The 126,087-nt window shown below is 48.9% G+C and overlaps 44 protein-coding genes and 1 non-coding gene across 45 annotated transcripts in view; 24 read left to right on the forward strand and 21 right to left on the reverse strand.

Moving 5' to 3' along the window:
* Positions 1-675: 675 nt before the first annotated feature.
* On the reverse strand, positions 676-2,685 carry F4807DRAFT_446377 (uncharacterized protein). The gene is made up of 2 exons (XM_047999815.1): positions 2,470-2,685; positions 676-2,403 (listed from the first exon to the last, which is right to left on the reverse strand). Exons 1-2 carry the CDS (start codon positions 2,557-2,559, stop codon positions 760-762), a joined length of 1,734 nt encoding a protein of 577 aa, XP_047849080.1. The 5' UTR covers positions 2,560-2,685; the 3' UTR covers positions 676-759.
* A 207-nt stretch (positions 2,686-2,892) lies between these two features.
* F4807DRAFT_446380 (putative serine dehydratase domain-containing protein) lies at positions 2,893-5,239 on the forward strand. The gene is made up of 3 exons (XM_047999816.1): positions 2,893-3,043; positions 3,131-3,358; positions 3,423-5,239. Exons 2-3 carry the CDS (start codon positions 3,167-3,169, stop codon positions 4,623-4,625), a joined length of 1,395 nt encoding a protein of 464 aa, XP_047849081.1. The 5' UTR covers positions 2,893-3,043; positions 3,131-3,166; the 3' UTR covers positions 4,626-5,239.
* A 17-nt stretch (positions 5,240-5,256) lies between these two features.
* Positions 5,257-6,636, forward strand: F4807DRAFT_446385 (uncharacterized protein). The gene is made up of 3 exons (XM_047999817.1): positions 5,257-5,413; positions 5,475-6,231; positions 6,292-6,636. Exons 1-3 carry the CDS (start codon positions 5,324-5,326, stop codon positions 6,423-6,425), a joined length of 981 nt encoding a protein of 326 aa, XP_047849082.1. The 5' UTR covers positions 5,257-5,323; the 3' UTR covers positions 6,426-6,636.
* A 1,784-nt stretch (positions 6,637-8,420) lies between these two features.
* On the forward strand, positions 8,421-11,001 carry F4807DRAFT_454523 (subtilisin-like protein; the record flags this gene model as incomplete). The annotated part of the gene is made up of 2 exons (XM_048000591.1): positions 8,421-9,547; positions 9,621-11,001. The coding sequence occupies 2 exons, from the start codon at positions 8,421-8,423 to the stop codon at positions 10,999-11,001; spliced, it is 2,508 nt and encodes an 835-aa protein (XP_047849083.1).
* A 337-nt stretch (positions 11,002-11,338) lies between these two features.
* F4807DRAFT_325638 (glycoside hydrolase family 79 protein) lies at positions 11,339-13,757 on the forward strand. The gene is made up of 4 exons (XM_047995202.1): positions 11,339-11,815; positions 11,879-12,246; positions 12,329-12,685; positions 12,741-13,757. The coding sequence occupies exons 1-4, from the start codon at positions 11,676-11,678 to the stop codon at positions 13,319-13,321; spliced, it is 1,446 nt and encodes a 481-aa protein (XP_047849084.1). The 5' UTR covers positions 11,339-11,675; the 3' UTR covers positions 13,322-13,757.
* A 1,162-nt stretch (positions 13,758-14,919) lies between these two features.
* On the forward strand, positions 14,920-18,649 carry F4807DRAFT_326083 (uncharacterized protein). Its single transcript, XM_047995206.1, has 3 exons — positions 14,920-15,053; positions 15,150-17,930; positions 18,049-18,649. Exons 2-3 carry the CDS (start codon positions 15,365-15,367, stop codon positions 18,480-18,482), a joined length of 3,000 nt encoding a protein of 999 aa, XP_047849085.1. The 5' UTR covers positions 14,920-15,053; positions 15,150-15,364; the 3' UTR covers positions 18,483-18,649.
* A 296-nt stretch (positions 18,650-18,945) lies between these two features.
* F4807DRAFT_325888 (ATP-NAD kinase) lies at positions 18,946-21,300 on the reverse strand. The gene is made up of 2 exons (XM_047995205.1): positions 19,284-21,300; positions 18,946-19,208 (listed from the first exon to the last, which is right to left on the reverse strand). Exon 1 carries the CDS (start codon positions 20,823-20,825, stop codon positions 19,419-19,421), a length of 1,407 nt encoding a protein of 468 aa, XP_047849086.1. The 5' UTR covers positions 20,826-21,300; the 3' UTR covers positions 18,946-19,208; positions 19,284-19,418.
* On the reverse strand, positions 21,001-22,620 carry F4807DRAFT_471890 (Metallo-dependent phosphatase-like protein; the record flags this gene model as incomplete). The annotated part of the gene is made up of 2 exons (XM_048002969.1): positions 21,001-21,515; positions 21,633-22,620. 2 exons carry the CDS (start codon positions 22,618-22,620, stop codon positions 21,481-21,483), a joined length of 1,023 nt encoding a protein of 340 aa, XP_047849087.1. The 3' UTR covers positions 21,001-21,480.
* Positions 22,621-23,032: 412 nt separating this feature from the next.
* F4807DRAFT_325871 (NAD(P)-binding protein) lies at positions 23,033-24,871 on the forward strand. The gene is made up of 3 exons (XM_047995204.1): positions 23,033-23,204; positions 23,318-23,401; positions 23,474-24,871. The coding sequence occupies exons 2-3, from the start codon at positions 23,349-23,351 to the stop codon at positions 24,552-24,554; spliced, it is 1,134 nt and encodes a 377-aa protein (XP_047849088.1). The 5' UTR covers positions 23,033-23,204; positions 23,318-23,348; the 3' UTR covers positions 24,555-24,871.
* Positions 24,872-25,165: 294 nt separating this feature from the next.
* Positions 25,166-26,623, reverse strand: F4807DRAFT_465480 (acyltransferase-domain-containing protein; the record flags this gene model as incomplete). Its single annotated transcript, XM_048002280.1, has 4 exons — positions 25,166-25,523; positions 25,595-26,043; positions 26,109-26,352; positions 26,430-26,623. The coding sequence occupies 4 exons, from the start codon at positions 26,621-26,623 to the stop codon at positions 25,166-25,168; spliced, it is 1,245 nt and encodes a 414-aa protein (XP_047849089.1).
* A 1,569-nt stretch (positions 26,624-28,192) lies between these two features.
* On the forward strand, positions 28,193-29,268 carry F4807DRAFT_465481 (uncharacterized protein; the record flags this gene model as incomplete). Its single annotated transcript, XM_048002281.1, has 2 exons — positions 28,193-29,138; positions 29,201-29,268. The coding sequence occupies 2 exons, from the start codon at positions 28,193-28,195 to the stop codon at positions 29,266-29,268; spliced, it is 1,014 nt and encodes a 337-aa protein (XP_047849090.1).
* A 188-nt stretch (positions 29,269-29,456) lies between these two features.
* F4807DRAFT_325771 (carbohydrate-binding module family 43 protein) lies at positions 29,457-31,874 on the reverse strand. Its single transcript, XM_047995203.1, has 4 exons — positions 31,575-31,874; positions 31,083-31,506; positions 30,535-30,957; positions 29,457-30,473 (listed from the first exon to the last, which is right to left on the reverse strand). Exons 1-4 carry the CDS (start codon positions 31,653-31,655, stop codon positions 29,767-29,769), a joined length of 1,635 nt encoding a protein of 544 aa, XP_047849091.1. The 5' UTR covers positions 31,656-31,874; the 3' UTR covers positions 29,457-29,766.
* A 3,149-nt stretch (positions 31,875-35,023) lies between these two features.
* On the reverse strand, positions 35,024-36,946 carry F4807DRAFT_326485 (Clavaminate synthase-like protein). Its single transcript, XM_047995207.1, has 5 exons — positions 36,388-36,946; positions 36,096-36,326; positions 35,969-36,042; positions 35,709-35,878; positions 35,024-35,624 (listed from the first exon to the last, which is right to left on the reverse strand). Exons 1-5 carry the CDS (start codon positions 36,725-36,727, stop codon positions 35,075-35,077), a joined length of 1,365 nt encoding a protein of 454 aa, XP_047849092.1. The 5' UTR covers positions 36,728-36,946; the 3' UTR covers positions 35,024-35,074.
* Positions 36,947-38,956: 2,010 nt separating this feature from the next.
* Positions 38,957-41,948, forward strand: F4807DRAFT_465484 (uncharacterized protein; the record flags this gene model as incomplete). Its single annotated transcript, XM_048002282.1, has 6 exons — positions 38,957-40,129; positions 40,309-40,779; positions 41,015-41,096; positions 41,155-41,468; positions 41,523-41,748; positions 41,839-41,948. The coding sequence occupies 6 exons, from the start codon at positions 38,957-38,959 to the stop codon at positions 41,946-41,948; spliced, it is 2,376 nt and encodes a 791-aa protein (XP_047849093.1).
* Positions 41,949-42,562: 614 nt separating this feature from the next.
* Positions 42,563-43,515, forward strand: F4807DRAFT_446467 (uncharacterized protein). The gene has a single exon (XM_047999818.1). It carries the CDS (start codon positions 42,837-42,839, stop codon positions 43,449-43,451), a length of 615 nt encoding a protein of 204 aa, XP_047849094.1. The 5' UTR covers positions 42,563-42,836; the 3' UTR covers positions 43,452-43,515.
* A 557-nt stretch (positions 43,516-44,072) lies between these two features.
* F4807DRAFT_326519 (uncharacterized protein) lies at positions 44,073-44,962 on the reverse strand. The gene is made up of 2 exons (XM_047995208.1): positions 44,774-44,962; positions 44,073-44,568 (listed from the first exon to the last, which is right to left on the reverse strand). Exons 1-2 carry the CDS (start codon positions 44,819-44,821, stop codon positions 44,254-44,256), a joined length of 363 nt encoding a protein of 120 aa, XP_047849095.1. The 5' UTR covers positions 44,822-44,962; the 3' UTR covers positions 44,073-44,253.
* A 3,400-nt stretch (positions 44,963-48,362) lies between these two features.
* Positions 48,363-49,074, reverse strand: F4807DRAFT_465487 (uncharacterized protein; the record flags this gene model as incomplete). The annotated part of the gene is made up of 2 exons (XM_048002283.1): positions 48,363-48,673; positions 48,768-49,074. 2 exons carry the CDS (start codon positions 49,072-49,074, stop codon positions 48,363-48,365), a joined length of 618 nt encoding a protein of 205 aa, XP_047849096.1.
* A 1,386-nt stretch (positions 49,075-50,460) lies between these two features.
* Positions 50,461-52,030, reverse strand: F4807DRAFT_465488 (uncharacterized protein; the record flags this gene model as incomplete). Its single annotated transcript, XM_048002284.1, has 3 exons — positions 50,461-50,478; positions 50,542-50,778; positions 51,734-52,030. 3 exons carry the CDS (start codon positions 52,028-52,030, stop codon positions 50,461-50,463), a joined length of 552 nt encoding a protein of 183 aa, XP_047849097.1.
* Positions 52,031-54,020: 1,990 nt separating this feature from the next.
* Positions 54,021-56,277, reverse strand: F4807DRAFT_471896 (siderophore iron transporter mirB). The gene is made up of 5 exons (XM_048002970.1): positions 56,046-56,277; positions 55,383-55,993; positions 55,068-55,320; positions 54,889-55,011; positions 54,021-54,813 (listed from the first exon to the last, which is right to left on the reverse strand). The coding sequence occupies exons 1-5, from the start codon at positions 56,252-56,254 to the stop codon at positions 54,246-54,248; spliced, it is 1,764 nt and encodes a 587-aa protein (XP_047849098.1). The 5' UTR covers positions 56,255-56,277; the 3' UTR covers positions 54,021-54,245.
* A 3,094-nt stretch (positions 56,278-59,371) lies between these two features.
* On the forward strand, positions 59,372-61,458 carry F4807DRAFT_326930 (DUF89-domain-containing protein). The gene is made up of 6 exons (XM_047995209.1): positions 59,372-59,506; positions 59,595-59,665; positions 59,736-59,866; positions 59,920-60,036; positions 60,089-60,941; positions 61,003-61,458. Exons 1-6 carry the CDS (start codon positions 59,485-59,487, stop codon positions 61,231-61,233), a joined length of 1,425 nt encoding a protein of 474 aa, XP_047849099.1. The 5' UTR covers positions 59,372-59,484; the 3' UTR covers positions 61,234-61,458.
* Positions 61,459-61,656: 198 nt separating this feature from the next.
* On the reverse strand, positions 61,657-62,430 carry F4807DRAFT_326949 (uncharacterized protein). The gene is made up of 2 exons (XM_047995210.1): positions 62,155-62,430; positions 61,657-62,049 (listed from the first exon to the last, which is right to left on the reverse strand). The coding sequence occupies exons 1-2, from the start codon at positions 62,314-62,316 to the stop codon at positions 61,684-61,686; spliced, it is 528 nt and encodes a 175-aa protein (XP_047849100.1). The 5' UTR covers positions 62,317-62,430; the 3' UTR covers positions 61,657-61,683.
* A 339-nt stretch (positions 62,431-62,769) lies between these two features.
* On the reverse strand, positions 62,770-64,628 carry F4807DRAFT_326972 (glycosyltransferase family 32 protein). The gene has a single exon (XM_047995212.1). It carries the CDS (start codon positions 64,142-64,144, stop codon positions 62,882-62,884), a length of 1,263 nt encoding a protein of 420 aa, XP_047849101.1. The 5' UTR covers positions 64,145-64,628; the 3' UTR covers positions 62,770-62,881.
* Positions 64,629-65,175: 547 nt separating this feature from the next.
* On the forward strand, positions 65,176-66,681 carry F4807DRAFT_454536 (acyltransferase family-domain-containing protein; the record flags this gene model as incomplete). Its single annotated transcript, XM_048000592.1, has 1 exon — positions 65,176-66,681. One exon carries the CDS (start codon positions 65,176-65,178, stop codon positions 66,679-66,681), a length of 1,506 nt encoding a protein of 501 aa, XP_047849102.1.
* Positions 66,682-67,426: 745 nt separating this feature from the next.
* Positions 67,427-69,335, forward strand: F4807DRAFT_326970 (uncharacterized protein). The gene is made up of 2 exons (XM_047995211.1): positions 67,427-67,468; positions 67,536-69,335. The coding sequence occupies exon 2, from the start codon at positions 67,690-67,692 to the stop codon at positions 69,130-69,132; it is 1,443 nt and encodes a 480-aa protein (XP_047849103.1). The 5' UTR covers positions 67,427-67,468; positions 67,536-67,689; the 3' UTR covers positions 69,133-69,335.
* Positions 69,336-69,969: 634 nt separating this feature from the next.
* Positions 69,970-71,440, reverse strand: F4807DRAFT_327031 (ubiquitin-conjugating enzyme/RWD-like protein). Its single transcript, XM_047995213.1, has 4 exons — positions 70,940-71,440; positions 70,604-70,875; positions 70,319-70,539; positions 69,970-70,261 (listed from the first exon to the last, which is right to left on the reverse strand). The coding sequence occupies exons 1-3, from the start codon at positions 71,201-71,203 to the stop codon at positions 70,365-70,367; spliced, it is 711 nt and encodes a 236-aa protein (XP_047849104.1). The 5' UTR covers positions 71,204-71,440; the 3' UTR covers positions 69,970-70,261; positions 70,319-70,364.
* Positions 71,441-72,029: 589 nt separating this feature from the next.
* On the forward strand, positions 72,030-74,487 carry F4807DRAFT_327094 (uncharacterized protein). The gene is made up of 2 exons (XM_047995214.1): positions 72,030-72,479; positions 72,534-74,487. The coding sequence occupies exons 1-2, from the start codon at positions 72,188-72,190 to the stop codon at positions 73,958-73,960; spliced, it is 1,719 nt and encodes a 572-aa protein (XP_047849105.1). The 5' UTR covers positions 72,030-72,187; the 3' UTR covers positions 73,961-74,487.
* Positions 74,320-76,856, reverse strand: F4807DRAFT_471906 (MFS general substrate transporter; the record flags this gene model as incomplete). Its single annotated transcript, XM_048002971.1, has 7 exons — positions 74,320-75,250; positions 75,340-75,640; positions 75,715-76,043; positions 76,115-76,398; positions 76,457-76,556; positions 76,619-76,644; positions 76,710-76,856. The coding sequence occupies 7 exons, from the start codon at positions 76,854-76,856 to the stop codon at positions 74,701-74,703; spliced, it is 1,737 nt and encodes a 578-aa protein (XP_047849106.1). The 3' UTR covers positions 74,320-74,700.
* Positions 76,857-79,842: 2,986 nt separating this feature from the next.
* On the forward strand, positions 79,843-82,667 carry F4807DRAFT_446546 (putative hydroxymethyltransferase). The gene has a single exon (XM_047999819.1). It carries the CDS (start codon positions 80,025-80,027, stop codon positions 82,530-82,532), a length of 2,508 nt encoding a protein of 835 aa, XP_047849107.1. The 5' UTR covers positions 79,843-80,024; the 3' UTR covers positions 82,533-82,667.
* Positions 82,668-82,918: 251 nt separating this feature from the next.
* On the reverse strand, positions 82,919-84,933 carry F4807DRAFT_446548 (succinyl-CoA synthetase-like protein). The gene is made up of 5 exons (XM_047999820.1): positions 84,570-84,933; positions 84,411-84,439; positions 84,186-84,312; positions 84,023-84,111; positions 82,919-83,964 (listed from the first exon to the last, which is right to left on the reverse strand). Exons 1-5 carry the CDS (start codon positions 84,734-84,736, stop codon positions 83,375-83,377), a joined length of 1,002 nt encoding a protein of 333 aa, XP_047849108.1. The 5' UTR covers positions 84,737-84,933; the 3' UTR covers positions 82,919-83,374.
* Positions 84,934-85,171: 238 nt separating this feature from the next.
* Positions 85,172-87,675, forward strand: F4807DRAFT_446553 (26S proteasome subunit P45). The gene is made up of 5 exons (XM_047999821.1): positions 85,172-85,448; positions 85,519-85,578; positions 85,680-86,489; positions 86,547-87,524; positions 87,616-87,675. Exons 1-4 carry the CDS (start codon positions 85,446-85,448, stop codon positions 87,051-87,053), a joined length of 1,380 nt encoding a protein of 459 aa, XP_047849109.1. The 5' UTR covers positions 85,172-85,445; the 3' UTR covers positions 87,054-87,524; positions 87,616-87,675.
* On the forward strand, positions 87,504-89,757 carry F4807DRAFT_446556 (DUF500-domain-containing protein). The gene is made up of 3 exons (XM_047999822.1): positions 87,504-87,914; positions 87,996-88,618; positions 88,729-89,757. Exons 2-3 carry the CDS (start codon positions 88,045-88,047, stop codon positions 89,553-89,555), a joined length of 1,401 nt encoding a protein of 466 aa, XP_047849110.1. The 5' UTR covers positions 87,504-87,914; positions 87,996-88,044; the 3' UTR covers positions 89,556-89,757.
* A 43-nt stretch (positions 89,758-89,800) lies between these two features.
* Positions 89,801-89,906, reverse strand: F4807DRAFT_t154. The gene has a single exon. It is a non-coding gene; the product is annotated as a tRNA-Met (tRNA).
* A 91-nt stretch (positions 89,907-89,997) lies between these two features.
* On the forward strand, positions 89,998-92,424 carry F4807DRAFT_446562 (PLP-dependent transferase). The gene is made up of 2 exons (XM_047999823.1): positions 89,998-91,637; positions 91,698-92,424. The coding sequence occupies exons 1-2, from the start codon at positions 90,589-90,591 to the stop codon at positions 92,209-92,211; spliced, it is 1,563 nt and encodes a 520-aa protein (XP_047849111.1). The 5' UTR covers positions 89,998-90,588; the 3' UTR covers positions 92,212-92,424.
* Positions 92,425-92,700: 276 nt separating this feature from the next.
* On the forward strand, positions 92,701-94,069 carry F4807DRAFT_446563 (uncharacterized protein). The gene is made up of 2 exons (XM_047999824.1): positions 92,701-93,640; positions 93,722-94,069. Exons 1-2 carry the CDS (start codon positions 93,034-93,036, stop codon positions 94,027-94,029), a joined length of 915 nt encoding a protein of 304 aa, XP_047849112.1. The 5' UTR covers positions 92,701-93,033; the 3' UTR covers positions 94,030-94,069.
* Positions 94,070-94,292: 223 nt separating this feature from the next.
* On the forward strand, positions 94,293-95,485 carry F4807DRAFT_327291 (alpha/beta-hydrolase). The gene is made up of 3 exons (XM_047995215.1): positions 94,293-94,343; positions 94,404-94,935; positions 95,008-95,485. Exons 2-3 carry the CDS (start codon positions 94,555-94,557, stop codon positions 95,362-95,364), a joined length of 738 nt encoding a protein of 245 aa, XP_047849113.1. The 5' UTR covers positions 94,293-94,343; positions 94,404-94,554; the 3' UTR covers positions 95,365-95,485.
* Positions 95,486-97,486: 2,001 nt separating this feature from the next.
* Positions 97,487-99,380, reverse strand: F4807DRAFT_327317 (fungal-specific transcription factor domain-containing protein). The gene is made up of 3 exons (XM_047995216.1): positions 97,800-99,380; positions 97,596-97,698; positions 97,487-97,543 (listed from the first exon to the last, which is right to left on the reverse strand). Exon 1 carries the CDS (start codon positions 99,332-99,334, stop codon positions 97,943-97,945), a length of 1,392 nt encoding a protein of 463 aa, XP_047849114.1. The 5' UTR covers positions 99,335-99,380; the 3' UTR covers positions 97,487-97,543; positions 97,596-97,698; positions 97,800-97,942.
* Positions 99,381-103,873: 4,493 nt separating this feature from the next.
* Positions 103,874-105,659, forward strand: F4807DRAFT_327382 (Clavaminate synthase-like protein). Its single transcript, XM_047995217.1, has 4 exons — positions 103,874-104,607; positions 104,714-104,791; positions 104,891-105,415; positions 105,527-105,659. The coding sequence occupies exons 1-4, from the start codon at positions 104,060-104,062 to the stop codon at positions 105,555-105,557; spliced, it is 1,182 nt and encodes a 393-aa protein (XP_047849115.1). The 5' UTR covers positions 103,874-104,059; the 3' UTR covers positions 105,558-105,659.
* A 536-nt stretch (positions 105,660-106,195) lies between these two features.
* Positions 106,196-108,228, reverse strand: F4807DRAFT_327388 (BAR-domain-containing protein). Its single transcript, XM_047995218.1, has 4 exons — positions 107,690-108,228; positions 107,455-107,625; positions 107,283-107,398; positions 106,196-107,226 (listed from the first exon to the last, which is right to left on the reverse strand). Exons 1-4 carry the CDS (start codon positions 107,814-107,816, stop codon positions 106,285-106,287), a joined length of 1,356 nt encoding a protein of 451 aa, XP_047849116.1. The 5' UTR covers positions 107,817-108,228; the 3' UTR covers positions 106,196-106,284.
* A 3,590-nt stretch (positions 108,229-111,818) lies between these two features.
* Positions 111,819-113,898, forward strand: F4807DRAFT_327425 (Metallo-dependent phosphatase). The gene is made up of 2 exons (XM_047995219.1): positions 111,819-113,087; positions 113,153-113,898. The coding sequence occupies exons 1-2, from the start codon at positions 111,982-111,984 to the stop codon at positions 113,811-113,813; spliced, it is 1,767 nt and encodes a 588-aa protein (XP_047849117.1). The 5' UTR covers positions 111,819-111,981; the 3' UTR covers positions 113,814-113,898.
* Positions 113,899-114,484: 586 nt separating this feature from the next.
* F4807DRAFT_446603 (cyclin mcs2) lies at positions 114,485-116,064 on the forward strand. Its single transcript, XM_047999825.1, has 2 exons — positions 114,485-115,560; positions 115,617-116,064. The coding sequence occupies exons 1-2, from the start codon at positions 114,739-114,741 to the stop codon at positions 115,857-115,859; spliced, it is 1,065 nt and encodes a 354-aa protein (XP_047849118.1). The 5' UTR covers positions 114,485-114,738; the 3' UTR covers positions 115,860-116,064.
* Positions 115,909-118,008, reverse strand: F4807DRAFT_471916 (MFS general substrate transporter; the record flags this gene model as incomplete). Its single annotated transcript, XM_048002972.1, has 6 exons — positions 115,909-116,365; positions 116,422-116,808; positions 116,868-117,212; positions 117,280-117,443; positions 117,505-117,661; positions 117,725-118,008. 6 exons carry the CDS (start codon positions 118,006-118,008, stop codon positions 116,215-116,217), a joined length of 1,488 nt encoding a protein of 495 aa, XP_047849119.1. The 3' UTR covers positions 115,909-116,214.
* Positions 118,009-119,276: 1,268 nt separating this feature from the next.
* F4807DRAFT_454553 (fructosyl amino acid oxidase) lies at positions 119,277-120,932 on the forward strand (the record flags this gene model as incomplete). Its single annotated transcript, XM_048000593.1, has 7 exons — positions 119,277-119,558; positions 119,614-119,772; positions 119,833-119,942; positions 119,998-120,157; positions 120,210-120,316; positions 120,373-120,681; positions 120,734-120,932. 7 exons carry the CDS (start codon positions 119,277-119,279, stop codon positions 120,930-120,932), a joined length of 1,326 nt encoding a protein of 441 aa, XP_047849120.1.
* A 295-nt stretch (positions 120,933-121,227) lies between these two features.
* F4807DRAFT_327479 (proline-specific permease) lies at positions 121,228-123,718 on the forward strand. The gene has a single exon (XM_047995220.1). It carries the CDS (start codon positions 121,536-121,538, stop codon positions 123,198-123,200), a length of 1,665 nt encoding a protein of 554 aa, XP_047849121.1. The 5' UTR covers positions 121,228-121,535; the 3' UTR covers positions 123,201-123,718.
* On the reverse strand, positions 123,316-125,034 carry F4807DRAFT_327485 (FAS1 domain-containing protein). Its single transcript, XM_047995221.1, has 4 exons — positions 124,630-125,034; positions 124,235-124,578; positions 123,754-124,181; positions 123,316-123,695 (listed from the first exon to the last, which is right to left on the reverse strand). The coding sequence occupies exons 1-4, from the start codon at positions 124,739-124,741 to the stop codon at positions 123,431-123,433; spliced, it is 1,149 nt and encodes a 382-aa protein (XP_047849122.1). The 5' UTR covers positions 124,742-125,034; the 3' UTR covers positions 123,316-123,430.
* A 797-nt stretch (positions 125,035-125,831) lies between these two features.
* F4807DRAFT_328078 (uncharacterized protein) overlaps positions 125,832-126,087 on the reverse strand; it is a 1,682-nt gene continuing 1,426 nt past the window's right edge. The window contains exon 3 of the mRNA XM_047995224.1: positions 125,832-126,087. This exon is cut by the window's right edge and continues 538 nt beyond it. The gene's annotated coding sequence lies outside the window, so the exon portion shown is untranslated.

Genomic DNA, 126,087 nt, shown 5'->3' on the forward strand with positions numbered 1-126,087 from the left:
TAACCCTAACCCTAACCCTAACCCTAACCCTAACCCTAACCCTAACCCTAACCCTAACCCTAACCCTAACCCTAACCCTAACCCTAACCCTAAGGGGCTTTCGCCCTTCGGGAGCTTGCATTGTAGCGTGACTCATGGCACACTCGTCAGCATATTCACTTATCTTCGCCCATATGCTGTCTCAAGCCTGCATAATCACCTAGTTGAGCCCTTTTCAATATGTGTTATACCCTCAACATCTCATGGTCAAACCTAAGGCTAGGAGATACTACATAGTAATTCATAGCTGGTCAAATTACCTCAGTATTACTAGTCAAGAGCTATTATCGGTTTAACGGTTAGGCGTTCCCGTGCACTTCATCAGGTATAGCTCTCGATGATTTGAGTGGGTTTCGGATACATCAAGAGCTCGGGGCTGCGTAGGTTGTCTAGGTACAGATACCTAGTCTAGTAGCTATGCAAGGCGTTCCCGTACACCATATTTGGCCTAGGCTGTGCATAGCTATTAGTGTAGGCACTTATGCATTAGAAACCGCCAGTCTAGCATCTAGAGAGATACCATACTAGGCGTTAGTAGGTACACCCCAAATTCATTTACGCTTGGCCGTTGGTAACTACCTAGGGAGGCCTTTCGAAAATCTACCCAATCAGTATATTTTATCTTCATGGATACGTCGGACGTTTTCTTTGGAGCTTGATACTTTGGTCAGAATCGTACGGTATTAATGTATTCTTCTGTCATTCCGATGTCTACTTCCATTATCTTGGAAGCATAGGTCCCAGGACCATATGACGTGAATAAAAGCGATTCGAACCCATGCACCATCCGTATACGACTATGGATTCTATTCTTTGACTGTTATAGGAGTCGAATTTGCCTAACCCACCTCCGTCGTCGATAGCTTGGCAGACTGCGTAAACATGTCGATCCAACGTCTTCTCTACGTTGATGATATGAAGAACTTGAATAATTTGAAAGAGTGGAAAACTTCCCTCTTCGAGACAGCCTTCCCGGAATCGTTTACTCAGCCAGTCTTGCACCCAAGAACTTAGAGCTGGATTGTTCGATCGCAGAATGCAAGCTAGGAGCAAACCAGAGAGTCCTATTGTATAGGAGTTAAGTCTTACACAGGCGTCCCAGTTTATTCCGGCTGCGATTCGTAGAAGATTCATTATCCACGGCTCTGGCCTATTATAGGTGTCATTCATCTCCAGCTGGCCGTTGCTTGATTCAAGATTATCGAGAAACTCGGTGCATTGCAAAACTCGAGCGGTGACGTAATAGGCGAAATTCATCGCGGCGTCGTGAGATCGAAACCGTAGCGGCTGGATTTGCAAAGGGGCGGGTTGCCAGGTTACACTACTATGAACCGGATCGAATAGATCCGTTGGTAGTTCCGAGGGCGGTAGCTGAGCATACCAGTCGCTTAGGGCGTCCCGTTGGTGATTTAGCTGCTCTTCTTGTCTGCCGCGAAACCCGCACGAGCGAGACGAGTGTCCCTGTCGTATATTAGGCGGAATTCCGACACCGTGCAAGTCGACGTCCAAAGCATTATCGCAATAGAACATCAGGATTGCGGCGCTTAGCCGATAAGATTCGCAGAGTATCGTGAGAACTGATACTCGATTGTCAGGTACGGCTGAGAGACGTAGTAACGTTGGTTGGGTTACCAAGGGCGGATGATCCCGCTGGAAAGTGGCCGTTGCGAAATGGAACCTCCGCCACCAGTTGTGCATCTTAGATTGAACCCAGGCAGCGACAATGCTGTGTTCGTAGCTGCTCGGTTGGGATGAGAGACCCAGTTGGATATCTAGGAGCGTCCCCACGGCGGCTGAGTGTAAATAAAAGCCCTGAAAGTTGCTCGTCAACGATTCGAGGCAGCAGAATAAGGTGAGGACGACTAATGCGGTTATCGAATCTCGGTAGATATCAGACGGAGTCCATTGTGCCACGCTCCGCATAGCTGAACTAGAAAACTCCCCGCTGATACACTGCTGATCCAGATCTGGCCTGAAAGGCGATTTGAGATCGTCGAGTGGGTGGAGTTCTCTTGTCTGGGGATGCGACCGGCTCAGTTGACGAGCTGCGAGGGCCAACATCGTATCTGCGATCACTGGCGAAAGGACCTGAAGGTGTGTGAGTTTGTGGAAGACGGGGTGGAGAGCAGGAGCACACTGGTTTTCCCAGATGCTCATATAGAACAACTCTTTACTAGGTTTTATCGTCCTATTTAGCTTTAACGAGTAGCCAGGTGGGATTCGGCTCTTGCTTTCTTGCGTCCGGTGATCTCGAGACTCAGTCGGAGGGAAAGATACGCTGCGAAATTCCAATTTTGTAGCATAGCCGTCGCAGCGTCTTCCAAGTCGAACACAAGCGGTGCATGCGGGCTTTTGCTCATCGCACTACCGAGAAAGTGTCAGTTGGATTAATGACATTATTTCATCAATAATAACCGGCGGTGGATTGACCTTTTTGCGCCGTGCTCGGCAAGTGCGACATCCGGTGGTGCCCCGAACGATGGAGGTTTGCTTCGGACGTGGTGGTGCTGGCTTATACATCCTAGGCAATGTTTTATCTGAGCACCGATTTTACCTAGGTCTCCAAATCCAGTCGTATAGCATCTCTGCTAGGATCGAGAGAATCGAGAGAATCTCAGCAGATATTGGAATAGTATTAGCTGTTTGTTGTCGGGATACAAGAGACGGAGGACTGGCTATAAGCCCGCATGTTGACCTGCGTCATTAGCGCCGCCCCCACCAAAGTCAGCAAAGTATAGAAATGACGCTATTCCGATTATGGTGAACGGGAGCGCCAGGCATTAGTCGGGACCCACATGTGTTCCCACTCTCCTTGTCGTCCATACAATCTTGCAGGAATACCACTAGGCATCATCTACCTCCTACTAGATGCTTATTTGATGATGATATCCTCCTTTCGATTTCTCGGGTCTAGGAAAAATGATCTCCACTGATCAAATGATACCTATGAGAAGTAGATAGGTACTCTAGGCTAAGCACGTACTTCGAAATTGTCAAACGATAGGTATTAAAGTCCCTATCCGTCGACCAGCACCATCGATAGTTTTGATGAGATTTCTAGATTGCTATTATACTAAATTCTATTCGGCAGCGTCCAAAACGGAATTGCGCATATCAAAGGCCGACCATGGACACATCCGATCAGCTTATAGCTAGAAAGGCGAAGCTTGAGCAGTTGTACGTTGGGAAGGATATCGAGAATATCCCCAAGCCAGCAGTGGTCCTTGATGTCTCAAAAGCGCGCCGTCATTGCTCCTCGATGTTAGCCGCGACCAAAGCGCTAGGAGTTGGATTTAGACCCCATATCAAAACACATAAGGTCAGTCCCTGTCATAGAAATCAAACCCGCGGCCTTTGCAGAACTGATTTCAAACTGGCGATAGACTGTTGAACTCACGAAAATGCAAATTGGCGACGATGCAAGCGATGTTAAGCTTGTGGTCTCGACAGTTGCCGAGATCGAGCATATTCTTCCCTTACTTAAGCACCTTAAGAAAGAAGGGCGTCGTATCAATGTGCTTTATGGGCTGCCGCTTCCGGCTTCGCAAGTAGACCGCGTGGCTGAGATCGCATGTCAACTAGGCCCTGGTAGCATTTCTTTCATGCTGGACCATCCATCACAGATTATTTCGTTACGCCGCTTCTTCGATGCGGCAGGATTTCCTGCTGAGGTCTTCATGAAAGTGGACACCGGATATCATCGAGCAGGTCTCCCACCCGAAGCTTTAAACGCCGGCGGTCTTGTTGAAGCCGTAACTCGGCTGCATCTTGGAGGCGAGGCGATATTGGTGGGATTGTACTCCCACAGTAGTCTGAGTTATCAAGGCAAATCCACCCGAGAAGCCATGGATAACTTGTCTACGGAGATTAGAGGCTGCGTAGATGCGGTGAGGTATAACCACCAACATCTTCCAACCCCAGCCTTCCATCTCACGATCAGCGTCGGCGCGTCGCCTCAAGTCACTTCTATCCAAAACTTCGTCCAGTGCGACAAGCAAAAGAACGAGTCTGCGGATGATCTCATGGGTGTAATTCAGGATCTATCCACCGAAGAAGTTTCGGGAATCAAAATCTCTGTTGAGCTTCACGCCGGAGTCTATTCAGTTCTCGATATGCAGCAGCTGTCTACGAACTCCAGGAGTTCGATGGGCAGATTTGACGAAGAGATCGCAATCTCGGTTGTTGCTGAGGTAGTGAGCGTCTACAATGATGGTGAGCGACAAAACCCCGAGGCCTTAGTTGCGGTCGGGACGTTAGGACTAGGCAAGGAGCCTTGTCCTTCGTATGATGGTTGGGGTATCGTCGGTTCGTTACCCGCATTAGAAAAGGTTGGCTTCGAACGGAGACTTGTTGTGAAAAGAATCAGCCAGGAACATTCTATCCTTTCTTGGGATACCGACGACGATAATTTGATACCGCATTATCCGCAGGGGATCCCCCTCGAAGTTGGCCAGGCCGTTCGGATATATCCCAATCACGCTTGCATCACGGGCGCAATGTACGATTGGTACTTTGTGATAGATTCAAGTCAGTCCAATAGCCCAACCAAAGTCATTGATATATGGATGCGGGCTCGAGGGTGGTAATCATCGGCAAGCAACATTAAGTAAGGACTGAAATGAGGACTGCAATGCGGAATTGATGGCACTGTCTATAATTTTGAATTAGTAAGAGTCTGAAAGGAATTGTTGAAGAGAAAACCACAGCAAAGGTATTCCCCACCCACCTAGAAATCGTAATCAACCAATCAAACGCTTTCAATTTCCTTAGCGTTGCCTCATTTGGAAGTAATCGTTGACAGCGGATATAGCAAGAGAACTTAAAGTCCGCGGCATTGGCAAGACTGCATGATACTGGTTTATTGAACATGGTTAATTGAAATACTGGTATAGATTCCAGAGAGGTACGTTCGTAAGAGGAACCAATATTTCGTACTTCGTACACGACGCTTGCATAACATATTATTCCGGGATTTCCAGGAAACTCATGGGTAGAGTTGAAACCCGCGGCTTACGGGAGAGATTTACACGCTTACGATCCACCTGGAGGAAATTCACATTAGTGAATCCCGCGGATATATTCGTACAATTGAGCTGCTATCGCATTTCCCATAACGCTTTTACTGTATCATTTACATCAGATATCATTATAAATCTGTTAAAGACCTCTTCATTTTGAATTCAATATTTAATTCGCAACATTTTCGTATCCTACTTACTACGCTATCATAAGATACACTGCTACCGACTGTTTCAATACCTCCCTAACGTTAAAGTGGGTCAAAATGCCAGGCAATATTAGTGGACTGCAGCAATTCCTCTGCCCGGGAAAGCCCAGGTTTACGGACGAAGACCTCCCAGACCTAAGGGACAAGGTACGATTCTCTCTAGTCTACTTGATATTTACATCTCCGCATTTGCTTACAGTATTTTTAGGTCATTATTATCACCGGCTCTAATACAGGTTTGGGCAAAGAGATAGCCCAACTTGTTTACTCTAAGAATGCGAAGGTTTATATGATGACACGGTCCGAAGAGAAAGCTAAGAAGGCGATCGAGAGCATCAAGGCCGCCGTACCTAATTCGAGTGGAGAATTGATATTCATCCGCCTAGATTTAGCCGATATCACCACCATCAAAAGCTCTGCAGATCAATTCCTTCAAAAGGAGCAGGCCCTTCACGTCTTATTTAACAATGCCGGAGTCGGGTACCCTGATAAGGATGCCAAGACCAAACAAGGCTACGAACTTCAGCTGGGTGTCAACTGCATTGGATCGTTCGCTTTGACTAAGCTTCTAACGCCGGCGCTCGTGTCTACTGCCGAAGCGTCGCCGCCTGGTACGGTCCGCGTAGTCTGGGTTTCGTCTTCGGCCGCGGAAGCCGTGAGTCCTCGAGGCTTCGTGGAGGGTCTGCCCGGGATCCAGGACAGATCGGCATTGGACAAGTACAGCCTGAGCAAGCTAGGGAACTACCTGCACTCTACCGAGTTTGCTACTCGTCATAAGAATGACGGGGTAATTTCTATATCGCTAAATCCCGGGGCTCTCGATTCGGAATTTTGGCGAGATCAGGGCGCCGTGACAACGTGGGTCTTGAGGAAAACTTTGTTGCATCCACCGGTCTATGGGGCGTACACGAGTCTATTTGCCGGTTTCTCGCCCGAGATTACTCTTGCTCAGTCAGGCAGCCACGGTACGTGCTTCGTTCCAAAGTCCTTATAGTATCAGGAAGAGTGAATTAACTATATGTCAGTTGCTCCGTGGGGCATGATGTGGAAAGTGTCAAAAGAGATGATCGAAGCGTCTAAGACGAAAGCGGAGGGTGGCACCGGGGTTGGGCAGCAGTTCTGGGCGTGGACTGAGGCACAGATTGAGCCATATCTTTGAGGGCTACTTCATATCTCTTTTGGCGAATAGGCGATTAGGCACCTGATTACCTATGTCTTGTGAACGAAGCTTGTTCGGGGTGGGGGAGTCCGTTGGCGTTGAACGTGTGTGGTGGCTCGACTCTTGAAAGCCCAAATATTTCTAGTATATATCATCGAGACGTGTTCTTGTCGTGCGGAATAGTCCCTCTTGTGATGCAAATTCACGGATAGTATTAACAGCCCCCAAATCTGCGCATTGGTGAGTTAATCAAATGATATCGCCACCTCAATAAATACACCATATGAGCTTACTCTTAAAGTGAAGATTATATAGGTAGGTACCTATCTGATCTAGCAGATTACCAACTCCAAAGCGGCAAGATAGATGAAGACCTAGGAAGCTATCACCAGCTTTTGAAAAATTCCCCCTGTCAGTGGCCGGCTAGGCGTCTAGGTATGACCTCTCTGGCTTCCAACTCGACACCTTACCATACTCAATATCAATAGCTTCTATGAAACAAAAGAGAGGTTCCGCGTCTGTCAAGTCTCAATTACAGTTAAGGAATCTTCTACCTACCCTATCATATTTTCAACCAATTTTGGCGTTTCCAGGAAGAACTGACATAACTGTTACCATCTGTCACGAGGCGGAACTAAGAGGCTAGGGAAGAACGACGTTGTTGCGCGAAGAGCTCTAACTAACCCCTTCCAGGGAACGCGGTATACATACATAAACCTTCCTTTGTCTATAGCTAAGGGCTAGCTGCCAACAGGGCGGCCTCGTACAGGCCGACTCCCGACACCTCTGGCTACCAGCTCTCATGGAGGAAGCTTCTGACACCATCCATGGAAGCGCAAGCTCTATAATAAGATATAACCACCGCGACTTTGGTATGGTACTATCGTAAATCCCTTTTTACTTGCCAATAACTATTCTATCAAAAACCGAAGCATTGGAAATCATGAATTGCAACAACGTCACTTCGATACGACTTCCATTATCCGTAGGTCTGAAATAAACTCTTGTCTATTCAGCATTGGCTTTCCTCTGCAACGTGCCATATCTTAGCATTTGCCCACCGAATCCCTGAGTCTGTTTATTCGCGATCTAGTTGGTATCCGATACGAGGAATCCTGTGTTTAGCTAAGCACATGCCTATATAGGTAGGTAGATATGAGCGCGGCGCTGGAACTGGCGTCTTCGCGCCGGGAGAACGTATCGATCGGTCTATGCGACGACCGTTCTGGCCATGATCCGTCTTAGCTACTGTCTATGTCGGAACAATATTTACGAGGCTAGGTTTATAAAAATGGCGTTAGGTTCGTTCTTCTCAATTCCCCGTTGGTAAGATAGAAAGGATTCAGCTTTAGTTCATGATATATGTTACATCGGGCATAAATGACAGATACGGGAAGTTGTCACATTGAGGTTGCATAATTCATAACGAGCCTAGTATTATTTCTGGGCTATCCACAAGTTTCTCGTGACGGAGCCTTGGCGACGGTCACATACGAGAAATACCAACGTGAAAAGAGAATAGCCTCTAATTTGTGGAGAACGATACCCCGGCTATTTGACGGAACGAGCACGTCTGCCGAAAACCCATGTCGATATCGTGAATACTAGGGATGATTAGAATCAATGGCGACCAGCAAGATGCTGAAGGATTGTCGTCTTTCGAGCGAGGGGTACGATTAGCAGTTGCCCGCGTTAAATAGGGCGCGTTGACGGCGCATTTCACGTTGCTGGCTTCTGAGTTTCCATGCCACTTCGTCCTCGAGAAGGGAGCGGTCTTCGTCTTTGCTAGGCACGATGAGAGTACAACCTCGATTGCTCGCGCTCCTTGGAGCTCTAGCGTACACCACAAGCGCTGTCCTGGCGGCTGATGTGGACGACTCGGCAACAGATAAGTCGATAGTCCCGGGAGCATATATTGTCGAATTCCACGATGATGAGAGTCCCGACGCGCTCTACCAGGATCTTAACGCCGACGGCATCGACGTCGAACATCGCATGGACTTCAAGTTCCAGCTCTTTAAGGGCGCATCCTTCCACCTAAAGGGAAACGCTACGGATCCCGAAGTCGCTGCCGGCAAGATCGCGGGGCAGTCGCGGGTGAAGACGGTCTGGCCGGTGCGAAAGATCTCTTTTCCCAAACCCGACGCGCAGTTTGTCGGGAACAACGTCTCGGAACTCCTCAGGCACGTCAAACGTCAGGATGACAGCAACGAGAACGGCTTCACCCCGCATATCATGACCCAGGTCGACAAGTTACATGCGGAAGGCTACACAGGCAAGGGCCTACGGATCGGCCTCGTCGATACGGGCGTCGACTACAAACATCCGGCGCTCGGTGGCTGCTTCGGAAAAGGGTGCTTGGTCGAATACGGCTACGACTTCAACGGTGATAACGATACGTCTCCTGTTCCTATCCCGGACCCCGATCCCTACGATGATTGTGTCGGGCACGGCACGCACGTCGCCGGAATCATCGCCGCTCAGATGAACGAGTACAACTTCACCGGCGCCGCGCCTGGAGTGACGTTAGGCATGTATAAGGCAACCGGCTGCGGCGGGCAGACGACCAACGAAATATTGATAGCGGGATTCAACGCCGCGTTTGAGGACGGGAGCGACATCATCTCCTGCTCTGCGGGCGACGACTCCGGCTGGTCTTCGGATCCTTGGGCTATCATCGCTTCGAGGATTGCCGCGGCCGGCGTCCCGGTCGTGGTAGCGCCTGGAAACTCGGGCAACTTAGGCCTGTGGTACCCGTCTACCCCCGCATCGGGCGTTAATGTGACTGCCGTTGGTTCTGTCGAGAATACAGTCCTCCCGACCCTCCTAAAGGCGGCTACCTTTGGCCCGGGCAATGGAACTGGAGCAGAGCGCTTCGGTATCAGGTATGGCACTCCTACGTATCAGGTGAACGTTACCCTGCCGCTCTGGTCTGTGAGCAACAACGCGACCTCGGAAACGGACGCCTGCGGCGCGCTCCCCGATAGCACGCCGGACCTTGCCAACAAGGTCGTCCTACTTCGCATGCCGACTTCGGGTTCTACCTGTACTCAAGCAATTCAGGCCGGAAACGTTGCTGCTAAAGGAGGCCAGTACCTTCTGTGGTATAGCCAATCTAATGGGTAAGTCAAATTTTGCGTCGCTTGAAGAGGCAACTCCCTTTTCGCCTTTTTGGTTGCTCATGATGAATTATAGAAGTATCCCGGTCGCTTATGTCGCAAACGAGTCTATCAAAGCTGTTGCCACGACGTCTTCCGAGCAGGGCGCTAAGTTTATCTCACTGTTGAACAAGGGAGATACCATCACCGTGAACATTGACGACTCCACTTCCGCGGGCCAGCTCGTTCATAACTTGGATAATTCGGCCATTGGCGGATACATGAGCTTCACAAGCAGCTGGGGTCCCACCCAAGAAATAGACGTCAAGCCCCAGTTTTCTACGCCGGGTGGTGATATCCTGTCGACCTATCCGTTGGCCCTGGGCGGATACGCCATCCTCTCGGGTACCTCGATGTCTACGCCTCTGCTGGCGGCTATCTTCGCCCTCGTCGCGGAGGTCCGCGGAACTCTCGATCCTCAAGTCCTTCGTAGCTTGGTTTCTGCCACGGCGAAGCCATTGGTCTGGTTTGACGGACAAGTTGCGCACGACGATATCCTCGCGCCCGTCCCGCAACAAGGTGCGGGAATCGCCCAGGTTTGGGACGCCGCGCACACGTCCACGATCCTCAGCGAGAGCAGCTTCTCGTTCAATGATAGCGATCACTTCGTTGGCGAGCGAAGCTTCTCGATCCAGAACACCGCTCAAGAGGACGTGACTTACGTTCTCGGCCATACTAAAGCTCTGACGATGTACACGTTCGCCGACTCCGGAGGCCCCGTCCTCGACACGACGTACTTCCCGAACCCAACCGCGGATGGGTGGGCCGAACTGGCCTTCGTCTCGGACCAAGTAACAGTACCGGCTGGCGGAAGCTCTAAGGTGACGTTCACGCTTACGCCTCCGCAAAATCTGAACGCGACCTTGCTGCCCATCTATAACGGTTATGTAACCCTCAACAGCACGAAGGGAGAGTCGCTCGTGTTGCCGTACTTGGGTGTGCTTGGCAGTCTGTACAATACGCCCGTGGTCCAGGCTGGCTACGACGGTGGTGTCTACCTGACCAACACGGACGGACACTTCAATATTCCTGTCGCGGCCAACACCACGTTCACGCTGAATCGTCCTGGTAGTAATTCCAGTGCGAGCGGTGTCGTATATCCCAAGCTCAGTATATCGCCGACGTTAAATGCGCCTCAGCTCCGCGCCGATGTCGTCGCCTTGACGGACACGGGTTTGCCGACGACCGAGTGGAAAGGATACGACATTATTGGCTCCCTGTCAGGATTCCCTATCACGCTAGTTCCGCGAAACGGAGCCAGCAGTTATTTCAACGGCATGCTAGACGATCGCACCGTTATCCCTGAAGGTACCTATAAATTCGTCACGAGTGGTGTCAGGGTGTTTGGCGATGCTTCCAAGGAGGAAGATTGGGATATCGTCGAGTCGGTACCTTTCGTGCTCAAGTACTTGTCATAATTTTAGATGAAAACTACTCATACCTAGTTAATTGATCGCTTCCATGAAACGAACTGAGCGAAGTCTTTTTTGCGTCCCATTCTGCAACCGAATAAATTCAAGCGCCTACCTGGTAGTTAACCAAATCAAGGAAAGATATAAATAACTCAACTTCTTGTTCAAGACACGTTTGAGCTCAATCTATATACAACTGGACCTCAACGGGGAAATAAACGACTCTGTCGATTGTCATGAAGTTCTATGCTCATTAGGATAAAATGAAGAGGGAGGGGGTTCCGTCGAAATTATGCGCCATTACGAATGTCGCTAAGTCTTACCATGCGCTGCATGCGTGTTAATTTTAACAACGACTTGGATGTTGTTGTTTTATTTCCGTGGCTTAATTTATTATTGGTGGAAGTGAGTTACTGCGGAGATCTAGAACTTGTTGGTTAGGTACTTTTCCTGCTACTTATAGCCGATCTTGATCCGTACGTAGCAGTGTAGCCGCTTGGAGGAGCACGAATGTAACATGTGCCGCATGCTTCTAAATTCATCCAGGCGATGTAAAGCTGTGCATATAATGAAGGGATCCCCTTCTCGAAACCTCTTAGGAGGTTAAAATAGGCTGATGGTCGCCTGTTGGTACAAATACGTATGATTAGCACGATCATATTCCTTTGGGTATCCACACTATGGCTTTTTTCGGAATTCTTGCTCTGTCCGTAGCTGCGATCCGGGGCGCGGCCGCGGCTGTCACGTTCACTATTCCTAGCGAGGCGCACACGGGAGGATATAGTTACGCGCCTCTAGATCCGGCACCGGTGGGGATATCGTAAGTCACGGACAACTAATTCCCGTAACCGGTGTTTGCTAAGTACTTACATCGATACGATAGCTTCGAGTTCTTCGCCTTCCCATCCTACTTCACCAACGTCACCGCCACGACTCAGTGTCTTTCTAACTGGAAGGACTTGACGGGAGTGTGGCCGCCGATTCGCATCGGGGGCACTACGCAAGACCGGGCTCTATACGATTCGTCAACTTCGGCATACGTCGTATACAGTGTTTCTAGCCCGGCTGACGCGCCTGCAAGTTTGACGTTCGGCTCAAGTTTTATGACCCTTGCGGGATCATACGACGGCACGGTAGTAGTCGGATTGAACAGGGGCAAGAACCAGATCCAGAACACGATCGATGCTGCCAAGGTCGCCGTATCAGAAGTAAAGAATCTGCTTGCTATCGAACTCGGAAATGAGCCGGAATGTACGTATATCTGATCCCTGCGCACCTGTTTGCGCACCTGTTCGGATCTACGCATCGCGGTAGCTGACTATCCACCTTCAAGATTATTCCGGCGCGGGACAGCCTATCGCCTCGGGAAGCTGGTCGCCTGCAATCGATGCGGCTTCGCAGAATAACTGGGATATCTCGGTCGGGACCGCCGTACAAAAAGCGCCGATTATCCAAGCAGGCAATTCTAACGATGCTCCCCCGACATGGGGCGCGGCGGAGTTGATTGCCACGGAGAACGCGACAGTTAAGCAATACGTGAAGACGTACGCCCATCACAACTACCCAGGCGGCAGCGTGAGCTCCCTAATGAGCCATAAGAGCATTGCTACCAATTTACATGTCTTTGACGCCGACGTGGCCGCTGCTTTGAAGGAGAATAAGCCGTACGTTTTCGGCGAGACGAATTCAGGTACGATCTGTCAAATGAAAAAATGATTTGACTTGATATTGACGTCTTTCGATAGTATCCGGTGGAGGGGCAGCTACGGTGTCGCCCACGTTTGGAGCGGGACTGTGGACGATGGACTACGTCCTGCGCGCGAGCTATAGCAACATATCTCGGACGTATTTCCACCACGGAACGGTCGGTAACTGCCAATATTGCTTCTGGGGAAGGTACAGCATGGGGGCGCCCTACTACGGCGCGTACGCCGCAACCGACTTTCTCGCGAAGGCGTCTTATCTCGCGGCGCTTGACGATGGCAGCAGCAACTACGCCGCGTATGTTTCGTTTGACTCAGACGGTGCGCCGCTGAAGGCATTGCTATATAACTCAGACTACTTCAGCGGGAGCGGCAGTCGGTCCAGCCAATCTTTCGTACTTCAGGGGTTGACGGGAAGCTCGCTAAAGGCCAAGAGGTTAACGGCGGACAGCGCCCAATCTAGGGTTGATCAAGGCGCGACGGTGACTTATGGGGGCCAAAGTTTTACCGACGGCAGTTGTAATGTTTCTGGAACCGAAACTTACGAGACTGTAGCGGTGTCCAACGGACAGGCAACGGTCACGATAAATGCTAGCGAGGCTTTAGTAGTTTTGTTACAGTAACAGAGTGGTTGTTGAGTTGTAGAACGATAAATCTCAATTCCAATGGCTCCGGACCATAATAAATGCATAAAACAATGGGAGCGATAAAAGTATATTTTATGCGTGTAATTCTAGCACCTTATGTAATATGCGCTTTTAGGTACAGTGTCGTACAGTATCATACAGTACGTACATATCTCAATTACTGTTTCAACGTTAATCCACATTTCAACCTTTTTAGACTTTCAGGGGTCCCGCTTTTATATAGGGCTGACAGGCTAGAATCTCTCTATCGTCCTTCCCGTTTACCCCGCCTGCCCGCTGCGGCTGAGGTGGGTTACCAATTCCATTATTCTCACGTTGTCACATGAGACTTATCTATTCACATAAAATGCATTTCATAAGAAATTAAATAAGTGGCTCTGCAATGCACGACCTATATCTATCCGTAATACCTGTTAAATATATGTTGACCTCTCATCATGATGGGATTGTAGACGATTCTACTCAGTGGGGTTAAGGTACCTATTGTTGAGAATGCCGTTGGTCCCGTGAAGGCCTGTGCTGTTACTTGAGAGAAGTTCTGGCACTTTTAGTCGCAATCGAGGTGGATGTGCACCAATACAATCAAGCAAGAGGTACACATTATGCATTCACCGATTGCGTTAAGTCAACAACACCCAGGGCATCGCACACAGTCAGGTGCCCAGTCAGCCAGTCAGGTGGTACCAAAAGCAACCCGGGTACATAAAGTGCATGTAACTTGAACCCTGGAAGCTCCGTCAGTCGTCAAATCCATGTTGTTTATCTTTTCGTTGCAGTGGACCTTCCTTGCTTTTTAACTTCCAGAACCGCAGTATATACTAGGTACTTCTGACTGTTTGCGAGTCCCATGCCCAACACCTTCCCATGTGTTGATACATATGTTCCTAGGTACATATTACCACGTACCTAGTACCTAAGGTAGTATATGGAATAAGGCAATTTAGCCCGTAGCCTCGCCCGTCTCACGACTACAACAACATTCTATCTATCCGTATCCTGAAGATATTGCGGAAGGCTATCGAATTCATCCATTTTCTCTTCGTCCTCGATAATTACCAAGGTGCACCGAGCTCCGCATTTCCTTGTTTCGCGTTCTCCCACAAACACAGTCCGAAACTTACCAACTTACTTAGTGCCGTACTGTAAACTTCCGAGCTTCTCACCACGGCTTTCTTATCGCAGATGCCTTGTAGATGGTCCTAGCCCGCGTTTAGTTTGCAACGGTGCTTGGTATTATATTTTCTGCATCAGCCTCATCCCTCTACGATCCGTCTCGAGTAACCCATATTTTCGTCTTCACTCTTTATTTCTTATTCATTTGAGAAGAAAAGGAACCGATTTTTCGGAGCCGCGACTAGTCACTGGTTTCTTACGCTGAGCCCGCGTGCACGGAAGCCTTTCTGCTAGGCTATCATCCTTTCCTTCCAAGATATATTACTATCTCTATCTTTCCCCCCGCTCCTCCGTCCTTATCCGATAGAATAGAGACGAAGGTATGTATCCTCTCGACGTGGACCTAATATGTTTCAACGTTTGAGATTCGATACTCGATATCCAATAAAGAGCACGTCTCAGCTGATTCACCTTCAGGCTGCGGTCTACCCCGCCTGTAAGAGGGAAAAGTCAACACGCGCGCCCTACGGCCGAGCTCGTAAACTGCGTTAGTAGATGAGGCAGAAGCGGGCAACAATCTGTCATATTGGCTCGAGTGCGTTCCCATACCCGCAGCTGTTTTCCTGTCCTTTTCTACGTCTACGTTCTCTGGAATAGCACAAAAATCTCGTCGCCGACTAACACATCTTAGGTTTAACCGACCGTTGTCCCCAAAACCGTTATATTAAGCTTAGGTAAGGGACGTGGTATCAAGGTTTCCCAAGTTATCCAAACTGTCAATGCGCGGTCGCTTTCCAGAGTCTTGTGGTTGCCATACGTGACCGGCGGGTGTCAGATAAACGGGTTTATATCGCATTTCTGGATGGATTCTACCGCAACTAAGCAGCTTTGTGAACTCCTTTCATCATGGGCCCAGGTTTAGAGACGATCAAGAATTTCTCGAATCGGCTCACTCGTTTTAGACACCACAGAAATCAAGAGACTACCGACGATAACCACAACAGCAAGGAGTCATCTCTGAATCTGAATCAAGCACCGGCCTCGGCTTCGACTTCGCTAGCCGCGAACCAGGCCCACTCTAAGAAAGCTCTGGGAGCGTTCCCCTCAGCATCCCCCCATACGCCATCTACGACGCCTTCAAGTCAAGGGCCCGGCTTATCGCAGCCGTCGAAACTACCGCCTATGGCAGAGAACAAGCCAGGACCCCCTAACATGGCATCCTCTTCATTTTTCCCTGGGTCGTCGAAGACTTTTCCCGCCACTAAAGCAGCTTTTGGCGAAAACTTGCATAAGTCTACGTCAAAGGGACAGAGCTTCAACGGCAATGGCCAGAAAGGCAACCTCGGTAGTCGATTTAACCCTATCGACTTAACCGAAACTTCGACTACTCATCCGACTCATAGTACTTTTCAGGTCCCCGACTATTCCGAGTCTTCCCAAGGACCTTTCGGGACGACTAAGCCTGGACATCCAACGCTTTCGTGGTGTCCAGCCCCCCCGACCAATCCGCACCATCCACCCCACTCTTATCCTGCAGTCCCGTCGATGCCAAACCAATTTCATCCGGGCGCCCCGTGGGAATTCATGGACCAACTCCCAGATGGTGTAATCCCGCACCCCGCGCCCGACTTCCCGTTCACGCAGGAATTATGGGCCTCGTCTATGTTAGATCATTTGTTCGCGCAGCAACAGCCGTTCGGTGGTTATCTCCAACCACCGGGACAAGCCGTCGGCCAGAACGCTTCGGCCGAGAAGATGCCCGCTCAGCATATGGGCGTGCAGTGGGGCTTATCAGGATACAACGCGGCTTTCCCAATTCCCTCGCCTGAGCTGCCGAGGGAAACCGAGGCCGAGAAGATGGCGATCGACGTCGAAAGTCCCGGAAACAGTAGCGAATCATCAGCAGATCTAGAACGGTCTCCGGAGGATATAGCTGCGATCGGTTTGGCTGTGAAAGAGCTGGAGCCCTTGCAAGAATTCGTTCGCGGGTGCCTTAGGCAAACGTGTACTAGGTGTACGAGGAATCTTAAGAGCGTGCCCAAGCCCATGGAGTCTACGGACGTTGTGAAGATGACTACGGGATGGACCAAGGCCGGAGGAAAGGTGCTGCTAGGTGCTGCGTGCCAGAACGTATTTTGCACGGCGTCGACGTGTCTCGGTTGTGGGAAAGCGATCTCCTCTGTCGGGATGAACGGGTCGAGTGCTGAGCTTAATGTCTCCGGAACGAAGATCACCGTGAGCTGGTGCTGCGATGCTGGACGACTTGCCGCAATCTGGGCTCTCGCCTGCGGTTGGGACGCCCCGAGTTGGAAGTCTCGAACTGTGAGCCGCGTAGTTAGCAAGGTCCGAGAACGAGCCAACACCAAATCTGCCGCGGTGCAGTGTGCGCTGGAGCCGTCGCATCCCCAAGCCAACGCTAGAGGAGTTGGCTACGGTGGTGGGCGACTAGAGTACTTCCCGTTTCCCAATCTCCCCTACCTCCACCCGCGATCGCGTACCCGCCCTACACCTAAAAAGCCGGTAGATATTCAAGAGTGTCTCTTACACGAAGCCTATTTCCGGATCGTGACTGTGCTACTTCCGTCTTGCACGCGGACAAACCCCCTCGACGTTTCGCCGCCTACCTTCTTCGCACATATGCTTTCACGCAGCCCCCTGATGGAAAAGGCTGCGGCGATGCTGAGCAACGACTCTATCGACGAGGTTGCTCGTCAGTACCAGGTTCATGACGCCGTGCTGAACTTTTTCGATGCTCTAGGAACCCACCCGGCAACAGCGCAGCTAGTGTATAACGACCGCTGCCTGTATCATCCGAAAGGCGGGAGTCTGTTGGAGGTCTCAGTCGGTCCTATCAAAAACAAGGGCAGGATCCTCGTCAAGGACACCGGCAAATCTCTGCTCGCGTTGATGGACAAGCTGGCGGCTCAGTCCATGACGGTTCTCCGACATGCTAAGACTAACCGTGCCGAGTTCCAGAGCAGAGAGGGAACGGACATGCTAAACATTAGCGAGCGAATTAGCCAGCTCTCCACGCAGCACGAGGCTAATATGCAACGGCTCCGAACTACGATGGAGATAAGCGAAGACAAACCAGAGGTCAACTTTACCGAATGGCACCGCGAGAATTGCGTCAGCAATGTCGAAGACGAGATCGTCATGCGAGACTTCTCGTGCGCACAAAACGCAAGACATGCGATCCCGGCCCGTGGACGTATGAAGAGGTTGATCACGGAGCTATCGACGCTGCAAACATCGCTGCCAGAGGGAATTTTCATCTGCCACGGATCTTCCCGACTCGACATCATGAAGGTGTTGATTATCGGACCCAAACAAACCCCTTACGAGCACGGTCTGTTCGAGTTTGACTTATATTGCCCCCTAGATTATCCCAACTCGCCGCCCTTGATGAAGTTCAAGACTACGAACGGTGGTAAGATTCGTTTCAATCCGAACTTGTACGAAGATGGCAAAAGTAAGTGAAAAACTCTTCCCCCTTCATCCCCGATACGCTCTTACGTGAGCATAAGAGCACTAAACCTTGCTATAAGAATGTGCTATGTCAGAATATTACTAATGCTAGAGGCAAATAGTATGCCTTTCCCTGCTTGGCACGTGGGCCGGTGAGCCGTGGAGAGCCGACCAGTCCACTCTACTCCAGGTCCTTGTCAGCATCCAGTCCATGATACTCTGCGAGCAGCCATGGTACAACGAGCCGGGCCGGGAGGAAACGGAAAACAAGACACAGTCGGTCAGGTATAACAACGAGATACGAGCCTGGACTATGAAGCACGCTATTCTGCCATGGATAAATGCCGTCGGCGCGAAAGACACGGTCCCGAACAGCGACGCTTCCGCAGCAGTGACCTCCGTCTGGCAGGAAACAGCCCGACTGTACTTACAGGCGAACGCGAAAGATATCTTGCATTCGTCCAAGCAAGCATGCTCCAAGTCGAAGAAAAGCGCGTTGCAGACTAATACCACACTTGTCGGCACCGCTCTTCAGACTCAGGGATATTTAGATTAGAATAACCGAGGTACTCCCAACGAAGGGCCAAGACGAGTTGAGGTACATGGTCTAAAAGGCACTGGCATACGGTGCGAGATTTTGGAATCTGGAAGACTCCCTTCTCTTACGAATCCCATCCATCCGATTGGCGAAACTACGGCACAAGCTTCACCCTGAATTCAGCCAATTTGACTAAAGGCATGCGAGAACATAGCTCTGTGACCTCAGCCGCGACATACACGCCTCTAAGGGACGACGGAGTGGACAAGACGGGTTAGCTTATAAACCCCATCAGGTACATAAACCGCGAACAAGTTTCGGCGTCTAGCCTATAACTATGGAAGAAATCAGTCAGTTAAATATTGAGGCGGTGGTTTTCAACAAGCCGATGTGCTTAATACCTCGTGCCCGGCTTTGTGGTAGCCACTGTCCTAGTAGATAGGTAGATAGTGCATGATGCTTAGGTATAACTCCAATTGAACCGAAGATATGCACATCCATGAGCAATCCTACATACCTGTGTAGATACTTCATAGACACTTTCCTTGAAACATGGGTTAATATGTATCACAGAACGAACCCTTTTACTTTAGAACCCTGGGTAGAAGCTGGAGGTTAGCCTCTAACCGACACAAACGTAATAAATCTAGACCGATCATCGTAAGGACGTAGAATTTTGATATGGCGTTATTATTTTAAACTACACCGACTTTGTATCGACCTTATTTATGGGTATCTTCAAACCTATACAAAAAGTGGCGTCGGCCAGTTAGCTTATGAAGCAGGGCTAGAACGCCTGAAAATCAAACGTACTCATACCTCATTTGACCTTTCCTTAATACGTCGGCAGGAGTTCGTCAGTGATGGCCGCATGTAAATCAGATGACCACCTACGGGCCCCCATCAATTTATACAGCAACGGCAAGGCCCCAATTCCTATCGAGTTCGAGAGGTTCATTGCCCCTCGCCAAATGGATAGTTGAATTTGAGCAGGCCGATCAACCCACCAACCCATCCGTCATCGTCTTCGGCGATTCCATCCCGCTCGCTGTCGGCTTTGCTTGGAGACCGGATAACGCAGGGTACGCCACCGGCCCAGCTACCGTCGGGGGTACGGCCGACAGTTTCTCCTTCGACTCGAATCTCCATTCCGATGGTTACCCCAGCCCTCCGCTTGCCGTCGATGCTAACCTCGAGTTCCCGCCCGCGGTTCTTCTCGCTTAGTTTAAGAACAACCTTAGTATTCAGGGGAAGGCCGAGGGGTCTAAAACTAAGGCTGCGAGCACAGATTGGGGTGATCAGCAACGTCTTGACCAACGGGTGCATGATGCTCCCGCCGGCAGACAGCGAATACGCCGTGGATCCTGTCGGCGTACTGATCAGGATCCCGTCGGCTACTGCCTCCGTCAAGAAGTGGTTGTTGACGTAGACATCGATGATGGCAAGGTGGGGGTTCGGGCCACGGTGGATGACGAGCTCGTTCACGGCGTGGAATTGTCGGGAAGCGAGTGGTCGCTCTACCGCTTCTCCTACCCGCTGGAGGTCGGGATTCTGCGGAATGGACTGCTGCGGCTCGGCAGTCGAGGTCGGCATGAGCTGCTCATTCACATTGACGCCGGCGGCGTCGTAGACTCCGACCTTCAGCCGATGACGCAGGAGAATCTTGCTAGAGCGAGTGAGCCCCATACTCTTCCCACGAACACCGTCCCAATTGCTATGAAGGTGACCCTCGTCTTCGTCAGGCCGGCTGTTCGTAGCGACCTGCGTATGAGGGCCCTGCAAGTCGGTGACGGCGACGCGGCTACCGCTCATGTATACCTCACGCCAGGCGCGCTTATATTCTTCGAACTTCCACTCACCAAGAAAACCCAGCGTTCCCATGCTGAAAGACAAAATCGGCGGCACGGACGCGTGGAGGCTAAAAAGGCTAGCTGCGCGCAAGATGGTTCCGTCGCCGCCCAAGGTGGCTACAAGATCGATCTTGTTAGGGAACTGGCCCGGATCGGAGGTGTAGATGGGAAAGGGTAGCGACTCGTGGATGGTGGACGCGACCCGATGTTCGAAGACGAGGTTCAGGTTGGGATATTCGCTGTGGATATGACTCGCGAAGGAGGCGGCAGAAGCGGTGACCTTCGGAGCGAGAAGCTTGGGGATGATAAGGATATTCCGAGGGGGTGCCGGCCACTGGAGAGATAACAGTGAGGACGTCGAACTCTCCTTGTACTTAGGCAAGATGCGATCGGGAAGAGTGGAGACATCGAGGATCTCGCGGCGACAATGAGTGACCGAGAACGATCGCGTACGCGGAAAACATCGTGCGATGAGACATGAACGATCTCGAAGAATCATCGGTCGAGACATATTTCCTTTCGATCCCCCAATTCGAACCAAACACCAAATGCTCAAATACTCGTGCTCCTACAACTTTACGTACCACAGCTGTCGCCCTTCGCAACTCAGACTTCAGGACAATGTAACACAATGTAGTGGCGGACGGACGAGAGATATGGCGTCGCGTTGAATCGCATGGTTCGTATGGGAAGGTAAGTAATATAGGCGAAGGCGAAGGAAGCACATATAGCACTTTAAAGACGAGCCCTTATACATAAATTCCCAATGTCAAATGAAGTAATAAGACGAAGTAGATAGAATTATTGACAATGCTGCTAGTCTGCCAGTTCACCCCATGATAGATTAACCAAACCCTTTCCTAAACCCGGTGGTGGATTGGACTGGGTGGACGGGACTTATAACATCGCCTCTGACACACAAGGTGGTTATTTTGCTTGGTGTTAGGGCAAGGAGGAGTACGACTACGATGCGATGATGTATTTGAAAAAATTAAGAGACCGAAAAAAAAATGGAGTACCGAGTACCGGACCGTATTCTGACCATTCTGATGGTGTAATTCATACTGTATTCTTCCATAGTCCGGTAGTGGGACCGCTAAAATATCCGTCATAAAAGTTCATTTATCTTTGGAGCGAGCCATCATACATAACTCCTTCCCAGCTCTTCAAACTTCACCTCCTTTTCTTACTTGATTGCAAGCTACTTAGTCCAGATATTTCTTTATCATCTTCTAGTTGTGAATCCTGCTTATTTCCGCAGATTCACTCCGTCAGATTACCGATAAATCGTGAAGCGAGTCCCCGTCATAATTGTTACCATTCGCCTTATCGAGCTCAATGTCCACCAGCCACGGAAGCTGAATCGGGTGTTCTTCGTCGCCTTGAATTGCCGCATTGATGAAGAGAGTCTGCCTTTCTTCCAAAAGCTTATTCTCGTCTCCAGTACAATGACTTACATAGCGAAATATTCCCTCGGCGCATAATTTGGTCTCATTTGACTTCTTCGAGGCCGCTTCCGTCTTGTCCTCGTCGGCTTTGGACTGCCGGAATCTCTTCAAGGTTTCGATAACAACAGACTTGGTGTTATCTATATCTGTGAAATAGGAAGGGACGTTACTTATCTTCTCTCTCCAGGTCACTATTCTTGCTCCCCAGCCTTCGTGGATGTGACCAAAGCAGTGCAACCTTGGACAAGTTCTGGCAACGGCTGCGAACAAGTCTGGACAGCCAGCTCTTTCCCGGGAATGCGTGAAATCCATGACTCCTTTCGGAGGACCGTGGGTAATGACTATATCCGTCCCCTTTTGTATAGGAAATTGGTGTCCCTCTTCCGGATGATAATGGAACCCCCAATCGCCAAGTGACGGTGTATATGAGCTGGCGTAAACCGTTAGTGCGGCGCCGTTTTTGAGAATAAATCGATGAGTACCCTCATCCAGAAATACGATCCCTGCATTCTCTGCTTCTTCCTTTTCGAATAGCTCTCTTGCTTCCCCAAATTTACCGTACTCTTTTGCCACTAAGTGTGGCTCCAAAGACGGCTCAGCTTCGGCAACTTTCCTTTTAAATATCGGCACGTCTAAGGTAAAATCATGATTCCCGGCAATAACAAGCTTAAGAGAGGCGTTGATGTTTTTTAGGAGGTTGAGAGAAGTTTGAAATTCGGCGATTTTGGACTCTTCTGTCAGGTCGCCGCAGTGGATGGCAACGTCCACGTGATGACGATGGTAATTTCCAGACGAGAACTTCATGCCGTGTGTATCTGAGAGGATGAGAAAGCGAGTCTTTATATGCGAATCCGACATCAAGGCAGATGGCATGGCCATGATGCTGTAGCCCGTGCCGTAGATGTGTTCTAGGAATGTTGTTAATATCTAGATCTAATTGATCACACTTCGCGATACTAGAAAAATACGCAGCAGATGATAACGATAGTTTATATCGACTAGAAGGGAGGCGATTCGGAGAAACAGTCTTTAGAGTTAAGATGTTCAACAAATACTAGAGTTTAAAGCTTGGCACTTCGGCCACCATACTTGAAAGTATCAATTGGTACGAGGTATAAGGTTTGCGACAACTTAGCACCAGCAGCTAAGATAAGAAAGTATAGGAGTTCGGTACGTTATAGCCGCTAAATGAGGGGTGAGACAAGCCTAACAGTATGAAAAGAAAGAGAAAATATTGGATGACCTCATGTCTCATTATAATATTCACCTAAGTGGTATTTTTGACCAAGTACGTAAAACGAGACTATTCGGCCCGCTATCCGTCAAAACAGGTAATTATACCAGTCGGACTAGTTACACATCGTGACAATTCCCCCCGCAACTCATGACCTTACAAATTTACCTTGAGTGCATAGAAAATGATCCGGTAGGTCGTATGTTAGGTAAGTAGAGCCGTTTCTCCTTGTATATAAATGTCTAACGCACCTATCTCTTTCCAATCAGCTCGATATTCATATACAAGAGGCACGTAATAAGTAATCATTTATGAGAAAAGTATATACACCACCCGCACATACGCTAATACGATGAGCGATTCGGTTACTAAGTCGACATTCAATGTCGGTGTCGTTGGTTACGGGTAAGTCGACTAGCCATGAGCTTTTGGCATTTCTGATAATTTTGGCATCCATTAACTTGCTTGTTTTTCTAGACTGTCGGCCACTGTATTCCACATTCCCTTCATTTCAGTCACGCCGTCCTTCAAACTTCATTCCATCCTACAGCGTGATCCCAGCAAGTCATCATTATCTGCCCCTCGGGATCATCCCACCCTGAAGCACTTCACTGCTTTAGACCAGTTCCTTGCTGACCCCGACCTCGATGTTGTCGTCGTCACCACTCCCCCTCAGACACACTTCTCCTTTGCCCAGAAGGCCTTACTAGCGGGAAAGCATGTGCTCGTCGAAAAGCCATTTGTGCCTAGCGCAGCTGAGGCGGATGCCCTCGTCAACCTAGCTAAGGAGAAAGGCCGCCTGATATGCGTCTACCAGAACCGTCGGTGGGATAGCGACTTCTTGACTGTCCGAAAGCTCCTCGCCGATGAGAGCAAACTGGGTCGTATCGTCGAGTTTGAGACACACTTTGACCGCTTTCGACTGGAGAAGCCCACTAACTGGAAGGGCTCGCTCGGGATAGATCAGGGAGGCTCGGCGCTCTACGACTTAGGCACCCACCTCATCGATCAAGTATATGTATTATTCGGAATGCCGCAGAGCGTTTTTGCCATCCTCTCCAGCCAACGAGACGGCCTTTTCGTGGGACCGCAGCAACCGAACCTAGAGCCCGATAGTTTCACAGTGCAGCTATTTTACGAAAGCGGTCTCGTCGCCTTCGCGCGTGCTGCCGTCGTGAGCGCCGAGGTGCGGCAGCCGAGGTTCTGGATCAGGGGAACCAAAGGCAGTTACCGCAAGGCGGGCTTGGATTCCCAAGAGCCCCAGCTAAGGTCTGGAATGAAGACGGACGACGCCAACTTCGGACGGGAAAATGCTGAGTGGAACGGAAAGCTTACGCTCGTCGGCGACAACGGTGATTTTCAAGAACAAGACTGCCCGAACGTCGAGCCCGAGACCTACAGCAAAATCTACGAGCTTTTCGGTCAGGCCATTGTTCACAATCGCGAGCAGGATGTGCCCGTGCCGGCTTCGCAAGCAAGAGATGTTCTCCGAATCATTGAAGCCGCCAAGGAGAGCGCAAGGAATCGGCGTGAGATCGAATTATCTCAGAGAACCTAGGTTCAGCTCGCCTTTCAACTCTCGGAGTACTGCGATATGTGAATGCAAGCATGGATATCGCAGCCCCAGACTCAAAATCCCAAAGTTTAGCTAATATGGTAATAGATATTCCACGCCAGGGAAGAAATATGTATATAAACTGTCCATAGTGTTTTATTTCTGTCGTCAACTCTTGGGCTTCAGGGCGTGCGAGGCTCAAATACGGACAGTGGCGTACCGATGCCACACTCATAATACATAACATAACTTCATCTGCCTAATAAGTCGTTCCCTTATATATAACATCTTCTTAGGTTCTCTTCTGCGGTTAGGCGCCACATATTTATGTTGTCCCACCGTCCCAACATAGATACCTCATTAGATCGTAAAAAGTCTGAGTGGGGCTGAGCTTTCATGCTACCATGCGCCGCCATGCAAGATCATCAGTCTGACCGAAAACTCCTATACTCCATGGTATCATTGAATAATCTATCGATATTGGTATCTGGCACAAGTCCTCTTTCTAATATTGCTGCCTCTCTAATTATTTCGTGTGCAACGTTCATATCGAAAACGTTTCGCGGCAATCCCTCCCAGTTTAAAAGGGGTGGAAATTCGATAGGAGTCGATGACTAACCACGAACGAGTATTCGAATGATTCGGAGCATGAAGTTGAATATCAACCCGAACGCACCAAGCATAACAAATATTCTGATGAATTCCCACCAGTTTTTGGTACGAACTTCCGTCTCGATATGTCCCTTGATACCTGCACCGTTTGCTGGAAATCGCCCCGTCGAGACGTACTGTTCGAGCACGGCATCTTTTTCATACCATCTTTCGCGGAGCCACTTATCGAACTCTTCCTGGTCGTCTAAAGGCATATCGGCCAACGCGAAACGTCTCCAGTAGAAATTTACCGACTTAGGAGGTCGACCTTGGAAATAAGTGCTTGATAATGTGAAAAAGTCTTCGCCATATCTTCCGCGACTAGTAAATTAGATGTGTTAACTAATCGGTGCCTACGGTAAACATAAGATAACGCAAGGCAGTATACTCACGGGACACCTTCGTAGGCTACGGTGCAATCGTATACGTAATCCACCGTCCCTTTGAGCTCGTTGAGACAGAAGAACATGCCGGTGCTTCGAGGCAGCATCATGTGCTCCGTATCCCGGAGACCCGATTTTTCAGCCCATTTAGCTGACTTGACTCGTCCGTTCGAAGATAAGTTGGTGCCTTCGGGGAAGAGGAGCAGCCACATCGGGTTCAGAAAGCGCTTACCGTCAAGACCCGTATGTCGAGTCTTGAGCTTGCCAAGCCTGTGGGCTAGGCGCGGTCGGTCGACGGCCATCTTGCGAGACAAGAAGATGAAGCCAAAGAACATGCAGCCAGGTCCGATGACGGGAACCCATTTCAGGGATTCTTTCAGGATGATGTAGACATGTCCGTGCATTTGAGGGTTATTCGTATACCCGACCCACCAAAGATACAACCAGTCGGTATAGATCTGTCGTAAAGCACACTTGTCAGTCACTAGCGTTCGTCGGCATGGAGCATCAGTCTAGCCCAGACCTGGTGGTTTGCGATCATAACCATCCGCTCGGGAAAAGCGCATTCGACCCTGCCGTCCGGGGTCAAGCTGAACTGTCCGGCAACAGAGGAGTCGCCGCTTATTCTTATAACTGTCGGTGCCCACCATTGTGTCATGGTGGTGATCAGCAGGCCAAAGGAGGCCTTTGTCAAGGACATGTAGGCATAGTACAGGTCGCGGTTGAGGTAGTAGAGCGGGGCGCCGAGGATCTGAGTAATATGTACACTGTAGAGATCGGATATCAGAACCAAATAGTCTTTTCCCATCAAAATCAGAGAATAACGGGTCGAGGAGAGTCGTACGTCAGACAGCCGCTGGTGAAGTAGATCAAAAATGTGACAGCACGGATGAATGCTCTGAAACGGCCATATTTAGCCTCGCCTGCGGGATGGCCGACATTCGGATCTAGAACCGGACCGGCGATGCCGGCTTTGGAATTCGGTTCTGGGGCGTCGTCGGAGGGCGGCGGGCGGTGCCGTAGTTCGGCGGTGGTCATAGTGGCACGGAACGACGGCGCGGCGGAGAGCGAATGGAAGCGATCGATAAGATATTGGGTTACGTAGGAGGTAGGTAGGAAACAGGAGGTAGCTAGGGAGGTTAAGAGCAGTTGAGTACTTCAATGGTAGTATCAGGGACTTGAGAAGTATCACGAGAGCAGACGGGTTGGAGGCGTGCCTCGGCCTGCTAATGAAGGAGAACAAAGAATTAGTACAGATGAAGTAGGTATTTAGGGGTTAAGCAGAATGGAGAAGAAGAAGAAGGCGGAGAATATGGTTGCCTAGGTAGTTGATATTCTCGGGATCCGTATGAGCCGTATGAGTCCGAAGCTGCTGACCCAAAATCGGCAATGTGAGTCGCATGCTACGACTTAAAGGCTACCCATCGAACGGCGAATCAAAAAGAAAAAAAAGGAGATCTGTGAGAATCTGGGCATAAGGACTCACCGGCTTTTTATTAGGACAGAGACCGAATATAATACTCCATCAGTATCCAAAATCCATATTGATATATAGTAGGTATCGTGACATCTGTGGCATTTGTGGCATTTTCAAAAAAGATGGGGGGCTTCGAGCGGCGTGATTCGATATACACTAAGATCACTAAAGAGGGTTCAATGGTTGGCTAGCTCGAGATTAGTGTACACATAAGGTAGCCACATCTGCCACATGTGAAGCATAGTATGCAGACCAGTAGACAGATAGGCAAACAGGGTAGGCAGACAGGCAGACAGGTAGACAGGTCAGCGGTTGCCGGTACCATATGTTGAGTCAATGATGCGATGCGACGCAATGCAAGACCTTCAACCCCAAGTTTATCCTAGCTTATCCCAGCTTATCCCAGCTTGGCCCAGGATATGGTGGGTATTAACATCTGCCACATCTGCCACTTTTCCCGAGGCTCAACTCAGTCAGTAAATATTCACGTGATAGAGAAAATACTTACATAGATAAAGTATTCTGGACGATATCATTGAAGTGCGCTTTGGTCTTGTATCTTAGATATTTTGGGATCTCTTTGGAATTATCAGGACGCCACATGAATTTAGAAAATATACTTCAACTTCAATCCTTTGTACCAATACCAACGATGGCCAGGATGGTCAACTGACTTGACTGATACCTCTTAACTGACAACTAAACACTTTAACTTCGACTTATTCACTAGAGCGAAAGCGGCTGCCCAACCTGTTGGTGCTTAGCTATCACGCGAACATTTTACCGGGGGGATTCCAGTAGACGAAGTTGCCAACTTGCATTTATGAATCAGGCGCTCCAATAGGTACATTTGTACATATCCCGGCACATCTTCGGAAAGGAGACGAGCCACATCACATACCTACAGTGTGGCTGCGATACTCTTCCAATCTCAACCCTTGAAGATGAACTGTGGCGCTAGCTCATGTTTTCCAACTTCCAAGTTTCAAGTTCCATCTGCTCTTGTAAATAAGGGAAAATTATAGTATTTCATTGTATATAAAGAGGACGAGATAGAGAAGCCCTAAGATACGTCATGCTCTTTGTTGCTAACTCATGATACCCCACCAACCATTAACTTAGTCGTGATGATGACCAGCCCCCATTTTCTAGCCTATCCACCAAAGCCGTTTGTTGACGACAGAGTTCACGAGTCTCAAATCCGTAACATCCTCATCTTCTTCATCCCCGGGAACCCAGGCCTTGTTGACTACTACGAGCCATTCCTATCAGCTCTTCGAGGGCTCCTAGATGAAACAGCATCACTGCAACACGCCCGCTTTCAGATATATGGCCAGGATCTGGCTGGTTTCCGTGATGACGACCATGAGCCTTTCACGCAACAGAGGAAGCCTCACGACCTGGAATATCAGATCCAGCACACGCTCACTGCGCTTAGCCAGCTACGCGTAGAGTCGGGATCGCGCAAGGGCTTCCCCTACGACGAAGTCTTACTCGTAGGACATTCCGTAGGCGCTTATATGACTCTCGAGCTCTTCCACCGGCTACTTCGGAACCAAGACTTGGCCCCGCAATTAAACCTCACCTCTGGCATCCTCCTGTTCCCAACCATTCATCACATTTCAAGTTCTTCGAATGGGCAGAAGCTCGATCTACTCCGTCGGACACCGGTTCTCGGCGACAACGCGTATCGCGTCGCACAGACGTTTCTACATCTGGTGCCGCAAAGCGCCCTCCACTGGATCGTGAGCAAGGTCTTGAGATTCCCGGCCCACGCAGCAGGAGTAACGACACGTTGGCTCAAGAGCCGGGACGGCGTGTGGCAGACATTGCACATGGGCATGGATGAGATGAAGGTCATCGGCGAAGACAGCTGGGACGAGGAGCTGTGGGAGATCGCCCATGATGCAAAGGCTCACGACAAAGTTGTGCCCAAATTCTTCTTTTTCTTCGGAAGAAACGATGACTGGGTAGCGAGTCATTACCGAGATGAGTTCATCCGGAAGAGGGAAAAGCAGACCGACCGCACGAAGCTAATAGTTGATGAAGGGAACATACCGCACGCATTCTGCATAAGTAAGTAAATGAGAGATGCTTCCCCGGTAGCTCAAGTGATGAGTAGAGCTAATATGTAGCAGAGGACAGCGAGGTCGTTGCAGAAAAAGTCAGCACATGGATTAACCAAATATACGGTGTTCATGTTTGACATAGACGTAAGAGCTGTTTGTAAGGGTTTTAGGCATATTTCTAGATAGAGACAGTACGCTGTAATATTCACCACGCGTGAGGAGCGAGCGCTTACCAGGTATACGGGTATCAAAAAGAATCTAACCGGCCTATCCCTTCCCAGGACACAAGCATTAGGGTCAAGGTACTATTGAAACATTGTTCAAAGAAATTCATTTAGATAAGTACAATCATCTAATATCCATATTAAGTTACAGTAATACGCCATATTCCCCATAAAGCAACATCGATGCATCGATCTTTACGACTTTCTGCTATCTTGGTCTATTGATGCGAGCAGTTAGGGGTATCCTGCAAAATCTAGTGCTGATTACAATAGAGATAGATCTTGTCAACAACGCCTCACTATTCGAGGTTTTCATCCACAAATCCAACCACCCCATATAATTACGCCAACCTGACCATCTGCGTATTATAATACCGGATATCCAGGCATATTCATCCACGCTAAAAATCCTTACAACATCACCATACCGGCACCGACACCCATGGCTACCAGCATGTAGAGACCGACGGCCATATCTCCCATAGCCAGGAAGGGGGCCATGCGGACAGACGCCGGCGCGGCAGCATTCTCGCTGGACTTGCTGTCGCCGGTGCTAGTAGACGAGGTAACGGCGGAACCTGCGGTGGCTGTGGCGGCGACAGCGACGGCAGAGTTGGCCTTGGCCAAGGAAGCCTCGCAGCTCGAGTCAGCCTTGGCAGACACGACCTTCGCAGCACCGTTGAAGTCGCAGGCAGTGGAAGCGCTGTTCTGGTTCTGGTAGTAGGCGTTCAGGACATGTGCAAGTTGGTCCTTAGGGTTGCACATGCCGTAAGGGCCGTAGACGCCGGTCTCGGTGTCGGCCTTGATGCCGGCGCAAGCAGCCGCGTCGTTCTTGCAGATGTAGCCGAAGATGTCGCCGTAGTCCTTCTCAGCGAGATCATCCGCGGGGACACACGAGGACGAGCTAACCATGCAGTCGCAGAGGGCGCTGTCGGGGGTAGGCGGGAGACCAACGGCAACCTTCCAGTCGTCAGAAACGGCAGGGCAGGCAGCGGGAGAGTTGGTGGGGTTGTAAGCGGCCATGGAAGTAGACGAAGGCTTGACGTCGGCAAGCTTCGACTGTAGGACCTTGTAGTTCTTCATCGGGTTTGCCGAGTTACCGTTAACCTTGACCAGACCTACGAACGCGAATATTAGATCTCAGGCTTTCCGGTGCGAATGCGACAGATATGGACTCACCGTAGTCGTTCTCCTCTTCGTGGAACATGTATACAATACCACCGCTGAAGACGTCGGTCATCTGGCTGGAGTAGAGCGCGGTGGTGTCGTCCCAGAGACGACCCTCAGCTCCACCGGGGGAGTTGCAGCCATATTCGGCAAAGAAGACGGGTACCGAGAAGTTGGAGAAGAACTTGACCTGGACGTCGTAACCTGACTGGGTGAAGCTGCTCTTGCCGCACCAGGAGTAGATGTTGTAGCCCCAGAAGTCAATGGCATCCTCCTGCTCACCGCAGTTGAAGTACTGAGCCATGTTGGCACGAATTTCAGCATCGTCGTTCGCGGCGTATCCGACGCCCATCCATCGGCCACCGTTCTTCTGCTTGTCAGAGATGTACTTCTTCACATCTCGGGTAGCAGCCTTGACGTAGGCCGAAGCGTCGGCTATAATCGCTCAAGTTAGCATACGCTCTGATAGCGGCATAATCCGGCGCCCAGTCTTCGAATATGTACGTATTTATGCACTCGAAGCTCAAACACAAAATGCTCAATATTGCGGTATTACTTACTGTTGGTGTTGTTGTTGGTAACTTCGTTACCGGCGAAAAAGCCGATGACGTTTTCGTACTTGCCAAGGTTGTCGACGACGCCCTTGTAGCGGTCGAACAACTCGACGTTCCAAGCCGGCGAGTCACGGTTGATGGAGAGAGCAGGTTCACCCAAGTCGGCGACAACGTAGATGCCGGCCTTGTCCAACATGCTCATGCACGCACTGTGATCGGCCTTGGGGTCGATGGCGTAAGTTCGAATGGTGTTGACACCCAGCTTCTCGAGCAGCGGGATATCACGCTTGCAGGTGTCCTCGTTGGATAGAGGGTCCACATACGTGTTCTTGGAAGTCGAGCTGCCGCCTGGACCGCCACCAGCCTCTTGTTGATAAGCCACACCCTTGATGAAGAACTGGTCACCACTCTTGGTGAAGAACTTCGACCCCTATTATATGTGTTAGGATCATGACCGTGAGACCTTCCCGGTCCCTATTTGACCTCAGGTTCACTCACCTTCATGACGATGGGATCCAGTGCGACGGCATGGCTGGTAAGGGCCAGCGACGTGGTGAAAGCTGACCGTAGAAAACCCATCTTGACCTAATTAAATTACTTGCGATCTCCGGGATCTCGTTGGAGTTATTGCTGTTGTATGAATCGATATGTTGAACGACCCTTCTGCCGCGGAATGTGTCTTTCGAGCTCTAAAATGACGTAACGATATCTTCAGTATCGATATCCCTTTCTCTAACTGTTCTCCTTCCTCAAATATCGAGGTTAAACGATATAATACTAGTAAAAGAGTGTAAATCGACGGTTGTATCAATGAGTGTACGTAGTTGGAATGCGTCCTTCCCCAAATGCCAAGCAATTACAAAGGCTAGAAAAGAGAGTTACTAAAGAGAGAAAAAGTCTGGCATGAAGGACGAAGGACCTCGACTTAAAAAAAGGACGGAACGGAGGAAAGACAAAATGGTATAGGCGATTATCAGTAAAGGAGAAGGGCTGAAAGGGACCCTAACAGCTTCCCAGTCAGACAGGAGAGATTAAAACTGGTTCCGATTTATGGAGTTGTTCAATTGGAGCTTCTGATTGGCTACAGACGTTAAAAATACACCGATGTAGATTAGTTAATACTGGGGTTTTTGCGGGTAGATGGTAGATGGACAGGGGTGGCAAGGGGGCTCTCTTGATTCCATCCGAACAAGGTGCTGACCACCACTGTTCTTTTCTGTGCATATCGGTTTTGGCGATGGGATCTTGTCCAAGGCATGCGAGATTGTTTCATCAAATTCCACCATCAGAATATTTGACGTCAGTTTCCGCAACATGTTTCTATCTTCAACCGTAGGGGTAGCATGGAACGTCCGTAGATAGGTACTTTGATGCTACTAGGTACCTAGGTAGGTATGTATTTAGCATTGGAACCTCAAAACTCAATGTCGCCTGTCGCGTTAGTGTTGTTGTACCCCTCACATATATAACCGACTTACCTTCTAAAGGTTGAAGGCAGCGAAGGCTCGTATTTTTCCATTTAGTACCCGTTTAAGTTGACGCTATTTATCTGTACCTGTCGATCCCAGGGGTTGGGGCTAGGGTGGGCAGGGTTGGTAGCGGTCTGCCGAGAACTAAAGATGGTTCTCGAGATTATTTAATGGGGCTGCCCAGTTTGCTAGCTCTATCTCGGATGGGGCGCAGCAGCGGTTTGTCAGACCCTAACTCTCGGCGCCGTCTCGATACAAGTTTGATAAGCTCAGCTCTACCAAGATTGATGGTATACTCCGTTTCCATCATGTTAGCAAGCTGACCCACTGGCGGTAACCTTCAATAACTTATGTAATTAAGGTACCAAAGAACTGGCCAATCATCACTTTCTCAGACTCTCCCATGACTCCCCTAACAATTTTCTTACTGCCCAGCTGCCACCGTGTATTAAAAGTCGGTCCTCTCACTGACCGGAACATCTTGGACTGTCTTGGGTTGTCTTGGGTCTCATCTAGGTAATGAATAGCACGGCATTATAATGATCTTCCGCGATTTACAATCCTCCTTTATCCACTTCGCATGATCGTCAAACCTCCCTTGCGCAAACACGACCAGACCGGTTTGCCTAGATTAAAATTCGAGCAATCGATTACTGACTATGGTAGGGACATCCTTAGATGCGATATTTTCTCTCGTCATTTCTATCATCTCCTGTTGTCGCATGACGTGAATTTTGAATTTTGGGGCGCCCGAAATAAGGCTGGCAAGATGCAAGGAAGGTGAAATAGCCCGTCCTGCACATCATTTGTCGGTATCTAGGTAAGCCAAGCCCAGCCGTGTTTGAGAAAATGTCTATTTCCGTGCATGATGTTTCTGAGAGATGTGATAAGCGCATCCGTGACGCTCTAGTGTAGGTAGTAGGCGAGAATCGTCTCTCATTCACCTATCTAGGTAGGTAATTCTGCTTAGAAGTGGGGCCGGTTCTACAACGCTTCCTCAGCCTCAACTTGCCCTTTGCCCTTGCTGGCCTCTGGTGACTTAGGGGGGGAATGGAGCTAAGGCTCGCTGTCACCGGTCCCGGCCTTCCCCCGTCTCCGCAGAGAAAGATTGCTATGATGTCGATGCATTGTTTCCGAGCTATCCACGTCCTAGGTGGCAAAATCCTTAGCCTACCTACCTAGCCGTGCTCCGAGTCCGTCCTGTAATCACGATGTTTCGTTGCATCTGTTCGGCTATGTTTATACGGGCTGTGAAACTATTGACGATCACTCACGAATTATCGGCGAGATCGTTTCAAAATGACCAGCCAGCGTCTATGAGCAAAGCAGTCATTGCTGCATACCACTACGCCCGATCTCGATATCTATTCTTGCTAGAGCATTTAGAAACTGGTTCTTGCCTCCAATCAGAATTTCCTACTTATTAATTATCTGCTACTCTAGCTTACCTAGGTAGGTACTTGGTAGGTAATTAGCCCGTCCTTTCATAAGAAATAAATTTGCCAGCAACTTAAACTCATCTTCAGGTAATGTTCACATAAGCTCGGGAATTCATGCATATTCAACGATATCCAACAACTAAACAATAATTGAAGTGAAACTCTTTTTACTAGGTATGTACCAAGGCGTAATCCCGTGGGCAGGTACCTATGTATATACATGTGGCAGACGGTGCTTATGATGGACATGGGTGGTGAAGTTGCGGTATCAGTTGTCACTTAGGGTTGGTAGCCATTCATAATGAGGATTACTTCACCCTCCCGTGCTTCCTGATGGCCCTGTATCGTCAGAAGTAGCTTTCAAATCGACCGAGAAATAAAAATATCCGAGGCTGCTGCGTATTCATATTAACTACCGGGTCCCTACTAGGTACTTAGTTAAGTATTCATCTATCACCTCGGCAAGCATTTGTTGGAATAAAGTCGTTTCATAGACAACGCCATGGACAACGATACTTCTTTGCATTCATTAATGATGTTAACTCGACCTCCGTGGAGTTGTTCGCCTCTAGGTTGAGTTAACGATCAAGCTATTAATGATACCACAAATAGGAGACTCCCTCTAATTCCCTGTTTACGAGTAAAATAGGCTTTATAAAATTGGTTGTCTAAAGACAAAGGTATCTTTCGTTATAAGTTACGAGTCAGACAATACCTAGCTTATTATAAGATTGTAAAAGTCGAAGACACGAGCACATCGCGCAAACTAGAGTAGAAATGTGACTTATTGACTTAGAATTTCAATCCCACAAGTAGATAGGTAATTAAGCTACGAAGCTGCCCATGATTTAATCATCAACTTTATTCTATTCGAATACAAAAACACCAAACTCGCTTTGGATGATGGACCCAGGAAACGGCATGGACTACAAACATTATCTGAGTTGTCTGAACATTGTCTTATCGACGCTCTATGCTATAACTCGTGAACCGTCATGACACTTCCTAGTACCAACCCAAATCTCATCTCTCCTCTGATCTAAATAATTTACTGTCCTAAAATGTCAATTTGGTAGAAGAAAGCTCCCAGCTAAGTATCTCCTCGACGCTCCAAACTAGTGCCATCCTCTATGGTCTTCGGGATGACCTCATCGCCTTCGTCGTCATCGGCAACGAACGCTGCCGTGCCGTTTGAATACTTGCATTCCATGTACTCGGGCATTGGCATAATAGGATAGTACCTGTTGACCACCCTTGCAGCTCCATCCCCGAAGGACGCTTCCCAAGGCATTCTCATCGAAGGGGGGATTGCCCATCCCAGCCGTTTGTTTCGAAGCCAAAGCCGTACTAGATGTCTCGAAGAAGACGCGCTGTCCTGATACGACTCACGAGCATGTAGAAGACCTAAGTTGTTGAGGAAAATGATATCCCCGGGCTGAGTCTCAAGCCGTAGCTGATTCTTGCGAGCTACATCCTGGAGCACGGCGAGAGCTTCCCGCTGCTCTGCCGTGAGTTGCGGAACCGATCCGTTTCGAGCTAAGGGGTGGGGTCCGATGCGAGCGGGATCCATCGAAATTAACAGGTTATCGGCATAATATTCTAGAAGGGGGGATAGGACGAAAGAGGCTGCTCTTCGCGAGCTTCTGCCGAAGACGTGAGCTAGGCTGAACCTTGAATCCTGTCTCCTTTCCCTCCACGCGGTCAGGTTGCGGGTGTTCACTTACGTCTGAATCGGCCAGTCATGCCTAGCTAGAGTATGCAGTACCCACGGGTTTGATTGCATTAGGGCGTTATAGATAGCGGTCATAGACGCCACGCAGGTGTGGCCGCCCGCTTCAGCTCGGTCGCGGACTTGAATTGCTAGGACCTCGCATCCCATATCATTATGGAAAGGCTGATGGTCGTTAGCATGAACTATGGTGCCCACCTACCCATTGAATCGTAATTTCATTCCCTTTGTACGTGAGGAGAGCCGCTTACTTACTAAACTGTCGTTGGTGTGTATCCCGTGGCGTTTCTCCTTAGGGGCGGTCCACGATTTAGACTCGGTAACATGTGCTTCCAATAAGTTCAGCAAATGACAGAAGTTGATACGATATATGATAACTTACATAACATATCACCTTTGGAGTTCTGGAGACCCCTTTGGTCACCGATAAAAGAAGATAACCCAAGAAAAAGGACGATGTTATCCTCGACGGAGTATCTCTCCGGCTTCAGCCCCCGAATAATGCAGAGCCCAATGCCGCGGTGAACCTCGAGAGCACACTGTTCAAGTTGACTTTCGAGGTTTGGGAGAGGGAACCGCTCTCGTGTTACCTCATCTCCGTCTAATTCTAATCCTATACGGCTGTCAGCTGGAAAGTGTAGGTAAGAATTGTGTCACCGGAGGGGGGAACTCGCCATTGAACGCCTCTAACGCCCGGTCTATCTCGGAAATGTCGGAGGCAGTTAACTCTAGGCGCTTTACCTTTTTGTCCACTGAGTCGAGTCTAGACCAGTTGAGAGGACCACCGATAGAGCCAGGAAGCTGCTGGGATGGTCCAGGAATGCTGCTTTGCTGCCGGGACAAGGTTCCCGCGGCAAGGCCATGCTCCTGTTGACGCACCCAGGTCTGCAGGCCGACGAGGCTTTCAGAAACGAGCGGAACTATGTGAGCAGTCATATTTTTATTTTCTTTTTTACCCCTTTGAAATGTACGCGAAGCAAAAATGCAGATATGGATCTCGAAGAGAAAGAGCATCACCACCCTCGACTTATAACAACGACAACTCGAACCACTCCTCTCAAATCATTTGCAGCACAACGATAGAATTATGTCACAAGTCTACGCCCTACGTTGCTTGTCATTGGTTTGTGCAGGCACCGCTTCCAGGAAATTCAAAGTCTTGGATTTGAGCCACGAAAGCGAAGAGACAGTAATCGCGTTAACCTTGCATGAATTGCCCGATAGTTCCTAACAAGACATACCGACGAGGCGTTGAGAGATGTGGTAACACTTGAGGGTAAAAGCGGTTTCTGTGGTCTCATCGGCCCAATATCCGGAAGGAAAAGCCGCACCGCTGTAAACATAGACTACCATTCCTTCGAGAAAGGCGGGTTATCGCAGCGGGATATGGAATGGAGGGTACTTAGCAGGTGAAGCCTAATAGCGCTTCAAGCGGATGAGCGAATTGCCATCTCATGAAAAGCTGGCTTCGTTGTTGAGCTCTTGGTCGGGTAGGTAACGTCTCGTCCAACCTACGTCGGATCCGCCCTTCCCTTATCTCGACGATGACGAGGAATCCGGCGGTGTGTGAATCACAGCGGGTGCGGGCAGTCCAAACCAGCTTTTTTTCGGTTGCTAGGAAACGAGATCTACCTCGTCAGGATGATTCATCTTGCCTAAGTCAACAGCCGCTCAGCTGAGAGAGATAAAATAAAAACGAAAATAAAATACAAATAACTGCTGGAACCGCAGGCGCACCGCACTCTCCCACACCACCTCCCCCACGAACCTGAGGAGCCATCCTGTCTGACGTAGCACCGGCAAAGCCGGAAAGGCCACCCATCTGTGAGGCGAGACCAAGATGGGAGACGGATTCTCTTGGAAAATTCGACTAATTAGAAAATTCACGTCTCGGAAAAGATTCCAAGGGGAGCGCCTAGCGGAATCTCTGTTGCGGTTGATCCTGATTCGTCTCTTTGCGTCGATCACGCATGAGGCTATTGTTAAAGGGGATTCGTGGACCCGGTCGATGGTATGATTCACGAAACCGGTGAAGAAGGCGACTCGCATATTGCAGCGGAGCTCAGCTCTAAGGATCGCGTAATTGCGGCATAACACGGCAGCGGGTTCACGCGAATCAGAATTAGTCGATGAAATGACAATGAGGACGAAGACGATTTCGACTTAACGATATTCCTTTTGAGTTTATATACGCTCCTAGCTTGCTTTATGAACGAGAGAATCTGACGATGTCTCGCAAAGCCCCGGCAGCTATTGCCGGCCGCGCTGAGGGCAGACCGGCATAGGGTCAGCTATTACTCTTCATTGCTATGATGCACGTCTCAAGATAAGCTTGCAGCATTCCTGTACATGACAGCTCTTCTCTCTCACTCTACGCTGTGTGCATATGACGAGAAGTATAACCGGGCTCTGCAATTGCACGTCAGCATGTACCCATGTAACTTGCATGAGGGGCCCGCGGTAGACGGCATAGAACTATGGGAATGGACAGGAACCAACAATAGGTAGATTCGATGAGGCGTCCAGTCAGCGGGGAAGTGTATTGTCTCGAAGACGAGTGGCTGACCCCATGCGGTGGCTTGACTTTTGCTTTTATCTCGCCCTCGGTGTGGTGGAAAATGTTGGTATTTCTACATTGGTACAGACTTCCCGATAACTGCTGAGGGGGGCTGAGGAGCTCGGCCTTCTCGTTGGTCAAAAGGCATTATGTATATACGCACCTCTGGATGGTGCATCAGCTTACTTCCCCCAACGTCTTGCCACGGATCATCGCCGCGCAACGTCAAGCCATCACAAGCGGAGTTACTGCGCGACTTTTCCGGCTCGGGATCGTCCAAAAGCAACAGTCTTTTTTTTTTTTGTTTTCTTTTCGTCCGGTGAGGAGGGTTAAGATATCGACTCCTCAGAAACCCATCGTGCTTTACGTCCTTTCTGTGCTGAGAGAATAAGCTGACCGGGCAGAAACTCGTACGCATATTGTGTGTATTACCCGGCCAGCAAATCCTTAGGACTGGTTCTTGCTACACAGTCCTTTCACCGGTTTCCGATTAAGAGAGCAACGATTGACCCCTGCGCCACTACACCGGCCAGGTGAGTGTGACGGTACAAATACAGCGAAATACTGAAAAGAAACCGGCAGTTTTCGATACACGCGCACCCACCCACCTAGGGGTCTAGGACTGCCGTATCGCTGTCTGTCAGCCTGAAGAATGAGATCAGATCATCGTTAGATAGGTAGAGACCATGATAATGATGAATGGAACCGACGTCGCTTCCCACCAGCCCGTTTCCAAAAATGTAAAGTCCCCTCCGACCCATGGCTTGACTCCTGCTACCGGGGTTATGCTAATTGATCGTACGTCATGTAAGGCGAGAAAGCGGCCTCGGATCGCGTCCTCCCCTCCCCCGGCGAAGTATAGCCCCAGTTCTTCCTCCTCCCCTTCACGCATCGCGAAGGCCAATAAATCTAAGAGATACGGGCCAAGTTTGTCCCTGTCGTCATCATCGCCCTCGTCATTGGCTAGATCTTCGTACAGGAAAAGGGGAGGCACCGCTGCCGACCTTGCCGCCCCGGCCTCCATCTCCCCCACAGAAACGAGAGACGAACCTGACGTTTCCAGGCACGGGTTTCCTGGAATTAAATGGGAGTATACCGTACCTCCGATCCATAATGGAGAGTTAACCGTCTCAGAACCGAGGGACCACTTTGCCTTGTCTTCCACTCCCCTTCCACAAACTCTGGCCCACGGTGCGCACAACTTGCCTCCTTATAATTTAGATTTGCCAGTCTTCAGTAACTCTCCGTTTTCAATGTGTCACCAACCGGTCACTTACCTACCCACGCACGAAAACTCGCCTCGCGAGAATTTGTCGAGGGATTATCTGACGGCCTTCCCCGGTGTCACGGCCAGCACGGCCCACTATAACACCTATCCCTTACACCAGCCTTTCGAGCCTATGAACCCGTCAAACTTCATCGCGGAGGATCCATCGTATCTGGGTGACAACACCTCCGGGCAAGCACCACCACCGTTCGGGCCTGATTCCACATGCTTAGCGAGACCCGAGGGAAACAGAATGGACGACCTGAATGATGGGTGGTTTATGGTGAATCCGGAACCGGCTATGGAGCAGCAACCGATAGAGGACAGTGGCCCTGGTAATGGCTCTGGGCAGACTTCAAACCACCAGGAGGTCGATACCCCAAGCATATACAATGACCAGATGCAGACGTCCGACTTTGACTGGAGGGATACCTCGGCGCCGGAGGAGGCCGCGTTGGAACCCATCGGCCCCCAGATTGTCGACGAGATTGCGGCCGACATGAGCGGTCCATCGTCTCGACGTGAGAGACGGCCTCGATCACATCTATTGGAAGAGAAACGGGAGTGGACGAGCAAGACCCGGAAGTTGAAGGTGAGTGTATCCTGCCTCATTTTCTCATCCCCCTCCGCTGCCACGATTGTAGCCGACGCTCGTTCCCGGCTGACTTAATTATGGGCCTGTATTCGATGTCGGATGCAGAAAATAAGAGTAAGTCCACCACCAAACCCACATGATGTCACGACGGCGTCCGTAGACTTACGCCATACCAGTGCGATGCAGACCCGGCGAACGAAAGCGGCGAATGTCTCAAGTGCCAGAGTGTAAATCCGGACTCGAAGAAAGTCATCCATAGGCTTCCGTGTCTGCGGTGGAAGCTCGCCGAAATTGTCCTCTACCGCGATGGCGGCCTCGGACTAACGAAACGATGGTCGGGGGTCAAGATGAAGGATCTCGCGCCGCGGGATTGGGTAGATAATAGGATCCGTACAATAACAGTGATCATTGGATGCCGTAGAGCACCAATGCAACTTTCTGTGAGGAAGTTCACGCCTACTAATGGGGATGTGACCTGGAAGCACTGGGTCGATGCACAGGGAATCAGGAGGAGAATCGAGATCGAACCCTACGCACTCGCAAACGTCTGGGAGACCGCTAGACAATACGCGAAATATGTCACGAACTATGCGCTAATAGCAGTAGCCGAGTACGCCGACGACCCTGACCACCATGTCGATGATGTGGTGCGTAAAACATACAATGCAGCGTCAGTAACCACCCCCATCCTCCACCTTCCACATATTATTGGTGTTGCCCGACCTATATTGTTTCTAGAGCATGGGATTCTCTACCTGGGAATAGTATTCTGGATGCTAATTCGAACGCATTTGTCTTTGTAGGCTGGAATGCCATAGAAAACTCATCGTGAGATTATGAACCCGCCAAATTCGTCGAACCCTTACTAAGAATAGTCTTTAGAGAAACACGCTCCAGCAGAAAGGGGACGAAGTAAACCACTTCCAGTTTCTCATGCAATACTTTTGCCTGTGGTTTGCAACAAGTCAGTAGCCTAGCCTCCGCCTGCCGTATCTGACCTGATAACTTATTCGACGGGATAGGGAATATGCTTGGATCGGCAATCCTTGTGGGTGATGAAACACTCGACATGGAACCAGTGAAGGACGAGGGGTGTCCGTATCATGGGAAAGTGTTCATACCGCGGATGATACCGGCGCAATTTGATTCAATCGGACACGAAGCAATACTTGCGTCGCTAAGAAAACAGGTGCTCGACGGGCTCTGGAAGATGATGGCGAGCAAGAACCCGCGGGACTTCTTCATTATTTACCTTGTCGTGTTCATGTTACTTCACGAAATCTCCATCACTTCTAGGGACAGGTTCCGTCGTGCCAGAGACAACAGCCTTGACCCAGTACGTGTCAAGGGAAATGCTAGTTTACCATTTTCTTGGCTGACAGAATGCTAGAATCGATATGACCTCGAACTTTTTGTCGAGAAGTTGCAAGAAGGGGCGAATATAATTCTTAGCCATTGGCATTACTATAAACGAGACGTTAACGATTTTATGACGAAAACAGATTCCAGGGCGGATTATAAAGAGAAGAAGAAGGGGGAAAAGGCGGTGTGGAGCGAACTAGATTCTGACGAGATGGAGTTTCTCGTCGAGACACGGCAGGCGTACGTGGAAAAAGGTGAGAACTCTGCTATATCGCGTCAAGGCGCGGTTGCGTCTAATTCCGTGTTGGCTGAGTGTTGAGACTGACAAACAACAACAATAACAGAAGAACAACGTTCGGCGCCTATGGAGTTTGAAGACGACCTCTACTTCGTGTCGCAGATGTTCGAAGAGGGCTGGAGGCCGAAGCCAACTTTTGTTTCAAACGGCAGCTAAAAATAAAAAGGGGGTTGAGATACAAGAGGCTCGGATTTATATATACCTAGGCAAATACTCAGGTATCTAAGAGGCACTAGGTGCCTAGTGGTCCAGACTGTTCATGTTAATGTCGACTTATCGGCAGACGAAGAGAAGATCATGTTACTATCAACACACAATCATTTAGGCCGAGTAATAGCTGCTTCCGCATTAACCACCATCACGATCATACTCATTGGATTAGTACGCGATCTTGGGATTGAAGGTTGTCTCAATAGTCTCAACGGTGTCGACGACTCGAGACAGCTCTAGAGGTAACTGACTGGTCGAGATCCTTTGGGTGTTCGCCATGCAAGCCTGTAAGGGATAAATAGGGAAGCCAAGCTAGAATCATGAAAGTCTGGGTTACTACCTATTCGGTAGGTAGGTGACTTCTTGATTACCTTTATTTTCCTGTTATATGTATATGTAATAAATAAATCTCTTGTGCCTGTGATGACTTTATGCAATCAAAGAAAAGATACATACTCATGTATCGATTCATATCGGCTTTACCAATATCTTATCGATAACAATGGAAACATAGTAAAGTCGCCAGATCTCATCAATCCGTTAATCCATTAATCGCATCAATCGCATCAACCGCATTAATTCCACAACCCGCCATCCACTTCCCAACTGACAGCTGTCATTCATTGCCACCTAGATTCATGGGAATTCTGTAACATCTGGGACAGTTGATCTATCATTTGGCAGCTTGTCTTTGCCACCCAAATCATCAACCCACGTCGTACGAGTCCACTACGAAGCTGTACGCACTGCTAGTCGACCAAGAGCACTACTATCTGCTGATTTATACACGGTCTATTACATACACCTAAGTGACGAGACGAGAACGCCGTGACCATGTCGTCCGACCTCGAAACCTTCACCATGCTGCCCTTGCAGATCGACCCCCAGACCAAGGCGCTGACGACATCCACGAGCTCTCGCGCGCTGCAAGCCGAGCTCGCCTCGCTCAACTCCCTGCACAGATCGCTCCTCGCGCTCGAGACGCCGAACCAAGTGCCGCCACCGCCCGTGCCCGTGAACCCGAAGCGGTCCGCCAACGTGAGCAAGCTGCGCGAGAGCGGCAACAACGAATACCGCAAGGGGAAGCACGCCGAGGCCGTCAAGTTCTACAGCCTAGGCCTGCAGATGGCCCTGACCCGGCCGCTGTGGGAGCCGCAACAGCTCGTGCGCGAGGAGGTCGCCGCCCTCTACGCCAACCGCGCCCAGGCCCACATGGCCCTCCAGAGCTGGGCCGAGGGCGCCTCCGACGCCGAGGCCAGCGTCGAGGCCAAGCGTGTCGGCAACTCCAAGGCTTGGTGGAGGCGCGGCAAGTGTCTTGCCGAGATGGGACGGATGGCCGAGGCCAAAGAATGGGTTTGCAAAGGCTTGGAGATGGAGGGTGACGAGGGTGAGCTGATGGCCTTGTTGAAGGACATCAATGAGAAATTGGGGGAAAAAGGTAGCTCGTGATCTCCGAGTTCTACGGTCGTTTTGTTTTTGTTGTACTCTACATGCTACGATGATTACGAAGAGAGCCTGCCATACATACTTTTTTCGGCATGCTCTAGAGGCGTCTAAGGAGGGAGTTGGTAGGGCTGTTTATAGACTGGTTTTCTTTTCCTCGGATTCCCCTGCTTCCGATCTTTTGTCAACTCCACGAGAGGCGACAATATCGGAATCATGTCGAAGTAGAATTGGGCAGCATTGCGATGGTCAAGAGATATCAACACATTTCACTTGCAAGTAGGCTGCCTGCTGTGATAAATAATTGCCATGTAGCTTTATGTGCCCTGTCCTCCGGTGTCCTTCGATATCTACAGCATGCATTCATGCTATTTATGCACCTCGACCTTCTAGTAATAACCACAATTTGGCGGAGACGAACTCCAGACCTCCAATATGCCGCTTAGTGACGAGCAAAAAAATGAGAAAGATCCCAACATATCTTGCCTTCCCCGTCCGGGCGACTAATCGGCCAACTTGACCCCGTTCTGAGGGACTGGACTTATACTCCCGGCTCCGACTCCCGTAGTAAGAGCAGAACCAACCAACGCGGCTACCTAGCTTTCGATGATATGAAAAATGACCAATACGCCCCTCGGGGTCTACCTATTACAAGACTGGCTAGCTCAAGAGAAACGGCGATGAGAAGATAGGAAAAACTTCAACTCGTAGTTGTTGCTCTCTCGCATGGTATCATCCTCTAATTTCCCGGTTTCTTCCATACATAGGTACACATCCGATTACTTCCTACGCCTCGATTGTTGCGGATTTACGTTTGCTTCTCCGGGTCTCCTTTCTCGTTGAGACTTTTGTTCCTAGGTCTCATGACGGCGTCTTGGCTCGTCATACGACGGTCGAGCGCGCGATCGAGCTTCGCCCCGAGAGCGAGTTTGTTGAGGTTGGCTGATTTCTCCTCTGACAAGACGACACGCTGTTGCGACAAGGCCTTATTCTCCATGCGGGCGAGCCCACTCTCGATATCGCGGATCTCGGCCTGCGCTGAGTCGGTCGTCTGTACCGTCGCAGCTAACGACGGTGCTGTGCTATACGTGCTGTAGCGCGCTGAGGCGCGATTGGATCCGATCTAAATTTTTATGGTACGTCAGCATTCCAAGCTTCCTACGATATTCCTTTCGCGATAACGAATAGAGAGCGCGAGTGAAAGGTTGCGAAGCCATGATACTAAGAAAAATCGGTGCCTGGACGTAAGTGCATATAGGGGAGAAGGATAGACGATGCTGGCGAAAAAGCCAAGAGGTAAGAAAACAAAGGGGAGGCCAAATACATACAGTGGAGGCTGCCATGATGGGGCGCGATGAGTCTAGCGAAGTAGGCATTGTTTCCTTTTTTCTTTTTTCCTAAGTGGTAGATGCCCGACTTTTGTTTCTTTTCTTCTCCAGCCCTGGATGATGACTGAAGGGTTATGCGACAGATTTAATGGCGATTGATGATGATGACTGGGTGTCAGAGTGGCAGTGTGGTGGGTGGTGGGTGGTGGTGGATCGAGGTCCGAAACGGCGCTATGCAAGGATAGGCGGACGAAGCCGGGATAAGATCGATGTAGATGAGCTCAACAAGCCTGGTACCTGTACGTAGTCCCTGTACGTGGTTGTAAAGCAGTCAAGCAATGCAATCGTAGCAGAAGAATTTGGTCGACTGGCACGCAGTCGTGTAAGTGGCGCAGGATGGAAGTTTAGGAGGAGGGAAAGGTAGGCTGGCGGCAGGCTGGGGAATAGGGGTTCGCGAATTGGAGAGGGAAAAAAAAGAGAAAAGGAAAAGGATTGGTGGTGCGAAGTGCAGGTCGCTCGTGGGAATGGTAGTAATTGTACTACCCAGCCTGCTAGCTACGACCATAAGAAACTACATAAACCTTGCGAGAAGCTGATAGATCATCATAGCCCATCCATCGTACATAAGTGTACTTGATAGTCGAGACTTTATGAACACTACATAATTATACGTGGGTATCTATTAACACATAGTGTAGATATGTACTTGCCCCTAGTTGACTAGATGATAGTATTTATATGTACAAGGTGTTTAAATACGTAAATGCGTCTTCATATTTCGCGTATAGTTTTGCTTTTGAAATGATTTATCGGAGACATTGTTTAGATAAGTCGTCTTGGCCGTTTATATAAAAATGGTCGTGTCTAACATATTCTCATATTACATTCTCATATTACATTCACCTTGTAAATCACCTGGGTAGGATTCTTGAAATCTTCACTGCAATATTCCCAAACGTCTTACGCTTGTCAGCTCTTAGGAAGGATTCCGGTTTCGACTCCTCAAAAGTTCCAACCTCTCCCGCTGCACTACCGGCGGCCACATGGCTCGACGGATCAGGGTTGCATAAACGCATGCAGTCAGCAGCAGATATAGCGCATTTTGCTCAATTGGAACGGGCTAGGTAGGTAGCTCAGCACGCTCAACAACGCTTAAAGGCCTGGCTTATGGAGATGCTTGGGACGCTTGATCGAAAGCTTCAAGGATATTCCCAGGATATTCCTAGGCTAAGTCTACCCTGTCTTATTAGGGGCCTCAGCCGCTTTTTTAGTTTCAAGAATGCCATGGCCTCGCGTGTCGTTTCGTCAACCCTCGTCGCAAGGGTCGCTTGGAAGGGAGACAGACCTATTGCCGAAATGGAAAATAGGTATGTGATCAGTAAAGGGATACCGAAGAGGACCGAATGACAATCTAATATCATACTTACCTATCCAGGTACCTACCTGCCTACCTCGGTAGGTCTTTTGTCAATTACCTACCTATCTATGCATCTATTGCCGTTGATAAAACGGACGCCTGAGCAATTGCACTATCCCAAACCTACCCTGCCGAGTTACGGCAGGATTCCACCCAGCATCTCTCTTGAGCTCGGTTCACGCTGATCAATGCAACGCGGTGGGCGCACTATTGAAAGTAGATCACCGAGTAGCCGCTATGGCCATCGTGCGCACATACACTTGTTAATTATTTACATACATACTACATACTAACCGCACTGATCTTCCGCTGTAAGTCATCTTAGCTCGTTCACCTAATGTACGCCATGCTGGGCATGTAGAAGCTTGTTGGATCATGAGCTTGGAGACCAATGTCCCGGGTTCTATTGGATGTATGGGGCGTGTGCGGGAACGTGGGAAAACTGACGGACTGATCAATCAATCAGTAAGTCAGTCATATTTGCAAGGTTCTTCCCCCTCTCTATCTTTGATAAGTAAGGACATTCGCGGACACTGGCGGAGTCTAGCACGTGGCCCGTTGATCGTCACGTCGATCCGCCGAGGAACGCCACCTCCCGGGCCAAAACACAAAAGAACTAGAGCCCGACCAACATCTCGGCAAGAGCTGGACTCGACTCTAATTGAAGCGTCTAGACTGCCAGAGCGTCTTAGCGCTGGGTATGTGATGACACGCGAATTACGGTTGCAGAGGGGATAGAGCATGTCATCTATTATCACACATGCAAGACCAACTATCACAATCATCACAATCAATATAGTCGCCTGCCCACCAACCAGACCTGAAGAATAACCCCTCGCTATCGGAAGCTTGGATCGCTAACAATTGCAAAACGCATGGTCCAGGGGGTTCCCTGTCCCGCTCAGCCTATCTCGCTTCTTTCGTCAGACCTGCAGGTTCAGCACGTGGCGGTAAGGTAAACTAAATATCACCCTAGGGTATCATTGGCGGTCTTGAGACGGCATGGGTACTTGGAAGACGATGATGTATGGATTGTACCATATTGTACAGTACCCCAACCCTCTCCCACATGGGCTCCTAGGTTCTCCCCCCGATTCCCTCGATTATTTAGCAAATTGCCACGAGACCCGGCCCGGATACTAAGATTAAACGAACGACCGTTTCCCGGGGTCACCGGTAGACCAAACTATCTACTTAGGTACATGCCGGTGCGAGTCAGAACACATCGAGCTCAAACGTTGTCGGCCTATCATGCGCCTAAAGAGCTAGATATCTTCGATCGCCTTTATATCTTCTCGAATATCGCATCGTAGCAGATTTACGTAGGTACCTACCTATTAAGGTAGGGAATCAGGTATGTGCACATTTCAGTTTATTCCGGTTTACCCTGATATAGGTGAACATGTAGTCTAATTCTTAAGTCGCTTATGTGACAATAAGCTTCATCTCACTTTACTTCGTCGCTTACGAAACGATCATAATCTGCAGCAGTCCGCGACCAAGAGTTTCTGATCCAACCTGCGGCGTATAACGAAAGAGAATTATGTCCCTGTCTCAGCCAGCGGAGGTTAAATCTCGACACGACTCTTGCCCCTTAATTGCCTTGAGCGATGGTGACTCCGAGCAGTTTAGTATCAGATTTCTGCACTCCCATTAACCTTCGAAATGTTTGAGGATGAGACTTGTGATATTAATGAATTGGTCCCAATAGCCTTTTTCAAAGTACGTCAAGCGAATGCTACCAATAGTGAGTCTGATAGGAAAGTGACTATTTTGCTCTTGACTAGACCACTAACGCGATAAGTGTAGGTAGCTTCCAATACAATGTTTCGTTGCAGCTCGCTGGCTAGGTATATGTGTGTATGACATTTAATACATCTAGGGACAGCTGAGGAGCTAGTCGGCAAATTCTCTTCATGATCAAGCAACATAGCAGGAGGTACGTTTCACCGAAATTTATTTCTTTTCCTTTGCGGGTGCACGCACATGAACTACATGATGTCCTCTACAGGAGTGCTAGATTCCGCAGTGCCCCAGCATCATCCGTGAGTGACTGATATACCGAATGAATGTTGACTAATACTATCAATTCGAAAGCCGGTACAAAATGGGGTCCCTCTTCAACTCCCTCGGCCGGGACATGGAGAGGCTACCTGCATATATACAAACCACTCAATGATGTCCACGACCCCTATGTGATTTCTTCTTCCCATTCTGTATTTTTGGCTTTTTGGTGTACTCGGTGCTCGTATCGTGGCTGGATCGACGGGATCCCCGGGACATTGAAGCGGCCACTGTCGGTACGGTAACCTGTTCGGTTTCCTCGGGGACAGGGGGGCAGCTCCCACTGTTGTGGCCGAAGTCGTACGCTGTTCCTCGCTTGTGTGCGGCGGCACCTCGCGCGGCGCCGTGGATCTTGCGACTACCCTTCCCCTTTCGAACATCCGCGAACGATATTTCTGGACTTCCGCCTCGCGACGTCGCTATGAACGATTAGGAAAAGCTATTCTAGTATTGACGATAACAGCTCATGTTTCTCACGAGATGGGCTGCATGAGCTGCAGCACCCATGCCCACATGGCACCTCCATGTTCTCGACTTGCCCCGTGAGCGGATTCCAGTCCATCCTATGGCTCAACGCGGTGCACCATCCCTGAGTGTTGGGACCCTTTCCACATACGCAACAATTCCAGCTCCCCATCAGGGCCTTGAAATTGCAGTTCTGCAGGGGGCAGTCGACATTGGTTGGCTGCGGTGTCGAGTAGATCGGGTTCGAGCAGGGTGTCTCATATCCGGTGTCTAGGTCGAACATGGCTTCCGGACAGTACAGCCACTTGACCGATGTGTGCGAGCAGGGATGGTAGTGAGGGTGTCCGTGACACATTTTTGACGACTCTTGATAGAGGATGTTTGGAAGAACGGTGCGAGACTACGAGGCGAGCGTTTTGACGGAGAGGACGAGACAGGTCGGGCGGCATGATTTCCAAGCCTCGGACGTCCTGAGCCTTTTATATACGCCTACCTGTACCCGTAAGAATCTATGTATTTCTCCGGCGGCGACATCAGCACTAGCTGCCTGAAGATTTACCTCCCGCGTACAGGTTCCAGCCTCGATCATCCTTGTGTCGACAACGAAGAGCAGACGCATTACCCTCCGTCTAGTGCACCACAAACAGCAAGCCCCGTCTCTGCAGTACGTCGAGAGAAAAAGGCTTCGGGAGGGCAAGGATCAGCAGCTCCCTCTTTCGTATTGGCGAGCGCAACCCCTGATCCAGGCAGTCCAGGAGGGAGGGTATTGATATGGGTGCGATACAGATCTCTTGTCTCGGGTAGTAGTGTGAATTAGTGCGACTATGACGCCGCCTACAGCAACTTGTGGCCCAATCGCGATATTCGCGCTCCTACTAGGCCGGTCCCCTATGCTTATTTCTCCTTCCACTACCAAGCAGGCTCACCATTGGTTACTTACACAGATCCATATGCATCATGTACGACACCGTATAATGCCGAGCAGGGGCCTTTAGGCATAGATCTCGCGTGATCTGGGCGATCAAGCTAGTTGCTTTTTACAACTGAGACCTAAAAACTGTTCTAGCAACCTGGCGTCATGTATGGTCCTGCAATTGTCCAACGACCAGGTATGTGGATTTGGTTGGCTGAGGATCATTGCTTTTTTACCCATTCGTCAGCACTCTTTTCATATCCGCCCCTTTCAAAATAGCTTTCTCCGCCATCCTAATTCACTACCGGGGCTAGCTCTCTACTTATACACTCCTCTAAGTGGTCGCTGGAATTGGTCGAATACCCTCTTTTTCCTGTATAATCTAAAGTCCGGGCTTCAAGTGACCCTCCCTTTCAGTATCACACGGCGACTTTTCATATTGGAACTTGATTAAACCATTAAGATTAATCACACTAAGATCACCTTCCTGTTATGTTCTCTGTGTTCCCGCAAAATGGTGTTTTGGGCTTTCATCAAGGCCCGCCACATTGATCATATCTTACACAGTCTTAATGAACATACATAGAAACTAATCCACGAGTGGCAGCCACTTTCGTCTCAGACGACCGTCTTATCCGACTTGCGATGCAGAGCCTTCATTCCGAACATTTGTCCGCAGACATCGTATTATCCCGCCCTCCAGCCTACTCAAGCTATACCACTCCTTACTGTGCCGCGTCCTCGGATTTCTCTAGTGAACCTCGGTTGCCGCCTCGCATGTTTCACAGCAGATGTGCCCACAACGGTACTCTTGCCTGTCAATGATCATCACACAGCTACAACGACCTACAGTGCGTTAGAACATGCGGAAGGGATCGATTTGAGCAAGGGCGTTTTGCCTTAACTCACCTTGGTTGTTCCACTCCTTGCCACACCAACAACAATTCCAATGACCCCCACGTTCTTCGAATGGACAATTCGCCAGAGGACATTGCGTTCCGAATTGCGGCGGGGGCGGCCAAGGTACAGCATTCCGGAAAACCCTGATACAAGTCCTCCGTTCTTCGCACAACCGCCGTGATGGCGGAGGAGCATCCGAACAGTAAAGGGTTCGGGTGACGACGTGCTCACATCGGAGCGTATAGGCTGTCTCCGTGCACATGGTGTGATCGTGTTGCGTCTTAGTAAATTTTCGGGCGTTGGGCCTCAAGGAGAGATGGAATAGATCTAAGCCCGGACGTTATCATAAAGTCCCATTCGCTACTTAGACTCCGGTGACGAATGCTCGATCAGCTACCGGTAGGAAACAAGGCTGACTCTTATCTTATGGGTTCGAATATCCCTCCATTCGAGCGTACGTCGTGTACAACTAATCGTGTCCAACTCCCCTTCAATTCCATCTGTAAATCGTAAATTGGCTAAGGAACACCTGAACGTCGGCGATCAACGTGGTTTAGTGGTCTACGAATTTGGATTTATTGAACTAAAATCGACGTGTAATACAGCGATATTTGCTCCTTGTTTCGATGTCTTCGCCTACTATCGTCGAATCACGTCCCGACGCTCTGGTCCACATGTCGAAGGTCCCAGAAACCTGGGCGAAGCAACCATCCGCCCGGTACGGTATTTTAGGGGCACTTTGTGTATGCGCACGATGATGTAGGATCGATCGGGAAGCTACATCCGCACGGAAAGACAGATTACTTCTAGAAGAGAGAAAATTTCTTCGCGACCTGCCTGCGATGGGCGCAACTATCAAAACCTGTCATACACAACTATCAACCTCCCACGTGGCGAAGTCGCCGACCTCGTATAGAACGACCCAATAATGCAACCAATATAATCCAGCTAAGCTCTTAACTCTGATACAGGTTTCACTCTTTTAATAGCCCTATGAATATCCCTTTTCCACACCCTTCTATGTAGACCGTCACCATGATAAAGAAAAGGAGATAAGTTGGGGATTAACATAAACACTTATTCTTACAACGAAAGTTATATCGCCGACTTTGCCACAGGTAATCTATAACCTGTTGCATATATCGTCGCCTTATCGCCTCCATTTCTTTTAGTTGTGGTCCGCACGGCAATTTTGGCATACGGCATGGTAGCAAAGAGCGTCGGGAATCTTCCTCAACGGTCGGACGCATAGCCTGAGGGTGTTTCCCCTGCTGTTGCATTGGCAGCAGATCCAGCTGCCGCCGAGGTCCTCCAGCCTACAGCCGCCGGAACTGCAGTGCTGCGCGATGAGACAATCACCAGCTGCGCAAGGATTGCCATAATCCAAGCCGTCCATTCCGTTGTACCCTGAGGCATAAGTGAGCGCTTCGCATGGCTGCTGAATCCACTGCTCGGCATCTCCGGCCCCGATCGAGCCTAGGGAACTTGAGCTTGACATTTCGGTGGTTGAATTCGGACAGAAAGAATAGTGAAGTTCGTATTCGATGTCCCGTGTACAGGGGGCCAAGTGATGGTAATGGAGGTAGTAATATGTACACATATTGGCTTAAAATATAACGACTAATTTTTGAGAAGATTATCCCCGGAAATGCGGACACTCGAGAACGGTTTGGATTCGTCCGATGCGACTGGGTTTTATGATGTAGATAAGGTAGGCGTCCCAGATCTTGATGTATAAAACGGGTAGCAAGTGTTAGGGATTGGAATGTTATGGGATGATTACAGCTAATAGACAGGTTATTGTGCTTGAGAGAGACTGGCTCACTTTTCCTGTTGGAGAATAGGGGTGATGATGGAACTTCGACTTGAATCTCATTACTTTCTGTCCATCTACGAGGTTTTATACTATTCTAGTGACCTTCTACCCCATAGCAAGTGCTCACGATATCCGATAGATTTGATAATAGTCGAGCTTCTCTCGAGACGGCTGAGCTATTCGTGCACCCATTAGTAAAAATTTACTAAAGTCTTCAAGGAGGTCCAAATGTCGCTAAACTTTCAAGATGAGGACCAAGAACAAAACCACGCCATTTTGTGATGTTTTCGCGATGAACCTTGCTAAAATATTTCGTTGTCCCAATCACCAGCAGCCGTTGTCCGAGCTGTCGGCTACGTCTTCGCACTATCTCCAGCCTCAGCGTGGTTTTCACGTGGCGCCGTTGCCCACATGGGCTCATGTAACAATAAAAGCGCCGATAATATCGGCGAGAGTCCTAAGACAGAATTGAGACATCGAAAGATTTCAACTCAGAGGCGTCTATGAAGGGGAAATAAAAATAGACGTCTCAAGATGCTGACTGCTGCTTATAGATCTTTATATATCTCGATCTACCGGGCATTCTCTATCTTGAACTTGGTAAATTGGCAATATAGCGGTCCGAATAACTGCTATTCTTGGTATTCTGTATTAGCCTTTGGTCTCAAGAAGCGACGGGGTGGACCGACCCAAGACCTCTTGAGATGGATACTTCTATCTATGAGATGGCATAAAGGTAAATTAGTGTACCCTTATCCTTTTCGCTCGCATAGTACCTAGTATATCTGCAGTGGAACTTGAATTTCCATGCCTAGGTAGAAAACGCCCGAGCAACTTTGTATTACGAATAACGTAGAGGATTTGAAAGCAAAGGACACACCATTTCCTTCCAATTGTTGCAACCTCGACGCAGCGAAAGCTCTTGAGACGGAACACGAAGTGCTAAAGGGCAGCTATAAATACCTCTATATCAGACGTTAACCGATGACTACGCAAGTGCCTTATTCGGAAAAGAACACCGCGAGACATAAAGGTATCTCGCCGTCATGCATTGTCACACGTCGCTATTTCCAGCACATCTTGAAGCGAATACGTGTGATATAAATTGTATTATGATTACGGTGCTAATTGTCTTTACGACCGCATGTCCCGGTCGGAATGAGATCAAATGTCTTCCTTCCGGACATGTTGTTAGAGTTCTAGACACATTTCTAAGGCTAATATATCTGAAATAGATAGGTACTTTATGAGCTTATGTACTCTAAGAGTGATGAAAATTGTGTTAGATTAGCCCGTTCTCGATGCCACTGCTGTTCACCTCTCAAGGCGACTCGGGATCCCCAGACTTGATTGCGAGGCGTTCTTTTCACTTGAACTTGTGGAATGGATGGCATCTGTTAAAGCAAGCTTTGATATCATAAGGCGAGAGGTTAATATACAAGACGACATCCTATAGGAAACCAAAGGGGGATAGCTGCTGCCCAGGTTGGTGCCTAGACTTGAGCGAAACGTGTAAAGGTGTGAGCCTCGGTTTAAGACTGGCGACATACTTCACACACTCAGCTATATCCTTGAATTATTTATAATGCAAGAAAATATATTCTTGTATATATATAAAAGCAGGTATTAAATTATGTAGATGGACATGCAATAGGTACTTGGCTGGATGCTCGGTGATTCTAAAGGGGGAGATAACCACCCAATTTGCACTCCTGTCTTTATTTACCAGATTAAGACCTGTGTCTTCTATGGCGAGTATCCTAGGGGATATGTGTAGAGCTAAGCTTTTCCATATAGCTTTGGAGGTCCTCTGGAGACTGCACAAAGAAGAAAAGACCATGTCGAATGATACCCAGTTATCTTCCAGGCTTCCCTAACGAGGATAGTGCATATCACTTTAGAATACATTACCCCTGGCTCGCTTCTCAACAGCTTCAAGCTTCTTAACATTTATGTTCCTCCAAATAGCGACACATAAAATGGTAAGGGGGATTAATGCAGATCCGACGATAACCATTTTCCTCATAACGTCTCCATATGCTGCGATCACAGCATCTCGGATCGGGGTTCCGATTGGATATTTCATTTGTTGATTGATGTCCCCGTATATTGTAGCCGTCATATTCTTAGCATCGTCAGGGAGGAACTCGTATAGCTTGACGGGAAGAATGTTCGTCCATAACCCGCCAGCGATCGCGTAGCCGACGGAAGAGCCGACAGAGCCGAATAGACCATAGATAGCGAGGGCAACGGCGACATCTTGATGCCCAACACAGGCCATTGTAGTGAGTTGCGCCATCTGGCCAATCATGCCGACGCCGAAGCCAACGAGTACCTGGCACATAGCAAGATAGCCGACCTTAGCGCCCGGAATTCTGAAATAGATTATAAGGGCTGTGCCGAGTAGGTAAATAGGGATAGCAACCAAAGCCGGATATTTGACATGGCCTGTGTAACGGATATATCTGAAGAGTATCGTTAACGGTTTCATTTATCCAAAAACCTCAAGAAAAAGAAGGTAGATATTCTACACCACTTACAAGGCGATAAATGGGCCGGTAAAGTATGAGGTGAGGGAATATGCGTTCAGCACGTAGTTTGCGACGCTGATGCTCAGGCCGTTAACCACCTGTAGGTAGGAGCTGTAATATGCATCCCATATACTATATGAGACGTTAGTGGTGATTCGTATTCCAGAAGATAAATAGGGCCAACTCACTAAGTTGTCATGAAGACGACAAAACGCGACATTACAGCGCCTAAAAAGGTCCGGTCTTTTAGGAACTCGAATGGGAAAAAATTTACACGGGCAAAGTATCTCTCCCAGACCACAAAAGCAGCGAGACCGACAACGCCCATTACGATCATGACAATGATACTTGCACTATGCCACGAGTGGGAGGCCGAGCTCACAAGACTGAATGGGAGGGTGATAAGGGTAAAACCCCCTGATATGAGGACCGCACCAATGACTGTTTAGTTCATAGTAAATTAGTGTTGAATGTTATTTACAGCCAAAATCTTGAACACTTACCGTCAAACTCGCCGATATAATGTATCGTGGACTGCAACCGTGTGCGACCCGATTGCGGACGAATGAGTCCGCGCTTTTTCGCTTGCCGTTCATGGTAGTAGAGAATAAAGACGACTGGGAGAGATACGACGAGCAATATGATGGTGAAGGCACCAAATGCCCACCTAAAATTGACCTCATTGTAGAACAGCTCCGCAATCCTAGGTCCAGCAAAGGTGGTGGCTAGGTTGGGCGTTGAGTTAATGGCGAAGATTATCATTCGGTTCTTCAAGGTGGTGATATCGGCGACGAAGACGTCGATAATAAAGCTGAGAGCAACCTTGCCTACCCATGTGAACACCTGGGCTGCGGCATATGTCTCGACATTTTGACAGGTTGCTTTCATGATCATCCCGACCGTGATCAGGAGGAGCGAGCCTACGAAGCCTTCCATTCGGCCCCTAATGTCTATAAACTTGCCGATACTGAGCGTAACGACGCCGCCGATGACTCTTGCTGCGATATTGATAACCGCGAGGAGGCCATGTCTTGAGAAGGACGATGTGACATATGGCGACAAAGCAGTGTCGATAGACGCTAGTAACGCGGATACGAAGCACACAAGCCAAAGGCTATATTGTCAGCCCTTCTTAGTATGAGTTTCATTAGAATGGAGAGACATACAGAGCGAAGGTAGACCACAAGGACTTCTGAGACCACACTGCGGTGATGGCCTCTACCCGTTGAACACCTTCCTGTATATGTGTCCGGTCGTCGTCTTTCTCTGGCTTAGAGTCTTCTGGTGATTCGGCCGCGGGTTGATCTAGGGCGACTTCTTTCCCTACATCGCAGTCCCTAGAGGTGCGCGACTCGGTTTTAGAAATCGTTACCATGATGATTCGTGTCTCTCACGTTTACAGAGGCTGAGATGGGTGTAAGAGGATGGCACCAAGCGTTACCGAGTAGCGATGGACGGGGAATGTAGCTTCTATATTACTGCCTAATGGAATCCCTACATAGGTACGCAGGACTAGAGTAGTCTTCTAGTCAACGGCCAAGAGGCCAGCGGGAGGAATCGCGAGCCGAGCCATGTCAAATTCCGATCTCGTTTGCATTGCACAGGACATCCGCCCCATAGTACGTCCTTCGAGGCATAGCAAATACCGGTAGACTAGAGAATATCTTGGCACCTTCCAAAACGTTCCTCCTCATCCGATGGCCAAGATGATTGAAAATTTTTATCAGATGATCTGATAAGATTATCAGCTAGAGTCCGACCCAAGATCTTCGAGGCATTTTAGGTTAATCCCTGTCGTGTATACCGAACGGATTCGCAGGTAGCCTATCAAGGTCCAACTTTGCTTTGTATATTCATAAGTACCTATACTGCAGCGGGACCGCTGTAAGAGTATATTTGCTACATGCGCTCCCTTTCTTAGTTCAGCATCTTGGCATTAGTCAAGATTATCATCAGTAACGTGGGATATGTGTACTTATTATTCGGGTCCTTTGAAGATCTAAGAAACGTACCTAGGTACTTTATTGGGGTTCAATACGAGGTCAATAAAACTCAGTGTAGCCTGCCTGTTTTAGCTCTATAAAGAGGTTTGGCGGAATCTCTATTCGTTTTCTCGCATTTTACCCATGATCATCTCGCGAATGTGCTTATTTTATAATGTCGAGATTGAGAAAATAGGAGGCCTGGAGGCAAGTAGGTGAATGGGTACGATGAATGCGCCGAGGTTTAGTATTCGATAAACCAAGCGAAGTTTTTGATATTTACATTTCTCACATAATATAGGTACCGTCGCATGTTCCACAACTTGAAAAGGCATGCATAATGTGCTTTTATGAAATATCCGTTTGACATTGTCCGACCTGAACCCGATTAATCCCTTACATAACTCGTATCCATAGCTCGGCAAGCAACCCACTCGATAGGCTCATAAATGAGAAGTTCACATCGTGACAACGAAGCCAAGAACCAACATGACAAGGGAGCCGGCTACAGAGGAAGCACCGGCTGTAGGCACTGTGGTAGGTTGGCTGGTGGCAGAACTGGCTGTGCTATTCGACCCACTAACAGTGGTAGAAGCCATTGGGGTGGTTGAGGAACTGGTCGATGTTTCGCTGTTGGAGGTGGCGCTCCCTGTAGAGGTCTCCGTAGCTCCAGCGCTTGTGGATGTCACATCCGTCGAAGTGGTAGAAGCGATGGCCGAGGTTGAGGATGAGGATGCTGGTGCTGAAGCTGAAGCTGAAGAGCTTCCACCACTGCCAGACTCGACAGCATTGCAAAAAGTATTGACGGCCGGTAGGACCTGACTGGTGGCTACATCAGCGCCACAAGCTTGGAGAACACAACTAGTGGCAGCTGCGGTTATAGCATCCTTATTTTTACCTATATTGCCATGGTCAGTCACTTTCCACGGTCATATAGTCCACAGAACAGGCAAGGAATCTACGATCGTTAAAAGATATAGCGATTTAAAAACACCCCAATTATCTTGGGATGAGATAACAGGTTCCAGGAAGAACGCAAAGATGGAGGCAGACATGGCAGACTTACAGATGCAGGCATAGTCGCTGGCCGAGCAACTGGTACTGCTTGTTCTTGCACTGTCAATGCAAGGAAGAGCGCATTGGGGGATATCGGAGAGTGACTGAGCAGAGACGATTGTGGCAAAAGCCAAAGTAACAATGGTGTACTTCATTTTGGTAATAGACGGGTTAATATGGTTGACCTTGGGTTGTTTGGGTAAGGTAGGTAGGTATGTGCCTAGGGAGCGAGCGTGATAGATACAATGAGTAAGATATCGGTAGCGCGTGGGAACAATAAGATCATTTCCATGGCAGCTCGAGCTCCTCGCTTCTTATATACATTCTTTATGACTGATGTAAAGTCTCCAAAATATCATTAGGACACCGGCTCAGTGAGCTGAAGAATCAGGCGAAGGTGGCTGAAGGCGTGTTTGCGTCTCACAACCTTAGAAACTAGTGACTTGTTAGGATGGTAAATAAACCAATAGTAATAGCAGAGACCTTACTGGATTCATGTCGTTGGCATATATTATTCCCCGTTTTGGTTATTCCTCCGCCATGATTCCCAATCCCCGGATCGTCAATCTTGGTTACGCGTATTTCGCGGGGTAGCTTAATAACTCGAGGAGATGGCGGCTTAGGATCACCGAGAAATACCATGCGTGACTAGAGATATCGACATGAAGCGGATGACTTCTAATACTTGCCATACTGGATTTCTAATAATAAAACGCAGCTCTAGCAAACCTAATCTGCTAGGCCTCAGGGGCTTGTCCCAACATATGTGAGGATCCGGAAATACTCCTTGTTGGTACAATGCATGGGGTATGACAAGTGATAGAAAGGTGAATCTTGACTGCATCGAGCAAACAAACCAAGCAGGTTACCTACCTGGATATGTACATAGGATCGAGATTATCTGGGGTCTGATCTGGAGGTTGCATCCAAAGAATCCGGGGAAATCGACTAATAGAGCTCCCATGCAAAACATGGGACAAGCCACATGCCGAGGTGCTTCCGTTTCCAAAGAAATGGAAAGCTGAAAAAAAGCAGCTGATCGAGGCCGGACGGGGAGATGAATGGTTGGTAGCTGTGTATAGGTATGTACCTAATATGATGCAGATCTTTTCGCCGATCAACGACTTCGTTCGGATACGAACTTTTTCGGTACACCCAGATGTCGTGTATGCCGCATATGCCTAGGTAGGTATGTACCTGGATAAGGGACGGTTGGTAGGTATTCCGATTTGAAAGGTGAAAAGGGCGGACAGGTACAAGGATAGGAGATATATTAGCAATTTAAGAGTAATAATTCATGTCTCAGTATTTACAATGTGCCAGGTACAGCAATATGTAGTTTCGTAACGTTAAATTAGGCTTTATTCTTCTATCGAATGTAATCGGAGCTACCCCGCCAGGATACCCCGCCATCAACGATCATGGATGACATCGAGCTATCTAAACTTTTAGATATTCTGGTTCAAACATGAAAAATCGGGTTCAATAAGTAAAGAAAATATTATGTGAAGGCTCAAGCCGTATTGAAACTTCCTAGACAAATCTGATAGTCTATCTTTGCGCTGAGATGGAATTTGACACTAAAACTCGTAAGAGATTTGATTCCTTATGGTTTCTTTTTTAAAGCCTCGTACGAAAGATCTCGGGAGCCACGCGGCTAACTACCCTGTTCACCAGCTCCATACTTGACAAGCGACAAGTCATCCTTCGCCTATATATCTGCTCGAGATAGATGGCCAGTCATAGTAGTTAGTTATTTAACCCCATCCTCTCTTTTTCAAGCGTGAATAGTACATAAGTTAACCCTATGCCATTAAGACGCAAGCTATAGATGATTTATATCGCTCTGTCTCCCAGTGCGAAGATTCTGAAAAGCGGGATGAAGGGAAGAAAATTGTAGAAGAGCTGTCTCGGCTCAAATATGAGCTCCAGCACGACCGACAACTCACGTACGGCTCTGTTCTTGTTAGTCAAATATAGTCTTATGTTGACGACTAGTTAGACCGATAAGAGACGACGGTGGCGCTGACGTAGCCCTATACAACACCGAGTTGGAGCAGTTGGGAACGCCCAGTTGGTTTAATATTCCATGGCTCTTTTGCGAGTGCTACCTCTACAGGTGATGAAAACCTCTTAGAAATAGGGGATAAGTCGCGCTAATGGGAAGATAGGCGTCTTAACACCTCCTTTAGACTATCTACGCATTGGAAGACTTATGATGTGTTCTATCGCCAAAAAATCAAGACATTCCGGTCGTCAAGGCCTGCCGTAATCGAACTCGCTGCTCGATATAGGGACTTGGTAACCCAAATTGGCCAGAATAAGAAGACTGGCACCGAGCACGACGAAGCACAAAAGATCCTATTCTTCGAGATGTGCGAGATCTGTTTGTGGGGAAACGCTACCGACCTATCTCTCCTGACTAGTCTCACATACGAGGATATTCAGAAGCTGCAAGGATCTGAAGCTAGGAAAGCTTCCGAGAAGAACATTCTTGTCAATGACCTAGCAGCTACGTATGAGGTGTTGAAGAAGGCTAAGAACGAAGGCAAGAAGGAGCGCCGGGTGGATATTGTGCTAGACAACGCCGGATTTGAGCTATATGTCGACCTTATCTTGGCCGGGTATCTGTTATCATCTGGGCTCGCTACACTCGTAGTTTTGCATCCGAAGTCGATCCCCTGGTTTGTGTCAGACGTCCTACCGGCCGATTTCGCCGCTCTCCTTAGTGCTCTAGCCGACCCCAAGCGGTTCTACGAGACACCATCGGATGATGAGAAGTTGCAAGACACGATCCCCCCGCCATTGCCCGAAAAGGACGCTGCGGACCTTGGCTTCCTTTTCCAGGAGTGGGCGCGCATGCACGCTGAAGGACAGCTTATCATGAGACCAAATGCCTTCTGGACCCATCCTGGCAGTTACTGGAGACTCCCGTTTATGGAAAAGGATTTATACGACGATTTGAAGACGAGTGAAGTAGTCATATTCAAGGGCGACCTGAATTATCGGAAGCTCACCGGCGATGTAAGTGTGCCTGCGTTTTCTCTTCCCGTCGACCAGAAACATAATGGTGCTAACTATATAGGCCGCATGGGATCCATCGACACCGTTCGTCGAAGCTATCGGGCCCCTTGGCCCTGGTTCCGGAGTCAATGTTCTGGCCCTCCGAACGTGTAAAGCCGATGTCGTCGTGGGATTGAAGCCGGGACAAGATGAAGAAATCCGAGCGACAGAGGGTGACAGCGATGATAACGGCGCTAGGAAATGGGCATGGAGTGGCAAGTGGGCAGTTGTGTCTTTCTCGGAGGGCAAATGATAATCTCGTGTTTCCGGAAAATCTCAGCTGATAAGACTTATACCTGATAGACTGCTACAACTTTGCTGGCCCGGCCGAGAGCCACGAACGTCTTGTTCTCCCATTAATGATTAGTTGCCCAGGTAGAAATATGGTGGAAAGTCATATTCCAATACTGATGTTTATGTATGAAACCCCAATCCGTCCCGTCCCGTTGATCGTTGACGACCCAAGTAGCCGCAACTGTAACCGTAAAGTGCCCTTTCCATTTCACAACGGGTATCTCCCAAAACCGAACGCCAACTCACATACCTTTACACGTACATGCCACCGCATTAATCCGCGTGGTCACAGGCGACAGTTGACATGTGCCGTTCATAACCAGAGTCCGAGCTTCAACATTGCTTTGGTGCTCTGACGGATCATGAACCACCCGACTTCCATCACAATCCACACGACCTCGCCGGCAAACTATTCCTTGACCTCGGCTGCCTCAGCTTTGATGCTGAAATCAGTGTGATCACCATCCTTTTTTTCGAAGATGATTTTCTTCCCGCTGTTATTGGCCACTATCTTGCCGTCGCCGTCAAAGCCAAGCGGAAGCCTTTCGTAGGCCCAACGTCCGGCAAAAAAGGTGGCAGCTGCCCAGGCCCAGAGAAGCAGGGCGATGCTGAAGGTGATAAAGAGGGTCGGCACGAGGAAGAGTGTGGCGACGCCGATCCAGAAGAGCGAGAAGATCACGGCGGATATTAATGAAAAGGCGATGGTGGTCATGGCGAAGCCTGCGAAGAGGAGAATAGGCGCAAGCGAAAGGGTGAATTGAAAGGCGACGAAGGACTAGTAACGGAAGCAAGCCGAGTCAATTAAATCCAACCGGATACCACCAACTAGCTAGCTAGCCGGCTAAACGTATGGATATATATTTATTTAGAATATGCTTACAAATAAGATAGGTTTGTCGGTTGCGAAATCGTGAACCCGATCGTAGGCCTTCTGTCGTGTGGGCGGGCTAACGACTCGGTCGACATGGCGCTGTCCGTATGCCAGTAGCTCGTTGGCTTTGGCTTTGGCTCTCGCGCTCCTGGAATCATCGTCACCTGCCATTGTGAAGGTACGAGATCGGATATGAATGTCGTGTATCTGGAAGCAGGCACGCAGAATGGTTAGGGGTCAAACGAAGGGAATCGCGTAGATCTCGATTATATTTCAGGTTGGTTGTCGAAGGAGTTGTTAATATGTGTAAATTTGATGACTATGTTTTAGGTATCTAGGATTGTAAAGGAGCCCCGCGGGAGGCGTTTTAGGAAAATTGAAGGTTGACAAGATTTAAGTGTTAATCCATCCAAGGGTAATTCCTGCCGTCATTTGATTTGAACCATTGTCGCCTCAGACTTTCATAGAAGATATGGAAGTGACGCGGGTGTAATTGCGCGCCGAACTTGCGATTTACCTGTAAATGACGTTGTGTGGCTGGATTTGTGGCTTGCAAGCTGATTATGTAACCGAGCTTACTGCAGTGGCCTGGCGTTTCTTCGTCTTCCTCATATCCATTACAACGTTCATTTCCTAAAAGCTTCAGAATAATCAAGGAAATGATCCTTGACCCGATATTAAAGCTTAGATAGCTGAATGCTCCACCACGTCCCTGGATACCTACTCTGGCTAGATACTATCGTGATACAGGTGCCGGATTCAGTTCTCTCAATTCCAACTGCGAATTCATATTTAGCACTATTTGGCTGTCTTGTGCTCTCTTCTCCTCGATCCTTTTCTGCTGCTCCTCAGGAGGTAGAAGCCCGAACGCTTCTACGTCGTCGTCCCATTTATTGACGCAGTCAGCATTCCAGTTGCACCTCTCCACTTCACCATAAACTGGGTGACTGAATCGAGGATGTCGACTCGGCCAGTTCGACGCGTGATAATGATGTTTGACAAGCGCGCCCCTTGCGTTGTGGTTTCCGGAGTCGGAATGGCCTTGACCTGCGGCGAACGCCTCGACATCTAAGACTAGGATACCACTAACGATTTTGGATTCGTCAAGATCATGGAAATCGTTCCATGTGATACTCGCGCCACCGCCTCGTTTATTCATTTCCTCTAGGACAGCCGCGGTAAATGCAGATGGGCCAGTGCCGCTGATCACTTCATCAAAGTCAAGCACTACCTCTCCGATCGGGACGTTTTGCTTCTTAGCAATGCCAATCAACCAATCCTTGATGTTTTCAACCAGCTTAAGCATCACCGGAAGCCGTGGTTTTGCCATGAATGTCCATTGACAAAACGACTGCGACTTCTTACCGAGGATCTTGTGGTCCTTGAATTGGGGCTGGTCGACCTCGACACCAAGGACCATATCAACCTCTGACGCGTCATAACGCTCCGGAATGAACTTGTGCACCGGCCGGAGTGCTTCGACATCGATGTCAGCGTATACGCCCCCTTCCGCGTACATGATGAGGTAGCGTAGAAGGTCCGCTTTGATGATTGTCGCATTGACTGATCGGTAGAGCTCAACGATATCCTCGCGGTCGAACCCAGAAGGACCGAAGTGTTCCTCGACATAATTCATGTCGTTGCTGTCCGTCAGGACCTCGTATCTGAACCCCGGGTTCTTGGTAGTCCACGTCTTGGCCGTTGTAGAATCTCGCTCTTCAAATGAGAAGGGATCGATCTTCCAAGTCTGCCATATTTTTCTTGGGAAGTTTCTAAGCGATTTAGAATCGAGAGCTTTCCGCGGAGTCGTATTCCGCTTAAATACGCCACTAGTATTTGGTATCGATGGTACTAAATCGATGTTGAGGATGATTAATAGAACGCACGCGCATGTGATGTATATGGTAATGACTCTCCGCAGCTGAGTCGGGACACGATTCCTAAACTTCGCGGTGGTTGACGCCAATGTTGGCGACAACGGTGATATTGGTGAATTCATACTATTGATAAAGAACTTCTAGGAACGGCCTGTACATATGCTGCGGTCCGAGAGACCAAAGACTCGGTACAAGAAGCCTATGATGATCCGACAATGAGACGATGTGATATACTCGCTGACAAGATAGGTACTAGACTCGGGATTATGAACTGCCACTTTTCGGCCTAAAGCTTGACGACACGCCGAGTCTACTTATTTATTATGAGATATGTGTCTCGTGCTGGAGGGGTTTGCTATCGGTGACGGTACCGTAGGTACATGCGTGTTGAGCTTGGTCAAGGATATCCATCTACTCCCGCAAGTATCATATTGTACCCAAGGCAGCCATCTGTGATGATCTAGGTTACACGGCAGTCACTGGATAACTTGATTCGACCTGCTGGTATATGTTCCTACTTTCTCCTGGGCCCAATCACAGTTTATTCTTCACCCCAGACGTCGTAAACCCCATGGGGGCGTTCGCGGGGATGGGCTAACTAGTAATGTGGCGTTACTGATGTCTCGATTTTTTGTGCTCAAAGACCTAAACAAGGGGCCTCATATTTGCAAAGACTCTTAGTTTTATACCTCGGAACCTTCCTATTCAAGTGTCGGTTCTAATATTGCAATGGACGAGATGGTAAAATAACCGCGGAACAACGTTCTTTTCTTCAAGTATCACATGTGCGTATGTGGTAAGCGTGCGTACCTCACCCCTTGGAAGTATCTACTACCCTGGTATACAAGACGAGTTAACGGACCGAGTTGTCTCTACGTTACATCTTTGCGGTTACCCAACCCATTCACACGGGATATATCGACAATACGGTACCGCCATCGGCTTAATTCTGGATTAGTATTGTGTCATACTCTCATACGCTCTTACAACCGTCCTACGAGCTTACCTAGGCACTTGTCGAGGCTCTTCAAACCTGAAATACTCATTGAGAAACCCCCAAAAGACCATCAAGTACACGGGTTTACAATTTATGCCCAGGAAAGTCAGGAAAGCGAGCACAATATCTCTACAGAAGATCTCGTCTAATACGAAGATGCCCACCAAATCTCTGGGCATTTTAGATGTTGAAGAATGGGAGGAGATTAAAGCTGGCTGGAAACCCGCTCCGTCTGGCCATCCGGTAAGGGGGAGGCGGAGCTCATTTAAACGACTGATGAGATCGTTCACACCCTATTTGTTCCCGTTTTGTTTATCTACGACGGGGACTTCAGAAAAGCAACGCCCAACGGCCTACTTGGATGGCCTACGTGGATTTGCTGCCTTCCTTGTGTATTGGCATCATCATCAACTGTGGGCCCACCTCGCAACCCATCAGACCGAAATATTCGAAGATGCTTTCGGGTACGATTATAAGTACCACTTCGCCGCCTTTCATGGCATACGAACGTTCTTCTCCGGTGGCCACTATGCTGTCTCTACCTTCTTCGTCATCTCCGGCTACGTCCTATCAGCGAAGCCATTGAGCCTAATACACGATCAGGACTATGTAAAAGTGGGCGACAATATATCATCGGCGCTATTTAGACGATGGCTACGACTCTATCTACCACTCATCGTTGTGACCTTTTGCTATATGACCTCCTGGCATGTCTTCGGACTATGGGCTGTCAACGCTCAACCAAAGGGGAGTTGGAAGGAGGAATTGCGATTCTGGTATTTCGAATTCAAAAACTTCAGCTTCTTGTACAATTCAGGCGGAGAGCCTTGGCTTAGCTACCAGTTCCACGCCTGGTCGACCCAGGTTGAATTCAAAGGATCTATCGTCATATACAGCTGCTTGCTCGCATTCTCGAAATTGGCTAGGAGCGCCCGGCTATGGTGTCAGGTTGCTTTGATATTCTATTTTATATACATTGCGGATGGCTGGTATGCCGCGATGTTCGTATCGGGCATGTTTCTCTGCGATATCGATCTCCTTGCCGCGAAGAACGAGCTGCCAAGTGTCTTGGACAGGTTACGGCCGGCTAGGAGTTTCATTTTTCACCATCTTCTTGCACTGAGCATCTATTTAGGCGGTGTTCCATCTGTCAATTCTGACGTTAACCGCTTGAAGAATTCTCGAGGATGGTACTACCTCTCTTATCTTAAACCCCAGGCTGTATTCGACTATAAGTGGTTTTACCTGTTCTGGGCGGCGACAATTCTCGTTGCCTCAGTTCCCCGGATTTCATGGCTCAAAGGATTTTTCGAGACCCGTTTCTGCCAGTATCTTGGGCGTATCTCCTTTGCTCTGTATCTAGTACATGGCCCTATCCTTTGGACGCTTGGTGACAGATTGTACACGGCCACTGGGTGGTACGAGGAAGCGCAGCAAGCTCACCTATCCGGATGGGTAGATGCGTTGAGGTTGCCGAAAACAGGGCCGCTTGGTCTCGAGTTGTCTTTCCTGGCGCCACATGTCATTCTTCTACCCTTCACCATCTGGCTGGCCGAGGTTGTCACGAAGTTGGTCGATGAGCCGAGTGTAAGATTTGCGCAGTGGCTATATCGGAGCCTCTTGCCTCAGCCTATCAAGAGCACTGGGAGGGTAAGCAGTTGAAGGATAATATTTTCGACAGGGGGTTATCCAGGTTTCCCCCCTATCCGATGTATATTCTCAGAGAGAAAAAGAAACTATTGATAACTCTGATCGGTGATCTGCCGGGGATGCTCTGTTTGCAGTATCGTCGTCCTGACCTTGTGCATCCAACACTTCAAGAAAAGCCCGAGACAAACTTGCTGCGACTAGACCAGTGGTTGGAGAGAATTGCCTAATTGGGAGAGTAGCCGAATATACTGCAGTGTTACCCGACGCTCAGGGGGGACAATAAGCCCCTGTTGTCTTGCCGTGACCCCTGCTCACCTTAAAGCTTGACTGAGGATGACGGGGTAGAATGCGGGGAGCCCGTGGAGAAGCACATGTCAAATTCAAGTGTTGAAAGTATCGATATTGACAACGTGACATCGATATTAACGTATCTGGGGGTGGAGGGTGGAGGATGGAAGGTTGTCTTGCTTTTCCAATTAACTTCACGTGGGCCCTAGCGTGGGTTATTGCGCCTTTAGAGCATCCGGATCTTGGATGTAGTGTGCCACGGAGATAATTCATATCATCGAACGTGAGCAGTGGATTGTCCACTCGGGTACACTTGATATGTCTCTTGGACAATACTACGTAATTAAGGAGTCAATTAGGGTGCACAATGCATGCGATCCGAGGTGATTCCGTATACCCGGTGTCCTACGGCATTCGTCAAAACCCTCCAGGCCAACGTTGATGGATACAAGATATGTTATTGAGACACGTATCGGTAGACAAGTACACACGGGTCTATCCACCTACCCAGGTACGTTGTTTCACGGATTACCTCATATCAACAGTAGTTATTCTAAGGCATCTGATCAGTAACCTAGGTAGTCAAGTGAGTTTTGGCTGTGGTGCATGAGCAAGAACCTAACATATGTTGGGGCAACAGTCAGTTGCTAACAGCAGATATTGTACCATCGCTTGAACAGATGAAAAACCACCATTTTCTAAAGTAGGGATCAAACGTCTCATTCCTGCAATATGTTGGTAAGGGAATTTAGACGGTTGGTTCTTCTCATCCTTCCTTTGCTCTTGCTATTATATACCGTCGTTCGATATTCTCGTAACTGGTCTCCTATCTCCTACAATGTAACGGACTGGATACAGCGGATACCGTCAGTCAGTCACGTCTTTGGAACACAACATGAACAGCACGTTCTCGACAGCCATAGTGACTCTCGGAATAACAACACGACTAGTGGCAATAACGGCCTCTCGGGTGTGTTGCTTAACAATGAAATCGAAAGTAGCGAGAGTGCCCACGACTCGTTTGGGCCTGATCCTAAGAATACGCACATAGAGCTTTTCTCCACCTCGACGTTAGATGGAAGGTACTTCAGGGTCAGTTTCGGCGACAGGTTGGCTATAAACCCTAACATTATACCTCATCCACTCCTTGAGGACACATGGATTATCATAGCGAATCATTACAGCTTAGACAATACGATACCAACAGACTTCGTCGAATTGGCGTGCGATGCTGTATTCAACGAAGATAACACCGAGCTCAATTGCCTTTTTCCCCCTATACCGTTACCCATCGCCGCGACAGGCCTAGGTAAATGTGAAGGCGAGCTTCAGTATGCCAGCCTAAACGTTGGGCCTCATGATGCTCGTGTCTTCTACGGTCCTCGGAGCCCGTTTATCATGTACGGAAGCAACTCTCAGGAGACATGCTTCGGTCAGTGGATCCAGGATTTCCGAGTCCTCGTGAATTGGGACAGCGGAGACGACTTAGAGGCCATAAATGCAAACCTGGAGGGACAGGAGCAGGAAAATTTCTTTCAGTTAGGGACTGAGCTACGCCGCCCGCCACCTTACTCTCCGATGGAAAAGAACTGGTTTCTGTTCTGGGATCCTGACGGCCAGATGTACGCGCATTACGATATTGCGCCCAAGCGCGTCTTCGCAAAGTTAGAGGTCGACGGCTTAGCAGGGTTAGACCTAGCCCCTTCAGCAGCCATAGATGATGAGAGGTGCATGGAGATGTACATGCCGAAGCCAGGGCCGGTGCACGAATCGATTCACCAGTCCACGAACTCGTTGTCTATCACCATGTGTCGGCGGTCAGATCCTAGCTGTTCGCCGAGCGATGCCAACACATTCATATTTACGATTTTCCAGCACAAGACGTTCCATGATTTCCATAGCGTGTATGAACCCTACGTTATGCTTTTTCGGCGGCGAACGCCGTTTCCAGTTTACGGTATATCGCAGAAGCCTCTATGGATTCATGGCCGCGATGCTCGTAATCAGATGTTTTATGTGACGTCCATGAGCTGGAAGGCCCGCGGTCAGAAGTACCACGGCTACTTAGATGATACACTGTTCCTGAACTTCGGGATCGAGGACCGAGAGACTGCTAGTATTGACGTTCTAGCTAGCGATTTACTTGTTGGATTGGGTTATTGTCACGAGACGTGATACATGTAGAGCTTTCGACCCTATTAGCTCTTTAAGTTATTGATGTCATATACAAGAAGTGGTGGCTCCAAATTTTGTTCTGCGGCATTTGATGGCACGAGGTTCACGGTATATAGAGAGATCCAGGTTAGGAAGTTATATAGGAAATCTCAGATTTCATTAGGTACCTATCTAGTCTATCCCATATAATTTTAAAACCTACCTCTCTTAGAATCAAGTTATCGGTACCAATAGCGATATTTATTGCCTGTCACGCTAGCCGCGATACTTAATATTCCAACGAAACCCAATAACCTCACAGTTCCTAGCCCTGCAGCTCGAATTCCAGCTGAGCGCGTGGCAGGTTCCAAGTGGTTCTCTTCCCAAAAGTAAGATAAGACGTCAACGGAGACGAACATGTATACGATCTTGATATTCTGAAGATGACCCTTATATATTGGGTTTAATCTGCTTTTATACCTAGGTACAGAACAAGTCAAGAGCCGACTGATGTAGTCCATGGTTTTTCTAGGGACCAATAAGGATGCTACCTAAGCAAGGATGTGAACTCCATTAGGTACTTACCTACCTAAGTACAATCAATTTAAGCATCGAAGGCGCTTGCGTCTCTATGCCATACCTTCTTTATACCTCCATCTGCCATCTTGGGATGAAATTGGTGCTGGGCTTATAAGATAGCAGATTGATTATTAATCTCCAATCTTCCTTGCGCTGGCCCCATAGTAGTTTTGGGTGTTATCCCACTATTCAATCTCAACGGCTGGAAAATAGATCTATATAAGATATATGTCTTTTAAACATTCGCTGAGTAGATTCATAGGTTCTTAAGCAATAAGCAAAATTTATAGTGAAAGGTTAGACCTATAATAAGGCCATGCAGGAATCTACCCAAATGCGTTTAAACCAGAAATCCGTGAGTTACCCTAGGCAATTTCGGTAGAAGCAGGTTTACAGAAATGTCAGAACAGTGACACGTATAAAGAGAATTATTAGCACAGTTCGGAGGCATAGGGAGTTGGAACCATGAAAATGAATTCATGTGCTGATAATATGTCCTAACTGAAAACCTCCTGACGCCTAATCCCATATGCAAGTCTGTGAAGACGATTCTGATTGCCGAAAGCAAGGACTAATATATGCTGTTGGTCGTGTCTGGGATCTACGCACAAGTGCGCGGGTACCGTACCTATAAATGTAAGGACCCCATGACTGGGTGCTTTGAGGTTATTACTTTAGGGCTCTCCCAGCAGACGGGCTGTAATGTCGCCCATGTACGCTTCCTCCAGCTCGTAGTCTTGGCCGTCGAGTCTGTCAATACCAACGAATTGGAAAGCTTCCACAACTCTATCGATGTCAAAGCCCATGTTGACGAATCTGTTAATGAGATCTTTGTTGTAACCCTGATATCTGTAGACAGTTAGCTACCCAGTTACTACAGCACTTACTACCCCCATGCCTCTTAAAACCATACCTGCTGTCGTCAACCTGCTGGGGAGCAACGGGGGTCCGAGGCTGAACGGATTGGAAGTTGGTGTTCCGAGGTGCGCCGGCATGAAGTACAGCCCATTCGTGAGCCTTCTTGTTGAAAGCCTCCCTGTCATTAATCATCATTCTAGCGACTTCAGCGTCTTGCGGGTCCTTAGGCTCGGGACTCTCGAAGAGACCTTGAAGGGATAAGAGGGTCGATTTGATCGTGAGAACGGGGGACCAGGCGGAACTTAGAGTATCGAGACAGATAGCGCCCTGTTCATTGAATGTGAGTGGAGAGTGGAGAGCGGATGGCTCTAAGATGATTGACAGTACGTACAGTTTGGCTGCTGATATTTGGATGCCACACTTTGGTGTCAAATTTCATGACGGGTGGTCGAAAGGGATACTCGTTTGGGATTCTGACGTCCACGATGAACTGACCACCCTCGTATGGTGTACTGGGCGGGCCAGGTATGCAAGCCTTCAGGTGGGTGAGGTCGCCGTTGTTACTGGCAGGCTGAGCGGTGATTCCAGAATTGTTAGCATCGGCTTCGATATCTGCCAACTCCTTGGCGACTCGTCGTGCCCTGCTAGAAGCCATGGTAAATCAACTCTAGTGTTGTTCAGCTGGTGGTATCGGGTAATGAAGGAATAGTATGGGGAAAATGCGAGCGTCGGTTTGCGGTATGGTTCACGATATCGGTCGTATTAAGTTAGGCAGATTGGACTGTTGTAGCATCGGCCTAGAAAGCGGGATAGACGGCGAATAAAGGGGGATACGAGAGGTCTACTGTTCTTAAACACCTAAGATATCTTGGGTAGCTACTAGGTATCCGATCTACCAAGGTTAATACCAAGTAGGGTGGGCTTAGGCGGGCTTAGACAATGTCAACGGCAAGAGAGAAATAGTGAGGCTGAATCAAATAAAGAAAATGGACAACTATTAGCTCCTTGCAGAACCTGACCGTCTCGGACGTTGATGTGACAGCTCAGAATGCATGAATAACTTGGTTGTGACTGGTCTTGAACAACCCTTGCGGCCAGTCAGAGTTGGAGTGATAAAAAGGTGTAGAATGTTAAAAAGAAAACGATCGAACAAGTGTTTGGCAGCTGAGAAGTTGAGACGCTGACACTTTCCGATCGTTGCAACCCCGCGATTGCCAGCAGTTCTGTGCTTGGTACCATACGTAACTGCAACCGTAGAAGGGGCAGAAGGGGCTAAGAATTGCACCTAGGCGTAAATGGAAATGGCGATCTGATGGCATCATGCTTATAGACGGTATTTGATGTCTAACCCATATTATGTAATGTTCACGGCATAAGATACGACGGGATAGCGGGGTCCTATGGATACATGGATAACTCCATAGTGGTCATTCTATTATCTTTCATTGGCTGGATTTCATTGAAGATTTCCACCCCCACTACATACACTTTTTTACGTCAACCTGCGATTTCATAAACTTACACACTTCAACCTCAAGTTCCACCATCAGCAGTTATCGTCTCCATTATTACTCGCCCGAGGTGCTCTTGCTAACCACTCATCTACAAAGAGCACATTGAACTACATGCAACTTACGCAATGGCCACGACCACGATAACGGCGACAGTCCGAAAGAAAGATGCCAACCTTCCGCCAGAGAACGAGCGATTCTTGCGATGTTGCGCCGATATTGCGAATGCCCTCATCGAAGACCATGAAGCCTCCAAGAACCCCAAGAATCCCAAGCGGGATATCAATCTCAACAGCCTGCGCTCGAAATTCTCGAGGAAGCATAAGATCGCTAGCATGCCTCCGCTGACGGCCATTATCGCCGCCGTTCCCGAACACTACAAGAAATATATCCTACCGAAACTGATCGCGAAGCCTATTCGTACGTCAGCGTAAAATATAAGGGGTAACTTTCATCGTACTGACTTATAGTCAGGCACTTCTTCGGGTATCGCAGTTGTGGCTGTCATGTGTAAACCTCACAGATGCCCTCATATCGCCTTCACTGGCAACATCTGCGTCTACTGCCCAGGTGGGCCCGACTCCGACTTCGAATATAGCACACAGTCCTATACAGGTTACGAACCCACCTCCATGCGTGCCATTCGCGCCCGATACGATCCTTTCGAACAAGCTCGAGGTCGTGTTGATCAGTTAAAGTCTCTCGGGCACTCGGTAGACAAGGTCGAATATATTATCATGGGCGGCACATTTATGTCGCTCCCTATTCCATACCGAGAAGAGTTTATCTCCCAGCTGCACAACGCCCTAAGTGGTTACCAGACGACGAACGTCGATGAGGCGGTCGAAGCCGGCGAGATGAGCAATGTGAAGTGCGTTGGTATTACCATCGAAACTCGACCAGACTACTGTCTCCAACCACATCTAACAGATATGCTTCGATATGGATGTACACGTTTAGAAATTGGCGTTCAGTCATTGTACGAAGATGTCGCACGAGATACAAATAGGGGGCATACTGTTGCTGCAGTCGCTGAAACGTTCTGCCTTGCCAAGGACGCTGGATACAAAGTCGTTTCGCACATGATGCCGGATTTACCAAACGTCGGCATGGAACGCGATCTAGACCAATTTCGAGAATATTTCGAAAATCCAGCGTTTCGAACTGACGGGTTGAAGATATATCCTACACTAGTCATCCGCGGCACAGGTCTTTACGAGTTGTGGAGGACGGGCCGTTACAAGAATTATACTCCAAATGATTTAATCGATATTGTTGCTAGGATCTTAGCGCTCGTGCCCCCTTGGACTAGGATCTACCGAGTGCAGAGAGATATACCGATGCCGCTAGTCACATCCGGTGTTGAGAATGGAAATTTGAGAGAATTGGCCCTTGCGCGAATGAAGGACTTTGGCACGACCTGCCGTGACGTGCGAACACGCGAGGTCGGCATCAATGAGGTCAAGCACAAGATCCGACCCAACCAGATTGAACTAATTCGTCGTGATTATACTGCCAATGGTGGTTGGGAGACATTCCTGGCTTACGAAGATCCCAAACAGGATATCTTAGTCGCTCTACTTCGCTTGCGAAAATGCACGGAGAAATATACCTACCGTGAGGAGTTAATCGGCCAACAGACCAGCCTTGTCAGGGAACTACACGTTTACGGAACCGCCGTACCAGTCCACGCTAGGGACCCCAAGAAGTTCCAACACCAAGGCTTCGGTACTCTCCTCATGGAAGAGGCCGAACGTATCGCGCGTGACGAACATGGGAGCGACAAGATTAGCGTCATCAGTGGCGTTGGAGTGAGAAGCTATTACAGGAAACTCGGATATTGGTTAGACGGTCCTTATATGAGCAAGTGGCTTGATGGTCGTCCCCAAGAAAAGTCTTGAACGCAACGGACTCGTTCTTAATGCTTACGCCGATAGCTCGATACGCCTTTCGCGCAACCTACAAGAAACCCCCCGGATTATCGATTTCGAGACAGTAGGATGTGCCGGTTCCTATAGGCCGATCGAGTCTTGGCTTACACACAAGTCTCGGCCTCTTTCGAGTGTGAGAAAATATACAAAGGGAAGACTCGGTGTTAGAACGATACAAGAGGATATTCGGATCTACTTTAGGCCATGAGAAAACCGGAATCATTCCGGAATCATATCCAGTTCAGGTGCTATAACTACCTCCTGAACCGCCGATATAGACACGTAAAGATAGGTGGTCCTATCTCTGTTGACCAGGGCTAAGTGCGACCTCATCAACGTTTGCTTAGTTATCTACCTATCAAAACAGGTAGTTTAAACCGAGCTTCCATGCTTTTTGAAGGGCGCTATCTTTGCATCTGACCTATTCCCTTTACGATATCCTATCTGGTTTAGAAAAAGATGGCCTGAGAGAATTGCCAAGGCCAGCCACGACGTGGCACTAACATCCGAATGTCTAGGGTGTTAAATAACACATTTCTAGCATAAGACGAACCGCAATCACGAACATATCTGATACCAAGGCAGTGCCACTGACAAACGACGATCCAAGGTCGTGCATGAATCGGTAAAATTAGATAACCTCAAACCTGGTGTGCTCCGGTTCATCCTTAATATATATGTTCGACCATGTACGCCTTCAAATCGTGTATTCACGCGCTTTCGTCGTGTTTGACATGTTCCACGGTAGCCTCGACCTTCTCTGTCATTAAATCTTTGACTCCCTTCAATAGTGCGACGGCGATGATGGCTAACACGACGAACGGGATGACACTTGCCCAAGCTAACCTATACGCGTGAGCGTACTCCCATCTACTAGCATCAACAGCCGCTGTCCAAACCGCAGGAGTAGCGGCGTCAACCCCCGACCCTATCTGTCCAGCATCCAGAGCTTCTATTAGCGCGGGTACACTGCTCTCCGGCAAACCCGCGTCGGTGGCCGCGTTACCGACGCCTGCTGCGTAATGGCTAGCTAGCCGACCGTTTATAATCGCGTTCAAGACAGCCGAGCCGAAGGCGCCACCGATGGCGCGGGCGGAAAATGCGAGACCTGTTGCGGTTGACAGGAAAGCGTGCGGCGCTGTAAATTGGATGCATGCGACGAGGAGCGTGAGCGGTCCTGCCTGGCCGATGCCTGCTAGCACGTTTAGGCCAATTTGCGGGGAGCTCCACGATGGTTGGATGGTTGCGTAGCAAATGGTTCTATACGACGCGGATCAATACGTCAGGCCTTTTAATCATCGACAATGCCCCCGTAGGCCAGTTAAGGGAGAGGTTCATTAAGGACTTACACGACTAAAAAAATGGTAAAGGTGATGAGCAAGGGTATTTGCAGATCTTTGTATCGAGTCGCGTACCAAGTAATTGGAATGGAGGCGAATAAGACGGGAAGCTGGTAACTCAACTGGCGAACCGAGATAAGCCATGCGTCGCTCTCAAATCCCAGATTGAGCACGATCTGTGGTACGACTGAGTTGACGGCGCTATAGAAGATCCAACCCTCAACTGCGAATGAGAAGATGGAGTATGCAAAATTGGCGTTCTGCCGGAAGAAGACATGTGCAACTAGACCGTCAGGTCGTCCCCTCCATTCTAGTATCATCAGTCAAGTCATCACAATCACTGCGTCAAAGAGAGACGTCATGAATACGGGGTTGTCTTCGTACCGTAAAGAGCAAAACCGCTCAACATCACCAAACCTAAACTGAGCGGTACGGCGACGTGAGGGCTCGACCAGCTGTATGCCCCTCCAGCCCAATCAAGCGCAAGGAGCATCAGCGTTGCACTGCCGACGAATAGTGTAGAGCCGATAGGATCGCAAGCCCATATGTAGTCCCGCAAAGTCATTTTTGGATATTCAACATGTTTGGGCGGCCAGTAGAAGCAGAAGAGCCCTACCGAGGTGATCCCATGGAAAGCGGCTTGCATCCAGAAGATGTATCGCCATCCGCCAACATTAACGTTAGTGACCGCGCCGCCGCCGAGGGACCCGATCCTATTTGCGTCAGTTTTCTTAAATGAAAGTTCAGATAAGGAGCTTAGGAGGATGACAATAACAGAACATACAGTCCACCCAGGGAACCTCCAATAAACGCGAAGCCATTGGCAAGGGCGCGATATTTCAATGGCAGGATCTCGGCGGGAATTGCCTGGACGATGGAGATTGTAGACAACGTAACACCGATAAGAATCCCGCCACCTATGAGCATACCCATTGACGTCGCCTTAGCAGATACGACGGCACCTACAAAGGCAATCAAGGGTGGCACCGTGGCAAGGAATTTCCTATCTAACACATCGGATAGGCGACCAACTATCGGCGATAGTACAGACTGCATGAGTAAAGGGCCCTAGAGAATCTCCATCAGTTCTGGGCATATCACATAGGTGTCGTGCAGGAGTCAGCACCTGGATGACCCAACCAGCTATCGAGGCCTCTCCGAGGTCGCGAATGATGAATGCTATAACCGAACCCGCAGCCACTACTACGAACACCTGAGCCATGATGCTATGTATTACCGTCAGTATGGAAAGTTGAGTATGGGTCCATGAGTGTGCGAATACACTCACGCGAAGCAGGTTATGAACACTACCAGCTACATGATTGTCAATATGTCAGTACCATATCTGGCCAAAGCAAGAATATCTTTAGGTTCCATACCCACGATCTCCAACTGAGATGGATGTGATAAACATCTTGGGTCGCCTCTTGTTCGATCGGCACGGCCTCGAGGGCTTCCTTATGGCTCACAGCTGGTTTTTGGTCATCAACTAACCCCATCGAAGGCTTTTCGGTCTCAGAAGACATGATGAAGTATGGAGATAGGCTTCAAATTATGAAGTTGGTGGGGATAGCTGCTGGGAACAAGAAGCAATTTTTGAGATTGCCAGACGACGAGATGTCTTATTTCTCCTCCGCCCGCACTTCATGATAACCGACCAAGGCTCTCCAAGTCAGCATCCATATGGATACGTACGTGCTCTGATAGGACCCAAGTTAGCCATGCTTGTGTTATAATGTAACATTAGCCTTGTCGGTCTATCCCGAATCTGTAGTAATCCTGGCCTTCAACTACAAGTGTGGATATGTTTACCCACTAAACCACTAGTCGCTATCGACTACCCCAGCTTGTATCTAAGGAGTGCGGAGACCCCGGATTTCTAAACGGCAATTATATTATACGTATAAAGATTCATTGCGGGGGTACGAAATGAAGATTCGGGGTTATTCATTACGAACGGTCATCCTCGGCGCAAAGCCAACGATCCGTATTCAGTAGATTCCTAAAGAGACGAGACTGATGACATATACGATGCGACCCCTTTTCACCTTATGTCACCTAGGCGTTCTCCCCATAATAATAAAATTAGGAAAACTTTATCGTCTAGTTACAAATCTTCTGGTGACTTACGAGTCTCTACTATGAACATTTACCTTACTAGATAATCTGCTTTCATCTATGTCACCCCCTTGTTAGGTACCACTGTTGGATCATAGCACTCAATAATACTAACTGCATAAGGCTCGTCGCCGCCGCCCCAAATACGCCAGACGCCATGGCGTGCCCCTCGCTTAGGATAAGAGCCATTCTCACGTCGGCAATTGATCTCTGCTCCGCGGTCCTCAGCACCAGTGATACTAATAACACATGACTAAGTTAGTTGAAAACGCATATAATTATATGTCCCTCTTTTTATTTGACTCGCTGATACGCGTATGTTCCTAGCGTTAGGTCTTGAGATGTATAGCGGTAATACCTCTACCGCGTCGCTGTATACAAGATATCAAAAGAGACAGGAATTCTGCTAAGATAAGAGCGAGACCGGTGACTCGGTGCAAACATGGATCGCTTTAGTCAACTTAATTAGAGTTATTGATTCGGTACTTGGACAGAACGCGTCTTTTTGACGAAATGTAGTATAACTCAGATTACCACCCAAGTAACTATATTTACCTACCTACCTCCGCAAAATTACTTTAATCTTCTTTATACCATCTGACCACTTAACTCCCTACCTATCGGAGACAATCAGTCTGAGCTAACAACTCATTTTTTTAGACTACTTTCAGGTTTCAGGTTTTATTCCATGCTTAGCCATCGTTCTCGGTCATGTGGAAGGAATTCAACTCTCCTGTTAATGTTTCTAAGGACTCATATAGCTTGTTGTATATGAAGTGCCCACTAGAAGTGTTTAAATGTGAGGATAATCTTACACAATTCATCTACTACCTAGTATTGGTTATAAGTTTGCCTCTTCATGTCTAGACTTTTGCGGGCGAATGAGCATATGGACTAGGTCGAGAGCTAGAAGATCAAACTTTGTTACGTAAAACTAACACGACTCTATAACCCAGCGATCCGCGCATACTTGGTCCCGCGTCGTTCAGAAGCTACCTCCGTGTTCATCCTATACTTGAAGAGACGTCAATGATGTCGGGAAGGCCGACCCATCACTGGTTCGTCTAACGCTGGCTTCAAAATCAAGACGGCTGACTCCCTTCAGCGAGAAATGTCCTCGGCCCCGGACATAGATCTCACCCTGCAGCGCAACATCTGTAACATATCGCACGCATGCGTTTCTTCCACAGTTCGTGTGAATCTTAAACCACCAATCTCCATAGACGAGGAGGGTAAAGTTGGAAGCTCCGCAAGCCTGGCGTCGGGGTTGGCGCAATGCGTGTATGCCACCGCGTATATGGCGTAACCTAGGCTGTATATCTAGTCGGTCTGACTAATACTAGATGATGGAGACGGTTGCAATAGGTGATGTTGTTGGGCGGTAACTATAGCTTAGTCGTCTTCTTACGTTAGATGCGGGCCAGACTTCATCTCTTGCAACTCATACCTAACCATCGGCTATTTCTCATAATTTACACTCAGATTAGAGAATTCCATACGAAAGGAAGGATAAAAGTTATAAAATAGAGATCTTTTTTTAAACAACGCTTATAAAAAGTATAATATCTCATGTTCTGGTTTGTTATGACTTAAAGCAGCAATCTTTTGAAGCAGGAAACGTCGTGGTTACCAGAGGCATATTGCCACCAGCTGAAATGCACATTTTATGGAGTTTCTCATATTAGGAACGCGTGTCGTGTGACGTCCGAGGTAAAGCGTACCGTCCAAGCGACCCTCCTAATAGTGATCTTGTATATTAGGTACGTTTGAATAATCTAACTTAGCTGTGTAAAAGCGGTCCACTTACTATAGTATCATTATGATCATGAGAACACATTTAAGGGTCAATTGCATGCAGGTAATTTGAATGGAAATCTTCAGATCTCATCTGTTACAGTCGATTTCAGCTCAAGATCTTGTTGCGCCAAGTCTCTCCGACCATGGACTCTCATAGAGTACGCCAGAATGGCTAAGGTATTCGTATATGTTATAACAGCTCTTTACCTGAATAGCTTCGTTGCAGCTGCTGTGTAATTAACCTACCTGTCTGGTGGTTGTCGCGACGGCAGAGATGAGTGGAGACTGAGTGAGATTTGGAGATTGGCAATGTCTATGTCTCGCGTACTTCGTCGTTCACCTCTCCACTGACGACATTTCAAATGACCGATACCTCCAGGCTTATTACCTCCACCGAGAGTGTGTTCAGCTCTTAGGTGACGATGGCTTCAGGTATGGATGACGTCTCAAACACCGAATGTGGAGGGAGACTACCTGCACGCGTCGCGAGCCATGGTCTGGCAATGTAGGATTTGGAAACCATCCTGAGAAGTCAGATCGGTTTATGGACCACTCTAGAGGGTTGAAGGCAGTGGCTGCAGCATTTGATTGCGACAACCACATAGCATCATACAGGTGAATTCAGATATATAAACGACCAACTCCCTCGATGATTTTCCGTCCAGTCTGTATCATTGCTTAAACAACAGCACGCTTTGATAACTTGTCCTACCGATCCAACCATCTCTTCACGTCAACTATACTGTGATCACAGTTAACCTGACTCTTTCCACTTCATAATGTCTCAAAAGATTATCTGTGATGCCTCCGTCGGCTCTGGGGCCGGCCAGTGGTACGGAACGCTCGTGATCAAAAACATTCGTTACGAAGATGGCTCCTCTGTAACTATCCAGAGTTTCTTGGGAGTCAAGTTCTTGGCACCCAAGACGACAGCCGATATTACCGTCAACGCACAGTTTACCCCCTGGCAGGAAGTTTCGTCAGAGATCTCCACTGAGGAACTCGACCAGAACACGATCGATGTTACCGCAAAGGTCTTCGTTCAACAGGCGCATACGTTCGTTGCTAGTGACACTATCACTTGGGGTATTAATGCAGACTTGACGGTTAACCCTGACACCTACACCAACTCGTTTGAGCTCTACGCCGACGCTTTGCCAGGTGGAACGGTCAACATCGAAGTTGCGGCTGCCCCTGACTCAGCGCTGGCGGATACCGAGCAGGTCGTGTATCTTGAGAAAGGCACTCAAGCCACTCCACTCACCGCAACTCCAGGCGAGACCGAGTCATACCAAGTGGCAGCCGGAACATACAATGTCGAAGCAGCTGAGCTCGCCAACTCAGACGAAACCGTCGTAGCCACTGCTCTGGTATCACCGAGCCAGGTAGAAGTCCAGGTTGGAGCGGAATCAGCTGTGAGCGTGACCTATGGTGTGGTTCAGAAGTACTCCGCCCTTGATGTGAGCATCGGGTCGCTCTCCTCGCCAATCGACAAGGAACCGCTTCATGTCAAAGTGGTTGATAACAGCACCGCTACAGTGATCGACGAGTTCCTCAGTTCCAATAATCGCACAACGAACTTGCGACGGCTTCCCGCCTCGGGCAGTGTCGACGTCAGCGCTCAGATTACTCTCAACAATGTCAAATATAGCGCTGTCAAAACTGTACAGCTTTCTGGCAGCCTTATCCAAGTTTCCGTCGGCCAGAGTGACATAAAGACTGAAAACATCGACACCACTGGCTTTGTGGACCTGCCGGTCCAGGTACAGACAGATCTCACTGGGTCTAGCGGGACCATATCCGTCCGCCTCACTTCGGCGAACAAGGACCTTATCTACACCCAGCAACTCAGCGTCGGCTCTGCATCCAGCAAGTTTGACGTAAAAGTCGCCCCCGGTGACTACACTGTGAAAGCCACCGGTTTCATTCAAGACTCGACTGTCTACGCTATCCAGGCCCCTGCCGCGTTGACTGTCAACAGCGATGGTAGCACCGTTCTGCAGCTAGCGACACAGAAAGGAGCGGACCTAAACGTCAATGGGTTCACTGATTTCCTCACTTTCGGCGGGCTTAGCGATCTGGTTGATCTCGAGGGAACCGATTTCGTGGCGGCCAATGCGTTCTCGCTTTTCAAGTACGCCGGCAACGATGGTGCTGGAGATGCGGGTACTTACTTGGCAGACGATCCCGCCACTACGAAGACGGTACAGCTCGCAGATACCGTGGCGGACAAGCTTGGTCACTCGGTGCTACCGGTAATGATTTCATACACGGTCAATCTGTCCCTAGGCGATACCCTCGCCCAGCTAAATAACAAGGAGGGTCTCGCGCACAGCTTCGGGAATTTGATACTATCCATGAACCTAGCCCAGAGTACCAGCAAACAAACCGTTCCCATCGGCTACGTTGTCAACCCAGACTTCCTCGGCGAGTGCCAGAAGGGACCGTCAGGCCAGGCGCTCAGCCCTGACTACAGTATGGCCGTGCGAGAACCGTTAGCGGACGCCCTCCAATACCGAAAAGTCGACGCCGACATTCCCGACGACGTCACCGATACACTCAAAGGCTATGTCGTTGCCGTCAATTGGTTGATACGGACTGTTTGCCCTCGGGCGACTTTCGGATGGCAAGCGAATATCTGGGGCGTCGGCAGTTCGACATGGATCTACACGAAGGACGCCAGCGCAGACGGCCCGGCCCAGATGGCTAAGAAGACGGCCGACTACATCAAGTCGCTCGAAGTATACAGCGGTAAATACGTGCCCGACTTCCTAGCCATCGACCGCTACGAAGCGGACGACTTCACCCAGCGAGCCTACACGAACGGCTACTGCTACGGTCCGTACGAGTGGGGACGCTTCTTCGACTTCTGCGGCGCCCTCAGCCTGGAACTCCAAGTCCCCGTGATGCCGTGGCAGATCCCAGCAAGCCGCATCCCAGCGCGCACCGAGTCCGTCGTGGACCTCGAGGTGGAGCACTGGGGAAGCGGCGGGACGTACATCTTCGGCGATGCGAACATCGGCTCGGACTACCTTAACATCCACCCGAAGATCCTGGAGATCAAGCCGGCCCCGCTAGTCACGCACCCGACCGTAGAGGATCTCTTCGCTTCTGCCCAGCCGTTCGATCTGAGCGACCCGGCATACTTCGACTTCCCTCTGCGCGGTATCTTCGCCGTGCTTCTCGGCGGCGGCGCGACTACCGGTATTGTCACGACTATTGGTAAGACGGCGAAATGGACGCAGGAGAAGACGAGTGCTTATATGGAGGACCCTGTCTCTTGGTGAAACTTCGTCTTATGGGTTTTTTTTGAGAGGTGTTCATGATAAGCCGTTGGAGATATAAAAATCTACCTTATTAGAAAAATATTTATGGAGACAAATGCGACACAATGATCGGAGGAACAGGATGGGTTCACGGACGGGGTAGTTACTTCATAGTTACGAAAGTATAACTGACATTCATCAATATAAAACCAACTTTTGTCACTCCTTACAAATGTTTTTTGAGCTTCGAAATTTGTATCATTTGTTATCATCTTCCCCTTGCTGCCTCATATGAGTCGCCTCATATTCATGATGTGAGAAAAGGGGTTCCTGCAAGCAGAGCTATCTTAGGTAAGCATCAAACCCAACTCCCGTTAAACCGCTCCAGAATACATCTTCCAATATTCCAATAATTCAACGATTCTACGATGATTTCCTCGTTATCAATTAGTACCAAATAGAACTTGGTTTTCTTTTCATACTACTTTGTGTCTTATCTTGCATATTCCTAACGTCTTACCCACATGTCTTATGGTCTTGACAAATATTGACCTTACCGCAGCAAGACTGGACATTAAGCATAGGCATCGAAAAGTGTTCACTGGTTACGCTTGCCAGGAGACAAATACAACAAGATACAATGCACTATCCGCCATCCGCCATCCGTCTATCGTAGAGGTAAGTAAAAACACACGGGACGCCTTCCTGGCAAGAAATGCAGTCCAGCTTGACCCCGGCACTCATGCTTCGATGTATGCTTCCACATGGATACAGCATTACAGGTCTCCCAGCCCACTAGACTCGCCGAGGCCGTAATATATCTAGTCAACCGCCCCTTTCTATCCATATAGGAGACAGGTTATTTATAGTAGATCCCGCTTAACGAAAGCCTCCCTCATAGCGCGTCCCAGACCCGCAGGTGAGCGCTCTACCACTACGCCAGCAGCTTCCAAGGCCTTGATCTTAGAGTCCGCACCACCCTTTCCACCGGACACGATGGCACCGGCGTGACCCATTCGTCGCCCGGGAGGCGCACTGATACCGGCGATGAAGCTGACAACCGGCTTGCCACCGTTAACAGTGTTGTTTGCCTTAAGGAAGTCCGCGGCATCCTCCTCGGCCGACCCACCAATCTCTCCAATCATGATGATGCCGTCTGTCTCCTCATCCTTCAAGAAAACGTTGAGGCAATCGATGAAGTTAGTTCCGCTGAAAGGGTCGCCACCAATGCCAACAACTAGGGATTGTCCGAGACCAGCCTGGGTGGTCTGGTTGACAGCCTCGTAAGTTAAGGTGCCGGAACGAGAGACGATACCAATGCGGCCGCGCTTGTGGATGAAGCCAGGCATGATACCGATCTTGCACTGGCCGGGGGCGATAATTCCGGGGCAGTTAGGCCCGACGAGACGGGTCTTAGACTGCGATTTGAGAATATCGGTAATGCGAACCATGTCTTCACGGCCACGTTAGAAAGGACGAAAGCTCGGATGGAAGATAGACTGAGAACTAACCATGCTGAGGAATGCCTTCGGTAATACAAACAACAAGGGGAATTTCAGCATTGATAGCTTCCTCAATACCAGCAGCGGCTAGGGGAGGGCTAAAAGGGGGATTTGATCAGCATCTCCAGCTCAAGGCGCACTCCTTGTTTCACATTGGCAACTCGACACTTACGGCACAAAGATAGCGGTAGCATTTGCGCCAGTTTGCTTCACAGCTTCGCTAACATTGCCGAAAACAGGGAGACCGAGATGTTCTTGGCCAGCCTTCTTGGGATTTGTGCCTCCAACGACCTTGGTGCCTGTTTAGAGCTAGCAATTAGTTATTCATTCCTCCCCATGCAAAGCGATGTCCGTAAAGGTTGCATAATGTAGAGTATAGGATGTAGGATATATTTACCGTATTCGATGGCCTGTTGGGCGTGGAAACTGCAGATAACCCAGGATTATTAGCATGTGAGTCTTTTCTAAGTTGCAGGCGACGTCGAGAGAGAATAGCGACTCGAGTGTCCCAACGACGAAACTAGCGAAACTCATGATAAATATGGCCAGCGCTTACGTTCCCTGCTTTCCAGTAAATCCTTGGTAGATAACCTTGGTGTCGGCGTTAATGCGCAAGTTATCGATCGTCTGGGAGTAGGGAGAGGTGGTAGAACTGTAGGCTCGTCGGGAAAGCTGGCGCAGAGCGGCAGCGCCTGGCCGCAAATGTCTCGAGATAGCTTGCATCCTGCAGCAATTGATCTATGGGAAGCTGAAGGGGAGCTTCCGATAGACGAAGAGCGGCGAGTGTTGGTATCAGGTGGTAAGAGGGAAAGAGTTGATTTTGCTATTCACGGCTATGACGAGAGGAAAAAAGGTCAAGCTTCGTCTATCAAAAGTTAATTCCGCCGTTGTAATACCGCAAACTTCAAAACCGGCAACCACTGGGCAGTGGGCACACTAGTAATTGCACATGCACTGGCCACATGCGCCGGTTTTATGTAAGCAGTACCAAGGTATTTTCCCGGGCTAGTCGGAATAAGTACCCCGGTACATTCCGATCTAGAATCCACTTATCGTGCACCGCAAGCACTGTGTTTACTGTGTTTGTAGACTGTCCCCACCAAGAGGGATGTACCTAGGTACATGATATTCCAGATACATTATGTAAGCACCTGCACGCGTTTCCCTTGGGCGCCTGATTTCTTGCGCTAGACCTTAGAACATTGAAACTATCAACGGAGCTTCAACCGTTCGCCTCAACATCCAACTTAGGTATTCATCATTCATCCATCCATTTATTCCCAACCCGACTCTGTCGTCCGCCTTCCGCCAGCTTGTGGAGGTTTCCATTTTCCATCCAAATTATCATTCTTAATCACCATTCAAGCCATAGAGTTTATCTCCCATTATCTAAGGCAATTTCCTAACCCGACCCGGGCAGTAGCTTGTCAAGATGGTAAGCTTGCTTCAGCATACCGGTCATATCGATCACGTACATCTTTGCGCTATGCTAACACTAGACTTAGGGTCAAAATCAATCTGGAATGGGCAATGGCCAGGATGGAAGAGATGATAAAGATAAGAAGGTATGTTGACTGGATTTCGATGGCATTGGAATACACACCTACCTCAGCCTCGGCTACTTGCCTAAATGAGTCCAAATTTCTAACTCGATTTTCGTCAATAGAAGGAGAAGCCAAAGTACGAGCCGCCACCTCGTCCCACTACCCGCATCGGACGCAAGAAGAGAAAGGCTGCTGGTACTTCTGCCGCAGCTAAGCTCCCCGCAGTCTACCCGACCAGTCGATGCAAGCTCCGCCTGCTTCGAATGCAGCGCATCCACGACCACCTACTTCTCGAGGAGGAATTTGTCGAGAACCAGGAGCGTCTGAGAAAGGCCAAGGCCGCGAAGGATAACACTGGCCCTGCCCCCGATCTCGATGCTCCCGACCGGATGGCTGACGAACGTGGACGAGTCGATGACACGCGCGGTAGCCCGATGGGCGTTGGCACCCTTGAGGAAATGATTGACGATGATCACGCTATCGTATCTAGCACTACCGGTCCTGAATACTATGTTAGCATCATGAGCTTTGTCGACAAGGACCTACTCGAGCCTGGTGCTTCCGTGTTGCTACACCATAAGAGTGTGTCCATTGTCGGCGTACTCACGGACGACACAGACCCGGCTGTCAACGTCATGAAGCTTGATAAAGCGCCGACTGAGTCTTACGCCGATATTGGTGGGTTAGAGCAGCAGATCCAGGAAGTAAGAGAATCGGTCGAGTTACCGCTCCTGCATCCCGAGTTGTACGAGGAAATGGGTATCAAGCCTCCCAAGGGCGTCATCCTCTACGGTGCTCCGGGAACTGGAAAGACGTTGCTCGCGAAGGCTGTCGCCAATCAGACTTCAGCCACTTTCTTGCGCATTGTTGGAAGCGAGCTGATTCAGAAGTACTTGGGCGACGGCCCGAGACTTGTCAGACAGCTTTTCCAGGTATGAACAACTCTAGCAAATGCTCTATTAAGATTTCTCATGCTAATCATACCATAGGTGGCCGCGGAGAACGCACCCTCAATCGTCTTCATCGACGAGATCGATGCGATTGGTACAAAACGTTACGATTCAACGTCCGGGGGAGAACGTGAGGTACAACGAACTATGTTGGAGCTCCTCAACCAACTCGACGGGTTTGACGACCGTGGCGATGTCAAGGTGATCATGGCAACCAACAAGATCGAGACGCTCGACCCTGCATTGATCCGACCTGGACGAATCGACCGGAAGATCCTCTTCGAGAATCCCGATCAGAACACGAAGCGCAAGATCTTCAACCTTCATACTAGCAAGATGAGCTTGAACGAGGATGTCGATCTGGATGAATTTATTAGCCAGAAGGACGACCTCTCCGGAGCTGACATCAAGGCGATTTGCTCTGAGGCCGGTCTGATGGCCCTACGTGAACGCCGTATGCGAGTTCAGATGGCCGATTTTAGGGCAGCAAGAGAAAGAGTCCTTCGTACGAAGCAAGAAGGAGAGCCTGAGGGTCTGTACTTGTAGTGTATCACGTGTATTCTAGAGTCATCGAGGGATAGGAACGGGCTGCCGCGGAACATTCATTCTCGGGGTCGAAATAGGTGATAATAGGGGGGTCATTGGGACTTCATTTACGCATTATAGTTCCCCAGCCACGAGAAATGCACCTAACCTTTCCGCCAGACGATATCTTGACCTCTTTATCTCCCCTGATTATCTGGGTACCTACCTATTTGCCGTGTTTTCGAAGTTGTAATCATCCCAGGTCTTGCTCAGCGATGGAAGAAGCCGAGAGGCTTAGAGGGACAAGTGAAGTACTGAGAAGAATGACCAGAGCAGCTACCTAACGATTAGGAAGAGCTACGATAAGGTATCTAAGCACTAACTAAATACATGCAGGTAATGAATCTAGCATTGAAATGGATCGAATCCATTCCATTTATAGACTAAACCGGCAAAGCCAGTCTATTATGCGGCTGCGCCTACCTTAGGAAGGTACGTTTGCGTGTGGCGATGACATCAAACCTGGGAAGTCGTGACCCCCTCCATCACTGGATAACATGATAACATGATTATTTTCTCATAGCTGCCCGACACAAACACCTTTCCAGCCACTCTCAATATGCGTATATCTGACACTTGCCCCTAAAAGTGTTTTGCCATCCAATTAGAATCTCACAAAGTCAATCTAATTATCTGAGCCACCGTCGTACGTGGAGCTTTGATCAAGCTACCAATCTTCTATACTACCATTTGTGCTTTATTAGTCGGTGTCGTTCTTCAGAGTCATATATTCGTATATCCATATATCCTACTCACCTGCTCGGGTACCTTTCTCATTCTCTTTATTTCTTCCTTCATTTCTTCAACATCAGGTTCTGTTCTGTTCGTTGTCCCTACATCTTCGTTTCAATACGGTATTTGAAAACACCAGGAGTTGTTACTGACACCTGCGTACTATATCAGCTCAATCTGTCGCAGTTCAGTAACTAATAGCTATTGGGACTATTCGACTATGAGCGCCCATCCGAGCCATCCGCCTCAATCGGAGGATACTCATACTTTCTACGCCGAGCTTGCTGGCGATACCCCTCAATCCTTTCCAACCCCGCCTAATCAACATCAACAGGCTCAGTTCCCGCCTCCTCCCCCAGGACCGCCTCCCTCAAATGTGAACCAACCGAACTATCCGCCTCCGCCGCCTGGTCCTCCTCCGAACCAGGCACATCTATATAACCAGTATCCAAATGCGCCTCCACCTAGTTATGAGGAAAGCGGAGGCAGTGCTGGATTTTCGTACTCTGACGAGAAGATACCAGTCCTACCACCCCGTCCTAATCCTCCACCAACTGCGCAGTCAGCCGCGCAAACCCCTCCGGCTGTAGGTGCCTCTATTCCTCACGTCGCTGCTGCTGAGGAGACGTCCGAGCCAGCAAAGTCAGGTTTCGGACGCAAGCTTTACCAATGGGGCATCAAAGCCGGCGTGCCGATCAACAAGCTCACAAACAAGCTCGGATCTGAGGCTTTCTGGCCCACGAGTATGGATAAAGAATGTGATAAGGCGGCGCGTATCCTGAAGAGTTTCTGCAGTACGTCCCCCTCCTTCCCCCTGGCATTTCTATGTCATATATACCTCCCATAGGTAGGCCTTAGGGGGTTTAAATTCAGAGACAATGTTAACGTGCCTGGTCATCTACAGAAGATGGATTTTATGCAGGCGGATCAGAGAAAGAGAAATCATCGAACAGCAATGCAAACTTGGGTGGACCTAGCGGCAAGCCTAAGGTCTTGGTGAAGATTCCGCAAGCTGCGATCGTTAATGCCAAGGGTCTTGCCATCTTCACCACTTTCCGCACGGGGTTCCATATTTCTGGGGCAGGAGGCTCCGGGCTCGTCGTCGCGCGGCTACCGGACGGCCGTTGGTCACCCCCGGCCGGGTTCCTGGTTCACACGCTGGGTGCCGGTCTTATGGCTGGGCTCGACATTTACGATTGCGTTTGCGTGCTCAACACCGAGGCGGCCGTTGACGCTTTCGCAAAGCCGCGCGTGAGTTTGGGAGGAGAAATAGCTGTCGTTGCCGGTCCGATAGGCGCGGGAACTAGCGTCGAGGCAGCAGTGGGGAAGAATGTCAAACCTGTCTGGAGCTACATGAAGAGCCGCGGTCTATATGGCGGTGTGCAGGTCGATGGCACGGTTGTAGTTCAAAGGCCGGACGCCAACGCGGAGTTCTACGGAGTGAACAAAATCGCAGTAGAGAACATTTTAAGAAACGAGGTTCCTGATAATAGTAGAAAGAGCAGTTCTAAGGGTCCGGTCTTATGGCCTGAAGGCGGGAGACAGCTGATGGAAGTGCTGAAGGCTGCTGAAGGAAAAGGCGTTGATGCTAGAGTTATGGACCAGCTTAGTAGCCAGCCTACGCCCGGCGACATGGCGCCTTCGCCAATACCGTCACCGATACCGTCGCCCACTCCCGAGCAACAGATGCGACAAGATAACGACGGCAAGGATAAGGTAAGGTATGCTTAAGTTGAGATAGCGGTATTGAATGATTTGGTGGAGTTGATTAGGTACTTATACCAGGCGATATGTAAGTGGTTATGGGTGAAATGGAACGAATAAATGACAGTCATCCTAAGTGCGAAGCCAATATATTTATCTTACGATCAAAAAGAATTGCCACTACTGCGCCGAAACAAAACTACAAAATAATCACAATCCACTTCCTAAAGATATTAAAGCTGATTGTACGAAATTATGAAAAAATATTAGATTGTCCTCGGTGAGGCTCGAACTCACGACCTTTGGATATCCCAATCTTTTGAAGATTAGGTCATATTTCTATGAGACCAACGCTCTAGCCAACTGAGCCACGAAGACTTGGTGGGGATTCATCTAGAAGGTAGGAGATGCATCCGATGTTTTTCCTGCCGGAAAAATAACAACAAGAACCCATTTACAAAGACTACAATTTACAAATCGACTAGTTAGTTCCAAGTGCCCGCGCGATCATTAATAATCCGCTCACTGGTTCATTTAACTCAAAAAATAGAACAAGCACGACCTGCTCAATTCGAATTGACTGATCAGTTGTGCAGGCCAGGCTTGTTCTATGCAAGAATCGTGTTTAGAATGGCATATGTATGATGCCTACTATGTACCTATCCAGACCTATCCCAGTACATGGAGATGCAAGCCACAAGCCACGGGTAGTCTGAGGAACATCAATAGTCGCATCATTAGGAGGATTGATGGTTGCTACCAGATCTACTGCCCGATTTGACGCCGTTCATGTGCACTAACTAGGAGAATAGGGGTCGCTCTATAGGGTCGACTTAGGTACCTTGGTAGGCTACCCCTGAGAGGTTTTAATAAGAGACTTCCAGTTCTACAAGCTCATGATAAGATTACTCGCCTTAGATAATGGCGTTAAAGATTCAAGGAACTACATAACCTATAATCTTATGACGTCCTTGTCGTACGTTGTCGGTGCACCTTTTTCTATCGAACTAACTAAAATAGCTAAATAGTTCGAATTCGGGGTCCGTAACTCGGAGGTGCGATGCATCCAACGCCGACTCGACTCCTCTGTGAATTTAACCGTTACTATCTATACCATCTTCATCATCGTCGTCTTCCCCTAGTCACGCTTTCGTTATCTCAGAAAAACAGAAGACATCAGCTTGTCATCAACCTCAAATCATACTCAACCATGAGTTCAGACATTTCGATTGTGGGATTCAAAGGGCCTTCGACGCTGAAACCGATCAATCTCTTAATCGGTCGGCCAAGTCCACGCTTACAAGCGGCGGACAAGCTAGCGGCAGCATCTCAGATAGTACTGTTGCAGCCCGCAAAGTCCGACTGGGCTTTAACGTACGGGCCTGATCATGGCGAAGATGAAATCCGCGAGCATGTCGCCACCTGGCTCAGCCAGAAATATCAGCCCGCACCAGGTCCCATTACCCGAGACCGCATCATCATCACGAATGGCGCTTCGGGAGCGCTCACGGCAATTCTACAGAAGTTTACCGATCCGTTATACACGCGCCGCATGTTTCTTGTAGAGCCTGCCTATTTCCTTGCCATCAACTCTTTTTTGGACGCAGGTTTCGGTCAGAAAATGCAAGGCGTCCCTGAGGACGATGAGGGTATCGATCTTGAATTTCTGCGACGCAGGCTGGAGGAAGAAGAGAGCAAATACGCCAATGGCATTCAAACTTCCGGTGCGCCAACCACGAAACCCGAAAGCCTCGGGTATAAGAAGCTTTACAAGTACGCCCTGTATGTGGTCCCAACTCTGTCTAATCCCAGCGGCAAGACAATGTCGCTGCATCATCGTAAAGCTCTGGTAGAGCTAGCACGTAAGTACGATATCCTTTTAATCGCGGACGATGTCTACGATTTTCTTGCTTGGCCGGCCGACGATAGTGTCCCGCATAAGAACATGGAAGTCCCTCCAAGGTTGGTGGACATCGACCGACAGATGGGTTTCACGAGTGAATGGGGAAATACAGTAAGTAATGGGTCTTTCTCAAAAATGGCTGCGCCTGGCCTTCGGGTGGGTTGGTGCGAGGCGACTCCGAGTTTTGTCTATGGCTTATCTCAAGCGTAAGTACGATGTTCTCCTAATAGACTGGACGGGGTTCTAATCCATATCTCGGACTCCAGCGGAGCGACTCATTCTGGTGGCTGTCAAAGTCAATATACTTGTTACTTAATCGATCACATGCTCGTTTCCGGCGTTCTAGAAGACCATGTGCAAAATACCTTGATCCCAATATACCGAAAACGATATAATATTCTAGTAGATGCTATCAAGACTCATCTCTACCCGCTTGGAATGAAGATATCAACCGGGCTACCTTACGAGACTTATGCGAAAAACGACAACGGGAACCGCGTTCCGGCTACACTTGCAGGAGGATTCTTCATGTATTTGGACTATCCGGACAAGGAAAACTTCCCAGCAGCTGCCGATATTGTCCGAATCGGTGGCGATGAATATGGCTTAAACATTGCGCCAGGTGAAATCTTCGTCGTGCAAGGAGACCCCGAAAGCATGAAGAGGGCAAACGCGTCTTGGAACAGAGGGACTAGACTATGTTGGGCATGGAACGAAGAGGACGAAATAGTCGAATCCATCCAGAGGCTAGCAAAGGTGGTTCAACAATTAACGAGATGATGACGATACAGCCTTAGAATGAGGGAGGATAGGAGCCCAGATAGATGGGTACCAGTAACAGACTTCTTTTAAATATATTCGATACCTAACATACGGCTAACTAGGTACTTCTCTGTTATAAGTCAACCCTTTATACCGAAGATATCTTAAGCCATTTGTTCTCCATAGTGGGGAGGATGCAAATGTTGGAAATAACACAAACCTGATATATCGGTGACTTTGAATGACAACCAGTTTCTTGAATCAGTTCTACGGATCTACGTATCGGGAAAATATGCGAGGGTGTCTCCCTGTGCCACACAAGAGGGGACTCATGACGAGAGTACCGAGACAGTCCAAACCTGGTGGCTTGAAGAACAGCTGTACACCACGCAGGATGTCTAATACAAATAGTCCGACCAGCCAATCGAAGTACACGGTCAGGCAGCTTAGGTAAGTAACCAGGGATAAGTCAAGAGAAAACATGAAACAACATCGCAACCCCCGCATAAGTTCCCGAGATCCTCCACCAACCAACGACTTGGAGACGCCGGTCATGAGGTTGATCATAACAGCAAGGATATTAATCACAGGCACGACCCGAAGGCTGGACGAAGATGCATATTTTGGGGATCTGGGATGCGTCATCGTGCTACGTCGTGACTATGATCTCGTATTATCCACCTGCACTTATGCAATTCGAAATAAGGGATTCTCCAAACTTTCGTCCGTCTATAGTACAAATAGGTCACCATTTCCGTCTCCGTCTCCGCAAAACCTAAAGCCCCCCGGAAGAACTTTCTCTTAAACATTCCCAAACGGAGGGGAATATTTTCAGGGATCATGCGCAAGTCATCTAGAGCCGCGACCGCGTTTTTCGTATCTGACCTTTTCGCCGGGGTCACGGCCCTCGTTGGATGGCCCGGAGGTGGTACGTTGGTAACCGGCAGCGCCGTGCAATTCGATAGGACGACCTGGGAGCGGAACCTTGCTACGCCCAACGCGACCGGTTCCTACGCGGTCACCGGATTCGACATCTCGCAAAAGTGGCCGAGCCAGAAAGTCGACGGATGGACTCTCTCGGTGAACGTTAGCAGCGACTTGCCGGACTCCGAAACCATCGATTCCAGCAACGCGACGGGGCAGACCTTCACCGGCACGAGCATCTTCCTCAAGGGGCCCGAGAGCATCCAGACCGCCTTCACGAACCAATCCGCGGTCGACGACACCACGTGGAAGATATGCGTGGCCGTGATCCCCAACGGCCCGCAGGAGGAGGCGTCGACGGCGGACAACGGCACCTGCGGCTACCTCTCCTCTCAATGCATTGCCGATCTGCAGCAGGCCTACGCCGACAAATTTCCCGGCAATACGGACTGCTACGGGACCCCGCCGTCGACGCCGTCGAGCTGCGGCAGCTCCGTCAACACGGCTAACTTCGAAGTCCAGCGTGAGTGTACCCTAACTCCCTCTCCCACCCCCTATTGAACTGAATTAGAAGAAGACATACTTATTATGTATGTACATGCAGAGTTCCCGCTTACCTCCGCGAACGGGACGGAGATCTACGTCACGGCGTCGGCGAGCCACGCCGCGGCAGACGAGACGGCGTGGACCAACGCCACCCGACAGGCGTGGCCGGTCCTGACGCTGTGGGGCTGGAACACGCGCGCGAAAGCCCCCTCCGGCTCCGAGCCGACGGTCCAGCTGTCGTGCGTCCGCGCCAAGACGGTTGAGCAAGGGAGCGAATCCCCGTCGTCGTCGGGATCGCCGGTTCGCGGGTCGGCGGCCCTCGCCCTCGCCCTCGCTGCTTTGACGGCGTTTTGCGCTTCGATTTGATCCCCTCACTCACTCACTCACTCACTCACTCACTCACTCAACTTGACCATGGTGCAGTTTGCCTCGGCGGAATCTGTCCTCGGTGAGAGGATTACCCCGAAAGTTTCTACCTGGGTACCTAGGTAACCTACCTGGTATGATGTGGTATCATATACCTACCTAGGTATGGATGCAGACTGAGTTCTAAGGCTACAGTTGACTTGAGTATAAGAGCACCTATGAGATCCCCCCCCTCGACTAAAGCTCGGTGGGGATAAGCCCGAGAGGTATTGGTGATACTTGTTTCCAGTCACAAGGTCTGCTAGGATTGATAGGTATTAATAATATCATTCTAATGATTGTATACGTACTGCTTACGAGGCATCACAACTTAGCCCCTTACCTACCGGATAGCAGGTATATATATATATATATATATATTTATTCTTGATATCATAATATAAGAATCACTATTCGAATCTGAAATTGAACCAGCTACTAAGCAATACTCGAGACACGTTTATCCAACTCTACAAGATTCCAGCCATGTCTCAGAAGCCAGCCATCGTCATCGCCCAAGGGTCGTGGCAGAACGCCAGCGCGTATGATCTATTTCTGGAGAAACTGCACGCGGCAGGCTACTCTGCTGAGCATGTCAAATTACCCTCGATAGGGGGCACTACAACGCCTCTTCCGGGGTTTCCAGACGACGTCGCCGCCATACAGTCCGTGCTGGCTAAGTTCAGGGACGCTGGTAGGAAGGTCATCGTCTTGTGTCACTCTTCGGGCGGGGTCTCTGGTAGCAGTGCCGTAGCCGGCTTCGATAACGTCAGTGGCGTCATTTACCTGTCGGCATTCATGGTCCCCAAGGGCAAGGCGCTCTCCCAATATGACGCCGGACCGCCTCAGCCGTGGATGGACATCCAAGTATGTACCTGATAATGATTTGATAGGCCTCTGCTGATGATGTTCCGTGGCTGACCACTAATTTATCTACAGGGCGACCAGGTCTTCCTCCGCGAGGAGAAATTAATGGACGCCGTATATCACGACCTCGACGAGGAAAGTCGGTCAAAGTGGGTTAAAGAGGTCTCGCCCACATCCGCAGTATTATTTGAGGGCGTCTCAAGCTATGAGCCATGGTCCGAAGGCATTCCTTGCGCCTATATCTTCTGCGGCGAGGACAAGGCGTTGCCTATGCAGGTCCAACAAGAAATGGCAAGGCAGTTAGGGCCCGAATCTACCACGGTAACGGTAAAGTCTGGGCACAGCCCTTTTCTCAGTGTGCCAGACGAACTGGTGGCTGCCATCGCAGAGGTCGAGGGGAAACTGAGCCAGAAATCTGTGGTAGACTAGAACAATTTGGTAGCCGTTCAGAGACGAGTACCTAGTTTCTCATATTGTCAACCTGCGAATAAAATTTAGGTATTGGGCTAGCAGGCTGTTAGATAAGGACGTATGTAGAAGTCTATCTGTACCTACCTATGCATCCTCAGACCAACCCGCAGCTTGGATTCATGTAGAAGGCCACCACTTAGAAAAGCCGGGGTAAGACGAACCGCCGACGACTTGACCTTCTAGGTTCCTTGAATAGAGCAATGATGCAACCCCCTAAGCTAAGAAAAGAGCGGTGGCGAAATATCAGTCTGAGGGGTATGAGGAACCTGCATACGCACTTTGTTGCCATCGTCCGACTCCGCGATAATCGCGACTTCAAACTTCACTCGCGAGTGCCACTCCTTTTATACGACGGGTCCGTCGCCAGGGGTAGCGGGGAACAACTTTGCAATTCGCCTCAAAACCTTGAACTCCGCGATAGAATTAAGAAATGTGGTGACTCACGTGCTGAACAGCCCGGCCGCTGTAGATGGTGCCTTATTGTACTCGTGATACTGTAACTCTGTCCCGTATTACTAGTTGGTTCCCCTGAGTAAACCCCGCGTCCTACACACCAAGGCTCGATTCTCAGCAGCACTAAATAATGATACGTATAGCCAACCAAGCACAGGACCCTGATGCAAACCTAACAAGGATCTTGAAGAGGCAAATACCCCCTAGATGCTTGGCAATACCCACGACTGCTTCGCTTGCTCGATGGCTCGAGGGTCATAGGTGCTCTCCGCCGTCCGCGAATCAGCAGTACCACCGCTTAGGGAGAGTCTAATTCGTGGATATTACCTAATGAGCATGCACTAAAATACAGAAGCATAAAAGGTGCGATGTTCCCCCTTAGCTTCATGACAGACAGGATCGCCTCATTCGTCTTTCGTGACATTTTTCCCCCTAGTTCCCTTATGGTGGCCCGTGTGAGAAAGTTCTGGGGTCTAGTGAACGACTTATAGAGATGGATAAGCTATTATTCGCGTAGATCAGACGGCATAAAAGCGTCGGTAAGTAGTATAGGGGTGATGGATACCCACGACTACTCTAGAGTTCACAGCCGCCTAGGTAGTGATATTGGCTAACAAATGTATGCAGCAGTGGTATGTCCCCTATCCTGACGAAAACGCTTGGCTGGTCTGGGATTCGATGCATTCGTATGCAGGCTGCTTTACACATCAATGTAATCCGTGCCATTTTCGACAAGTCTACACAACCATTCCTCCAGCCCGCCAGCATAGGACTACAATGATGCACACCTTGCCGTTTTAATGGCTGAGTCGAGCTGTCCACGGTCATCAATCGACACCCAGTTGGCTAGCCTAATGCGACAAGCATCGTCAAATAGGATAGTAAACAGCTCTTCACCTGATTGTAGGCGCTCAGGTTCTAGATCCTTGGGTCTCCCGACAAAGGCCTCTGGTTCGGACTTCGATCTACCAGTAATCACCTGTTCTGCAGTCAATGATCCGGTGTAGCCGGCAGCTCCAAGAAGCAAGATGAAATGTTTTCGAGGATTTCTCCGTGCTTTTACATCCGTGCTTATGGTGGTTAAAATGCAAAGAAAATAGTAAATTTCAGATATATTACCCGCCTAGGTACTTAGTAGGTACCCAGGTAGGTATCCAGGCAGATGGAATCCCACTGTCAGTTCCGCGCCGGGTCAATGCAGAGTGCATTTTCCGTATCAATTGGCTGGGGTTATCCCGTCTTAGTTGGCCAAACTTACTTGGACAAAACGCGCATTGAAGACTCGGAGTACTTGGAACGTTCTATGTGTTTTATTTTCGGTTGAACGCTAGACTTCGACTACCGTAGCTTCCGAGTAGCCAGGAGCTAAGCCAATGCCGTAAAAGCATGATCTATGACTATACCAGATGGTACTAGAATTGCATTTAAGATCTGCGGCAGGCCGACGTGAAAATGATCGCCTTAGCACGATGCCATCCCCTGGACCGACCAGGTCCTATGGCGTGACCCAGGAGCTGGCGGGCTGGGGACAAATGCACCAGGCCACTTGAGTGCCAGGTACATATCTCGGGCTTCGTCAACTTCTTGGACGCGGTAAAATCCCGAAAAGTTGCCGAGGATTGAAATGAGGCCTATCTTATCAAGTAGAACATCTCATTACAGGTATCTCGAAGAAAAGGTAAGCCTACGACGGTTAGGATGGTATGTAGTATGTATGAATTTATAGGCGCACTTACATTTACGCCGCCCTCGATATGTTTTGGATCGTAGAGTAGGTAATTTATCGCAGTATAAACTGCTATAGTCTGTGGTCAAATGTGCTTGACGGATACTGTCAATCTCAGCGACATTTCCCCAGCAGATGTTAATGAGATAAGGCCAAAATGTTATCATCTGGTAGATATCCCTGGGCGGTATAGCAAATTAAGGATTCTCCTTACATCTAGACATTGGCGATCCGACAGTAGTTACGGAATGAGTACTGGTAGTAGGTTCGAAGATCTTATCATTCTCTACCAAGTAAACAAGGCCCAAGAAAACTGCATGCGAGGCTCCCCACCGTTAGAATCGTGAAGCGTGGTCATTAAGTAAGGTCGGCTTCCCTTTGTCGGTTGCGTAGTATCACTTTGATGCAATCCACGTTGTCAACTCCGATCAAGTTTCGCTGCTCGTCCTTAATCTTCCAGACCTCTTCAATGTCTTGTTCGATCCGTCGCAACGAAGGGAGATGGCGGGCTTCATACATCGCTTCGACCCTGTCGCGCACGAATTGGCGCTGGTTTTTGTCGATGGACTCGCAGCCGGCAGTCCAGAGCGGCCAAACCTGAGCCGACACGAGAGGCGAGGTGACTGGAACGAGGTTGAGATGGTCGAGGCAGCTCTTGGCATGCCTCAACGCACGAGGATGAGGTGCACCTTGATTGTGCCAAACTCGGTACAGATATATGAATGCGGCATGTTTATATGCCTGTACGGTATGGCCAACGTCGCCTAAGGCGTCACCAGATTCATCAAGAGCACTCAGGATTTCCTCGATCTCGCGACCCCGTGCGTCGATGTCATCGTGCTCTTGATCGCGCATCCTACTGATCTGGCCCACAAGTTGCAATACGGAAGTGAGTTCGTTCATGGACTCCATTCCTTCCATGGGAAACCTTCCGTCGAATTCAAAAACAGGACTTGTACCCCGGGAGACGGAGGCTAGAATATCATGATAGGAGCATAAGCTAAGGAGAAATGAAGCGCTAGAACTATTACGCATAACGATGCCGCCTTGGTTGATAATTGCCTTTGCTCCGGATAAGTGGTCGACTCCCGAATCCATGGTGAAGAGTCGATCGGATACCTGTAGCATTAGGATAGTAGCGAGTGATAGTTCCGGGTTATCGGTCTGAATCGTCTGCCGTAGCGACGAAACGCCAACTAGCCGATAGCGAGTGGCCAATGTTTGGAGCGAATCCTCATGCCTTAATATAGCCAAGTGGCTGGCAGCGATAGAGCATAAGACAGAGCGGAGGGCTGTGGAATGTGAGATCATTGGGGTGAGGTGAATAAGAAAGGGATTCCTGGGGGCCGAGACCATGGATACCATCGTAGATAAGGTCGACGACCAATGATTAAGGAGATATCGATTGATCGGGCTCACATCGTTCGGGACAATGCAAGATGGATCGAGGCTTATAAATGAACTCCGAGACTCACTGGAAGGCGTAGAAGGCGTAGAAGGTGTAATGGGCGTGAGAGGTGCCGTCACGGTCTTATCATTGGAACGAGTTCTCTGCTGTCGCTTACTTTTAGAAGCCTTTGACTTTGGAGTGCTTTGGGGAGTTTGCCATTTGAGCCGTACTCCGTAGCCTTTGCACGTCTTGCCCAGTCGAGTACATCTTCCGCAGAATGGTTTCTGCTCGTCGCACTTGTATCCGTCTTCCCTACAGGTAAAGCAGCCCGTCCTAGTCCTTGAGAAGGGCATTTTCATCAATTATCTGAGCTATCAATCAATTGGCGTTTGTAATGGGGATGGATGAGAAATGAGTAAGTGTAAGTGGAGAGCGCTGTTCCACATAAGAAATAGGCAATGGTGGGTCCTGTGGCATCTGTGGGGGTGTTCAGGGTGTTCAGGGTGCTCGGGGTGTTCTAGAACTCACTTCGGTACCGCGCGCATTAGTGTCAAGTGGGGTGATATCCTAGTTACCTCAGGTGTTAGGTGCCTTCCTACATTATACTACAAGATAGTCCATCCATGTGGCTTTCTAACGATCTAAGACATACTGGACAGGGCTCCTCGAATATACCATCTTTGATAGCGACTTCCAACAAGCTATGGAATTCGTGATCCTGAGGCAGTATCTCTCCTGCAACGACTTGCATCTCCTTAAGAATCTCCGTAGCAATCTCCCGCTTCCCTTGCTTAAAATAACAACGGCAATGGTCTAGATAAACAACCAGTGCATAAGTAGACCGAGATCCAAGAGGTGAGCTTTCAATCTCACTCTGTAAGCGCATGAACCATGCTTCAGCTTCGTCATATTTACCAAACACTGTGAGCGTAATTGATACTTGTCTTTGAAGCATGAATGTACACTTTAAAGAGAAGATGTCCAAGTGTAGAGTATCCGCTAATGCCTTTTGTACAAGAGGTAGAAGCTCTTGAAATTTTGTTTTCTGTCCAGAACTCTGATAGAGCCAAACGAGTTTCTCCAAACCAATAGAATACCAGTTGGCTTTCTCAGAGGCATCGTCCCGTTGTATAAGTTCCTGAAGAAGATGCTCTGACCGTTGAAATGAAATATCAGAAAATATGATAGCGCCATTAGTATTCAGTTGGTACTGCACATGGTCCAGATACGCCTGCGCAAGCTTGTATTTGAATAATCTCAGGTACCCCTGATAACCTTCACCTAAGCTTTCTGCTTGAGAGATTAAACTCGAAAATTCTTTTTGTGCTTCATCGTAATCCCGTTGCTGCCGCAGGACTTCGGCGATGGATCTAGAGACGTCCATCGTGGAAAGAAATAGATCTTCTTGGTTCGACTCTGACATATTGTCCAATAATCCTTGTCGCGCGTTGAGGAGCATATGATAGGCTTGATTGACGTTGCCTGCATCTTGATATGCTAGGCCGAGTCGAGCGAGGCTTCGCCACGTTCTTTTATCTCTAGGACCAAGCAGATTCCCATGGGCGAGATGAGAACTATGAAGCTTGTCGAGTGCAGCAGGCATGTCGCCATTGCGTCTTGCCGCATTCGTGAAATTCTCCAGCGCAGAGATAGTTCGAGCATGAACAGGACTAAGGAGGATCCCAAGACCTTCCAAAGCCTCGATGAACGCAGGTTTGGCTTTCACATAACCACCGCCTTTTTCGTGAGAGATCGCCGTCTGGGCGACAGCCAAGTAATGATCTATATCATGTCCTTTCCAGAATGCCGGAATGATTGGGCCCAGTTCTGAAGTACCTGGACTAGACACAGGAGTTGTCGACCTTTGATAGATCTCTTGCTGCTGAGCTGGAGATAGGTTCAATGGGGGGTCCGGTCTCGTCGGCACGTGAATTGGTGACCTGTAAGTATCGTATGAAATTCCCGTAGGGGTACCTGCAGTGAAATCAGTAAATGGTAAGAATAGATAGGGTTTCATTAGCTCAGGCAGACTAACTTCCAGTCGGGGACGAAGGGTTGTCTGGCAATTCTTGCAAGTGGCGCTTGACTTTATCCATCGGGATTGGCTGGCCTCTAAGTCTGTATTGAGTCGCTTTCTTTTCACGGACTCGACGACCGTATGTTCGTTTTCGGATGAATTTAGTTACACGGGGTCTCAAGTTTTTGCTCAAGCGCCATTCCAATAGCTTCTTTTTCCACTGCTGGGTGCTACGAATTCTAAGTTAACATCCACACCTAGGTATATAAATAGTATAGAACCATGGTACATCCTCATTTCTTACCTCGCAACGAAGCCATGCTCTGTGACCATATATTCCCGGAGCTCGGTTAGCGTTTTAATAGGATGTTGCGCTTCGATCACGTTTCGATGCATCTCCCATTCCGCTCGGCTGATTCGCTTAGGTTTGTCAGGCTCAACCCCTGACTGACGAGGAAGAATGGTAGATGCGGGTTCGTCAATCGATATGGGATTAACAATATTCGTTGCCGGCGCGGTTTGCATTTCGGTATCCGACTGCTCTCTTGCGTCAAAGGCGATCGTGTTGGTGCCATTGATAGGGTCCTGGGACTCCCAAGTTAGAGTTATATTATCTGGTGTATCGAAATTAAAACTAGCCCAGTCAATTGGCTCCATATTCATGAGTAAGAAAAATGTATGTTATGAAGTTGCGTGAAATCTGAGGAACGACAGGTAGGCTCTGGGAGGAAGTCCCAGTACATATATGGTAGCAAGGCTCTCACTCTGAGGACTTGCATCAACTATTCCTGCCTGCATGGAGACGCAAATAGCCCCACAGAATCTTTTGCGAACCTTTGTAATTTCGGATATCATGTCACATTGTATGTGTGGCTGGATATGTACGTCTCAGCCAATAAGACCAATAAGATGTTTCCTGCGGGTGACGTGTGCGCATCAGAACGTCTATCATACATCTTTCACTCGACCGTATAAACCCGGGGCTACTTACTTAATCTACATACCTATTCACTTCTAAGCTCTACAAATGATTGTCAAGGTCTCGCATTCCACGAGAGTAGTATAGTATATTCGAATCAACGACGACAGCTATCTTAAAGACATTTGTCTTTACATAGGTAGGTAGACATCTTACCATAAATACATGTAGGTACATAGGACTTATAACTAGAGCTTGATAAAGCAAAGGTATGGAGGGTTGAGGACTAGGTGAGAAGAATACTATTTCATTGGATTAGGTATTAACAAGCCACTGCCCTACCCTCCATCACCCACCGAATCCTATGCCGTGTAAGCTTTACTCGGAAGACAATTGGCCAAAGGCGACCTGTTCGTGACGGCTTACGATTGGTAGCCTCGATAAATATTCAGGGATCGCTCCGAAAGTTTTCAAAAGTTTGGAGAATTGTAGGAACACGTGCCAATTTTCATGGGCCAATGAATGGCTGTACCGAATTATCAGCTTATTCTTCCTTCTCTAGGTAAAGAAGGATCTTTTGAGAACCTATGTTGGGTGCCGGATTACATAATATCTAACCCTTCTATAGCATCAGCTAGTGAATAGAATAGGTAGTGAATAATAGACTCGCAAAAGTTCGCAAAAGTCTAAAACACTTCCTTCCCAAGGTACCTAGGTAGGTACTGAATATGAACCTGAAGAAGCGAAGGTTCTATATGTATGTCTAGATAATAAAATAGTATATATATTTGCAAACACCATGGACTCGGAGATGCTCGCTTTAGATACTGTTGACTTAAATAGAGCTCATCCATTAGATTGACGCGTCCGAATCATCTTGATCAACTAGTACCTAGCTAGCGAGTGTATTGCAACCGCAACTATCACACGATGTCATCGGCAAATGCCCCTCAGAGGTCCTTCGCTCAAGAGACAGAGCGTAGTGATAATAAACAGGTACGGATTTCTTCGGACAATATATCATTTATATCTCCTGACAGAGAACTGCTTCATCTTGAAGCATGTGGCGACCAGTTATTCTCGCCATATTGCGGTGCCCCGGCCTCCATACGGAAAGAAGAAATCTATCGACAAGCTCAAGGGACAGACGACGTATGGACAGCAAAACAACGATTCCAACGATTGCCATATGAACGTCATGCTACAGCGTTGGGTTCAAGAGGATCCGACTGATGGACCCTATCACAACATTGCCTCTGTAGCCTGCAACTCTTCCGACTCTACCAGTGCAAAGAACCAATCGGGAGACAGAGAGTAGTTGTCGTTTACCTAAGTGCAGAGGGAAGGGATATAAAGTTACTCTGAAGCTTTGGAAAGTCCAGAATGGTTCATTGGAACCAAAGTCGAATCATAGGCTATATTCGGACATATTCACTCATTACACACCCGTTTAAAGCAGCCATGGTCACTCCTTGTTATCCAGAAATCTTTTTCCCTTTTATGTCAAGCTACGACCTTAAGGGATGTACTGAGATCAAATCAACAGATTTCCAATCCGTTATTTTGGATTGATGGTTTTTTGTACCTTCATTATCACTCATTCGGTATCTGATATATTCAGCGTTAGTCTTAAAACTAAAGGAGAAAGTAGCAAAAGCTGTGAAATGATAATTAGGTCCTACCTAAATTTAATGGATTTAGTTGACGAATAGGTGAGTATAAGAGTTCGATTTTGGATCATCCGTTTCAATATAGAAATATTGGAAATTCGCGAGGATTAAAAGGGGTTATCAGTTTGTTACCTCTCTTAAAGGGGTTATGTACCTACTTTCAATGGAATAGCGGAGACCGGCTATACCCGGCGATTTCCAGCTAAAGGGGCAGGTGTGGGAATTTTAACAAATCAGTTCGCTCCCATTGGTCGGCATGATCCATCTAGTTGCTACATAGGTAGGTGCGAACGAACGATAAGAACCTCAGCTGATGCTTCTTTGCCATGTGATATAAACTTAAAGGCAATGCCATCCTTGAAATGTTCAACTTCTGACTTCCCCCTTTTGAATATTGAGATTAACGCTCTTTTTTTCTCACGCGGACAGGACAGTTTCGATTGAAAGTAGAAGAGAACGTATAGCGTATGATAACACAATGGCCGAGCTCGTAGTGGCAGAAGAACCGTCAATGGATCTCCCCGTCATCGACCTGGACGTCTACCTCAACAACCCTCTCTCCAGCTCCGCCGTCCAAGAGGAAAGCGCACGTGCTGCTCGCGCGCTGATCACATACGGGGCGCTTGTGCTTCACGACTCGCGGGTGTCGGAGTCGGACAACGAGGCGTTCCTAGACTTGCTCGAGGACTACTTTGCGCAGCCGGATGAGGCGCTGAAGCGCGACGAGCGACCCGAGCTCGGGTACCAGGTTGGCGTCACCCTGGAAAACACCGAGAAACCAAAGTGCGCGGTTGACGAACCGTGTCTGCGTGTCATCGAGCGCTTGGCGCCCGCAGAGAGGCCCCTTGATATCCGCGGCCACCAACCGGACCCCAAATGTCGCTTCTTCTGGCGGATGGGCGAACCGACGCCTTATGCCACGCAGTTTCCGGGCTTGAATGCTGAGAATGTAATTCCTGAATCTGCGGACATTAGGGAAAGGTGGACGCCGATCATGGAGACGTGGGGGAAGAGCATGAAGAGCGCGTGAGTAATCGTGGCTTACATAGTACTCGTGGGCCTTTTTAATCCGCGGACGAGCGGCAGTAAAAGGTGACGTACCTAAGCTAACCCAGCATCAACATGCAAATAGTGTCTCAGGACTTGCAGAAATGGCAGCAGTCGGCATGGGACTTCCGGCCTCGACCTTCACCGACGCCGGGCGATACGGGTTAGTTTTACTTCTCTTTTTAATGCAACCCCCTAAACCTCTCCCCTGAATATCCCATCTACCTCCCTACCTAGGTATGTAAGCTCACCCAAAGCCCAGCCCCCACCTCCTCGCCCCAACGGCCTCCGACCTGCGCAAGTACGGCGCCAAAGACACCATCCTCGCCGGCTTCCACACGGACCTCAACTTCCTCACCATCCACGGGCGCTCGCGGTACCCGGGCCTGCACATCTGGGCGCGCAACACGGGGCGCCGCATCGCCGTCAGCATCCCGCGTCCCGGCGGCGGCGGCGGCGGCGCCCGCGGGAGCTACCTGCTCGTGCAGGCCGGCAAGCAGCTCGAGCACCTGACGGGCGGGCTCGTCAAAGCCGGGTACCACGAGGTGGTCGTCAACGACGCGACCGTCGCGACGGTCGCGTCGCGGCGCGAGATGTTCCCGCGAAGGCCGCTCGTGCGCATCAGCAGCACCTTCTTCTGGCACCTGAGCAGCGACTACGACCTCGCGCCCGTCGCGGCGCTGGCGGACCAGGCGAAGGCCGTGCGCGCGAAGAACTTCGACCTCGGCAGGGACGAGGGCGACGAGGTCGAGTATGCGCCTGTGAAGGTTGGGCAGCAGGTGCAGAAGTATGTTAACCTAAGCCGTTTCCCCGTTTTACCTACCTACCTAGCTGGTTGTGCTGTTTTTGTTCGTTTGCCGTTTTTTGGAGTTGGGTATGTGCTAACTTGAGATAATAGCGAGTTGAAACATATCGCACTACTCGCGTGAGATTACCTAGATAGGTTGTGTATATGAATAACTACCTTACATGTGGCAATCATCTTCTGGGGCGGGTTCACGTGTAAAGGAGTTGGATTTGGTGTGAAATGACTTCCTAGACCGCGGACCCTCTCTCCAAAGAGATGATGACTAAGTAATTAACGGATTGCACCATCTCCCAGGAAGATACCTATGAATAAACATGTGTTGATCTTAAGTCCTAGAATTGGCACCATCGTATATGATTTTAGCTACTACGTCTGAGGCCTGACGAGTCGTCGAATCTTTCTCTACCAGCCTGTCATACAATGTGTCGTACGACGATATATGTAATGTCATTATGCGGTGCCACATGCGAATAGCCGGCCAACATATTTCCAACAGATAAATTCGATATTGATGCCAGATTAGGTCACAGCCAGTTTCAGGAAACTCGGAACAAAACAAAGGAGCCAGTCCATGAATATCTTCTCTCGTCCAATCGTCTTCGAACAGACGCTCGCGATGTATTCTATAACATATAAATGCGCCCAACGCCCACGCAGCCAGATTACCCATGGATCCGACACGAGAAGTCAGCTTGTTTCCCTTGAGAACGAAACCCACCCCAGATTATGCAATTACACACGTTGTACCCTCCCACATCTATTTGAATACCCGCAACAAAGGTTTAAGAGTCCCATCACTTTTGAACGTAATGCAATGGCAACATATCAGGACACGCTATGCCGCGATTTTAGTATCCCATCTCCCGTCTGGCAGGGACGGGTGGTGGCGGCTTCTTAGCCCTGCTTGGTGGCGGCGGTGGAGGGGCCTTCTTTGTGGTTGGTACCGTTGCCGCTGCGCGTAAGCCGTTATTACTAGTACTACGGCTTAAACTTCCATAGCTCGTGGCTGGACTCTCGCTACGATCATACTCGGGACTTCCGCTGCTGGTGGCTGTATCGTAATCATCCGCATAGATATCGGGACTCAAGTTCTGGTTCGTCTGAATCCTGTTCACCGGGCGTAGGTTATTGCGTAGAGATCCGACGTTGGGCGGTGGTGCGACTTGGGTTTTACGCAACGCTTCAAGCGGAGGTGGAGGCTCACGGTACGACGATTGCCTCGAAGCTGGACCTTCAAAGGCCCCGCTGTGCGTAGAGGTACGACTGATAGTTGGCCTTGGCACATCGGGCGTGGCTGACCCGTTGCTGCGATAGGGGCTCGAGCGTATAGGCATGCGCACAGGTTCGGCGGTAAGTTCGTCTTGTTCTGAAATATCCTGTCGGCTGGCCCATTGTTCGGTGCGATCGTTGCGGCCCGAGAATGAATGGGCCGTGTTGCTCCTGCTCCTGGTTGGTTGTCGACGTGGGACGCCAAGGTCGGAAGGACGAGAGCCGTTTGATTGGCCTTGGCCAGCCACCCATTCTTGCCTCACGCGTCTCAGTTCGTCGGCACAACGTTCATAGTAGTCTAGCTCACAATCGAGAAAGCTAGTAAGGTCACGAACAGAGTCAGCCTCTGCCTCCTTGATGTCTTGCATGCGCCGCAGGACATCTTCAGACGACTCTTCGTATTTGGCTTTCGCGGTTCGAAGCTCATCTTCCAATTTGAAGTCCTCCTTTTTGGCCTTTTGCATCTTGATCATGCATGAATCATATGTGAGACGTCGACTCTCGAGCTTCTTGCGAGCAGACTGGTTGAACCCAATTAGCCTGGAGTATCTTGATATTTGTGTCAAGAGTAACAAACCTGGTATTCCTTCATCATGGCCAATGATCGTTCTAATCCTTCTAGCCAGTTGGACGTCGCGTTCGCGATATATGTCTCTTGGATGCCAGCGACACGTTCGTTGGCTCTGCCCATTGCTATAATCCGTGTCAGTGGTTGTTTATAACCTCCCCTCTATTCACAGTGGACATACCAATCAAGCAATTGCCAAACTCAGAATCTTGCTCGAAGTCCTCTCCATGGGCTATCATTGTCCGACCCAGATAGCTGACAGGTAAACCTTTCTCCTTGTCTTCGAAGGTCTCGCCCCGACGGGAAAGCGACTTGACGTAGGTGTTCATAGACTTCTGTAGACGCTCGTAGCCTGTACCAATACGTATGTTAGAAATTGAAGGCGATAGGAGTGATAATTATTGGTAATATCATACCGTCGTGTCGCAAAGCCATTTCCGTCTCTAGACTTCTGAATTCGTCTGACTGGCTCGTCTTGGCCTCATGGCCCATCTTCTCACCGGCCCATTGAAAGGCACGGTCAAACTTTTTGGTGAAATTCATGTTGTTGCTGTTCCGCTCGGAGGTTTCTCAGTGGGATAGGTGTCTGAATGGGATGGGCGAAACAATTGTGGTATATATGGAAGTCCTGCAACCAGAAAAGAAAACAATTCAAACGAATGAAGATATCTTTCGGCCGGTAGGGAGTTGTTGGGAAGTAGCAGATATTAGATTGCCAATTCTATAGGGAGCTTTAGGGTTTAAGTGACTATCCGTCTCTAGCCTGGAGTTATTGGCGTCTTGGGACGGGGAGCTAGCTGTAAAGCCGGTGGATCGTGGTGGAGAATCAGATCTGTCCAGACGCGTACGTTGTAGATCCAGGGGAAAGGGATATGCGGAATAGTCCGTATATGGCCTTCTAATTCTGGTGGTTCGGACGAGACTCTCCCGACAATTCTTTATGTTAAGTAGGTCGTAGCTAATAGCTAAGCATCACGACACAGCACGACACGAGATTGATGAGCGAAGGGAAGAAAGGTTGCTTTCGTTGAGAGCCTACCCAGTGACTCTTATCGAATTGACTATTTGTCTGGAAAGCGAGAGATGAAAGGATGAAGAACAGAAGAGTAGAACTGGCAGAACGAGAGGCAAAGAAAAGTTAAACAGGTTTTAGACCTTTGGGGTGACCGGGATGTTTTTTATCAATGCAAGATCCAAGCCAGGCCAAGGTGGCAACCAAGCAATCTAAGCAACTAATAAGAGGTTAGAAGTGGGCAATCTCCAACCACTTCGTAACAATGCATGTAGGTGGTGTATGGATGTACAGAATTATGTACTGATAGAACTTAGAAGCACCAGATTTGAGAAAAAAAAGGAGGGTCTAGTTGATGGTTGAGTGGAGGGTCGCGTACTCGGTTACCAGGGGGGTGCTGGACAAATTGCCATTATCTTCTCGATTATCTTATTACAGTTTGTACACACATACATACTACGTACATACCGCAGCTTCTTCTCAGGGCATACCTAATTATATCCAATAAACAGTTGAGAAACACGAGTCCCCCTTGCTCCCTTTATCCCACTGAACAAGTAAGGAAAGAAAGGGTGGAAACAGGGCTGGGAAACTCTAAAAATACCTAGCATCCATTGTATTGATATCTATTGTATCCGACATTTGCATTGTAGATGAGAATTAAAAGAAGCAGCGGCAAGTCGACGACATTACGAACCTCGGTCAAGGGTCACTATTGGTTACCGAGATACATATACGTATCCATCCCTCTATCAATATCCTACAACGACCCTGAACGACCTACCATTTTCAAAGGATTGTGCATACATACGTAGATACATCTACGAATCTACGTACGCGCCATTCGCGGGGTATGAATGGGTGGATGAGGGTTCAATTGATCGACGCTGCAAGCCAATGCAGGAACCTGGAATAGTCTACTTAGCGCCTACCTATTTAGGTACGTAGCTGTAAGCTGCAGCATGGTTCGAGCATGGTTTGAACTTGAACATTCCATCTCAGATACCGACAAATGTCGAAAAGATCAGAATGATGATGACAACGAACCACCTAATTTCCCTTGACGTGATATGATCCAGATATGATCGTGTGAAGAGCCACCGCCGATTCAACGGTCGTTTGGCTCCAGTAAATTACACCGTCCCTTATCCAGGTAAAACACCCAGAATAATAATGTATTACGAAAGAGCTGCGCCTCCTTCTGATCGTTTCAACAGGCGCATTTGTTCACCAATCTTCTCCAGTCGGCTCTTGCAGAATCAATGGCGTTCCAGAATTTTGACTCGGCTAGTCCATCATTGGTTCTACAGGGGTCTCAACTCGTGTTAGCTTACCTCCAGTTTTCCTGCGGGTGCGTGCATTCAACTACGTTTTATGCTAAAACTTGGTCGATATGGTTAAATGCGTAACTTTTCAAGTTGCTTAAATAAATAGATATGCACTTACCCAGGAAGCTAAGCGGGTGTATTCCATTAAGCAAATGTCAATTTGGCTTTTTGCCTTTGTATCCCCCTTTTCATGTTGTCTTCGCTTCTTCAACATCGAATTATTTTTCCTCAACTTTCTTTCGGCAAAGGTAAATCGATTGTTTAGGTTTGCGTATTCTGGATAGTGTCCTCATTATGATCCCACTGCGTAGTATTGCAGCATTTCAATCACAACCACATGGCTTCTTGATTTGCGGAATATTTACGCCTGCGATCTTTTCCATATTGAGATATCATTATAGGGCCGATGACTCGGAACAGGAATTATGAAGCAGATAAGAGCCTTGGTATCGTGAATTCATATCATACGTCTTCTACATATAGGTCCCTAGCGTTCATCTGATTTGACTTGGTGTGGGTTAGCGAGGTTAGCCATCTTCAATTGAGCGACATAGAAATATGGTTATTTCAACCATCTAGGATTTACTGCATGAACATTACTAACCTTTCATATGATAGAATTCCCCATGCCGTCTGAGGTATGATGATCTTCACAAGGGCTTCAGGCTTCACCCCGTTCCGCCAAGACATGCAACTCCCGACGCCGCAGAGACGCGAACAATGCTTCAAATTAATTAAAGCTTTCTGGGAACAGACACATCCAATACAATCCAATACAGAGAGCCTCCAGCATTGCTAACGCGCGGTAAAACTGTACATGAAGGCGTTAAAAGGGCTAAGCCACCTGCGTAACGCCAGCCGTGATAACCGGCGGCTATTGAATCATTCTTCTTTTCTAGTCCTAAACCGTTTCAGCCTCAAAACCTCTTCCGCTCGCCGATCATACCGCACTGTTTATCTGATCGCCCAGCTTGTGACGCAATATATCATGCTTATTCATATTCCTGCGATTCATAAACTGGGCGTTTGCTGACATTGTTTTTCCCGGACATTCCAGATCAAGTCCCCAGCGGCTGCCTATGTGCGGTAGCGATATTCTGCTTTCTTCCAAAGGCTCTTATTAAGAGAACTGTTCGAAGGACCTAGGTCCTTTTTTTTTATCATATCGCAAGTTCTAAAGCGGTTCTAGAAGCTGGAATGTAACGTAGGCTTCACAACTCTTCCTAGGCTAATTGATTGTCTCACGTTTATCCGGCTCAGATCTAGGTAGTCTGGCTCGAGCGAGATCTCTGTGATCTCTCGCTACTTGAACCAATCGGGCACGCAACGATTACAATCGCTATTCCGAGATCAATATTGGCCTTTACGTATCTACCTATTGATCGTGGTGCCACGGAATTAGGCGTACTGACTTGTGTAATCAGGTTATAGAATGGGTTATTCTGTACCTGCGGCCTTGTTAGACTCAAAATAGATCATAACCTCTTACATTGGGCCGCTATATCTACGTCGGATCACTCTATACGGCTGGTTCGGGGACTTCGAGATTTATATCCCTTTTATTCATGAGTTGGCCGTTTCCACGCGACTTGCTGACTGGGTGAAATTTCGCTATCTTGTTAATAATGTCATTTCAGGACTTGATCAATATGCGCACATATTGGCATGGTAAAGGCTCTATATACCAAAATTTCTTGCAGCTCGTCGTGTCTATGGACTACCATCTATCGACGCACGTGGGAAGTTATCGTCAACCTATGTTCGTCTAGAAAGTAAGAGGTCTCAGATGCGCAAGATGTTGCCAATGAGGACCGCCGGGCGCGCTGCGAATGGATCCTTGCATGTGCCAAGGCTATCTGATGCCATTCGCATGCACGTCTTCGAAGCTTGAGCTCCCACGTGCTCATAATCTTCGCGAATTCGAGAGCAATCGGAGCTCGCCGCCAAGACTTCGCGTCGCTCGTACCTGGCTTATCGAGTTAAGCTGCCCAGGTGCCAATACGATCCGGGTCAACTCGATCTTTGATGCAACTGATAGGTGAGTGGACGGTATGTATATGTATCGCACAATACTGCGGAAGTGTTACTTGCTGTGTCGCCATGGTGTCCCGCCGCTCTGGTCATTACGATCGCATTAGGAAGGAAGCTCGGGAAACATTGGAGCTGTGCCAAGCTTTGAGTGATACCCGTATCGTCGACCTGGCTCGCTACATAAAGTCAACAATTACGCCGAATCCCCTCTTACGAATGAAGTTATTCTATTAGCGGTGTGCGGCCAAGTGTTAGGAGATCCTCGTTACGTTGTTAGTTAACTTCGTTTATGGTAAAGCAATCATCTTAACTCTTCTAGTAACTCAGGCCCATCAGAATGGTTCGCGCCGCCACCCTTTCCGTCTTCGTCGCCAATAGTTTAGCTTGGCTGGCTTCGGCGGAGGATTCGTTGTATAGCAAACGTTTATCGAAGCGTTTCATTGATGCAAATGGCAACTACAATATCTCGTTTTACCACATCAATGATGTCCACGCACATCTGGACCAATTCTCCTCGTCGGGGACCGACTGCACAAATCCTTCAAAGGGCTGTTACGGAGGATATGCACGTGTCAAGACGATCATCGAAGACACGAGGCCCGAACATAACGACAGCTTATGGCTAAATGTGGGCGATGAGTTCCAGGGGACGCTATTCTACTCTTTCTATGGCGGAGAGAAGATCGCGGATACTCTCAACCAGTTAGGGTTCGATGCCATGACTCTAGGGAACCATGAGTTTGACGGTGGTGATGATCAGCTAGGGGATTTCATCAAGAACTTGACATTTCCAGTCATATCCGCGAATATCGTTTCGGACAACGAGAAGTTGAACTCAACTATTAAGCCGTATCACATTTTTGAGGAATACCAACTCGCCGTCATTGGCGTCACAACCGAGACTACGGCTAGCATTAGCGACCCCGGCGCAGGTACCAAATTCACGGACGCCATCGCTGCTGTCCAAGCTTCGATCGACGAGATTCGTAGTACAACAAACATCACCCGTATTGCAGCTATCACCCATATCGGGTACGACCAGGACAAACTTTTAGCCCAGCAGACGACTGGCTTACACCTGATCATGGGCGGTCACAGTCATACGCTTCTTGGAGACATGGAGGGTGCCCAAGGCCCTTACCCTACCATCGAGACAAACAAGGACGGTGATGAGGTTTTCATCGTCACAGCTTATAGATGGGGGGAGTACTTGGGCTATATCGACGTTACTTACGACGCAGATGGCAAGATTCTTGCCTACCACGGCGCCCCAATCCATCTTACAAATACCACCAAGCAAGATGAAGGTCTTCAGGCGCAGATTGATGAGTGGAGAAAGCCATTTGAAGCATACGCTGGCGAAAAGGTTGGTAGCACGAACATCGTGCTCGACCAATCCACTTGCCAGCAGCAAGAATGCACCCTAGGCGATTTAGTTACCGAGTAAGTTCTTGTTCATCATGAGTTATCTTCGCTGTTACATTCGTAAACTGCTAACGCTCTTCCAGCGCCATTCTTCAATATCGTCTCGACGCCGGCAGCGATGCCACTTTCGCACTTGTGAACGCGGGTGGCATCCGCGCGACCATCGAACAGGGAGACATCACGCGAGGGCAAGTGCTAACGTCGTTCCCGTTCGGCAATGCCGTAGTCGAAGTCAGTTACAGCGGCGCAGACTTGTGGAAGATCTTCGAGGGCCTCGTAAGCGAGGTCAACCAATTCAACCAAAAGGCAGTTACCAGCTTCTTCCAGGTCAGTCGAGGCATCAAGGTCGAGTATAACCCCACCAATGCCGTCGGTCAACGTCTGGTCCGCCTTACGATTGGCGATAAGCCTGTCGACACAGGGGCTCAGTATAAGATCGTCACGGCTGATTTCGTGGCTGGTGGAGGTGATAACATCGTGTTGCCAGTTGAGGATCTAGTTGTCCTGGATACCATGGAAGAAGTACTGGAAAGCTATATCGGGAAACATAGCCCGATCGATTTCGAGCTCGAGGGTAGAATTGCTGTTGTTGAAGGTAGTGCTAATAGCACAAACACGGGAAATGGGAGCAATTCAACCGTGTCAACGAGAGCCCCGAGCAGTGCTGAGCGAGTAGGCGGCGTGACATCGTCGATCGTCTTGTTAGTCTTTACAGCTCTGTTAGCTGTTGTAGTTTCGGCATAGAATATTCAAGATTCTATCATTAGCAGCAGTTTTCATAGCTGGGAGATTAGCTACCTAGCTACCTAGGTAGGTAGCTTTAGATAAAAGAATCTTCCTAGATTCCAGTGAACTACGCCATGCCCTCTTACAGCTTCTTTTTCATTTTCCAACATTGTGGTTTCTTCGTTGATCTATCTTTCTACCATGTACTGCGTGTGTGCTCGGTTCAAAATACAATACGACAACATTGACCGGCAAATACAGAATCGAGTGATCTCAAATTCTAATCCCTTCATCTCACTAGACTCTCTGCATCGTTTCTTATCATCATAATCAACCAAGAGGATCCTCATTCCCTTTAACCGTAATCTCCCCTAAGGACATCACTCCTAAACACCAGCAGGCCATCAGAGGGGCCCAGGTCGTACATATTGACGGGATCGCCTTTTATACAATCAGAATTCTTCTGACCGCTTGTTTGAGGAGAATGACTTTAGTAGTTTCGATTCTGTCATGAAAATGAGAATATCCAAAGGAATGATGGATGAATTATGGATTTTTAGCTGGAGGTGTTATAGGGTAGTAGAGCTGGGTAGTGACTACCCGAACCCCACTAAATGTGACATTGTACAGGGTACAGATAACGGTGTGCGACTTTCCTTATCGACATTTAAATTCCAAACACCCATCATTTCTCGATCCCTCCATGTCAACAATTCAACGAGTACAGCATTGTTTCATACTACACGCTTCGTATGGATGTAATGATGTTCTATTGTGTCTATGAGTAAAAATGGATTAAGTTTTGTTCCCCGAGAACAAAGATCTCCCCATTTAATCTGTTCTTCTAGCACAGCTACCTAGGCATCGCATTTCGTCACATTTACCTACCAAGTGATCTGGTCGTCCCAGCTCGTCTGGCGACGACAACTCCCCAATCCTCACTATGGCGACCGAAGATGCTCGTTATAGACAGTCGAGTCAATATCGGCTGTGGTCATTCAGCCAGTCCCACCTGGCCACCCTTCGTGAAAAGACCAATGCCCTCGCCCGAACTCATATTTCTAACCGCTTGCGAGCGTCAAACCCATCCGCTCCCGCCGAATCCCTACCCGAATTCTTGACTCCCGCCGAAGAGTGCAAGATACTCAACCACTTCACAGTCGAACTTCTGCGCGCCGCCTCCTTTTGCAACCTCCCTACCGATATCCAGGCCACCGCCGCCATCTTCCTCCGCCGCTTCTACCTCACCAACAGTGTTATGACCTATCCGCCACAAGAACTTATGAAGACTTGCCTATTCTTTGGGTGTAAGGCCGAAGGTTATTTCATTCGGGTGCAGAAGATAGCCGACACTTTCCCCAACACAACCAGCGAGATGATTCTGGCCGCCGAATACGTCCTGTGCCAAGGTATCCGTTTCGCTTTCGATGTCAGACACCCATTCCGTGCCTTAGAAGGCGCTATCATGGAACTTAGAAGGTTCAGCGACTTCGACGACGATAGAATTAACAAGGCGCACGAGAAAACTAGAGCCATCTTGAAATTCAGTCCTCTAGTCACCGATGTCTATTACCACTACACGCCAAGCCAGATCATGTATGCGGCATTGGCAATGGTGGACGAAGAATTGGTCGAACGAATACTTAAGGAAGCCTTCGCTGGTCAGAGCGACGAGGCTAGGGACAAGATTCTAGGCGTGATACAGGGATGTAAGGCGATGCTTGAGGAAGAACCTCCCGAGAAGATGACCTCCTACTGGGAAGACGTGAGTACAATTCGGAGGGTGTCCTGGGATTTTAGGGCTAACATTCTGGGTTACAGAAGGAGATTGTCAAGGGCGTTAAAGCTTTGCGAAGAAAGCTTGCTAAGTGTCGAGATCCTGATAGAGTCGATCTCGTTGCTTTGCAAAAAGTCCGTAGGGAACACGCATCGCAGAAGACGAAGGCCAAGGGAAGCGCCAACCCTGACGAGAATGTATTCGGAAATGGTATCAACGACGAGCGTGAGTCTAAGAGGCGAAAGGTCGCTGCTAACGGAGACGACGTATTTGGTCCGCCTCTATGAACACAGGCCTCAAGCATAATCAATCGCTGACAAACAATACTCTGACCACGCCAGCTTACCGACTTTGCCTCGCGCATATTAAATCGACATATCCTGGCATGATGGTCAAGTAGGGCATAATGAGAGAGACACCGTTGACGATGTGTCGTCACTTTGCCGAGATAGTCGAATTGCACATGACGAGGACGAGGTGATCAACCCGGGCCTTAAATAGGTAATGAACTAAATAATGATGCTACGTTCACTAAGTATCGAGTCTGCGTAAATTCTTTATCTCTTCCTATATGACTTCTCACAATTACCCCTGAATTTAACAGTATCCGGTTCTTCCAGCCGTACTCCCTTCGCGAATACATTATGATTCAGACTTAAGCCCTTCCAACTTCTTCTCCTCTTGCGCCTCCTGTTCCTCGAGAATCACATCAGCCGGAATGCGATCCGGTGTAGAGTTCACGAGGAGGAGCATGGGTACAACGGCAGCGGCCATCAGAGCAAACGTGACGCAACTAAAGACATTTGTTAGGACGGCAGTCGATTTTCCGAAGGGAAGGGAATTACTTACAATCCGACTAGAGGATCAGCTTTGATTTGGGTATTCATGCCATAAGATATGGCTTGACCGACAGCTTCGAGACATCTGAAGGCGGCGCCGTTACGAACGTTGGCCTGCGCGTCCGTTGCAAAGGAGGAAAGAAGCCAGTACATATATGACTGTGACAAGGGGCCCGTGGTCTGCACGAAGAAATATGGCAAGAAGGACGTAGCAAAGAGAGAGTCGTCCCAATCGATTTTACCCGGGCTGTGAACGTTGAATTTCACCTGCATCACAATGGACCAAATGTAGACGCCAAGGTTGAGGATGACGACGGTGAACAAGCCAAGCTGCGCTCTCCGACGTTGGCTAAGGGATTTGATGTCGAGAATAAATCCAAGGCCGAAACAGCCAACGCTATATATCTGTTCAGCGACAATGTTGGACAAAAAGTATAGAGAGGTATGGTTACTTACATGCAGAAGAATGGCGAGATGAGCGAAGACAGGGCACGAGAACGGGTGGAGAAATATGTCGCGAGATAGGTGGACCAGGTACCGCTATAGAAGAAGGACCAGAGTGCCCAAAGAGCTGAGAGGAGGATAAGCTTGGAAGACATGGTGAACCTGATGAGCTTGGTTTCCTGCTTGAACGAGAGCTTCTCCGAGACGAGAATGCGCGTGCCATCAGATCGGACGACATTTTCGAGAGGAGAGATTAAGAAGGCGAATGGTAGCGCCAAGCTTTCGATGATCAAGAAGGCGATATAAGTGTCGGGCGTGACACCGCCATTCGCTCCTTTGATGTGGTTTTTGGACAGGCTTGGAAGAATAGGTGTCAGCATCACGTTCTCCGTGACGTTAGGTACATCCGTCTCAGATAACTCACTTAATAGCGCCTCCAACCAGCTGCCCAAGATTTCGGGAGACGATCCACAGAGCCAGGTACTTTCCACGAGCCCCTGATGGAGCAAGTGACATAATAGATCCTGATTCGGCGACATACCAACAGCCGCTACCGATACCAGTGACGAAACCGCCGAAAATGAGGTACTGGAGAGCATCCTATGTTAGCGGTGATGATGAAGCTAGGCACTCATGAGGTACTACCTACCCATTGGTTGCCAAATTTACTATTGCAGTAGTAAGATGAGCCACGGATAGGGAATGACATGGCGCCGATGACCAACGCCCACTTCGTGCCGAGCTTGTTGACAAGAGGACCACCAAACATGCAAACTGTGGCAAGCATGGCATAGTTGATCGCAGTACTATAAATTTCTGTCAGATTTTCCTCATTATTTCTACCTCAGTGAGGAGTTGTTAGAACATACGCAATGTTAGACGTCTGGGGAGTTGCAAGACCACCACCACCTAGACCGGCGATTGCGTCTGCCATAGCTGGACCGCAAAATGCTTGGACGCTTAGAAGCATCATTTGCGTCAAACTGTGCTGATAAACACGCTTCCACAGCGGCACGGCTTTTCTATACGCCACCATGTCGACATTCTCTTCAAAGTCGCTGACCGGGTTCATCGGGAGCGAGCCTTGCCCTCGAAGGGCATCGTCGTCCCCGCCGGCGTGGGTATTAGGTGGTGCAGCGTCGAACTTAGACATGGCGCCGGTGTTGTCTTGTCCTTTACTGATGTGCGCGCAAGTCCAATGAGCTAGGAGGAATGAACAGAGAGTTGGAGGAGCAGGCGAACATAAACAAGGTCGTCCGTCGGATATACATATATTCACCCCAACTATCGCGAAGATGTCAATGCCAAGTTCCTACCAATAGTAGGCAGGTATCTGGGCTCCTCTCCTTATCAAGTTCAGCTTTACCTAATCTGTGGGTTCCCGTCTCTCAGTTGGTAGCATTGTCGCCTAGTGCGATGGAGATAGCGCAATCCCATCTACAGGCCGGGGTAAACATATTTTGGGACATTCATGCTCACACGCAGTTCTCGCGCGAGATCGCCCGCAATGACGAATCGGATGCCACCTTATCTGACTCGCTCGGACTTAGCTTTCTTCGAGAATCAAGACCCTTAGCTGACAGCACGCGTCTTTGACCTCTTCTTGGGAAATGATAGCAGTCCCGAAGACCTGGTCGATAGCTCCAGTCTAGATGGATCCAATACCCGGACCATGCTACGCTATTCTGACCAATCCGTCAACTTGCAGGGTCACCGTCGTTATTTCTCGCTTGGCCTAATCTAGTAACCGTAACAGTTCCAAGACTCGTTGGTCCCACGCAACGACCAGTTTAGCTGAGAATTCGTCCCGAGCCTCCAGAACCGAGGAGCAACCTATCTAACGCTAGTATGTCTGCATCGCGGGTAGATAGGGGCAAGAGGGGAATCTTCCAACCGCCGCAAGACTCATATTTGGACCTCATGATTCTAATAATGAACTTACCTATTGACGTTTCGTATTACTAGCGATTGTTAGACGACACTAAAGACGACAAAAGTCTTCCTACTTTGGTAATGATAGCAGTCCGCGATGCAAATAAAGCAGGCAAAAAGCGAATAATAAACCAGATTCTACTCAAGTTGTCGATTATTCCACCCCCAGCGGCGTTCCACTCTCTCCGCAGTCCCAATTAATAGGCGAATTCTCGTGGCAAACTATTAGTAAATCGTCCTCGTCACCAGCCGACTGGGACCGATCTCATAGATCTAGATCCTGGCACCCTTTCAACTCGACGGAGAGTGAGTCGATATCCTTCTCGACATCGTGCCACTTCACGATTGAGAGTTGCGATTTCGCACCCAGGACAAGTGTGTTGAATTTTATGCGATCATTTATTTAATAGATCATCAATCTGTTGTTATTTACAGTTGAGAGTAATTGAAGAGGTGAAAGACATAATCCGAAGCGCATCTAAAGACAAGATGGCTACGTCCCGCGCAGACATGAAAATCGTCGTCGTCGGCGGAGGCGGCACGATGGGTTCTTCTACCGCTCTGCATCTTGTGCGGTCCGGCTATACCCCGTCTAACATCACCGTCCTCGATACATATCCTATCCCCTCGGCGCAGTCTGCCGGGAATGACCTCAACAAGATCATGGGGATCCAAATACGAAACAAGGCAGACTTGAAGCTTAGCACGGAGGCGAGCGATATGTGGAAGAATGATGAGTTGTTCAAGCCTTTCTTTCATAACACGGGCAGAGTAAATTTATTTCTTTTTCATCTCGTTCTGTCACCAAAAAGCTGATGTTGAGTAGCTTGATTGTGAGGGGTCTGAGAAAGGAATTGCCTATCTCAGAAACAAATACCAAGCTCTCAAGGATATTGGTATTGGGCTAGAGAAGACCAACGAATGGTTGGATAGCGAAGAGGCAATTTTGGCAAAGGCGCCATTGCTGTCGCGGGATCAAGTAAAGGCAAGTTTTCTTGGATGGAAAATGGAAAACTGTACGAGACTGACCGTGGGCGCTACATAGGGATGGAAGGCCTTATTCTGTCATGATGGCGGATGGCTAGCGGCGGGCAAGGCGATCAATGCGGTCGGAGAAGAATTGAGCAAACAGGGAGTCAAGTTTGGATTTGGAAGGCAAGCTCTCTCTTGAAGTTCGAATCTATGGGACTTCTCACTAACGCTTAAGTAGTGCTGGATCCTTCAAGCAACCCCTTTTCGCTGATGACGGTGTCACGACTATTGGCGTTGAGACGGTAGATGGAACGAAGTACTACGCCGATAAGGTGGTCCTTGCTGCCGGAGCCTGGAGTCCGGTGCTAGTGGATCTAGAAGATCAATGCTGTTCTAAGGTGGGTTTTAGAAGTTAACCTCAGGATGATACTATGCTAAATAACCTCATAGGCGTGGGTATATGCCATGATACAGCTATCGCCTGAAGAGGCTGCCGAGTACAAGGATTCGCCTGTCGTATATAACGGAGACATAGGCTTCTTCTTCGAGCCTAACGAGTGCGTGATGGCCGCGCTAAAACTATAGCATGATTATGTGTGCTAATAGTTCCTAGGGATGGGATAATCAAAGTCTGCGACGAATTCCCAGGCTTCACTCGCTTCAAACAACACCAGCCATACGGAGCTGACAAGCCCAAGCGTATATCCGTACCTCGATCTCACGCCAAGCATCCCACGGACACATACCCCGACGCTTCAGAGAAGACCATACGTAAGGCGATCGCGACATTCCTCCCGCGCTTCACCGAGAAGGAGCTCTTCAACCGAGCGATGTGCTGGTGCACAGATACCGCGGACGGCGCACTGCTCATATGCGAGCATCCGAAGTGGAAAAACTTCATCCTCGCCACGGGTGACAGCGGGTACGTGACTCGGTTGCAACTTACGCGGTGATTTATTTCTAACATCTTCTAGACACACGTTCAAACTGTTACCCATCATCGGAAAATATGTAGTGGACTTGATAGAAGGCAACCTAGACGAACTCCTAGCAGATACTTGGAAGTGGCGGCCGGGAGGCGATCCTTTGAAGTCGAGACGCGATGCGTCGGCTAAGGATCTTGCTGATATGCCCGGATGGAACCATGATGCTGAGAGCGTGGTTAAATTGTGATGGTGGAAGTGAAATACCGGTAGGTACCTGGTATGGTCATTTTGACCCTGGTATCGCCAAAGTTCATATCTTCAGACTTCCAGTCAAGATTCCTGAATGAAAAAAGCCATACCTCGAAAACCACTTCTCTTGGCGCATTCAAACAGCTCGTAGAAATCACGACTTCTTTTCATTCACTCAATTAATTGTTAAATAACAGGGTTTTCTCGTGCTGACAACCAGTAGCCAGATTTTTACCTGTATTTTCACAAGATGGAACACTTAGTTTTTAATGGATCCAATTGCATCCAAACCAGGAATACTAGAGGTAAGACAATGCGATGTCTAAATAACTGTTATCTGTGCAACTATAGGTCACTGGATGTGTCAGCTCGCCTTGACCGCAACAGAACCCAAGAAGCCTGGGGTCGGTCCCGACCACCTCCCTGAAAGGGAATCGAGCTTCCCCGCGATAACAAAGATGTGCGACGTGCGGAGTAAGTTGACATCCATACATACCTAGATAAGTAGGTATATAAACCCTCTATTTGGATAACAATCACCGTGGATTCAGCTTCCAGGATACCTATTCGATGTAAAGCGCGCGTCGCAAAAGTCGCAAGCATGGAGGACATCGAGGCCGCGCAAAAAGCCGACGCCAAAGCGAAAGCAGCCGCCGCCAACAACAACAACAACCACGACGACGCCATCGCGGACCTGAAAGCGGAGCAAGACACCCGCAACGTCGGGACCCTCGACCGCCGGCTCAAGTCGCGCCACGTGCAGTTCATGGCGCTGTCGGGCGCGATCGGCACGGGGCTCTTCGTCGGCAGCGGCCAGGTGCTCTCGCTCGCGGGCCCGCTGTCCGCGGTCCTGGCGTACGCGGCCACCGCCTTCAACGTGTACTGCGTCGTGCACAGCCTCGGCGAGATGGCGGCGCACCTGCCGCTGCCGGGCGCCGCGCCCGTGTACGCCGCGCGCTACGTCGACGAGGCGCTGGGGTTTGTCTTGGGTTGGAATTACTGGTACCAGCTCGCTATCGGGTGTCCGATCGAGGTCACGGCGTCGGTTGTGGTGGTCGATTACTGGCCTAATGGTGTGCCGAAGGCGGTGCTGACGACGGTGTTTTTTCTGGCGATGGTGTTGGTTAATTGCTTCCCCGTGCGGATCTATGGCGAGGCTGAGTTTGCGTTTGGCGCGGTCAAGATTACGACGATTGTTGGGTTGATCCTTCTTATGTTCGTCACTACGCTCGGCGGAACGCCTAGCGGCGAGAGGATCGGTTTTCGGTATTGGACCGATCCGGGGCCGATGAACGAGTACTTGGAGACCGGGGCCCTCGGACGGTTCCTCGCGTTCTGGAAGGTTTTCATCCAGGCGACCTTCTCGTACGGCGGGTCGGAGATGGTCGTCATCGCTAGCGGCGAGACCGAGAACCCGAGGCGCAATATTCCTAAGGCGATTCGGAGGGTGTTTTGGCGGATCGCCCTTTTTTACGTGCTAGCCATCTTCCTCGTCACTTTATGCGTGTCGTCGCAAGACCCGCGCCTCCTAGACGCTATTCAGAGTTCGGCACCCGGTGCCGCGGCATCGCCTTTCGTTATCGCTATCGAGAACGGCGGGGTCAAGATTCTTCCCTCCATCATCAACGCCGTCATCCTCACTTCCGCGTGGTCTGCCGGTAATTCGTTCTTCTATTCTTCGACGCGGGTCTTGTATGCGTCGGCCTTAGATCGAAAAGCGCCCAAGTTCCTGACGTACGAGAAATGGGGCGTGCCGTACGCCTGCGTCGGTGCAACTACGGCGATCAGCCTGTTATGTTACATGAACGTGAATAATCAAGGGGCGGACGTGTTCTTCTGGTTCTCCAATATATCGGCTGTCTCTACGTTGATAGTCTGGTCATCCATTTGTGTTACTTATCTGCGCTTTTACTACGGCCTCCGCTATAACAGGATATCGCGCGACAGTCTGCCATACAAGTCGCCTCTACAGCCGTTCCTCGCGTATTTCGCCGTCTGCTTCTGTCTTATTGTTGCTCTGTTCAATGGATACGATGCTTTCTTCCCTGGAAAATTCAGTGCGAAAACATTCATTCCGCCATATATCGATATCCCGATTTTCGCATGTCTTTTCTTGGGGTATAAGTTTATCAAACGAACCAAATTCGTTAAGCTGAGTGAAATGGACCTGTGGAGCGGTAAAGCGGAGATCGACCGCTTAGAAGGCACATGGCCAGAGGTGAAGCCTAGGAACTTCTTGGAGAGGATTTGGTTCTGGATCGCGTAAAACATATAGGTAATCATGGAAGTAAACGACTGTCAGAGTTGTCATTGAGATCTAACTCTACAATATCAAACGCTACGTGGTTTAAGTATGCGTGCGATGCGTCGTGAATTAAAGTACACGTGAAATGAATACCCCTTATTATCATTGCCCCTTAACCCTTTGGTAAAACTCATAAAATCGTCTTACATCGTCCCATTTTTCTCCACTTATTCAATTGCCAATGTAGTTCATTACATATTCACGAAGACGGCTGCACCGCCGAACAGCGCAGCCGCGCCGACGGCACCAGTCTTCATAGGCATAGCCGCGCCCTTTGAAGAGCTGGACTCGGCCGAACCGCCAGCTGATGTAGCAGCGGGGAAGGTGCTGGTAGGCGTTGTAACTCCACTAGTGAAAGGAACACCTTCGGTTCCGGAGCTAGCACCGCTAAATGCTGCTGTGGCCGACGTAGCTGTCGTATCAGGGGCTGCGGAGGTGTTGTTGGGATTCAAAACCCTAATTCATACGTAAGCAACCTGTAAGTGGGTGAGTCAATTAAAGAGTAGAAACTTACCCGTCGATAACGTGGACGACACCATTCGCTAGGAGGATATCGGGCACAGTGACCTTGGCGGAGTTCACCCAGATGGTACCATTGTTCACTGTTATAGTAAGTTTCTCTCCGTTGACAGCATTGGCCGTCGAGTTCTTCAGGTCGGTGCTATAGTTCACGGAGCCGTTGATGACGTGGTAACCGACTATACTGGTCAAGTCATCCGAAGAGAGGTTGCCGATGATGCTACCGATCGCTTCGAAAGCGTCGTTGTTAGGCGCGAAGATGGTGACGTTATGTGTGTCGATAATGGTATCCGTCAAGTTGGCGGTGTTGATAGCGCCCTCAGCTGCTGTGAGGTTGGAATTCGACAGCGTGTCTGACACATTCTGGGGAACATGAAGAAGACTATCGATAATGTGAATCGTGCCACCGGTAAAGTTCACGTTCTGATGAAGAGTCAGCGACCAGTATTCGGATTATGATTTGACGGGATGCTTACAGGTGTGACAATAGAGGCGTTCTGCTTCAAAGCGGTGAAAAATGTGACATTATCGCCGTCGAGTCGGGCCTCGATGACTTGGCCACCAGTTACATTGCTGTAGGTGCTATTGCTTAATGCCGTGTGGATGAAGACGGATTCATTCGTAAAGCTTGTGTTGTGATATGTTCCGTTCAACACGTGGTAGTTCAATAGTGCTTGTAGATATCCAGATTTGGTGTACTCCGTTAATGTGTCGTTGTCCTTCGTGAGGCTATCCAGGGCGTCGTTGCTAGGGGCCAGGATGGTGACATTCTTCAAGTTGTTGAAGGAGTTAGCAAGTTCAGGGTTCGACGAGAGAAGATCTACCATGGGTTAGTCACGAAACCGACATGATGAGAAGCCTATTGGTATACCATTTAGAGATGATAAGCTTGAGTTCTGAGATCCAAGGGCATCGGTTAAGCTTGGGTCTTGGGCAGAGACTATGGAGGCTACCGCCAGAGGGAGAACCTTCTTATACTGCATTATGGCCAACTACCTCGGTAAGTAGCTAAAGGTGAATTAGATACCTAGGTGTACGATTCAGTATGCGTTTCACAGGTGTTGTTTGGAGTCGACTCTAAGCAAGCGGGAACGGCTGGGAGTCTGGACGAAAACCCTCCATTTAAGGAAGCTCCCCTTGGCCGCAGACGGTGACCATCGCGGGGCCATCGTTCTAAACAAAGGCCTGATGAAGTCATGATGTCGATGATCCAGCTAAAGCCTATGTACGCCTAATCCTGTACTCGAAGCCAATCATATCTGGCTCATGTGCCAGCTGCTGTACCTGTCAAGCCTGTAACGGTGATGATGACGAGTCAAAAGCCAATTAGAGCCACTAAACGTCCTTGTTCAACCCGTCTTATCCGGATATCTCAGCCACATCATCGGAAGGGAGCTCTAGCTCGACATCTACTGAGACAAAGGTTAACATGATTACCATGTTCGTACAATCCGCATACATACTATTTTGAGTAAATCTATCGCACACGTGTGCCGTAGGATTTCGGAGCTCTCATCATGTCTAGTAGGACTCGGCGGAGGGTTTCGACTCAGAGGAGTGGACGAGTTAGATGTGGTACTTGGTACAAGTACGTAAGAGTTTTTACGATGGCGAGTTCGAGGACATTGAAGAGAATATCAGATTAGCTGACAGGCTGATCGGTAATTGCCGATATGCACTAGTTTTGGGACCTCAGATGAGACTGATGCTTCGTCGTTCTTCTCCCCGCATTTTTGGGAAGATCGAAGTGGCTTGGTCATCGTGTTGGTCCCAAACCCGGTATCCCGATCGACGGCTACCCGCGTGAGCACCTTACTGGTCGAGGCTGAGCCTGCAGCCTGCATAATGCCGGGTAACCGAGAATAAGCTTGAAATATTGCTCATTTCTAAGTGTACCTAGGAATTTGCTCACATTTCTTTGGTCAAAATGATTTTCATACATGAATACCTAGGCACTATGTATTATGAATAGCATGAATTATGAGCAGTTCCCCTTCTAGTTCATTAATAGGCGCCTTCTTTACATCCTCCCAGATTACCAAACATTGCAGTCACTTTACAAATATCCATCCAGTGAGAGATGAGTTCGTGATGACTTGTCAAGAAAATTGCTTCTATAAAGAGCTGTTCGGAATGTGAGACAATTACGTCACGTAAGAAATAAGAAGTACAGCGTATGTGACCAAGCTGAAAGGTTAGAAACACATTATCCTATACAATTGAGAAATTGCGTCATGTAATTGCTTGTCCTAAACCAGTTGGTATCCATTTTTTGTTCGATATGTTGTTACCCGAACTGGACATAATCGAAGAAAACGTCTCAAACAAT

This window comes from Annulohypoxylon truncatum, assembly GCF_022578515.1.
Source record: "Annulohypoxylon truncatum strain CBS 140777 unplaced genomic scaffold F4807scaffold_54, whole genome shotgun sequence".
NCBI lineage: Eukaryota > Fungi > Ascomycota > Sordariomycetes > Xylariales > Hypoxylaceae > Annulohypoxylon > Annulohypoxylon truncatum.

Coding starts and splice junctions, on each gene's coding strand:
- F4807DRAFT_446377 (XM_047999815.1), bottom strand. CDS start 2,559: ATGTATAAGCCAGCACCACCACGTCCGAAGCAAACCTCCATCGTTCGG. Junction 2,404..2,469: donor GCCGAGCACGGCGCAAAAAG/GTCAATCCACCG, acceptor CTTTCTCGGTAG/TGCGATGAGCAAAAGCCCGC.
- F4807DRAFT_446380 (XM_047999816.1), top strand. CDS start 3,167: ATGGACACATCCGATCAGCTTATAGCTAGAAAGGCGAAGCTTGAGCAG. Junction 3,359..3,422: donor CCCATATCAAAACACATAAG/GTCAGTCCCTGT, acceptor AACTGGCGATAG/ACTGTTGAACTCACGAAAAT.
- F4807DRAFT_446385 (XM_047999817.1), top strand. CDS start 5,324: ATGCCAGGCAATATTAGTGGACTGCAGCAATTCCTCTGCCCGGGAAAG. Junction 5,414..5,474: donor TCCCAGACCTAAGGGACAAG/GTACGATTCTCT, acceptor CAGTATTTTTAG/GTCATTATTATCACCGGCTC. Junction 6,232..6,291: donor TGCTCAGTCAGGCAGCCACG/GTACGTGCTTCG, acceptor ACTATATGTCAG/TTGCTCCGTGGGGCATGATG.
- F4807DRAFT_325638 (XM_047995202.1), top strand. CDS start 11,676: ATGGCTTTTTTCGGAATTCTTGCTCTGTCCGTAGCTGCGATCCGGGGC. Junction 12,247..12,328: donor ACTCGGAAATGAGCCGGAAT/GTACGTATATCT, acceptor TCCACCTTCAAG/ATTATTCCGGCGCGGGACAG. Junction 12,686..12,740: donor TTTCGGCGAGACGAATTCAG/GTACGATCTGTC, acceptor GTCTTTCGATAG/TATCCGGTGGAGGGGCAGCT.
- F4807DRAFT_326083 (XM_047995206.1), top strand. CDS start 15,365: ATGGGCCCAGGTTTAGAGACGATCAAGAATTTCTCGAATCGGCTCACT. Junction 17,931..18,048: donor CTTGTACGAAGATGGCAAAA/GTAAGTGAAAAA, acceptor AGAGGCAAATAG/TATGCCTTTCCCTGCTTGGC.
- F4807DRAFT_325888 (XM_047995205.1), bottom strand. CDS start 20,825: ATGTCTCGACCGATGATTCTTCGAGATCGTTCATGTCTCATCGCACGA.
- F4807DRAFT_325871 (XM_047995204.1), top strand. CDS start 23,349: ATGAGCGATTCGGTTACTAAGTCGACATTCAATGTCGGTGTCGTTGGT. Junction 23,402..23,473: donor GTCGGTGTCGTTGGTTACGG/GTAAGTCGACTA, acceptor TTGTTTTTCTAG/ACTGTCGGCCACTGTATTCC.
- F4807DRAFT_325771 (XM_047995203.1), bottom strand. CDS start 31,655: ATGGGTTTTCTACGGTCAGCTTTCACCACGTCGCTGGCCCTTACCAGC. Junction 30,958..31,082: donor TACCAACAACAACACCAACA/GTAAGTAATACC, acceptor GAGCGATTATAG/CCGACGCTTCGGCCTACGTC. Junction 30,474..30,534: donor CGAAGAGGAGAACGACTACG/GTGAGTCCATAT, acceptor TCGCGTTCGTAG/GTCTGGTCAAGGTTAACGGT.
- F4807DRAFT_326485 (XM_047995207.1), bottom strand. CDS start 36,727: ATGCTCTTTCTCTTCGAGATCCATATCTGCATTTTTGCTTCGCGTACA. Junction 36,043..36,095: donor CTCCAAAGGTGATATGTTAT/GTAAGTTATCAT, acceptor ACTTATTGGAAG/CACATGTTACCGAGTCTAAA. Junction 35,879..35,968: donor TACACACCAACGACAGTTTA/GTAAGTAAGCGG, acceptor AACGACCATCAG/CCTTTCCATAATGATATGGG.
- F4807DRAFT_446467 (XM_047999818.1), top strand. CDS start 42,837: ATGTCGTCCGACCTCGAAACCTTCACCATGCTGCCCTTGCAGATCGAC.
- F4807DRAFT_326519 (XM_047995208.1), bottom strand. CDS start 44,821: ATGCCTACTTCGCTAGACTCATCGCGCCCCATCATGGCAGCCTCCACT. Junction 44,569..44,773: donor CCATCATGGCAGCCTCCACT/GTATGTATTTGG, acceptor ATAAAAATTTAG/ATCGGATCCAATCGCGCCTC.
- F4807DRAFT_471896 (XM_048002970.1), bottom strand. CDS start 56,254: ATGGTAACGATTTCTAAAACCGAGTCGCGCACCTCTAGGGACTGCGAT. Junction 55,994..56,045: donor TTGTGGTCTACCTTCGCTCT/GTATGTCTCTCC, acceptor CTGACAATATAG/CCTTTGGCTTGTGTGCTTCG. Junction 54,814..54,888: donor ACCGGCCCATTTATCGCCTT/GTAAGTGGTGTA, acceptor GATACTCTTCAG/ATATATCCGTTACACAGGCC.
- F4807DRAFT_326930 (XM_047995209.1), top strand. CDS start 59,485: ATGGAATTTGACACTAAAACTC. Junction 59,666..59,735: donor ATAGATGGCCAGTCATAGTA/GTTAGTTATTTA, acceptor TATGCCATTAAG/ACGCAAGCTATAGATGATTT. Junction 60,037..60,088: donor TGCGAGTGCTACCTCTACAG/GTGATGAAAACC, acceptor ATGGGAAGATAG/GCGTCTTAACACCTCCTTTA.
- F4807DRAFT_326949 (XM_047995210.1), bottom strand. CDS start 62,316: ATGGCAGGTGACGATGATTCCAGGAGCGCGAGAGCCAAAGCCAAAGCC. Junction 62,050..62,154: donor CCGACAAACCTATCTTATTT/GTAAGCATATTC, acceptor TTCCGTTACTAG/TCCTTCGTCGCCTTTCAATT.
- F4807DRAFT_326972 (XM_047995212.1), bottom strand. CDS start 64,144: ATGAATTCACCAATATCACCGTTGTCGCCAACATTGGCGTCAACCACC.
- F4807DRAFT_326970 (XM_047995211.1), top strand. CDS start 67,690: ATGTTGGTAAGGGAATTTAGACGGTTGGTTCTTCTCATCCTTCCTTTG.
- F4807DRAFT_327031 (XM_047995213.1), bottom strand. CDS start 71,203: ATGGCTTCTAGCAGGGCACGACGAGTCGCCAAGGAGTTGGCAGATATC. Junction 70,876..70,939: donor CAAATATCAGCAGCCAAACT/GTACGTACTGTC, acceptor TTCAATGAACAG/GGCGCTATCTGTCTCGATAC. Junction 70,540..70,603: donor CAGCAGGTTGACGACAGCAG/GTATGGTTTTAA, acceptor AACTGTCTACAG/ATATCAGGGTTACAACAAAG.
- F4807DRAFT_327094 (XM_047995214.1), top strand. CDS start 72,188: ATGGCCACGACCACGATAACGGCGACAGTCCGAAAGAAAGATGCCAAC. Junction 72,480..72,533: donor ACTGATCGCGAAGCCTATTC/GTACGTCAGCGT, acceptor ACTTATAGTCAG/GCACTTCTTCGGGTATCGCA.
- F4807DRAFT_446546 (XM_047999819.1), top strand. CDS start 80,025: ATGTCTCAAAAGATTATCTGTGATGCCTCCGTCGGCTCTGGGGCCGGC.
- F4807DRAFT_446548 (XM_047999820.1), bottom strand. CDS start 84,736: ATGCAAGCTATCTCGAGACATTTGCGGCCAGGCGCTGCCGCTCTGCGC. Junction 84,440..84,569: donor TTTACTGGAAAGCAGGGAAC/GTAAGCGCTGGC, acceptor GGTTATCTGCAG/TTTCCACGCCCAACAGGCCA. Junction 84,313..84,410: donor CCAACAGGCCATCGAATACG/GTAAATATATCC, acceptor AGCTCTAAACAG/GCACCAAGGTCGTTGGAGGC.
- F4807DRAFT_446553 (XM_047999821.1), top strand. Junction 85,579..85,679: donor GAGATGATAAAGATAAGAAG/GTATGTTGACTG, acceptor TTTCGTCAATAG/AAGGAGAAGCCAAAGTACGA. Junction 86,490..86,546: donor TTGTCAGACAGCTTTTCCAG/GTATGAACAACT, acceptor ATCATACCATAG/GTGGCCGCGGAGAACGCACC.
- F4807DRAFT_446556 (XM_047999822.1), top strand. CDS start 88,045: ATGAGCGCCCATCCGAGCCATCCGCCTCAATCGGAGGATACTCATACT. Junction 88,619..88,728: donor TATCCTGAAGAGTTTCTGCA/GTACGTCCCCCT, acceptor GGTCATCTACAG/AAGATGGATTTTATGCAGGC.
- F4807DRAFT_446562 (XM_047999823.1), top strand. CDS start 90,589: ATGCATCCAACGCCGACTCGACTCCTCTGTGAATTTAACCGTTACTAT. Junction 91,638..91,697: donor GTCTATGGCTTATCTCAAGC/GTAAGTACGATG, acceptor CTCGGACTCCAG/CGGAGCGACTCATTCTGGTG.
- F4807DRAFT_446563 (XM_047999824.1), top strand. CDS start 93,034: ATGCGCAAGTCATCTAGAGCCGCGACCGCGTTTTTCGTATCTGACCTT. Junction 93,641..93,721: donor GGCTAACTTCGAAGTCCAGC/GTGAGTGTACCC, acceptor ATGTACATGCAG/AGTTCCCGCTTACCTCCGCG.
- F4807DRAFT_327291 (XM_047995215.1), top strand. CDS start 94,555: ATGTCTCAGAAGCCAGCCATCGTCATCGCCCAAGGGTCGTGGCAGAAC. Junction 94,936..95,007: donor AGCCGTGGATGGACATCCAA/GTATGTACCTGA, acceptor ATTTATCTACAG/GGCGACCAGGTCTTCCTCCG.
- F4807DRAFT_327317 (XM_047995216.1), bottom strand. CDS start 99,334: ATGAAAATGCCCTTCTCAAGGACTAGGACGGGCTGCTTTACCTGTAGG.
- F4807DRAFT_327382 (XM_047995217.1), top strand. CDS start 104,060: ATGGCCGAGCTCGTAGTGGCAGAAGAACCGTCAATGGATCTCCCCGTC. Junction 104,608..104,713: donor GGGAAGAGCATGAAGAGCGC/GTGAGTAATCGT, acceptor ACATGCAAATAG/TGTCTCAGGACTTGCAGAAA. Junction 104,792..104,890: donor ACCGACGCCGGGCGATACGG/GTTAGTTTTACT, acceptor CCCAAAGCCCAG/CCCCCACCTCCTCGCCCCAA.
- F4807DRAFT_327388 (XM_047995218.1), bottom strand. CDS start 107,816: ATGAATTTCACCAAAAAGTTTGACCGTGCCTTTCAATGGGCCGGTGAG. Junction 107,626..107,689: donor AATGGCTTTGCGACACGACG/GTATGATATTAC, acceptor GTATTGGTACAG/GCTACGAGCGTCTACAGAAG. Junction 107,227..107,282: donor CCATGATGAAGGAATACCAG/GTTTGTTACTCT, acceptor GGGTTCAACCAG/TCTGCTCGCAAGAAGCTCGA.
- F4807DRAFT_327425 (XM_047995219.1), top strand. CDS start 111,982: ATGGTTCGCGCCGCCACCCTTTCCGTCTTCGTCGCCAATAGTTTAGCT. Junction 113,088..113,152: donor CTAGGCGATTTAGTTACCGA/GTAAGTTCTTGT, acceptor ACGCTCTTCCAG/CGCCATTCTTCAATATCGTC.
- F4807DRAFT_446603 (XM_047999825.1), top strand. CDS start 114,739: ATGGCGACCGAAGATGCTCGTTATAGACAGTCGAGTCAATATCGGCTG. Junction 115,561..115,616: donor TGACCTCCTACTGGGAAGAC/GTGAGTACAATT, acceptor TCTGGGTTACAG/AAGGAGATTGTCAAGGGCGT.
- F4807DRAFT_327479 (XM_047995220.1), top strand. CDS start 121,536: ATGGAGGACATCGAGGCCGCGCAAAAAGCCGACGCCAAAGCGAAAGCA.
- F4807DRAFT_327485 (XM_047995221.1), bottom strand. CDS start 124,741: ATGCAGTATAAGAAGGTTCTCCCTCTGGCGGTAGCCTCCATAGTCTCT. Junction 124,579..124,629: donor AAGCTTATCATCTCTAAATG/GTATACCAATAG, acceptor AACCCATGGTAG/ATCTTCTCTCGTCGAACCCT. Junction 123,696..123,753: donor GTCGTCCACGTTATCGACGG/GTAAGTTTCTAC, acceptor CGTATGAATTAG/GGTTTTGAATCCCAACAACA.